The 121,896-nt window shown below is 40.6% G+C and overlaps 9 protein-coding genes across 10 annotated transcripts; 5 read left to right on the top strand and 4 right to left on the bottom strand.

Moving 5' to 3' along the window:
* The first annotated feature begins 7,595 nt into the window (after positions 1 to 7,595).
* On the top strand, positions 7,596 to 12,038 carry slc15a5 (solute carrier family 15 member 5). Its single transcript, XM_030765339.1, has 9 exons — positions 7,596 to 8,022; positions 8,584 to 8,806; positions 9,257 to 9,426; positions 9,813 to 10,036; positions 10,315 to 10,501; positions 10,735 to 10,923; positions 11,352 to 11,483; positions 11,662 to 11,770; positions 11,894 to 12,038. The coding sequence occupies exons 1-9, from the start codon at positions 7,596 to 7,598 to the stop codon at positions 12,036 to 12,038; spliced, it is 1,806 nt and encodes a 601-aa protein (XP_030621199.1).
* A 616-nt stretch (positions 12,039 to 12,654) lies between these two features.
* Positions 12,655 to 14,045, top strand: tmem17 (transmembrane protein 17). Its single transcript, XM_030765338.1, has 5 exons — positions 12,655 to 12,769; positions 13,051 to 13,154; positions 13,270 to 13,383; positions 13,466 to 13,609; positions 13,938 to 14,045. Exons 1-5 carry the CDS (start codon positions 12,655 to 12,657, stop codon positions 14,043 to 14,045), a joined length of 585 nt encoding a protein of 194 aa, XP_030621198.1.
* Positions 14,046 to 15,214: 1,169 nt separating this feature from the next.
* Positions 15,215 to 25,312, bottom strand: agbl2 (AGBL carboxypeptidase 2). The gene is made up of 18 exons (XM_030765337.1): positions 25,237 to 25,312; positions 24,353 to 24,491; positions 23,300 to 23,496; positions 23,025 to 23,132; positions 22,650 to 22,800; positions 22,158 to 22,391; positions 21,579 to 21,984; positions 21,077 to 21,219; positions 20,741 to 20,900; positions 20,109 to 20,235; positions 19,651 to 19,751; positions 19,121 to 19,236; positions 18,913 to 18,979; positions 18,704 to 18,798; positions 18,138 to 18,237; positions 17,699 to 17,812; positions 16,850 to 17,000; positions 15,215 to 15,321 (listed from the first exon to the last, which is right to left on the bottom strand). The coding sequence occupies exons 1-18, from the start codon at positions 25,310 to 25,312 to the stop codon at positions 15,215 to 15,217; spliced, it is 2,592 nt and encodes an 863-aa protein (XP_030621197.1).
* A 1,257-nt stretch (positions 25,313 to 26,569) lies between these two features.
* fnbp4 (formin binding protein 4) lies at positions 26,570 to 37,317 on the bottom strand. 2 transcript variants are annotated; one of them, XM_030794337.1, is made up of 17 exons: positions 37,159 to 37,317; positions 36,263 to 36,340; positions 35,830 to 35,960; positions 35,325 to 35,499; positions 34,971 to 35,118; positions 34,651 to 34,762; positions 33,968 to 34,303; positions 33,190 to 33,391; positions 32,867 to 32,967; positions 32,600 to 32,704; positions 32,286 to 32,419; positions 31,184 to 31,350; positions 30,260 to 30,504; positions 28,716 to 28,854; positions 28,297 to 28,499; positions 27,884 to 28,041; positions 26,570 to 27,138 (listed from the first exon to the last, which is right to left on the bottom strand). In XM_030794337.1, the coding sequence occupies exons 1-17, from the start codon at positions 37,274 to 37,276 to the stop codon at positions 27,045 to 27,047; spliced, it is 2,646 nt and encodes an 881-aa protein (XP_030650197.1). In that variant the 5' UTR covers positions 37,277 to 37,317; the 3' UTR covers positions 26,570 to 27,044. The 2 variants fall into 2 exon arrangements, with proteins under 2 accessions (XP_030650197.1, XP_030650198.1); XM_030794338.1 differs by having other exon boundaries at positions 28,297 to 28,496; positions 30,260 to 30,489; positions 34,651 to 34,759.
* Positions 37,318 to 38,841: 1,524 nt separating this feature from the next.
* Positions 38,842 to 39,654, bottom strand: lrrc10 (leucine rich repeat containing 10). The gene has a single exon (XM_030766862.1). The coding sequence runs from the start codon at positions 39,652 to 39,654 to the stop codon at positions 38,842 to 38,844; it is 813 nt and encodes a 270-aa protein (XP_030622722.1).
* Positions 39,655 to 43,049: 3,395 nt separating this feature from the next.
* Positions 43,050 to 53,112, top strand: cnot2 (CCR4-NOT transcription complex, subunit 2). The gene is made up of 15 exons (XM_030764741.1): positions 43,050 to 43,078; positions 45,079 to 45,204; positions 45,738 to 45,810; positions 46,660 to 46,807; positions 47,059 to 47,235; positions 47,878 to 47,954; positions 48,328 to 48,453; positions 48,678 to 48,802; positions 49,060 to 49,180; positions 49,271 to 49,427; positions 50,090 to 50,151; positions 50,244 to 50,293; positions 50,629 to 50,729; positions 51,350 to 51,494; positions 52,186 to 53,112. The coding sequence occupies exons 2-15, from the start codon at positions 45,091 to 45,093 to the stop codon at positions 52,270 to 52,272; spliced, it is 1,563 nt and encodes a 520-aa protein (XP_030620601.1). The 5' UTR covers positions 43,050 to 43,078; positions 45,079 to 45,090; the 3' UTR covers positions 52,273 to 53,112.
* A 701-nt stretch (positions 53,113 to 53,813) lies between these two features.
* washc4 (WASH complex subunit 4) lies at positions 53,814 to 70,330 on the bottom strand. The gene is made up of 33 exons (XM_030766234.1): positions 70,236 to 70,330; positions 69,181 to 69,320; positions 68,943 to 68,996; positions 68,699 to 68,764; positions 68,381 to 68,426; positions 68,131 to 68,198; positions 67,546 to 67,628; positions 67,384 to 67,426; positions 67,096 to 67,199; positions 66,615 to 66,735; positions 65,930 to 66,053; positions 65,239 to 65,366; positions 64,879 to 65,039; positions 64,518 to 64,644; positions 63,876 to 64,001; positions 63,261 to 63,368; positions 62,990 to 63,136; positions 62,510 to 62,589; positions 61,970 to 62,075; positions 61,455 to 61,571; positions 60,852 to 61,020; positions 59,839 to 59,993; positions 59,305 to 59,379; positions 59,087 to 59,191; positions 58,577 to 58,711; positions 58,022 to 58,130; positions 57,742 to 57,808; positions 57,291 to 57,377; positions 56,884 to 57,031; positions 56,387 to 56,483; positions 56,070 to 56,266; positions 55,629 to 55,725; positions 53,814 to 55,336 (listed from the first exon to the last, which is right to left on the bottom strand). The coding sequence occupies exons 1-33, from the start codon at positions 70,294 to 70,296 to the stop codon at positions 55,266 to 55,268; spliced, it is 3,522 nt and encodes a 1,173-aa protein (XP_030622094.1). The 5' UTR covers positions 70,297 to 70,330; the 3' UTR covers positions 53,814 to 55,265.
* Positions 70,331 to 72,246: 1,916 nt separating this feature from the next.
* slc41a2a (solute carrier family 41 member 2a) lies at positions 72,247 to 77,453 on the top strand. Its single transcript, XM_030765336.1, has 10 exons — positions 72,247 to 72,348; positions 72,430 to 72,537; positions 73,211 to 73,282; positions 73,801 to 73,945; positions 74,635 to 74,781; positions 75,176 to 75,323; positions 75,598 to 75,677; positions 76,026 to 76,157; positions 76,838 to 76,983; positions 77,265 to 77,453. The coding sequence occupies exons 1-10, from the start codon at positions 72,247 to 72,249 to the stop codon at positions 77,451 to 77,453; spliced, it is 1,269 nt and encodes a 422-aa protein (XP_030621196.1).
* A 1,008-nt stretch (positions 77,454 to 78,461) lies between these two features.
* On the top strand, positions 78,462 to 83,879 carry nfybb (nuclear transcription factor Y, beta b). Its single transcript, XM_030765726.1, has 7 exons — positions 78,462 to 78,510; positions 79,985 to 80,078; positions 80,675 to 80,808; positions 81,147 to 81,344; positions 82,073 to 82,151; positions 82,399 to 82,481; positions 83,410 to 83,879. The coding sequence occupies exons 2-7, from the start codon at positions 79,985 to 79,987 to the stop codon at positions 83,440 to 83,442; spliced, it is 621 nt and encodes a 206-aa protein (XP_030621586.1). The 5' UTR covers positions 78,462 to 78,510; the 3' UTR covers positions 83,443 to 83,879.
* The last annotated feature ends 38,017 nt before the right edge of the window (positions 83,880 to 121,896 follow it).

Below are 121,896 nucleotides of genomic sequence, written 5' to 3'. Positions count from 1 at the left end.
ATAAATTATTATGATCAGTTGGTCATAATTGTCTTAAAAAGATGAACTACTAGAAAAAGGCACCACCCTAAGGCCACCACCAAGGTACCCCAGATGTACTTTTTTTCTTTTTCTTTCTTTTTTTCTTTTCTTTTTTTTAAATAATTCAGCTGAAACAGATCTACAGTAAACCTGAACATGATTACTGAGTCATGGAGATGCAGGCACACACAGAGATCTGTGAAACTGTACAACAAATAGATGTTATCATCAAACAATTACTCTGTTTAACTGCTCTAACATGGTCGCCACAACAGCAGAGATGGCAGGATTTTCAGGACTCCAGATTATTGACATCTAGCTGTGCTGTCAGAATACCAGTACTGTGATGGGCATAATCAATGGCTAATATATCAGCATGAAACGGGTGTATGACATGGTGAAAGGCTTCTCCCTCAACACTAATCAATTTTGTTGTTTAGTACCAACAGCCAGTTGTTTAGCCAGTAACAGCTCACATTTTACACACAGATGGTTACAAGACAATGTAATTTACATATTTCGAATTTCAAAACAGTTACCCTGTTGAACAAACTAGTTTGGCAAGTTCAAGACAGAAATAAATTATGTCATTTATGGCAGTTTTGTAACCAGTAAAGCACTGTATTGCTTTTTCCTTGTAAACCAGCAATTTTTTAAACAAATCCCACCACTGCAATCTCAGAATGCACCGTCATTGACCAATTTGTCAAATTGTAAGTTATATTCATGTCTAGGTAATGTGCCCAGGCTTTGATCGAGTTTTCCCAAGGTCACAATGCCCTACACAATGTTTTTTGACCAGTGAAAAACTTTGGATTACTTACCAAATCCTTTTTTTTTCCTCTGAGAAATGTTCCCTGAAAACATTTTTTGTGTTAAATTTGAAAAGCTAATTCAGCATCTGATCCCTCCCAGACTTTTTGATGCTGCGTCAACATTCAGAGCTCTCTGCGGGGCCATTGTCAGGGCCAACAGTTTTCAAACCATGGTTACCATTCACGTTTTTATGAAGATTAACTGTCATTGTGGGACTAGAATGCAGCAGGCCTGTGTGTGATTGTAAGCCCTGGTTTCCCAAACTCATTTTCTCTGGACCCAAGAACTGTGTCCACTGCAGCGTGGAGCTCTCCACATACCAGCTACAGAACAAAACGCTCCTTCACCGACTCAAACAGAGGCTCTAAATCAAAGTGCTTCTAAATGACATCAGGTTCCCCAAGTCCATGAGAGAGAAAAGAGGAGAGTGGGGACTGAGAGGGCCTTTCATCTGAACCCCAGTGACGGAGCCAACCTCACACTCATGTCTCAGCCACTCAACAGGGGAGAGGAAAGGAGCAAGGTGGCACACACACACACACACACACAGACACACACAAACACACACATACACAAACACACGCAGACACACACATACAGACAGACACACATACACACATGGAGAGCAGAACAGAAGCTCTGATCTCGACAACTCTCCAGGAAAGAGACAAGAGGTGAAACAAGCACACTGACACTCAGACGAACAGACACAGACTTTCTCTCTCTTTCACTCACATTCACACACACACACACACACACACACACACACAAAACTACAGCAGAGCAGCATTCATTCATTTTTAAAAATCACAATTGCTGGCTACTGAAAACTAATGACAGAAATTTCTGATTGTATTTTACTGCTAAAATAGACAACAGGGAAAGTATGTCACAGCTCATGCCAATTTTCACTCCCTGGTTGTGAAACAGATTTATCCAGCTCTGAAAAATCTACAAAGAATTCACCTAAGGCACAATCTGCTAACTCAACCTAATTAATAAATATTGATGTGGTGAGTTTTCCCTGTGACACAGAATGCTTGTTCCCAGCTGCAGGCTCCTCTCTTGAAACGCACTAAAAGAAAGTTATATGTATATATTGTGTGATTTCTAACAGAACAGTTAAAAATCCAAATCAACAAGTGACATTTGTCAGTCATAACATGACCGGGTCAGTTTGATGTAAGCATGTGAACTCTCTCTGATTATGCTCTAACAGAACCACCAGACTGGCCAATAAGTAGTATATCACTGACAAACTGCAAATCAAAGTGTTCAAAGCCCTGATTGTGTTTGTTGTTGTTAATGTCTTTTGTTTAACTGGAAAGCTGTCTCCAATTAAAAGAAAATGTAGCAAGAAAGTAGACCACAGAAAAAAAAAAAGCCAAAAAACTCAGCCATCCTCAGAAGTTTCCTAGCAACAGCAAAGTTGTGATGTGAAAGCCAGTTAATGGTGTGGTCAGTCGTACAATTTTTTGATTTGGCTATAAACACAGTAGTATTTGTACTCCAGATTTGGGATTCTGAAATCAAAGTTTCCATTATTACAATATTGCAGAAAGGAATGTAACAGCAAGTTAGCCACACTTTAAACAGTGCTTTGTAAAAATGTGGGATGCTTCACCATGTGGTTTCAGTGACACACACACACTCACACACACATACACAGCACACACACCGACAAACATATAAACATATATACACACAGAATACCATTTCTTAGTGTCATTAGAAGGGTAAGGCATATTTTGCATCTACCTTCTCTCTCCCTGCCCCCCCGACCCCCCCACCCACCCCAGAAAAATAGTGAATGCCACAGAATACATGAGAACACCACTCCTCTCTCACTCTCTGTCCCCAACCATCCTGCAAAGAAAAACAATGACCGCAAAAAGTGCGTAATTGATAGAATCCAATGGCATTTTTAATTGCCCCTCCTCTCACCGCCCTCTCTCTTTTCATTTTTTTTTTTCTTTTTTTTTTGTAGTCTTCAAAAAAAGTCCTTGGGAGTGATTGTCTTGCGTTGGGGATGGTTATTTCCGACCACATTGAGCCATTCAGCCCTCTGAGACCGGGCAGAAGCGTCTGCAGACAACAGCTTAGAGCTCTCTCTTTCTCCGCTCGTCCAGCTGCACAATAGATTTCCTCAGCTTCAGCACAAAAGAGCCCTCCCGGATAAAAAGGTCCAAATTCAATGGCATTCCTCCTCACAATCGCCCTGAGCATATGCACTCACCCTCTCTTCAATCCTGCGCCCGTCTGTCTGCTAATATTTTATGGTGAGGTGAGAACAAAAGCACAGAAACAATTTTGAAAACTCTCGTCGGAACAGAGATGGCGTTAGATGATACCGAAGGCAACCTAAAAAGACATCATGGAAATTAACAAAGTTTTGTTTTGGTGATGTTTAGAAATGAAGAGCTGTGAAGGACTATGTTAGTATGGGTAGAGCAGTACAGCTAAACCTCTTTTGAAAACCTTCTCACTGCCAGGGGTTTGTTTCATGTAACATGTACACCTGTCTATACAGCCTGGAAACAGACTAAAACACTGCCTAATTCACTTGTTTAACTGAGCACTAATAAAGGCTGTAATAAGCCCTGTAATTACCCATCTGTACAGCAATTTAGACATTATAAGCCCTAAATAATTCAATTTGTTTATTCAAATCAGTCAAGCAATCCTAACACAGCGGGTTCAGAGTATGATAAAGAGGAACACAAACGCTCAGTGCATTCTGCTGAAATGTATTATGAAGATTGCACTAATGTTGTGTGTAACCCAAGTACTGTTAGCCCTTCCTCTGTGTGAACCCAAAGCCCTGTCCAAGAGAGCACATTAGCTCCCATATCACATCCTGCGTCTGGGCTGAGGGAGCCCCATTGTCACACCACATAAAACAGCCCCTTTGGCACCCCAGTGGCTTAACACCCCTCAGGCAGCGCAGCCCAAAGGCCTAGGCTCCCAGCTCCAGAGAAAGAGACCGGGCGTACGTCACAGAGCGAACGAACCTAATCCGCTTGCACCCGTACATCTGCACCAGCCTTGCTTTTACAGCACAAATCAAAAGCCACCTCACTAATTAGAGCGCTTATCCGTCCACTCTTCCGTCCCCCTTCAGAGGGGCTTTGGGATGTATGGCTCATAGCAACACCAATCTAAAGTGGTCTAGGCTCTTGCTATCTGACACTGCTATTTCAAAGTCTGTTACACAGCCTGTTTTCACTCAAGAGACACAGGAACAAATGTCTCTGAGTGTACGCATGTCTTTTAAAGCCTTGTTAAAGCAGTGACTTATGCATGTCTGGGTGTTTTTGGCACGGTGGGTTTAAATTTGTTTGCTTTGAGTACATGCTGTATTGAGTGTCCTCATTACAGTGATGTAATGTTGGTCGAGTTCCCTCAAGCGGACCGGGGTTGCTGTGGACAAGGGAAAACACTGAACAGATACACAACCTGAAAGCGGGACCTTCTGTAGTTTTGTCTTACATTGTTTCTGTATGGTTTATGTAGTACAAAGGTTACTCACGAGATGTTCCAGTTCAACCCCCATGACTTTTACAAACTTTTTACAAAACAGAGAGGACTACTTGTTTTGAACCCACGTGCTTTCAGTAATTGAAGGACAATAAGGAACTCATGAGGGTTTTTTAGAAATTATGGTGACGCACATAGTTATCACTGAAGAAGACTCATTCCTCTGAGTCCAACTAATAGACTTAAATCATCCACGTACCATACTGATGCAAATAGTGCCCTCTAGAGACCAGACTCATCCAAAAGAAGAGAAAAGAGGTACACAGAAGGTATGAGAAACACCTCCTATTTAGTGGGGGATGTACTTTTGATTCTGCAAAAACAAATTTAGAAAAAGAAACAAATAGGAAATATTGAAGAAGACTGCAGCATTTCACAATATCCCAACTCCTGTTCTTTCCTTCTGATCTATTTCCAGAATGATGACTATCAATAGCAGAACACCAGATTTGCTTCATGATGATGGAGGTTGCTTGTATACTGTTCTGTCCATGCAGTAAATCCAGCAACCCGTGCTGTGTTGAAGTGTGAGATGGGATCCACAGAAACTAAACTTTAGTGATGTGCCACACAGTGTCTGTATTCTCCCAGGGTCAGACCACTGGGTCCCCTTATCTTTACAGAGCTTTTCTGTTGGCTCTGAGCACAGTTCATGCCAACTCAGCACCACCCGTGTGGTCCCTTTTTTCCCTTACAGTCAGTGAGCTCAGACAGAAATCTTCAAGCTCAGCTTGCTCTGCTTGACCATGTCAGTGAATGTGAAGCCACATGGCAACTGGCCAAAAGAAGTGAAACGGGTCTTTAGTTTATTGTTTTTGTCAGGCCATTTACAAAGATTATTTCTAAGCTTTCAAGTCAACATTAACATCTGTATTTAAATAAATATAATAAAATATTTCTTTACGTCACTTAATAAGAATGCGTCAGAAGCGGGGTGGGATTTGAACCCTGGTCTCTGGATCCAAGGCAAAAAGCTCTATTAATTGAGATATCCTCAGGGACTGAAAACCTAAGGGTAGAGGCTAGCCCAAGAAGGCAGTTTAAGGTTTTAATAATATCCACATGCAAAAGGGCAACCAAAAAGCAAGTTTCTTCACTTAGCAAAAAAAGCAGTCAAAACAGAGAAATAGTTCTTAGAATCCTAAACAGGCAAGAACGTTAAAAGAAATCCCAGGAGACACAAAATGTCAAAGGAGACAAAAAACAGTTCTCAAAGGGGCACAAAAAAAATAGGGCAAGAAGTATTCCACAGAGAACCAGAGGGCTTAACTCACACAAGGTTCCATAGGCAAAGACTGAACAAAAACAGACGCGAGAAGGGTAACTTAAATACACAGATCAAATGAGACACAGGTGAAGCACATTGACTAAATGACTAAACAAAAGTCCTCAGTGACACCATCTGGTGGCCAAAGGACTGTGTAGGAGTCCAAATCCTGACAGAGTGAATATATGCAGAGAAATAGATGACAGAAAAAAAAAAAAACAAGTGCTCTGGCTTCAGTGTTATGGTTTCAAATCTGGAAATATGGGAAAATATTCATCCTCATGTATAAACTGCATGCATTCACTGAGTACAAAATGTACTTAAGCAAAGTTTAATGAATATTTAATTGATTTTCTTTGCTGATATTTTTTCTTAGGTATGAACAAAGTCCATGAGTGTTGTGGTCCGAGCATAGATCTTATCACACAGTAGAAATTTTGCTTGTTACATGTTCTGAGCACAGTCAGTGCCTGAAATGAAAAAGTTAACTTAATACAACCAATTGAAAAACTGAATTTTGGCATGTTGTTCAGAAAGTAAGGCGAACGGAGCAGAAATATGACGATGACGTGACAGAGGTGACATGCCCTGTGAGGTTTAGTATAGCACAACATTAACAATACCCCTCTTAACAAGCTATGTATCCTAGATGTGAACATCAGTTGTGAGAGAGGAAAATGTTCTGAAATAGACATCTATTTTCACATGTAAATATTCTTATTTACTGAGATATGTGCTTTGATGAAAGTCCTCTTACAAGGAAAGATACAGTGCAAAAACATGATACTGTAATTTTTGACCAAGACAGAGATCCCATGGCAGAGATATGACAGCCAGTAATCAATACAACAGGCCATGTAAGCAGATGGCCATTTAAGGACTGAACACTTAGCTGTGATATAAACATCATGAAAGAAAGGATTTCATCATTGTTTTGTGTTTCGCATATGGATTCCTATAGTCATTCCCAAATTCACAGTATTTGTTTTTCATGATATTATAGTGTTGAATGTTTATGCTCTAATCTCTAATGCCTGAGCTCCTGACAGACATGTCTGTGAGACCAACAGCTCACACTTCACGTGCCAAGTCTAATTGTGACAGCCTCTTTTCAAGGACAGTCAGCGTTAAGCTGTACCATGAAAGCCCCTCTCTCACAGTATGGTGTGAAATGTTTAAGGCATCACTAATGGGTAACTGTGTAATTAGCTTTAATTTTTTCAGCTACTGCCAGGACCACTTTAATATTTGCTTGTGAAGTGAGCATGCTAGTTATACTATAGCTACACTCCAACTTGCTTGAAAAGTCACAAAACAGCCTATAGTAATTTTGTTGTAATAGTGATTTTGTGTGCAGGTGTGTGTATGTGAAATAAAGTAAATCTGAAAAAAAGTATTCAAACAACTATTCTTGGTTGTTTTGCTAAACAGCCAAGAATAACCATGAGACATCTTAAACCAACATGTTTTTTGTCTGGTTAATGCTTTCTAATCTTGCAGCTCTTCAGGGTTGTAAAACCCATTTACTGCATCCATCTCCACCTGAAATATCCCAGCATTTAAGCAGCAACTGTATGTAGTGTATCCTTCTTTCTAAAGGCTGCTTGGATCAACAAGGAAGTATTTAGAAGCACCTACAAACTAATTATGAAAATATGTCATACGCACACCCTAAATCACTTTCATCATCTAGACTCATGCCATCATACTGGTGCCACATCATCAATGTTAATTACTTGCCAAAAAGAAAAAAAATCACTCACAAGGTAAAGGGTCCAACGAACCATGAAGGTAAACACATTTGTGACGATAGTAAGGAAGTAAGTTTCTCAGCCAAGAGGGCCAATGAGAGTCCTAACACGTATGAGTGACTTTGCTCCTTTGGTTACAAACGTCACTCTGAGGCCGTGAACGGCTCACGGCACTGTGTCGAATTATTGTCCTGGCTCCCAGCATGGACAGAGCAAAGGGTCAGTCCCAGTCGTCGCGGCACACTCAGAGGGAAAGGTCGGGAAGCGCTACGGTAACCGTGGATCTGTCTGGCATGCAGGATGCTCACCTTTTACGAAGAATCTCCACCACTCGTCGACCCAGCGGGATGGTCACCCCCTACAAACCTCGCAAATCCCGTAAAAAGTTTCAGGTGATCATCTGCGCTCTTTTGGTGGAACTGTTTGAGAGATTCACCTTCTTTGGGATGGTTTGCAATATGATCCTCTTCTGTACAGTCAAGTTGGGCTATGACAATTATCAAGCAGCCTCAGTGAATCTGTGCTTTGTAGGAGGTAGCACTCTCACTCCTGTTCTTGTGGGGTGGTTTGCAGAGACGTGTTTGGGAAGGACCAAAGTTCTCTATCTTTGCGCACTCCTTCATTTCTTCGGTAAGCTAGGAACATCGTTCCATTTCTCTTTATTCTGTGGATGTCTGAAACACTACTGAGGTTTGGTCAGAAGAAATGTGATGTGTTACTACATTCTGCAGGCTCAGACAGACACTTCAGTGAATGACATTTAACATTTGCTTCCATTGATCAAAGTATGTTTGAGGATGTCAGTGCCCAGGTTCTTTTATTGCTGTTGTTTTCATGTTTCTGCAAACCTGACTTTATGGTTGATTTTTTCTTTGCTGCTCTGGAAGAGAAACAAAAGTGTTGTTTTAGCTCAGTAGACCTCTAAATATGATGAGTCTCAGATTACAATCAAAGCTGGTGTCATGATGCTTTATAGTGCCTTTGTTATAATGTCCAAAACTAAAGAGCGAGGGACTGGATTTGATTCGCTAAGCTGCATAAAAATAACTGTGATAATTATCACTTGGTAGTAGAATCTTTGAATTCACTAATCTGTGGTAAGTTATATCTTAACACTGTAAAATTAAAGCGACTAATTGAGAGACTCTAAATCAAATGAATTCCCCTGAATTTCTTGGCTCTCCCTTGCAGGTACTGCCATGCTCCCTGTAGTGGCGTTCCCATTTGAAGATTTTTATATTGATACACATAACACAATTCATCAGCTGGAGCCACAGGAGCAACAGATTCTCTTCTATGTGGGGCTGTTTGCTGCGGCACTGGGCATTGGGGGCATCCGAGCCATTCTGTGCCCAGTGGGGGCATACCACCTCCTGGGTTACAATCAATACCAGCTCCTATCCTTTTTCAACTGGTATGACTTTCCGTGACCAACTTAGGGTTTTTCAGGAATGAAATGAAAACTGAGTTGATATCTCAGTTTGAAGTTGTCTTATGTAGTTGCTTGTAAAATCTTTTTAATGGCCAAGAGAAGGGACATTTCCTATCACATGCAGCTAAAGCCATCCGAGAGATTGTCAAAATAGTCCCTTGTCCATCTGTTATCCACTGAGTAATTAATTCATGCTTGTGATATGCTTTGAATCATAACTGAGGTATGTCCCTGAGCATTTGAGCTCTCATGAGAGGGTGGCAGGGGCACATATAATAACTCATTGATCACTTGCCAGTTAATCACAAGGATGTAAAAGCAATTCAGATCATTTGTCAGTTAATCACAAGGATGAAAAAGCAAATTCAGTTCATGAAGATTTAAAGCAATCTAGCCTCAGTTGACCTGGTCATTCTTCAATGTATTCCACAGGCTCTACTGGCTAGTCAATCTGAACTCTACTGTTGTGTTTTTGGGGATTGCCTACATCCAGCAGTCAGTGGCCAAAAACCTAGGCTTCCTCATCCCATTCACCTCAGTTGTGCTGGCCCTCATAGCCATACATATGGCACGCAACAATCTCATCTTTCGACCCAGGAAAGGTAGCTAGCAGCCGAATGGCACTCAACATGATCCCAATCATCAGCGGAAGCAATAAAAGAAAAAAAAATAGAGGAAAAACAAGTCAAGATTGCATACATATTTTCCAGTATTTAGTTAAATCTAAGCAATTACAATTACCCTTTTTAGCACTGATATAATCTACTCTCACAATTAGCAAAGCACTTGAAAACAGTGCCCCCTGGCAAGTACTTGTAAAAAATGTACTTGTTGGCTGAATGTAAAAATGAAGTCTGCACGCCCAGGGGATTTTGGGGAAGTTATAGAGTCCAGGGGAAATTATAGAGTCATATGGAGATGGATTTTTTTGGTGTTTAAAGAGAGTTTCACTGGTGTTTGTTATTTTTATCCACTTGGTAACACAAAGGCAGTTCCTTGCTCACCACCCTGGGTGTGTTCATGAACTCTCTGAAGATGTGTTTCCTTCACTACCGCCACCACCTGAGTGGGGATGTCGGAAACTGGCTTGATCGTGCCAAAGAGAACAACGGTGGATGCTACAGTGAGACTAACGTAGAGAATGTAAAGATTCTGGTGAAGCTGTTCCCTCTCTTTAGTCTACAGCTGATATACCGTGCCTGCATTACTCAGGTGAGTCTGTGTGGAGCTACACCCCATTTCCACGAAACAATTGAAGAGAAAAAGATTCATTTTTTTAGTACTTGAAATGATCAAACTAAACAAAAATGCTATTTTCCAAATTTGGATTATGTGAGCGATATTAAGGAGCGATCCTTTCTTTTCTATACTAACTCGGTTGGAAAAATTCAGTTTCCGTATGTTTTTGAAAAGTTCTAAAAAATTTAATTAAATCCAACTCTTTTCACTGAATCACTTTTGACAAGAACTGTTGACTCCCTTTTCAACAGATTCCATCAGGGTACTACCTCCAGACCATGCATTCCAACCTGAACTTCAATGGATTTCTTTTGCCCATTGCAGCCATGAATGTCATCAGCATCCTACCCCTGCTGTTCCTCGCCCCACTGATGGAGTTCGTGAGCACCTGTCACTTGTCCATGCAGAAAACACCACTCTCCCCAGTCACAATGATTAGTGAGTAAAAGCCCACATATTCTATGCAATTGTCCTATGTTGTTTTGAATGGATCATCAGTTATCTATGCGACAGGCCCATCAGTTTTCATCAGTTCATGAACATGAAAACAGATCATTTACTTCAGAACATATTTACCATTAGTTTTTTCTCATGTGTTATTCATTGTTTTCATTAATTTTTACACAAGGAATCTTATTCTTATTAATCTTATTCTAATTATCTCTCCCTAGCTATGGGCCATGCCTGTGCAGCTGTCTCTGTACTAGTTGCAGGAATCTCAGAGATCCACAGGAAGGACTACCCCCTCATTGAACAGGCACTGTCAGGCAAAGTGCTGCAGGTGTCTTCCATGGCCTGTTTCAATCTTGCACCTCAGTACGTTCTCCTTGGTGTTGCTGAGGCTTTGGTCACCCCTGCATGTAAGCCTCCTATGCTGTCATTTTGTCCTAAAATGTCTGTAGCAAATATCAGTTTCAAAATCTTCCTCCTTTACCAGTGTATCTCTTCCCTTTTTATTCAATTACCCAAATTGAATGACTGTATCCAGTTTTTGTATTTCCCATTCCACTGAAGGGAAAAGAGCAGGAAACAGCTCAGCTGACGTCAGCTGAATTAGTTAATTATTTGCAAGACTGACCCCTGTATCTCAAGACATGCCGATTTAAACCTATTTGCTATGCTCTTTTGTAAGTTGCTTTGGACAAAAGCATCTGCCAAATGACTAAATGTCAGTCTAAATGTAAATGCAAAGCCCAACAGGCCCTGATTTCAGTTGTACTGATAAGTTGCACCTTTAAGCCCTTCAGTCAAGTCTAATCTTTTCTCTTCGTCTTTCTCCCTTTCCCAGGCTCTCTTATCTCTTTCTGTCTGACTCCAAGCAATCTCAGAGGAATCGCACTGCACTTTCTAACTCTTTTCTATGGGGGTGGCTGCTTTTTTGGAGCTCTCCTGATTCAGTTTGTTTACCTTGTGTCTGGAGGTAAACTTTCTTTAATTTTAGTGCCCACATTTTTCACTTCAGAACTGCTTGTTGCTCTATAAAAAAAGAGATTTGTTTCAGTCTTACTACAACAAATGTTGGGGAAGTGAACTTTATTACCTTAGGCAAATAATAATAATAATAAAAAAAAAACATTTTAATCGCAAATCTGTTTCAGGGAATTTCTATCCAAATACGATGAGCGATGGCAATTTGGAGAGGTTTTTCTTCGTTTTGGCGACATTAATGGCCATAAACACAATAGTATTGTGGAGAGTCTCATACAGGTGTGGTAAAATATTATTCCCTCTGTCTTTGGTTTCATACGATTGTTCATGATTTTACTGTGAATAGATTCACTTGCATTACAGACTATCCCAAATGGTTAAGATGTCATTTGTGTGGAACAGGTACAGAGATCTGACTGTAGACTTGGGAGGCAATGTGAGAAGAAACCAGCTGGCTGAGAAGTTGCTCCAATATAAAACCTGCCTCCGGTTTTATGACACAATTGAGCGCTCTGGAACTTTGGCCTCCATGGAAACTGTCCTGTGAACCCCTGGATTTGTACTGCTGGGACCTTGTGACGCTGGCGTTACGTGCTGAGAGAGACATTTGTGATTGGATAAATATTAAATGTGTATTCTACATGGTCCAAAAAAAACCCCCAAAAAACATTATCATATATGAACTGAATGATATGGATAGTGACACCATTCTGATAATAAACTGAATAGTCTTTGGTGGGTATCTCTGTTATTGGCCAATAAAATAACAAGCCTACTTTAATTTAAACTGTAGGAATTTCACAACTGATATCTAAATTACTGGATAATACCCAGATGGTTTTGTCACAACATGCTGGCACACACCTTATCCCCACTTTCATTAGATCTAGATCTGTTGCACTTATGTAGGGTTTAGGAAGAGTTACATTGGAATGTTCAATTCAGGTCACAGCCAGGAGTGACTCTGATATCTCTTTAACCCACACAAACGGGCTTAATTAAATATCTTACACTTAAACAACTAGGACAATGCCCAGCTGAATGTCAGACAGATGCGCAGGCAGTACAAGACGGAACGCAAGAACGCCCCCCAACCACAGCATCACCACTAAAACACGGCCCTGTTAAATTCTCTATGGTTACCAAATACTTCCTCAAACACTATGGATCTTCCTGAGCCCATACGGAGACGACTCGGAGATTTTTCAAGAACAGTTTTCGTAGACCCAAACCGCACGCAACCCTCTCCCGAAGACCACGTGGCATTCCTAAGCCAGAGTGAGTTGCTACTTTGTCGATACATAAAGCAAAGCGTGCATCTATGTATTCATCACCAAAACAGCTAGCTAGCTAAGCTAACTGAACAGAACAGACGCCAGTGTTACGCTTGCAAACTAGATCTTAAAAAGTACACAAGACCCATATAATATTATCATTCAGTGCCAATTCATGTTTTTTCCCCTTTTTAAGTAGTCCGTTGCAGGAAAATTTAGGGCGTTTTGTATGCTGTGTGTCACCGCTGTTCGGACTGTGTCTTTGATGTCCTCCTCTGGTTTCAGGTAAAGATGTTGTGTCTAGTCTCCCGCTGCAAATGTCCCTCTTTTTCAACATGTGTTTTTTTCCCCTGTGGTGGATAAGCGAGGTCGTTATGTTGCACCTTAAGGTATGCTCTGTCCGCCGAATACGGGTAAATGGTTTATGTTTGGAGTTACATCGTTAAAACAGACTAACGTTATTTTAAGCAAAACTGGTAAAAACATTTGTATTCTCTGTCCCAGTATCCAGCTCTCCCAGACTACTACAAGTTCATCTTAATCACTGTTCTCATTTTAATGACCTTCATAGAGGCAATCAGACTCTATCTGGGATACGCTGGAAATTTACAAGAAAAGGTAATTGTTTGTGTTCTCTTACAATAATAACTGTTTTGCTCTAGATTCACTCATGAGCACAGATTTAATCCTGTTTTTGTAGGTCCCTGAACTGGCTGGTTTCTGGTTACTGAGTCTACTCCTGCAGTTCCCTTTGATTCTTTTCCAGCTCTTCAATGAAGCTATACTTATCCAGCCTTTAGAGAGGGGTGTTCACATTGTGCTTGCTCTCTTTATTCTAGCTCAGGTATGAAATAGCATTGCTATTTGGGAAAACATCACTATTAAAAGTAATCTCATTCACTCTTTGAATTAATGCATCTATGGAGCGTTGTGGATCATATGCAGATCTCCTCAGTTGATTAACGATCATTTGAGGCATGATGCCATAAACAAAATGCCTGTAACACTCTCTAAGTGCTATGAGAAGTAGTTGACAATCTGTCCTTCTCCTTTCCTTTCCATTCTTATACTTGCATTAAACTGATTTAATGGAATCAATTGCTCCCTAAATAGTAAAATGTTAACATGTATGTTATTTAAATAATTAGTCATGTTATTATTCCTGTTTGCAGATTATCTCTGGTTTTGCAGCTCTACGTGCAATGGTCAGACACACAGAGAGTCACTTCCACCTCAGACAGTTTGATGGAATTCAAGAACTTGGAGCGCGACAAACGTGAAATCACTGAAACCCATAACATTGGAATAAGGAATAACAGGCCTAGCAGCAACCAGAGTATTTCTGCCTGTTGGAAAACACTTTAATGTGTCAAAGTGCTTTTGGTAACGATTTTGTCCAACACCATACAAAAGTTCATGCTTTGTTTACATTGCTATGTATTTCTCACACATGTGCCTTGATATATTTTTTAAATTTTGTATTTATGTAAATATCATTATTCATTAACAGGGGAAATAATAAACAAGTGAACAGTAACTTGCTGACTCAGTGTTTCCCTGAGTGGTTGTGTAGAACACCAAAGAGGATGATCCATTTCTAACTGGCCATGTCTGGAACTCCTTTACTGATGGGGTTGTGGAAATTTGATCAATCACATTTACACAGAGTTGGGATCAATTTAATTGACCTTTAATTCTGATCAATTCCAAGACAACAACAACAACGAGAATTATTCTGTGCATTGATTTAATTCATTCTCAGACTGATTCAGTTTGGAAGATTGAGAACCGTTACCGGTATTTCCTGATATGTTAAAAGTGAAAGTGTAACTGGCACTTTTCAAACGGCATTTGATCAACTCCCACCCAGATCCCACAGGTGGACAGTCACAGAGTGCAAAGATTACAAAACTCATAGTGGTATAATGTTACTCCTCACATGCATCTATGCTGGGCAAAACTGACAAAAGGGCAGGCGTGTTTCCAAAGAGCCCTGTCAGCTTACATTAATAGCAGATAACCATGACTCCTTTAACATGTAGAAAATAAAACAAAGAAACAAAAAGGCCAAAAATACTAGGAGTAATTACTATAAAACTCATAAACAATGCAATTGTCAACAGTCCTAGTTTCCATATCTATTGTACCAATGACAACATGAACAGCGTTTTTATTGTTCTAATGTGTACAGCAGGATTGTTAGGTTAATAGGTCCAAAAATACAGCCAGTTCCCCTTATAGTCTTAAATATGTCACCGTGGTTTTCCTTGTAACTACACAAAAAAAGATGTTGGCACTACAGCCCAGGTCACACTCTAATCAAAGTACAGTTCTTTCTGCTTCCACACATGGGACTGCGTTGACAATTGTATATATACACAGTATTCTTGGAGAGAATGTTACCATTTTTATTTGACATTTTATTTGGATCAGAGCTCAGGTGTGCAGGCTAGACCTCTTGAGTCAAATCTTCAGATATCCACAGTCCATCACCTTCCATGAGGGGAAAGAGCTTGATGTCATCAACTGAGGATCCAACCTGAGGAGTCTGTCCGTCTGAGGGCACACACACTGTCACTGAGAGAAGAGGACAGAGATGGTCTGTCTTCTTTAATTCATGTGAAACCCAGTTTTTCATTATTGGTCAAGTCTAATTTAACAGGGATCGGAAAATTCAATAGTTAACACTCAGCAATCAGCAAAACTGGATACTGGGCATTATTTAGTACGCACTGGACTGCTAAGCCACGCTAAAACCTAAAGTTTGCGTGAAAACCTTTTGCCATGTAACTTCTTCAAATCAGGAAGGCCAGAACTGCCGCCTGACCCCTGTTTGCTGAGCAGATGTTCAACCCCTGATGCCGTGCGAGTCCTATTTGCCTCGCCAGATGAAATAGAATCTGGAAGCAAGAGGAATGACAAGATTTGAGGATGTAGAAAATAGCTGAGATCAGTGATGAATCCACAAGAAACAATCCTGGTATATTCTATAGCATGGACAATCTGATAACTATCAGTCTATTGTGACACACTGTCTCTGTCATTTGAGCCACCAGTCACATACATGAGACTTGGCCAGTCACATGCATAATACAGTCCCATGCGTCTGACCTTGTCTATGTCTGTGGTGAGGCTTCGTCCTGAGTGTGGCCATGCTGTTTGATAAATCTGGAGTGAAGTTCTGGATGGAGACACCAGATGCATGGTTATGTCTCTCCAGGCTGGGACTAGACAGACTGTGGGATGCAGCCGGGCCATGCAGGCGGTAGGGATGGAGTGAGTGTGGGAGGGGGTATTTGTGGGGTTCCAGGGCTATATTTTTAGTGATTTCTGGCACAAGTCTGTATGGTATGGTTGGATCTGTAACTTTGGATCTGTTTAAAAATAAAACCAGATTAAAACAAAATTCAATATACAAGGTAATGGGTTAAGTGTTTGATCATGACTGAAAAACTGTCCTGCATGTGTTTATGCAGTCGTTATTAATGTGTTGTAAACAATGTAATGAAATGCTCCAAGCTCTGCAGAATGAGTGGCATGTTAAAACACATCTCTGGATAAATAAAAATAACTAATAGATAAAGTATGTTTGTAAAGACCATAAATGCACATTGTAATACAACATCAAATCTCTTTTAAAAAATCACCATAAGAAATCACTTTACCTTGGCACTGGGATGCTTGAGACTGGAAACATTCCTGAGATATATCAGAGTTAAAACATCTTAGTTATGTTTCAGTTTATTCTCTCTCCATCTAACTGAAACACATGCTCATTCTCATTATTTGACAGTTTTGGCAATTTAGTGTAACTCATGTAACTTCACACAAGATAGTTGGCTGTACATGTTGTTAATCTTGAATTGGTTTAACAAGTATCACCAGACCACTAACAAAATCAGCATATATGGTCAGAATGCGTGACCATAACTGTGACTGCATTACAGCCATGTTGGGGAAGAGAGATTGGGATAGAGAATGGGGAGATGTAGGCGTAATGAGGGCTTGTCAGACGGATCAAACACATATTACACAAGACTGATGGTAAATGATGCTTGTTAGCCAACTGTAGCAGTGAGGTTACCTTTGATGCATGCCTGAGTTTTGATGTCGGGGTTGAAGGGCATGGGATACAGCTGGACAGGCGTGGTCTGAGTCCAGTCTCTAAGGGTTGCCACAGAAGGGTACCTGTACTGGACGGGTGGCACAGACAGGGCGTGGTGCTGAGTCTGACGCTGGGGGCGAGGGGGTGAGTATCGACACACTCTTCTTCCACGCTCTTCTGTAAATCACACAATCATCACATCAGTGCTACGCTCAATAAACTTCTATCACCAGTTATGTAAAATCTATATCAGGGTAAGTGGAAAATGTACTGTCTGTACAAAAATTAAAAAATAAAAATAGAAACTAAAATCAATGACAAGTGTTCGGTTATGGCTTACTGCCACACTGATTCTCTGTGTAAAATTACCTGAGCTAAGCTGTTGACTAGAGTCATTCATTTGTGCACAGTGGAAGTGGGTGGAAGTTGATCTCTTCATGTATGAGTTCTGCAACATCAACAAACAGCCAGCATTTCTAGTGTGGCACAAGTAGTCAACAGAAGAATATGTGCATGTTTATTCACAACACTGCAGAAAGAGGTCATAAACATCTATACTCTTCTAACAAAATCACTGGTCTTCCTTAAACTGCCATTCACAAGTTCACATATAAAAATGATACTAATAGTAAATTCTAGCCCCCACCTTTGATTGCTCAAGAAAATGAATCGGGTAGTGTGGCTTGAGGGAGATGAATTATCAAACTTTACCACTGTGACAGCATCTGTGGCGATATTTGTGTGATATTTGTGCTGACTTGCCGCCGAAAGAGACCACTTATGTCTCATTCACTGCATGCAAACACACAGAAAAATTAAATATTTCACCTTTTTTATCTTGTCCTCCCAAAGGGTCACATGATCAATAATATCGATGCATGCAATTGGATGAGGTGCCCCTGACCTTCCCGTCTGAGATGATAGTCTCACAACAAATGGAACCTAAAGCCCAAGAGATGGCTGATAGTTCTACTGCCAGAGTCCAAACATGAAGAACACAGCCTCCCCTCCCTACTGCCTCTATAGCATGCACGGGAAACTGTCGCCTCAAGATAATCCTAACGCGGCTACGACACTGACGGTGCCTCGCTTTTAAAGAAATACTGTCACAATGGTAAGCAGAGAGATATGTTCATTTTAATTCTTTGACATTATTTTTTAAATATTAGTGATGAATGGATGCAGAAATCATTGCGAATCAAAAGTATTGAGTTAGTTTAATTAGAGACATGCAGAATATGAAACACCCTATCCTTGTTTTCTCTACCTTCTGTCTTTTTTTGTTTTCTTTCACATCAGAAGTTGTTTTTTCATGGTGCCTCATCTTAAGCATGTCTCCATCTGTGGGATCCTGCAGATGTTCAAAAAAGTCAATGAAAAAACTCATGGTCTATGATACAGTATAATGATATAAGATACAGTTAAAGAAGGCACTGGTATTAGCTATAGAACCTTCACTCTGTACCTTGGTTCTACATAGTCCTACAAAGGCATGATATAATATCTAGTATGCTACATATCTGACAAGGTGCTCTCTATAACACATTTATACAGAGATGGTCAACTACAGCCCTTGAATCCCAAATTTGGTCCTGTTTTTTTCTAAGCAATGGTGGTTAGCTAAACAATTAGTGTAACTGTTTAAAGCAAGTGTCATCTCAGATGATTTCTGGGTAAAGGGAAGTTTGAAAGTCTGCAGTCCCCTACCCAAAAGGACCATGAGTTGAGTAGCCCTGCCGTAACACAACACATACATTTGCACGAAGGCACAAGCTACAGGATGAAATAATTTGCTAAAACTGGAGTGTTACACCAGTGTTGCTTCTCCATATCTTGGTGTAAAAGACCTTAGGTCGTGTGTTTTGTGCTGCGCCTTTTCGTAGTCTGTTCCTTTCTTTTCGGGTCCTGAGAACCTTTTTCTTCCTACCCTGTAGCTGCTGAAGAAAGAAAGAGGGAGAAAGACAGAAACAAACATGTATAAAATGAGTGGGAGCACTGGTATGAATCAGTATTCAAGCTATTTTTTTTTCTTAATACCATACCTGGTCTGAACAGTTCATAAAATGCAGAGGCAGGCCATCTGACTCTGTGCTGTTTGATCCACTTGTGCTGCAAAAAATAAAAAAAATTTACCTGGTGCTTGAGTGTGGATGTATGTTCCATGGTTGCTGGGATGTCTTTTTTTGTGTGTGTGTGTGTGTGTGGACTTGATTGTATTAAGACTTCTCTTATAAGAGTCTTTGGGGTTACCTGGACTCTATGTCAGACAGGTTTCCTAGATATCCGTCAGAGTCCACTTCTCTGCCAAGCTTCTGTCTGACGTCCTGTTTCAGTAAGGCCCTGAGTTCTGCTAGGCAGTGCTCTGTCTGAGAGAGAAAACTATCAATAACCATTAAAGACTCCCTTCAGATACAACTGAGTCTAATATGAGTTGTTTTTGCCACTCCAGTGTTGTGGTACATGCCTATATTTTGTCTCTCATTTTACTGACTTAGTAAAGCATCTTTGGACATCTAAGGGTTAGGTTGTAGTTGTAGTGGTACTAATTCTAATTCTAATACTACTAATAATAAAGGTCAGTATCATTCCTCAAAATCTGACTCAACATCCAGAATTTGGAGGCATGCTGTACTCTTGTGTTTGTTACATACTGTGCCAGTCTGTCTTCTCATTTATGAGCTGACAACGTAAGGAATTCAGAGTTTGATAACTGGGGCCGGGCCATGAATTCTAGAAAAGGCAAAAGAGAGAGAAGTAGACAGAGAAAGCACATGGAGCACCTTGGTTTGGTCAGGGTCACAGAAGTCCAGTAATGTTTCACAGAGGTAGTATCCCATCCGTTTCAGGTCACGGGTGGAGAAATGGGTTCCTTTTCTGTTCCCTTCATTTCAAAAGATAAACAAGCTCAGACCAAACAGGTAGCAATTAAGGACAGAGAATTATTACAGAGGTGCTTTGTTACAAATTCATATCAACATCTAATATATATCTATTCATTGTTTGTGTTGGAGAGAATTTAAAAACCACGAAAGGTCTGTGCATAGGATAAAGCTGTGTATCATATAAATTTAGAACCAGACAAAAAACCAGTAGTAGTAGTTGCTAGTAGTCCATAAATCAGTTTAGAGACTACTAAAAACCCTATCTTTCTGAATCATGCTTTAAGTTCCTTTAGCTGCGTAATGTTTAAGAACGTTCAGTTTCCTCTCATGAGCTGACCAGCTGTGCTGGACTTCACCTAAAGTGGAGCCTCCAAACGTGGATTCCATGGTGTAGCTGTTCCTGATGCCAAGCTTCCACATGACGATACGGCCCGTCCCCTCTTTGCTCTTCTGTACTTTGAACTTGCAGCTCCTGAATGAAAACTGCAAGAAACAGTAAGAATGCTAACAAAAATGGACAACTCATTAAATGTAAGAAATCTGCACTTTTGTCTTCTGACCAACGTATGCATATTCCCACACTGGCTTTCTTCATAACGCAGGTCACATGGTCAAAAGACAGTTCCATGTCCTTTGCTGGCCCTTTATTCACGGATGTCAAATTTAATATGGACTAAATTAACACTTCTCCAACCCGTCTACAATTCCCACTGAGTAAAACATTTTGCCTGCAAAGGAGACCTCACAGTCTAATCTAATCAGTCTTAGCTGCATCAGATCTGGCAACAAAGTTCCTTCCCAAATAAAGCTCAGATACAGTGCATGACACTGCATCTGTGTCATGTAGAACACAGCTCATGAATCAACTCTGAGAGTGTTACACTGTCCCAGAGTTAATTCAGCATCAGTGAATTTACTATGTGCTTTTACACAGAATGTATATAACCATGTATATGTGTGTATGTGTGCGTGTGAGTTTGTGTTCGACCTGGTCTGTGGCATTCTTGCTCATCATGAGAGGAAAGACCCGTTCATGAAGGCGCAATGATACATCATCCCTGGTGTCACAGCCGTACATGAACACATTGTTTTTCCTGCTGTGTCCATGGAAATCACAGTAAAGCACCACTTCTCTCTCATCCAGCAGCCTGCAAAATCACATTACACAAATTACAGATATAACATCGTTATCCCTGAAATATATGGAGTGTTCTAAGGCAATAAATCCTGTTGTAAAATGGTCTGTTGTTATGAAATATTCAAGTGTAATAAAAGCTATAATAGTATTAGTATTAGCATTTGAGTGGAAAGTGTCTCCACGGACCGTTTGACCATGTTGCGAGTGTACCACACACAGGGGAAGGCTTCTCTCAGCAGCGTGCGATAGTTACGGTTGAGATCTCGTCCAGACAGAGAGCAGCGGTAGTTTCCAACTACTACACCGTCAGGGTTCAGCATCGGCACCACCTGAGACAGGGACAGGATCAACTCCTCTTATTTTTAAAAGTTAGGATTTGGTTTTAAAGGGTTGGCACAGTGTTGGGCAATATTTCAATATTGTTAGCCACATTACACTTCAGTATGTTAGAATAATAATAAAATCAACATGAAAGTAATTAAGTGTAGTAATATCAATGAAATTAGAGGAACTTACAATGGAAAGAAAATTGAGTCTGCACCAAAAAAGGATGGAAGTGCAAGGCAAAAATGTAAACAATGCCTTTACATCCACAAAACAGAGCTCTGCTCTTGAGGGGGAGACTTCTGCAAACACTTTCAATTCAAAATCTGATTTAAACACACATCCTCCTCCTCTTCCCCATTACCTTGAAGATGAAGGTCTCCCGAAGCAGACGTGCATCAGGTGAATCCCCCAGTAAAAAGTCCAGAAAGCCCTGCATCATCCACGATCCGTTGGTCTCACCCGGATGGACGCGAGCTGTCACCACCACTGCCCGTTTTGAGCGGCTCTCCTGCCAGCTGTTACTGGGCGCCGTTACGGTCAGCACGTATACAGAGTTTCCCGCCAGGCTGCGGCACAGCACACGGATCTTGCAGTAGGAGGCTTTGGCTGGGTCAGACACCACCCCTCGGAGGTAACGCTGCAGCTGGGAGTAGGTGTAGGGATAACAGTGGGCAAGGTAGCAGGTGTCATCATCATAGGGGAACTGAAGGGTCCAGGTGAGAGAGTACAGCGCCTTGCCTTCCTGCTCACAGTAATTGCGGTAATATCTGTGTTACGGATGGGAGAGTGTGAGTGAGTTGCTTCACTTTCAAGGATTATTACTTTTGCTGTAACACCTCTGTTATATCAGTGCACTAAACCTTTTCACTTTAAATACGATGATATTAAAACAATGAATATAAAAATGACGAATATACAAAGCCTGGTGCTCAAATGTCACCTGATATTGGTGCCAGCTCGGTGCCAGCCTTTACCCTTAAGCCTGGCAGCACGTTCAGAGTAGAGCAGGGGACGCATGCCAGCACTGTACAGGCTGCTAGCCTTCATCAGGTTAGCGATGGTAAAGCGGTATGTGACCCCAGACTTCATGCGTCGTACCTGGAAGTAGAACCACTGTGTGTGCTTGTTGGTGTAAAGGTCGCAGCGCAAAGTGAGTTCGTAGTCATAGAGACCCCTGGGTGGGAAACAGCACACATATCCTAATCTTCACATTTGCCCAATTAACACTGGTTTCAATTCCAAAACAGTACTTTTATCATAATATTCAAATTCCCAGAAATGACTATATCTAAGTTGTGTAAAAACTGTAAAAACTGTATGACTTGTAAGAACTAAAGGGTATGTTGAGTTGACTTCTGGAAACATTCAAGGTGACATAAGTTCTAATAATCATAGAGCAGAAGCTCCAAGGTGCTGGATGCCTAATACTCACACCTGCACTGCCTTCTGGAGGTTGCCACTCTCAAAGCGGGATTCAAAGACCAGTAAAGTCTCATCCTCCCTGTTGGCACAGGCTCTGGCGTTCTTTATCGGGCCTCTGCTACCACCAACACGAGAGTCGCTGAAATACGTCATCTTCGTGGCTAGACAAGATGGATGTGTTGGGTTTTTGTATTGAAATGAAGGCTTCAGGACACATTCATTAATTTCACAGTGAGAAAGTTGCACATTCAGTTTAAGTTTCAAATTCCACCATCTAGTCTACTCTTCATGATGTGAAGACAGATATGGATGTAAATATTACTGATATGTGAATGCATGTGTAAACATATCAGTCTACTGAACTCATACTGTACTCTCACATTACCTGGATCTATGCAGAATACTACGTTTCCTTTCTCGTCGCCCACTGGCATGGGTGTCCGCTCTTGGCCTGTGAACTGGTTGAATGGCTCTGGTTCAGGTGGGTCCCATTCTACAATATATTTTGTATTTTTTTTAACAAAAAATATGAAGCCAAGTAAAGCCATGTGGAGGCAAGCGGAGTAATAGGCAGGTTTGGTCTTGTTACTGTCCATGTCTGTCCCTTTATGTAGGTCAATGGAAGAATGAAATTATTGGTGCAATCATGGGGCCATTTACCAATGTGTTGGACGTCTTCCTTGATGACATCACACTCAATGGGCCATCGGATGCCATGGGGTGAACAGGAGGAGGATGGAATGGAGAAGAGGTTGAGCGGTTCCCTCAGACGTGGCACAGGGCGCCCACCATCAAAGTCAAAGAGTAGCTGTCTGGTCCTAATGACTTTTCCAAGATGGAAAGAGACTGAGGGAGGCAAGAAATTTATATACAGAGAGAGAGAGAGAGAGAGAGAGAGAGAGAGAGATTAAAAAAAAAAAAAAAAAAACATTATTCACAGACACAAAAATGGATGAGGTCAAGAGAAGATGACAATTCACAGGCTGGAGTGTGAGAAATCACAGTCACCTGCTTACACCAACTGAAATTAGCTGATGCACAACATGTTTGGCAGGTGAGTGACAAAGAGGGACATTTCATTATATATATCTGTGCAGTCCACCAAAGGCCCAGCATGCAATTCTGTCATCAGGTTAGACAGCAGCAGAGCCATTTGCTATCTTGAATGCTATCTTGAAAATGCTAATTGAATACTTCCTTAAATCCAGCACATAACCCGATCCCAAATTCACATTCTGATGCTATCAAGCCTACTGACACAATAAAGAGGCACTCTGAAAAGAAATCTGAGAAGCAGAATGATGTTTAATTAAACTGTATCAAGTAGTCTACTGGATCAAGAGGTACATTCTATACTCAGGTTCCACTTCTGTGGAAACATCTTCCTAGACTATGAGTTTGTTCTCACTAAATATTTAATAAAATCACTTGATTCTGAATGGGAATGAGGTATTGAATGACTCAGAAAGGTGTGGCTCACGCAAGCCACCAAACAGAGGATTGCTGTATTAGTCACGGACAAACAAAGACAAAAGACTTGAAAAATAGGTGGAAACGAAAACAAGAACAGCAGCCTCTTGACAAAGCAGATATACCTATTCTGAAGGAAACAACAGAATGAACCGTGGCTCAGATATTACAGAGAAATTAACACTGGGGCCATATTACTCACAAAGACCTCTGTCCAGCTGTGCTTCCTCCTCCTGGTTCTCCTCCTCCTCCTCCTCCTCCTCCTCCATGTTGGTGTCCTCAGTGCCTGCAGGTGAACTAATGATGTCTGAGAGTACAGGGTCATGTCTTAGCCCTGGCTCCCTGCTGGCTGACAGAAGCTGGAGGAAGGATGTGCCCCTGCCTATGAGTGAGCAAGCAAAGAAAGAAAGAAAGAAACAAACAAACACATAAACTGTACAACTAAAAAAGTTCAAGCAGCATACCTGTTCAGCCAGTGCTGCACAGTATTTTATGCCTTTTAAAGAATAAAACTCTACACTTTTTGTGGCAGTGGACATTGTGTAAATTATCAAAAGTATTGTCTGAAATGTGAAATCATCCCCTTTTCATGGTTATCTCCTCCCACTCAACTGCTGATATTACAACCGCTACTTTTGAAAACTGAACAACAGCCTATGTCATACTCCTGTTAAAGGATCTCATGAATTATGTATCTTCCGAAGTGATACAATGTTTAACCTTGTTATACAGCCGTTAACTGATAACTGCGTGTATCAGCTACGGTATAACAAGCCTGGTGTGCATTTGGTCACAAAGATTATGGGCAAACACAGCAGGAACACCATACAAAAATAATACAATGGTGCTGGTACACTGTTCGCGCAGATGAATTTAAAGAATATGCCGACCTCTAAGACATCAGAGCACTGTTTACAAGGTGGAGTCTGTCTGCACACACAATGCTTGGAAAATCACTCACGTTAATAAAATAGCCTATGCTTTTGTCTCTTAGGGGTGCTAAATGCATCAAGCAAGTATACGTTAAAAATGTCCCCGTTTTCAAATCCGTATTAGATCTGATAAAAAAAAAAGTTGTTTTCAGACGTCCTTACCCGTCAGTAGGCTATATATCAAGTCTACTTTACCTTGAAAAAGTCCGTAGTGCCGCAGGTGTTGTAAAATGAATTTCTCATAAGGATCACGCGAAGTCTTGTTAAACATGATGAAAATAAACAGAGCACAAAATTTATATGTTTGAACACTCAAACGAAGCATGCAAGTATCTATACCGACAATAATTGCGCCATTAAATATGTAGAGAGGTAGCTGGAGGTCCGTGCGTGTTTAAGAGCGCAGAAAGAGGGCAAACACCGCCGTCAATTAAATAAACTCACCTGTATTTCACTCTTTTCCTTCAAGGCAGGGCACATCTTTGACTAAACAGCACAGCTGTGTCTTTTAACTATTAAAAGTTTAATTTTTAGAGTCGCTATTTAGTTTGAAAGCTAGCACAAGTAGAGTGAAGTTGGCTTGAATGTGCACGCTCGGCTAGCTTCGACTCGGTGTAGTCCATATCAGATATATTGCCTCTTATAAGTCAACGAACCTCTACGTGGTTTGCAAGTTATTAAACAGGTATGCTTGGTTACAAATGGAACATAACTATCTTAAAAGAAACTCGAACTCACGATTTTTATTTCTTTTTTCAATCCTACATACCAAAAGTATACCCATTTGGTAAATCTCTTACTGCGACAATGTTGGTTGCTTAGCAACTGACGTCATGCGGAACACGGTAACCACGGAAGCAGTATCTGCGACGCTGGTGTTGAAGAGCACGGAGATATCAGCCTTTGTGTTCTTTTCAAGTTCCCAATGGTTCTACATTTTATAATAGATTGTCCTTCCAACCACTTGTGACTCCATAAGCCACAAAAAGGACACAGACGTAAGGAAAACATCACTTATAAAATCATATGGCTGCTTCATGTAAAACTACTTGTAAAACAGCAAGAAGTCTTAAGGACATACAAGTTGCAAACTTTATTTATTATATACAACATAGAAAAGTTTATTGACCTTTCATCCCCAGCACAGAGCACAGTTAAGATTAACAGCTACGAGCGCTTTTGAATGTTGAGAGACATATGTACAAAGTATACGGCTGTGAAACATGGTTGAGAAATGCTGACAGTAAACAGCAATATTTAAATCAATTGGCACAATTGCAAGTGTTTTTTTTTTTTATCATGCGGTTAAGTCTGATGTGGAAAACACACAGCAAGTCCACATATGATATATGAACCTGTTTAGACTGTGACCTCCTGCATGGTAAGCTCGTGTATAATTTGTGGGGTGAGCAGCTCTGCGGAAATTCCTTAAAACAAGCCACTTCATTTGTGTCTTCAAGCTCCAGATTAAACGCACTTGGATAACCTTTACTAAGAAAAAAAATAAATAATAATAATAACAATGTGCTGGTTTTAATTGTATTTACTGTGGCAAAATTTAAAAAAAAATAGTTTGTTTGTGGTTTGTTAACACAATGGGGTGTGTCGGCTAATGCAGAAAACAGCATTAACAACTGAATTTTAAAACGGACATGAACAAATTCTACAGAACTTCATCATTATTATTCAGTGGTAAACATCTCTACCACAGCTGAGCAATCAGGCATAAATCACTTTTGGCACCATTTTGAGTTAAAATGGGCCCGTCCTTTATAAGTGAGAGGGAACTGAAGCTGCAAAAAGGAGCATATCTTCTAGCAAATACAAGTGTATGTTTGTGTATAAACATTCATTCAGAAATTAAGCTCAACCCTTTGAGAAAAAGGATTTGTACGAGATTCAAGCAGAACCCTCCATTCTCTCTGAGATGCAGTTCATCTATAGTAAGTGTTTGTTTTAGTTTGTTTTTTTTTAAATCAGGTGTGCAGAGCTGACAACAAATGTTATGAGCTCTGCATCATCTTCCTCTTCTTCAGAAGCCGTTCCCTCCAGTCCTCTGGCAGGGCCTCAAAGTTGGCATTTTTCATGGCTTTCCCTCTGTAAAACAAACAGAAAAGGTCTTTTTTCATTCTATCATTGGGGTAACAGAACTAAATACTGAAATCTTACTCAACTATACTGTATAATTCTGTAGTTGTATAGTGAATGCTGTAAAATAACGGTCTCACAAATTAGAAAAATTCTCACAAATATTCTAAGGAAAAGGTGTTATTCTCTGTGCTGACCAAAGCAATATCCTGTTTTTTTTTCCCTTAGCAAAGAGACCTCAGTGTAGCTAAATGAAATACTCATTGACACACTGTCCCATTACCAACTCATTATCAGATGAACAGGGTGACCATATGTCCTCTTTTTCCTGGACATGTCCTCTTTTCGGACCTAAAAAATGCATCTGGCCGGGATTTCTAAATTGCTTTGACCTTTTTCTTTAGGTCCCGCCCTCTCGCACGCCACCAATGGACGGTCATGTACACAATCATGATAAACATTGGTTAAACTACATCTCATTAAAAACATTCCCGCGGTGACAGCCCTTTATGTAAAAACACTGTAGTATCTATACTACGCAAAAGTATAGTTAGTACAGAGTGCTTACACAAGAGCCTTCTTTTACTCCCTACAGTTACTCTAAAACTATTACATAAGCGGCTGCTTTAGCCTATTACAGAACTCCTTGGTAAGTTACTCTAGAATTCTTATGAAGGATGCTGTTGTTTCATGTTTCAATCACTCTTACATAAGGTACTGGTGGTGCATAGCACTATTACTGTAAAATTCTTACGTAAGAAGCTGTTGCTGTTTCCACTCTTCAATTCGCCTGTTATTCAGCTGATCCCGATCTTCATCACTGGAACTTGATCTCTCCTCTTCATCAAGCTCCCTCTGAATGCTCTGCCACTTCTTCACCAGAGATGGCATCTTCGTCTTGCTTTTCTTTGTCTGAGATCAATAAAACACCACCATGATGACAGTTTAGCCATTATGGGAAAACAGCTCAGTAACGGGGGAGTCAAGGGCTTGGTTCTCAAGCCCAACTCTGTCAGCATGTTAAGCAAGATGCTTAACTTCTAGGTTGTTTGAGAGACGTGACAGAGAAGAGAACAGGATGCTGCTCTGGACGGGAATCAGCTAAATGGATGAGAATGATTTTAATTGGCACTGATTCAATTTCATTTCATCTGTAGTAACACCCACCTTCTCTTTCTTTTGTTTCTTGGCCTTGTCTGTAGGCTGTATTTTCCCTGATGTTGGGTCCAGAGTGTTGGAGAGCTGAGATGCTGCTGGTGGGGGTTGAGAGGGTGGGGCTGACACTAGTGCAGCCGGAGTCTCAGGGGTCTGAACAGGGGCAGCTGATCCAGACAAACCCCAATATGCATTGCCAGCCATAACAGACGCTGCTGATGTAGAATTACAGGAAAATATTAACTGAATCATGAGCCTCAGACATTTTCTTATATTGATAAACAGAGCTGAATTATTATATTAAAAACAACGTTTTCTGTTTATATGTCTGTTTATATAAGTCACCAGTCATCTCGAGTCATCGGTCCACGAGTGATTGACTTCTTTCATTCTGATTATGGATATGCATTCGTCTTGGTTTTGACTCTGACCTGCAGTGGCAGTGGGCTGAGTATAGAGGATAGGGCTGCTCCCGATGGTGACTGCTTTGCTGGGCTGGCTGGAACCTGTCGCTTTACGCTTCTGAGCTTTGGTCACAGTTCCCACAGAGACACTTGCATCTCCACCAGCCTAAGGGAGACAGTATAGACAAGCGTTACCAAGGAGTGCTTTAAAAACGATGTGGAAAAGTCTCTAAGAGTGTAATAAGGCAAGAGTAGCCCCGTTTACACTGTGGGCCAAACCTGGTGCCAGGGAGCATTTACACTGTACTGGGCTACGCTTAAACAGGGCTTAACCAGGAACCTAAGCCCGGCCCAGCGATCAGGGCCAGAGGTCCAAGACCTGGTGCTTACACATCACAATGAATGGTTACTACGGTTATGGCTCTGTTTACACTTTCTAGTCAGAGGAGACTAACTAACCCTAGCTAAATGACTAAAGCTAGCGCACAACAGAGCTATAATATCACATTACATTAAATTAAAAAAAATGGCAAATGGGGGGAGACAATTTTGGACAGCAGACGAGACAAGGGTGCTATTAGGGATTTGGGGTAATGAAAACATTCAGCATCAGTTTGAAGGACTAGTTCGGAATGATGAGGTTTACAAGCATCTTTTCCTTTATGTTTATAAGTTTCTATATCTTTCTCAGTCGCATTTCAGATGCCATACGCTGTCTACTTCGTGTTAATGCGGTGGCTTCGTCTTGTATGAGACGGAAAGTGTTTATATAATGTAACACCGTAATAACAAGGAGGAAGACAGTGTCTGGCTCCATTTTTTGCTAGCTGTTGTTAGCAATGTTTTGCTTATCAGTCAAAGGAATGTTGCATAGTGTCTCTATGGTTGCAAATTTTGCCGTCGGGTTACAGGGTCTATAGTGTCCACGCAATAGGAACTCTAGCACTGGTGCTTGTAGCCCAGGACAAAGTTCCTGTGCTTACGTTGCTGGGCTGATGGCCCACAGCGTAAATGGGGCTGATGAGTGAAAAGCAGGAGTGGATATCAAAGATGATTACAAAATAATGATGGTTTAAAAACATTAAGCTTTTGTAAAGGACTTAAGTACTGTAAACATACAGGCATTGTAAAAATGTTCTGAAGTACTTCTATCCAACGATGTGGGGTGCTTCAAGACCCGACTGTATGAGTAGCTAACTTCATTAGACTACACAACCCCTACGCTTCATGCAGGTAGACTTAATAATAATTTATAGTCTCAAAAGGCTTTACATGTCCATAACAAAGTCAAAATTACATTATCCATAACTTAGAGAAATAGATAAGTCTTTAGTCTGGTTTTAAAAGTAATGAATAGGACTGATGTAAGTCATTTTCTTCACAGGTACAGAAAAACTGTCAAACAATATTCTCTGACTGTGTGCTCTGCCATTTGTTGAGAAGCTCCGAAGACATTTCTTTACAATGCGATTCAGTTGCACTGAATGTCCACCCTCTTCCATTGGTAAGAGGCACAGACAACCTGCCCTGAAGGCACTTTGTTTACCACAGAACACATCCAGCAGTCACACCTTGTTGTCTTCCGTTCCAGGGGCAGGTGGCTCTCCTTCCTCATCTTCCATTTCAACCTCCTCAATCTCTCCATCATCGCTAAGTGGAGGAGGAGGCGGTGGGGGAGGCGATTCGGGCGGCGGAGGGGGTGGCGGGGGCAGGTCCGAGGGGGGAGGGGGTTGTTCTGGAGGGAGCGGAGGCTGTGAGGGCTGTGGAGGCTGGGGGACCGACCAGTATGACGATGACACTCCTGAGAAGGACGATACTGGGGGAAAAAAAAAAAAGACATGCATTACATTTCTCTGTGGAGATTCAGCCTCCACATAACATCACCAGACATATGTCGTGAGCTGAAGTAATAACCAGTCCACTGCCTCAAATATCCCTCTCTCACAGATGTGGGTGGAATTAATACTGTATACGCATTTATTCAACAGTGTTTGTGCTATAGCTTTTTCCGTGTTTGTGCCATGGGCTTTTCTCCTGTTTGAAAGACAAAGCTGCAACAACAATAGTGTCAATGGGAAGGATGACGTCAGAAGAGAACTGCTGTCAAGCGGAAACCTTAGTATGACAGATGAATGCCGGGTTAGATGGTTGCTGTGGTAACATTCCGCCACACATTTAATCACAAACTACAGCATACATTGTGTGAAAGGGTATCATAAAACACGCACGGCCCCGGACAGTGTATCTGAAAGGGAACACTGCAGGTAAATCAGATGATTCACCCTCACAGTTCACACAGTGGTAAGTGTGATATCCTATATCTCCACAGCAGTGAGTGTGATATCCTATCTGTCCATTACATTGAGTGTAATATTTCATGCAGACCATACAGCGGTAAGTATGATGTCAAATCTATCCACACAGCAGTGAATGAGATGCCCTCTGTCCACACAGAGGCAAAATCAATGCAGTGATTTTTTTAATCAGGATCTCACCTGTAAGACCATTAGAAGACTCAGCAGAGAGTAGACTTCCTTCTCCGTGGCCATCAGCTGGGGGCTGAGGGGCTTTCCCTTCCTCTTCCTCCTCTTTCTCCACCACTGGAAACTCCCACTGGGAAGCATTGGTGCGGTCATTCACGTAGAAATAGCGCCTGTGATCTCTAAAGTTGGGGAGACAAACATACGAGTACGTCTTATCAACTGTTCTCTCAACTGAGGTCAACAGCAAGAGACCCATGGAGAGTTTGTGGGGTGGGGGCAAAATGGGGGGTCTCTAAATCCCCACTGACCGAAATGTTGCACTGGACCACACTTATGCCCAGAACAAGAGCCAGATTGGAAGGGGGGCACTAATAAGGAACCCACCTTATTTTCAGACAGTCAAAAAAAGAAAAAAGAAAAAAAAAAAGAAAGAAAGAAAGAAAGAAAGAAAGAAAGAAAGAAAGAAAGAAAGAAAGAAAATCCCAGCAAATCCTGAAAGAGTTGTGTGTCAGTCATTCACCTCTTGGTCGTCAAGGCATCAGCAACAGATACTCACAAAGTCAACACCCCTCCCTGCGAGATGCCTTCAAAAGGGCATCTTCAGCAGGCGGGGGGCAGGAGAGGGCAGGAGATTTTTTTTTTTAAACATCATAAAATCATCAAGAGTAAAGCAATGACAAACAATGAAATAAAGTGGTCTGACCTTCAAGCTCCAGAGACAAGGCACGGTCTTCGCTTTTATTCACGCTTGTGACACGCCTCTTCCACGGAGTCATTCATTCTCCCATCATGTGTGTGTGGGGGGAGGTAGTCCTGTAAAGTTCAAAGCTCTCGCACGCGCAACCACTTTCCTAAGAGCTACTGAACCCCTTGGTCAAGACTCTGGGAGTCTGGACTTGTCTCTTTTGAGGGTTGGGGGGATGGGGGCGTGGCTGGCTCTCTGCCATTTTAGATGGTCCCTTATTACAGTTGTTTTTTTTGTTTTTTACACTCCCCCAAAAATCATTTGAGCTTGACCCCTCAGTCATTGTTGTCAATCATCACACGAAGGGGGGATTCGGGGAGGGAAGGAGATGGAGGAGACAAAATGATGTAAAAGGTAAGGAGCGCGTACCTGTCCCAGTGGCAGGACCAGCCCTTAGGAGTGGCGTTAAGTTCGTAATGTTTTATGTGCTCGGCAGCTTCCTGCAGCCTACGGCGGAGATAGTTTCCACTCAAAGCACCTTCCCTCCAATCCGCTATCCTTGTCTGACGGAGAAAGAACGAAGGTGACAGAAAGAGAACAGAAAGAAAAGAGAGACAGGCAAAGGAAAATGGTTGGTTGGTCAGATTAATATCATACACATCAAAAGGAGATCCACATTTAACACGACCATGTTAAGATGTTATCATAGCATGATGTTAACTGCAAGTGTTGTGTGGTTTCACCTCCGTTTGCAGCAAAAGCAGCTGGAAGTTTGAGATGGCCTTTTTGTTGATTCCCAAAAATTCCATTTTGCTAGTTAAGGTATTGGCAAGCTCTCCAATCTGAAACTGAAGGGAATTCACAAAATTTTGATTCTGTTCCTTACAAAATGCTACTAAGACAGAGTGTTTAGGATAAACTACCAACGTTTAAAATACTGGTAATGAAAACACTGCAAAAACTGCCATAGACTGAAGCCTGTGAAAGGTTTTTATTCTTTTTTTTAATACCTTGAGGTCTGCAGTTTCTTCCTCCTCTTTTGGTGGGGCTTTGGGTAATGTCTTCTCCTTCCCATCTTCATCTCCCTGTTTCTCAGCTGTTTTGGAATGTGCTAGAAACACGTCGACATTAATATAAATGAGTTAGTGTAATATAGAGATATATATCATGCTCCGTGCTTCTGCAACAAACAAGGGCAAAATCACCCTGCCAAAGTAAAAAAAAAAGTACAGTTGCAAACTCTTTGCAGAACCATCATTTGGCAAGTGCATGACGGCATCTAATCATTTAGCCATAACAGAAGCCTGAAGTAAACCCATGCATTAGTTCTCACCACCATCAAGGGTTTCTGGAGTGTCCCAGCCTGTTTTGTCTGAGCTGCGGCTGTTGGAGTCCGGGCTTGGCGCTCTGAGAAAAGCCGTTTTCCATTTGGTCTTCTTCAGAAGCAAGCTGCGTGGGCCGTCCTGACTAGTCTCGGAACAGGGACTGGACCCGCCCAAACTACCATCTCCTTCCTCTAGAGCACGAAGCTCCGCCTGTAAGAGTGGACGGTAGACCTAGAGTACATACTTTCTTTCTGTATCAGACACAAGCTGCCATTACTCTAATATTAGAGCTCTAGAAATGTGCTCATATTGGGATAGCCCCACTTCATGTCTTTTTTTTTTTAAAGAATCCCACAAGCAGACAATGCATCATTGATTTTATGAAAAAATTGCTAAGCAATGAAAGAGTCAGTGGAGACCTGGTCAGGAACATCAGCTGACAGTTACCTGTCCCACTGCCAAACAGGGATGGAAATGCCATAACATAAACAAATGATCTCTCATTTTACATGTACTTAATTTCGAACCAATATAACTGAGAAGAAACCTATTCCTTAAAACTCAGAGTTTAAAATGTCTCTCTGTTTTCACATAATACGCTAACTAACAATGTTTTCAGCACTAGGATTTATCTTACATATATGCAAAAAAAGCCCTCGGGGCTGAGTCTTCACATAGGTTTTCACAGAGATAAAACACTATAAGTAATGCAGTGGAATGTCATCTCATATGTAATCTATAATACCCAGTAAACAAATGGTTGGGCAGAAAAAAAGTGGTGCTCACCTTCTTTCTCTCTAACGCCAGCTCCAGTTCCATGGTATCTTCCTCTGTCTCCTCCTCCTCTCCCTCAGAATTCTCAACAGACTGGTTTCTGCTTCGCTGGTTACTCTGGGAGAGACTGTCTGAGTCTCTTAGGGTCGGAGATCCCACTGAGAGACTCCCTTCCCCTTCCAAATCCTGGGCAGAGTCCATTTTCTCTTCTGTGGCAACCACCCTCTTCCTCCATTTTTCTTCCGCCTGCTTGACCTCCTCTGGAATGAGGGGAGCGAGCAGAGAGGCAGCCACGCCTCTCCTCTCCTCCTCATCACTCGTGATGGCCACCACACTCTCTATCACCTCCTAAACACAAACAAAACTCAAGTGTAAATAATATTATAGCCAGACATACAGGTCACAGGTCTTAATGGGTTTCTGTACTGTCCTTGAGCTTAAGGCCATATACCTGCTGATTCCTTGTATTTGTGTCTTTTATACAGAGCATTACTAATATCATAGAAAGGCAGAAAAAATGTTCTCTGCACTAACCTACAGCAGTTGCTTTAAGCTAGCCATCACTTAAGCACTGTTATATTTATCTTGATAAATCAACTCTCAACATCAACTTTATTCTTGATTTTTCTACTAGGAAGGTGGACACATCAGATCAGATCATGTAAATATCATCAACTGATCAGTCATGAACTTGCCCTCTTTTTAGTTTCCTTCTTCGACACTGGGGCACTGGTAGTGACGGCGGACTGCTGTTCGGCATAATATCCAGCGTGGTGAGACACACCATTTCCATTAACAGATGAGCTGCTAAAAAATGAAAATTCCTCATTAAACCCGAACTGGTGCCCCAGGACAGTTCCACAAGACAAAGTAACAGAGTGAAAATAGCATCAAAGTGTCTTGTAGGTGGCAACTGACTTCCAAATATCCACCTCATTATACAAATACATGATCATATACATACGTTATTTGAGAACCCATTCATGGGTAGCACCATCACACAGTCAGACCTCACCTTTCTGTATACTGCTGAAGCCCCTGCACCTGGTCGGCTAAGTAGTGAGGAAGTTCCCAGGCCACCTCATTGGTCTGTGTGTTCCAGTAGTAGTAGCAGCCTGTATTCTCATCCCAAACTTCCTGCCAGTCTCCCATCTCCACTCCCACTGAAACAGATTGAATGCATTTCCTTACTTTCTTTAATGAAAGAGTCCCTGGAAAACATATCTGCTAAATGGCTGAATGAATCGCACCTCTTCAATGTTTAATGTGCTAGAAATATCTGAAAGGAAACTAATTCATTTCAACCAGTCTCCAAAGGTGCAGTCATTTCTACTCATCTAACAAGGAGCATACAAAGTGAAAAGTTCACCTCCTGCAAGGGAGTACTGGGTGTTGTACTGGAACTCTGGTGCTGGGCCATTCTGTGATTGAGACTGTTGATCTGTTTTAGGCTCAGGGCGTGGAGGGGTCGGGGCTGGAGCACTAGCGTCCATTGAGGGCTCCTCTGTGGTTTGTGCTGGCTGTGTTGTGATGGCATCAATTTCCTATTAAAAGAAAAGACTGTGAGACAACCAAAAAAAAGAAAAGGGTATCAAACCTAGAACACGGTCGGTCTACAAAACTGACCTGATCTGATTACAAAATAATAAGAACAGTAAAGCTCCACTGTCATGGTACTGGTGTAGTAACACCCTACACTGGTAAGTGTAAAGATTCATGTCAGTAAAAACAGAATCCTCCACATAATAAATTGCATAAATTCCTTAATGCGCACAGAGATAAGTAAATGAACTCGCATGCAAAAAAGCTCACAGCTTTGCAAAAGTGCAAGTTCAAAAGATTTAAATCCCAGTTGTTTGTATATCTGTACTTACAGCCATAAAATTGGCAAGTGTGCTATCTATGTCTGCAGATTGGTTGTGTTTTCCCTTTACAGAAGGTGACGTGGCATCAGCCGCGTCCTCGTCCTCGCTGTCTTCATAGGCTCCAAGCAGGGACAAGCCCTCTAAAGAATAAACACACAGTGTTACTGCTGACCATTCTCTCTCATTTGCCAGGTACAACAAAAGAAAAATCTTAAAGAACTGTAGACATGTGTACTGCCTCCTCAATGCTACACTTCCAATAATTCGCTCTTTTTAATGGGTTGACTGTGGCCTCATTGTTTTCTGAATAATTTTACTACACTGAATGCATTCCAGATTGTGCATGTAATGTGGTGAAATTAATATTAACTATACATAATTCAAAATGTTTCAATACTCTTTCTTCAGTTCTGTGTAGACCTCAAAGAGCCAGTGTACTCACGTGTTGCCTTGACCGCTGGTGTTTTCATTTTCATGTCTCTAGGAATGCCCTGTCCGTCTGTAGAACCTTCCTGTTCGTCTGAAGACGATGCAAAACATTAATTAATCATTTCGATTCCATTGGAAATATGAAAAGGAGGGTGACAAACACTTGCCCCACAGTGATTACATACAATAGATAAACAACATTTTACAGAAACACTCAGTGACAACTTGTATCAAAACGAAGCGCTAAACAGATTTTATTAAAACCTGCTTAGATTATCTGACCTGTAATTTATTTATCGTTTTTATATCCAAACGGTTAACCAAGACACCTTTAAAACTAGCAAAACAGATAGTTAGCTTTGTTTAACCTCGTGGTTGGTGTTTGTATGTGGAATTTTCGATAGCAAATAACATAGCCAATAAAGTATAACCTAAAATAACTAAACTAAAATTTAAATAGAACAGCAACACTGCCTCCAATATTCACCAAACCGTTAACAAAACGTGAAAGCCTTTGTTGCTGTCCAGTACCAATTTTTGTTCAGTAACAATTAGCTTAGCTAGCCAGGTCAAGCTAGTTAGCTAACACGCTTGATAGCGAGTTGATCTGAACAGGAAACATAAAGTGACTAAACGCGCTGGTGTGGTTATTCGACATTAAGAAGTCATACAATGTTCACGTTTTACCTTCGAACACAAACCTTGAAAATCCACGTCTAGAACAGCATTGTTTTACGATACTTCGACTTGGTTAGCCATCAAGCTAAACGATAAAGGCGTCCAGATATCTGCCACTGTATTCGCTGTGGGCCTGATGAGTACTAATTTAGCTATCCTTACATATTCGGGGCCTGTCAACGGTTAAAAACAGAACGCTTTGAAACAGACAAAGTATTTCCAATTTATTACCTTCAGACCCTGAACCTACACCTTCTTCTCTGGTTCCTCCCGTACCACTGCGCGGTCCTGGTGGCGATAACTGTAAAATTGTTCGTCGTCCTGTTCCTGGTCGGGATTTTTTACCCATAACTGCTAATGCTAACAGGACGGAGCCACAGCGACAGGCAAGCCAAGCTTTCAGGAAAAAAGGGAGGCAGCGTGCGACGTACACAGGGCGGAGTCTACAAACTGATTTCTGTTTTGACGACACAATTCAAAATCACTCTCTCTCTCCCTCTCTCTCTCTCTCTCACACACACACACACACACACACACACACTCTCTCACTCGCTCTTACATACTTACAGGTGTCTGAGTTATTTCTGGGCTGATTTATGCGTATTTTTTAATCAAATAATGATTTCTGTCGATTAAAAACTGTGTATCTTGTTTAGCTAAACGGGGCATGCAGTACTACTGGTTACGGTCGTGCATGAAAGCTATGAACTAAACATGACAGGTGTAGAGAGTTCGCTGTGATTTTCAGAGTTCTGAAAAGTAATAATCACAGGAATACAGTTTTCCAGTCATTTATTTTTTTAGACAGTGTACACATTAGTTCTATTAAGATATTATAAAAACTCTTTCAGAATAATTTTGACTAAATGTCTACAACCTTTGAAAGACCAAACACAATTGTGAAGCTGGCCTGTGCTCAAAAGATCCATAGGCCAAAGCAAACAGTTACACACATCCGTGTATACTCCAAGAGCACAGCTGACAAATGACTTACTGACTAGTTTACACTGTCTTACCCTGTAATGACCCTTGCCTCTAGGACTCCAACTTTTGACTATGAGAACGCCTACAGCTATATGCCTCAGTTTATTAAACTGCCTTGGCTTCCACTTTCAAAGTAAGGAATGTGGATTTAATGCCAAACTGTTTATAGTTGGTACCTTACTGTCCCCCAAAAAGATCATGATATTTAATCTGTATGTATAACATAAAAGGTATCCTTGCCATTTAAAGTTACCGCATAATTTCAGAACCTATCAGGAAATAATGGTGTTAATAATGTGAAACATGCAGAAAAAAATCAGAAATAACCATTGTCTCTGGTGTCTCATAGACAATGACCACTCAGGATGATATTAAAACCCATTAGAGATCTTAATGGAGGCAGAGACCCAAATCTGTCATCTGAATTATGCATAATTTAGGATTGGAGGCATATTGCTGGGTTTTAACCAATCCATCATTGACACGTTTTACCTCAGTAAAGTCGTCTTTGCCTGTAGAATCAGCCATGCAGTTTCTTAGATAAAAGCTACAAAGTGCAGCAAAGGCATCGTTTGATCTTTAGTTTTAATTTAAAAAGCTTTAAAATAAGTCTAAATCAAGATACATAATTGTTCTCAGAGATTTGATTCAAAATGATGACTGTCCCCAGCCCTCTATTTTTAAACTTTTCTTACACATGACATGTTTCTATTCTGTGTGATTGTTACCTCTGCAGAGGTTACATTTTCCAGAAACATTCATTTGCTTGAGTGGCCTCTTGGACAATGACATTAGGATACCATATTTGGGGTGTCTTCTGGCTTGGGTAACATGCTCTGACACATAGCGAGCCTATAATAAACACTCCACTTGAATGACACCTTGCTCTAGCTGGTTGACGATATGTGCACTGCTTCCCGTATCTATCTGTCACTCATTCTCTGTGAGCTGTCCTGTCACTTCTTCAGACACATCAGCTGCTTTTCCTATATCTTCATCCTCTTCGTCATCAGAGCAGTCTGCCCAGCGGCCCACTCGTCTCACACCCTCAGCCACCATAGGGGCATTCACACAAGGGTTATGGTCGTAGATTACCAGTTTCAGTCCCTGCAGGTTGGCTAATGAAGGAAAATACCGAATGCGGTTTCGGTCCACATCAATTACTTCCAAGAAGTGCATTTCCAGCAACACGGGTGGGAATTCATTCAAGAAGTTTCCTGCTAGCCAGATACTACGCAGCTCTTCAAGCCGACTGAGCTCTGCTGGCAGCCCGCGAAGCTGGTTGTAACCCAAGTGGAGTGTCTTAAGATTTGGTAGCTCACACACCACACGGGGAAACTTGGTGAAACAGTTAGTCTCCAGCCACAAGGTCTTAAGCTCCACGAGCTTACTCAGCTCCTTAGGCAACTTGTAGAGTCGGTTATTTCCGAGGTAGAGAATATTAAGCTGTGAAAGGCTGCACACAGCTAATGGCAACTCCTCAAAGCAGTTGAAGTCAAGAGCAAGAAGCTGCAACTTACGTAGGCTTCGCAATTCAGGTGGAAGGCTGCTCAGGTGGTTGTCGCTCAAGTAGAGTTTCACCAGTTCGTCAAAGGCACAGGCTCTAATGGGGAAGCGACGTAACTGGCGACTGCTGAGGTCCAGGGTGCGGTCAAGAGGCATGTCCTTCAAGTCCCCCACTAAAAATCGTTGACAGCGCTCTGATGGAAAAAAGGCCACAACACCACGCATGGCATTTCCCATCCTACTGGATAAAGTTCATGCCTCTCTCATTGAGAGAGGGATAATAGATGTGGGTTTCTGTAATATGACCCAACAACATATCATCCTCTGCTTTCCATTGTTGTGCTGACGAAGAGGATGGACACCACTGTCCTACAGCCCGGAATTTTTTAATTCACATCAGAGTTAATGAGTCCAAAGGGAGAATGACTGCCAAAAATTAAGCCCATAACTAGACTGTGCTCCAGACAAAGCAGCGCTTTCAGAGCAAAAATTACATGAGCAAAGTCACTTACTGAGCTGCTGTCTGTTCGCGTCCAAGGCCTCAGAAGACTCCTTATTTGTACTGAAATCTTTCCTGGAAACTGAGGCAATAAGGGAAACAAGTAGACTCTTCTATCTCTCTTCTTGAATTCTGCTGAAACCTCTGGCTCCCACTCTGAGCTTTGCTGAGCTGATTCCCGGGAGAAGCACAGATGACGACCAGTATGCTCCTCCCAACGCACACTGAATCACACGCCCCCACCATTGCTGGATAGTGGAGCTGGCCAGTGGCAGTGATAAGTCTACAAGTGTCCTGTGATCAGAGAATGTTGAGGTCATCTGATCCTCCTATTCGTTCATGCACCGTGCAGACCAGAGCTCATAACATTACAGAGACCACTTTAGATTACTTCAGTGACATGGCCTTAGGAGCTACAGAGAACTACCAGATGTTGTCAACATCCCATAGAATGGCAAAGTGTTCTTGCTGAATGATGCACCACGCTTGTAGCTGCTTAAGCAAAGGAGGAACAGGCGTAAATCATTGACTGGTTTGAAAGGTTTGGAGGCAGGAATGGAAAATCAAGTTCCAATTTCCCAAAACAGTGGGAGGCGTGTTCGTCTGTGCTAATGCCAAAAGAACGTCTGTGGATCATCATCTCTTCACTGCAGGAACCAAGTGAAATTAACTAGCCTCCAGCCTCTAAGCCTAACATAAGATCCATCAAATTCAAGCTGCCTGATAAAAGACAAAATCAAAATAAAACCCTCAGAGATATTTGTGCAGTGTAAATTGCAAGTATTTTATAACTCTGGCCATTTTTCATTGTAACGACATAATTGTTTTTGTGTACATTTTATGTCTAAACACTTGCTCCTAACCCAGCTTAAAGACATGTTTGGACATTAGAAGGGTGTACTGATTTCTTGGCCAGATAACACTGAGCCAAAAAGCAGGACTGTCCATTAGGAATATCCCTGTTATTGCCGTTATTGTGTTGTTTTGACTTTTGGCCTAACATCAACCAGCTTATTGAGGAATATTGCTTTATAGTATACCCTGCTGATTGGTGACTTATGTTAGTGAAACAAATTGATTAAAGCACTCGAAAGAATAGTTGTGTATACTGTATAATTAAGTAAGCCCTCAGTTTCCATTTTGGCGCGGGGATCATCACTAATATTTATCAATGCACAAGGAACCCTATCTTGTCCAAAGTACTTTTATCATTTTCTTCCCTCATTCAGTCCACTTTCAGTGAGAGAGTACTCATTGGAAACCACATCCGGCTAATGTTTCATGCAATCAATCTCAATGTATCCCACCAAACAAACGTATTTATCTGCCCCGCCAGTGAAACTAGAACAAGAGGTATGATTCATGCTAGAGTGACAATTTTTTTTTATGTTCCTTATGTAAATTAAAATGCGCATCCTAATCAGTTCTTGGTTGTTTTTTTTTCCAAATAGATGTAGTATACTGCCATAACACCAGATGACAGAATAACAAACACCCTTACGCAATCTCTCCAGATCTAACAGTTGTGGTTACCATGAGAAACAGGTTAGAGTCTATGGCCTCTGAGGCCATGCAAGTTGTTTCTGCTGTGGGCAGGTATTGCTCTCCTGATTGTTTACAGAGCTATTCTGTGATCTAAGACAAACTCAAGAGTTGTCAGAGAAGCTTTATATACATATGTTATACATACTTTATAACATGTGAGGTACCAATTTATATTATCGTTCTCTCTAAAGAGAAAGTAGTATGTTTGGGTGGCAGTTCATGAAAATGATTTTAAGACAGAAGCAGTACGCCCACTGGACTAGACTGGTCTGCAGTAAAATACCAACAGTTCACGCGATGGAAAGAGAAGACTGTTTTCTTGCATATCTCTCATTACAAGATACAGCACATCATTACAGACTTTTATCAATAAATGATATGTCTACCCAAAATGTGCACCTTCTAAGCTTCTTTTGAACTGCTCCATATGAACCTAGGCAGTATCGCAACCAAAATGTTTTATTTCACTTTAAAAATGAAGTCCATCAGGTGACAAAAGACTGAGCCCAGCACCATATAAACTTACAAGTTTTAATTAGTACATTCTTGATTGTAATTTATTTTGAGGTATTGCATATTCTTTCACTGGAGCTGATTTCTAACAATGACAGGACAGGAGTTCCATTTCTCCTATCCTGCCGTTTTTAGAAGTGACCACTCTTGGCAGCGTATTGTATCTCACATGGGGCCACTGACTGGAGGAGATACAGATAAGAGAGAAAATGTGAATAATGAAAGGAACTTCCTGCCTCTGTCTCTGTCACTGTCAGCCAAAGGGGCACCGCTAGGATCTCTAGTATGCAAGGAAGATAAGAGGAAAATATATCTTTAACCATTTGTTATTAAATGTGAAACCTGAGGTCCTCAAGGAATGGAAAAAAAGTGTTTACAACTGCTCCAAGGGACAAAGCTGTAGGTCTTTTGGGTAATAAACGTGCTCTAGTTTGAGGAGGTTAGTGTGGTTTCATTTAATTTGAGGTTGGTTAGATTCACCGTCAGCATTCGAAATGAGGACATCCTCCCCCATGGCAAAATATGAAATTAATTATAATCTTTAAACTCATTCATATTTTAGAGGAAATGAATACATTATAGTAAAAGTTGTGTTTGAAACCGCTTTATGGATAGACTAAATGTTTCTACACTATTCCAGATGAGGAGGCCTTATACAGAAGTCAGAGGAAATGACAGCAGTAAAACAGCACTACAGTAGCAGAAGCCTATAGAACATTACGCTGGAATGACACTTCAATGTATATATCTTTTTTAAGAATATAGTCAGTTTTTGCAATAAATAATGAATAACAATCAACTCATTAACTCATGTTTATCTCTTAGTTGTCCAACTAGCCAACACATTTAGACTACATCAAAATGTTTAATATTTTAAAATGATCTATGATGTACGAAAGGCCCAAAACATGAGATGCTAGGCACATTCGTTAGGCTATAGCAGTCAACCAAATTAATTTAGAATAACCCTATAATAATTTGCAGTGGTAGGACACTGTCTGGGGGTAATGTCGGGGTTAGAGGGCAAAGGCTATTCACCCAGGATTCTCCATTATAGGATACACAGCCATCTTGGATCTGCGAGAAGAAGGGAAATTTAATGCGGTTAGTCTTTCACCCTTTCAGTATGAAATGTTAAACAGTTTAATTTGGGTACAGTCTTTGCCAAATGACAGTTAACTCCATAAGACTCAATACGTTCGTGTATGTCATGTTTGAGACTCGCTGAGTTATGTTAATTTCCACAGACTGAGCTAGCCTCTGTTTTGTCTGTGTCTGCAGTTAGCCAGCTTGCTAACTAGCAAGAAGGCCTAACCACAGCAACAGTGCTACATTTAAAATTAATCTGTAAGAGCGCTAACAGGTATTCTTCCAAGAGCTGTCCGAACGAGTGTTCTGCCTTGAATTTGCGAGTAAAGTGTAATTTCCCTCTAGACCGTTAGTGATAGGTGGCCATAACGCCAATTAGCTATGAAGCAGCTCTAAATACGTTTGATATTGTTGTTAGCTGACTTGCTACATTAGCCAACAAGCTAGTTAGCTGAAGGCTAACGTCCGTATTAGGTACAACCTAGGCTAGCCATCCCAGCAGGCTATATCTGAGCTATTTTCACCGACCTAGCGAGATTATCACAGTTTAAACGAAGATAAGCACCTAATGAGGAATGATTGCATTCAGTGATTGTATGGGTGATACAAAATAATAGTAGATATAACGGTACACCATGGCCATATGGGATCTGTATTACTTTCAACGCTTTTCTCGAAGTCAAGCCGTGGATTTTTAGCTATCCCACTCATTTATCTTTCAGTCGTGATGTTTTACAGCCGCGTTGTGTTCCTGTTTTATGTTGGTTCACTGTTTCGAGATGATTTGCTGTTTATTTTTACACTTGCTGGCTCGATGGCTAATTGTTAGCCTTTTAGTTGATGATGTTGGCCTGATCTGCTAATATGGGCTAGCTGAGTTTTTCAAAAAGAAAGAGAGAGAGAGAGAGGGAGAGATCAAGAGGATAGAGTTGTATGAACGATTTGCTGTGGTCAAGTATGACAGCCACTATTTTCATACTTCTTGACTGAAGCAATAAGAACGAATCGCATTCTTAGGTTATTTGTTTGCTCCGTTCCCACGTCGTAATTTTTCAAAACAACACACTCGTGCAAAGTGCTCGCTGACACCTTTGAGGATGTTCCACAAAGGTAAATGGAAATAGAACAAGTTCTTGCAGGCTCATATAATCGGCAGTGTTTTTACGCGGCACCGATGAATCAAGTTTGATTGGTCTTCGGGCAAGTTGAAGAGAGTCGTAATCTTAAATTGTTTGTTTAGATCGGACTATTTCATCCTTGTAAGCTCCCGGTTTTCTCGTTAATTCTTTTTGTTACATGTAGAGTATAACAGTCTTCCGCACGTAGGTCGTCAACCTAACTATAATACCTGTCAGACACACGTATAACTTATACCAAATCATATATAGGAAACTAGAGAACTACAGGAGTCCAGATCCAGACTCAGCCTTTATCGTGGTGTTAGTTTGTATTAGTGTTTCTTTTTCATCTGGACTGCATTTCGGTTTGATCATTTGAATGCCTTGCATGTGGCGCGGGTTGCTGAGTTACATCAGTTGATTATCGACGGCTGATAGCTGGAAGCAAACATTTTGTAGAGTTTATGGAATCCACTCTTAATTGTTCTGAACAGCCGACTGCTGCAGGGTTTGTCTTAACCCATGCTGGGTATGCTTCAGCTGTGCTAAGTTTGTTTTGGTTTTGTCCTCTATCCAGACTTCAGACTTTTGCATTTAAACCCGAAGTGATTTGTTTACTAATTTTTATGTGCTTTAAATAATGTTACCTAACTATCTGATGTTTATTTTTAGATCTGAATATGAGTTTGATATCATGTCTCTGTTGGTTAATTGCTCTGTCACAGATATCTCACCTTTTCCAGTGCCACTTTCAGTCATCTTCACAGCTTTACCCTAAAGACAATTTTGTGCTGGGGAGTTAAATTGTTTCCTAGAAAGAGGACAATCACATGCTTGCATGACACAATGTTTTTACTTACTGTCTGGCTCCTATTCTTTTGTTCTGTTTTTATACAGGTGACAAAAGGCATGTTCGGTGCTACAAGAAAGAAGTTTGTAGAGGGGGGGGTCGACAATGACTACCCTGACGACAGTATGTATTATGGCCAGCCATCGATGTTTTCACATCGCTCAGATAAAGACGTAAGTACAGTCACAACTCTTCCAAAAGTTTACTAGCTCTACCTCAAATACTACTTTCTCTCCCTTCATACCATAAACTCTATTTCAGGAAATATCAAAGGTTTCCAGAGATGAGGTTAATGTTTGTTCAGTCTCAAGCCAAATACAGACAGTTGAAATGTTCCATGACTCCAGGCTAGACACACGTGTCTTTAGCACGTTGGTTTCTCTACAAATACCCATTGTCAGATCAGCAGTCATAATACATTTGGTACCCTGCAGCATGATAAGTTGATGTCTCTTTGCTAAACCATATAGTGACGACAGAGTCCATGATTGCTGGACAGATCTTTATGTTTCTGAAATATGAAACTAAATGGGTTGCTGGCTCATACTCTGTGAGCTCTATTAAGCTTTGATTAGGATGGTATTGATAAATACAACAGTTACATGTGATCTGGTAGAGCTTTTGCAGGGAGCATGTAAACGTTTTAATGTGTAATTGAGTGAAAATGTGTTTAATTTTTTTTTTCCCCATGTTTCTTCTGTTTCAGATGCTGGCATCTCCCTCACCATCTTCATCAGGTCAATTATCACAGCTCGGTGCGAGCCTGTACGGCCCACAAAGTAAGCACACCTCACCGTCAGCAATCAAGTAACAAAACTATACCAACGCAGTTTTCGTTTACCTGTAAACAGTAGAATTGCACCATGAAACTTCTGAATGTTTGAGCACACACAAGATATGAATTTTTGAATTTGCAGGTTTTTTTCCAGTGTAGTCTCAGCAGACTTTTCTGTCTAAAATGTTTGCCTTGTCTGTTTATAGTCTGTTGAGGGGTCTTGGCAGCGATGTTGATGCATGTCCTTCCTTTGATTTACTCCCTCTCTTTCCTGTTTCTAAAAGGGAAATCTATTTTCATTGACAGCATTAGAAATGAGTTTTAGTATTAATCCATCATTGCTTCGACCGACCATATGTGAAAGTAAGCCAGTTTAACTGTTTTGCCTCTGCGGCGTATTGGAATTTAATTCCTCTCACTCAGTTTTTGGATTATACACCTCTTTCGGCAATGAGAATCTTGGGGCCGGTTGGAACCTATGTTTTTTGTGGAAAATAGCTGGATCTGGTTCACTCTTGCCGTGTTGTGTAATAGGCTTTCTGCCTGCTTTGTTGAATACAGTGCCAGGATTCAGCTTTTGAGTTGGTTAGGTGACATTTTTGGTTGTGTCAACTAAAGGAGAGCATACGGAGTAGATGTCTTAGGAGCAAAAAGGAAGATGTATGATGTAGAATGTAAACAAGGCGGAACACACCCAGACATAAGCAATGTGGTATCTTTTCAGTCCAGCATCATGTCATCATCATCTAGTTAGTCATTCTAAGATTCTTCCTGATATGTCTCTAAGCTAGAGGACTTTTGGAACCACCCTGCTCTGTTAACCCACCTCCTCTGTATTTGCCTATGTTTGCAGGTGCACTAGGCTTTTCAGTAAGGGGTATGAGCAACAACAACCCTCAGCTAAACCGCAGCTTAACACAAGGTACACAGTTACCGAGCCATATTACCCCAACCACAGGGGTCCCCACCATGTCCCTCCATACTCCACCCTCACCCAACAGGTAGGCATTCTGAACGGCCATAGATTTATGTTACCTCTATGACTGTGTGTGTGTGTGTGTGTGTGTGTGTGAGAGAGAGAGATCACATGTGTTTGTGTGTGTTAGTTTTTGAAGTGTCACTGAAAGCCACTCCAAGACAAGATTGATATGCTAAAAATGATTTTCAGTTTAATAGCTGTTTTTGCTGAAGTGAAATGTATACTGATGAACTCTGTGATTAATGATTAAATGCCATTTGTGGGGTGTGACAGGGGCATCCTGCCGTTGAACTCCAGGAACATGTTGAACCACTCTCAGGTGGGCCAGAGCATGAGTGGCAGGTCGAACAGTATGGGCAGCTCAGGGCTGGGCAGTCCAAACAGAAGCTCCCCCAGTATCATCTGCATGCCAAAGCAGCAGCCAGCACGCCAACCGTTCACCATCAACAGGTGAGTTTTGGCTTCGCTCTCAAAGATTTTCAGGACCTCCATGATGTTCTAGAGTAGCACCACAGAAAAGGAAGATCTCCTTGGACTTGAGAACATACCAGCATGTGATACAGTAAGCACATACATCTTGTCAGTGGCTCAGATGTTATTATTCCACTGAAAGTTTAGGAGGTGACAAATCGTCTTTTCCTGAAGTATAGTACGTCAGACCACAAGTAGCTGTCACATCAGCACCCTTTTTACGGGTAACAGACCATTTCTCTCTAGTCAGTTAGTTTTAAGCTACACTCATGCCAAGAGCCTGCGGGAAGAACTGTACCGTAGCAATTATTCACGCAAGTTAGAGATTTCCGCAAGTCGTCAGTAGGAAAAGAAGTGTTTAATGCTTTGTAGTTCTTAATATTTGATTTTGTTCTTTTTTTTTTTTAGGAATATATGTACATGAAATGGATGTATTTGGTTTAAGCTGCTTAGTCACTATAGATAAGCAGGTTGCAAAAAGTTGTTTCTGTGCGACCAAGCCCTGGTACTTTCGTACTGAAGTGATAACTTGTTTCAAAATGTAACTGTTGAAACCTCAAAGCTCCTGTCTGGTGATTGGTAAGTTCCCATACTGACTCAGTGCTTTGTGTGTCATGGCAGTATGTCAGGCTTTGGAATGAACCGGAATCAGGCATTTGGAATGAACTCTTTATCGAACAACATCTTCAATGGAACAGGTGAGCGTTGCCGTAATCCTGAACAGATGAACTAAATATTATTTTGTACTCAACTAGTCTCTGTTCGTATCTATTTATAATGCAATAATCTAGAGGACATCTTGTAGTGACAGCAAATTTATAGACAGAGTGAAATTTTGACAAACAACCTTTCTTAAACATACTTTTTTGACCACATTTTGTTATGTATTTTTAAAGAAAAATGACAAAGGAAATTGGAGATTGTGAAGATTTCAAATTAAATTCTGTTCTGCATGCTTTTCAAGTTAAAAATATCCCCTCTCAGCACCAGTAAATGGCGTAGTTGAAATACTGTTTTTTGTGGTCTGTGCGTATGTATGTGCTTCATGTTTTCTGTTCCTCTGTGGTACAGACGGGAGTGAAAACGTGACAGGATTGGATCTATCTGACTTCCCAGCACTAGCAGACAGGAGTCGAAGGGAAGGATGTGGGAACCCAACACCGCTGCAGAACCCACTGGCTGGAAGAGCTCCCTATGGTATGGACCCCTTTTATATGCCAAGATAACTAATCCCTTAAAGAGAAATCAAATACAGTGCAGGTCAGTGTCAGCCTGGAGAAATGACTTGATCAGACTATGCTCCCCAGGACAATGAACCTCCTGAAACAGTCTCAGAGAGTTTAGATGGTATCACAGATCAAAGAGTGCAGATAGTGCCATGTTAATGATTTAATTGTACCTTTTATGGTGACAAATCACAGTTGGGATGGTCACAAAGCCATCGAGCGAACAGACACAAGACTTCTCCATCCACAACGAGGACTTCCCTGCACTGCCTGGGCCCAACTACAAGGATCCAACACTGAACACAGACGACAGTAAATCTGTGAGTGTCACTTAGCTTTCACCCTCGATTCTTTCAAGGTACAGATAGTGAACATTATGTGTTGACAGGATTCAGCAGATTTGCAGTAATATATGATCTGTTGGTCTGTCAGAGGATATTGTAGGTTTTATCTTCACCACTGAACTGATTAAGCCCATCGGACCCTGTCAACAAGACCTCTGGGCTCCAAATGGAAATGTCCTCATTTGCTGAGTCTACTTATGACTTAATAACGTAACACTGCCTTTCATCTGCAGAACTTGAACTCGTCAGGTAAGAACAGCTCCAGCGGAGAGGGACCCAAGTTCCCTGGTGATAAATCGTCATCAACCCAGAACAACAACCAGCAGAAGAAAGGGATCCAAGTTTTACCTGATGGTGAGCTTTAAAAAAAAAATCAAAGTCAACTGAACAGCTGCTTTGGGGCTAAGTGACCAGAAGTTTCATTCTTGGTATTTCATCTGTCAGGCAAGGTGACAAACATTCCTCCAGGAATGGTGACGGACCAGTTTGGAATGATTGGACTGCTGACCTTCATCCGAGCGGCCGAGACAGACCCCGGGATGGTCCACCTGGCGCTAGGAAGCGACCTCACCACACTGGGCCTCAATCTCAACTCCCCGGAGTAAGCCAAATTCCCTAGTTTCCCTGTTTAGGAAGCTTTTTCCCAAGGGACTTTGTTCCCTCCTCCAGGCTTATATCCTGTAAGCAGGACAAATTGTTAGGTCAGAGCTATTTTATTCCATTTATTTATACATCGCCTTTCGTACAAAATGTAGTTCAGAGTGTTGGAGTGAGAGCTGATGGAGTGGGATGCTGATTTAATGAGTGGCATGGTTAAAGTGAAGGCTGAAATTAGAATGTGGGGGACAGTGTAGAATGGAGAGTCAGTTTAGAGATCCCATTGTATTGTGGATCAAATGTGCCTTAATTTGACAAAAACCAGCAAGGAATGTTTATTTATTTATTTTGAGAGAGAGATTTTATTGTTTGTATAACTGGGGCTGCACATTGTATTGTATTTTTTATCATTGTCTTCGATTTGAATTTTCACAGTAAACACACCGCGAAGTGTTGTGGTACCAGAGTGTACAAGATTGAGAGACGCATTAAAATTTTACAGTTTAAACTTTGTTTTGTCACATCTTATATTGCCACCCTAATATTCAACACGTTTATCACACACAGCATATTTCTTCATTGTGCAGGTTGTCACTTTCAAGAGTATTTAATAGTCTCGACATATCCCCTTGTAAACTTTTTTTTTCTTTTTGCCTGTCCAAACAGAAACTTGTATCCTAAGTTTGCATCGCCCTGGGCCTCAGCACCGTGTCGACCTCAGGACATTGGTAAGCAACCGTTGCTTGGTCCTCAAACAAATCTGTTTATTAGTACAACAGAGTACTTCAGTGGCTGACTCAATGTTTGTGTTTTTCCCTAGACTTCCATGTTCCCTCAGAGTACTTAACCAACATTCACATAAGGGACAAGGTATGTCTCAGTGACTGATACTGAAATAACATTTGCAGCTGTCGGTGAGGCTCACAATGTCCACCTAAACATATGCAAGAGAGGAATTGTGTTTGGGGTTTATTAAAACCTGTTTGGATTGCACTGCTGTCTAAAAGGTACCAATGATAATTCCATCTGCAGTGTGCCTCTTGAAATAACGTATATTCTCTATAAAGATCATGTAGGATTAAGGAAGCACCTGGTGTTTCAAAAGTTTTGTTTGGGCTTTATGTAGAATGTGTTGATTCATTGGTTGTGGAGAAGCAGTTATGTATGATAATGGCAGGCTAAGCTGTTTCTTTTTCTTTTCCCAGCTGGCTGCAATAAAACTGTCTCGTTATGGAGAAGACCTTCTGTTTTACCTGTACTACATGAATGGAGGAGATCTCTTACAACTGCTTGCTGCAGTAGAACTGTATGTATATCTTAAGGCCTTTGGGCAGAGGGGCGCAGTGTGTTGGAGTTTGTTCTATATTTTTATTAGAGGGCTTGATACATGCTCCTGGATAGTGCATTGTTTAGGGCTTCAGACACAGAGGTGCATTCTATGTCTTGGACGTATGGTGTTAATCAATACTGTGCCACCTTGGCAAACTGTGGCCCAAAGTTTAAAGGAACTGGTGCCATTGACCATGTTCCCTTGGATAGAGATATCATCCAGGGTTTTGCTCCTTCTCCCTTCTAGATGGCAGTACTTACATGACTGGGCAGAACTGAGCAATTGACATTCTTCCCTGAGTACTTTCCATAGCTGAATGATACTATACATCCCACAGCATGAAAAAAACATTCTGTATTGTGAGGGGACAATTTCTGGGATCAGAAATAATTACAGAAGGAAGTGAAAAAAGTAGATAGAAAAAAAAAACATGCCACATATGACTTCTACTGAGTGAAAAAGTTTTGCACTGTTATCTGTTAATGGGTAACTGTAGAGTGTTTGAGTGATAGATCAAGGAAACCTGAAAGAGCCTTTTCCGTCAGAGTATGTAAACTTTCTGTGGTTCAGAACATTTTGTATGTTCTGTGTTGCAGTTTCAATCGAGACTGGAGGTACCACAAGGAAGAGAGAGTGTGGATCACAAGAGCACCGGGCATGGAGCCCACGCTGAAGACCAACACCTATGAGAGAGGAACCTACTACTTCTTTGATTGTCTTAACTGGAGGAAGGTAGCTAAGGTACGGTTATGAATTCTGTTTGTCCCTCTGCCTTGGAGTGTCTCTCTGCTGAGTCTCTCTGTCTCAGGAGTCAGTGTTTTCAATGCATCGATGGAACATCTGTATGCAGTAGAGACACTGGTGTTTGGACAAATGTGCTCCTAACTCTCTTTGTATGGTGATAAAAATGACATTCTCAATTCAGGACTCGGCTGTTTAAAAAAAAAAAAAAAAAAAAAAAGAGGGTAAGATCCCTGACATGTTCACTCATTTAAGGCACTGTGCAGTGGTGTGTTATACTGCCAGAGTGCACTGTGGCTGAGTTTCTAGGGAGGCCCAGTCGTTTGCATTGTTATTGGTGGGCGTGTTGGCCTGTCGTTTCTCGTTGATGGTCACTGATGGTCAGGTGCCCTCACAGCTGTAGATATTGTTGTTCACATAGCACTCTCATCCTGTCTGGTTTGGTGTTGAGAAATACTAAGCAGCTCACACAGTGAAAAGGACACAGATGGGTTTGAGCGTATTGGAGAAGGTGTGTACAGGCCTGGCTCATTTAGACTGACGTGACTGCTGCATGAAAGAGGAGCCTTTTGAGAGTTTCCGAGTAGACTGGTGTTCTGAATTCACAAGAGAGAGTGAGAAATAAACCCAGTGAAGTGAATATCTGCAGTTTAACGCTGAGAATAAGCTCTCCTCTTCCCAAACCTTTTAGGAGTTTCATCTGGAATATGACAAGTTGGAGGAGAGGCCTCATGTGCCAACAGCCTACAACTACAACCCAGCTCAGCAGGCCTTCTGAGAGCCAGCGTACCACCGCAGAGCCGCCCAGTTCCCCCACCACATCCCCTTTTGTTTCCCCACCCATCTGGCAAAAGGACTGCGGGACGGTTGGGGGGGAGGGGGGAGTCGGGTGGGATGGGTTAGGGTCTCCACCTTAAGAACTGGAGGGGAGAGGGCCCTGCCTTAAGAAATTATGTGCTGCCCAAAAACATCCCACACTCATTCCTCCTGTTTTTACTTCCCCTCTTCCGTTTCTTTCCCTTCATTTCATTTCAAACAGGGTCTGTGTTTTTGTTTACGCCCCGCCCCCCCCTCCTCCCCCGGGATCAAAGACCTTTTTGGTTTCGAGGCTGGTGAACTGACTTGCAGTTATAGCACATTCACACACAGAGAAATACACGCAGTGGTGGTAGAACAAGGCTGACATCTCGTTCATGGAAACGTATTGTGCGTTTAAAAATAAAACGGGACAGTCACACACAAAACAAACCCAATACATGTGAATACAGAAGGGCAGAAGACATGCAATGTTCATTGTTGCACTATTTAGTAATAAAAGAACACAAAATGGTTTTGTGCTTTTTTATGTGGAAACACTCTTTTCATCATTTTGTCAGGAAGGTTTCACATAGAGGTTTTTCTGTTTCTTTTTCGTTCTCCAACACATTCCCTCCGTTTTCATCAACTCCATCCTGCATCCCATAATATTCTTGGTTGGGTATTTGCAACCTAACTCCAATATTTACAAATCAGAGACTGTTTTAGTGACCGTCGTCGCGACAACCTGTGGACAATCCTTCATCTTGGGATTGTGAGATTTTTCGAGCTTCATTGTTCCAGAATGAGCGCAAAACACTTTCCAGTCTTTGTTACGATTTTGTAATAAACGTGTACATTTTTTAAAATTTTTTTGGACATCACATAAATACAGATGTATGTACGAATGTGTATATATAATATAATATATATAGATGTATCTATATATATATATCCGATGTCTATTTTGGAAGAAAAAAAAGAATTATGCTCTACTGTACCTCGTTTTTAGGAGGCGAGTAGGAAAGGCATTATGTGGAAAATCAAAAACAACGAAAAAAAAAAAAAATACGAGGACATTTTCTGGAACTGCCAGACAGGGGTGATCATGTTTGTCATCCCTGTGCACTTAAGACTTAGACAAATAAACAAACAAGACAACAAGGAAGGCCTGATTTACACAAACCAAGGACAACCTATTACTCCAGCAAAGAGGACCGGGATGTTTGATTTCCAGTGCTTTGAAGCGTTGTTTCATAGGAAAAGGAAAAAAAAAACAAACTGGCAAAAACAAAAAAAAAAACCCCAGACCAATCTTGTATTTTCTGACCACATTTAAGGCTCTTCTTTTCTTTGTAATAAAGCAGAACGGCTTTCCTGAATCTCGGTGTTTGACTGTTTATGGGCGAGAGAAGAGTGGGATGTGAGCATGGACTTAAGACAGTTCCCTTCCTGTTTCACATAGAGAGTTTTTTTTCCTTTCCCATCAAATGACTCAACACACATCTGTTCTATTTTTAGAAATCTCTTTAATAATGTCATGTTTGCATGTCTGCAAATATGATGGTTAATACATATAATTGCTTGATTTTTACAAAATATTAAAAAACAAAACAAAAAAACAAAAACATTAATGCGGGAATGTTTTCAGAATGAACTAACCCTGTTTTTCAAACCCTCAACTATAAAGCGCTACTCAGTAATGTTATTACAGCAGCAAAGTTAGTGCAGTACTCAAGTATCTCTCTCAATCCAAAATTTACTCTTCATCCAAAATATAAGAAATCATTTAGGGAAGTTTATTCCTTTGCCAAAACAATTTAAATTAAGTTTTTTTTTTTCTATTGAGGGCCACAGCTTGATAAAGTTTAGGCAGCAATGAATCATCTCATATGAACAGAACATGTTAATTATATATTAATCATATACTCATGGTTCTTTATAGAGCTGTTTTTACCACAGAGATTAGTCAGCAAGGCGTTCAATGTTCCATATTATTCACAGGGAAGGTGAGTCCCTGTTCAGGCAGAGTCTATGTTAGTGGTCGACAATTCATCTCTCTCTGGTACTGGTCAAAACACTGACAATTCAGCAAATCAAAACCAAAAAACAGATAAACATAAAACTTATAATCCTGGATCGACTGGTGTCACAGTGTTAAAATTATGTTTTTAGATTTAGGATGGTGTGTTACTGAAATTCCTCAGATTAAAAATAAAGGCAACCATTTAGGATGTTATTTAGAAAATGCACATGAGAAATAGCTTTTTTGTAGTTCAGACAAAAATGATGGTTTTTTTTAAGTAACTTAAATTCAAACACTAATATAATACAAAAAAAAAATAAACTTCAATTTTCCGTGACAAAGATTCAAGCTATCGTCTCAGGCGCGGTCACCTGATGAATAAATCTCTGCAGTTGGTGAAACTGCTTCTTCATCTCTCAGAGTCTTAACCACAGCACTTGTAAGAGTAACTGACTGTTGGTACCATTAAAAAAAAAAAATTCTGCTTGGTATCCAACAGGAGAATACGAAAAGACATTCAAATTCTGACCCAAATGCCTTCTCTCTTTAGGTACGCACCTGCCAGTCACATGTACTGAACTGTCTCTGGGGCAGACGACTAACACAGCACAGATGTTTAGCAAATAAAACATCAGCTGCAAATCCCAAATCTAGTCCAGCCAATTTTAGTGCAGTTGGCATAAAACCACAAAAAAAAAAAAAAAACAACACCCACCAAACATCCAAGCCAGATTTCTCGTTCTTTCACCAGTAAAGCCCGATGGAGGAACTGGGAGTATCTCCGAGGATCCAGGACATTCTAACTCTTATTTGAATGATTGTTTTCCATTCACAGAACCAGGCCGTGTTCCAATACCATACACTCACAGCTCTTATGAGTAAGTGATTTTCCAGTCTGAGTCAAACAACAGCCGACGGAGTCCCGGTCACGGAGTGTGGCTTGGGCCATCTCACTTGGCACTGGGCTCACTGGAGGCACCTGCCTCCGCCGAAGAGGAACCAGTTGCCGCTTTTGCCTCTTCTGTGAAATGACACACGGTTAGTGTTAACAGGAATTTCAGTTTCATTGTCAACGGTAATAATGCTTCAATTTGTGTTTTTATTATTTATTTATAATTTTATGTAAAAGCATCATATTTACTTAAAAAAATATGCCTCTCTTACATGTTTAGATGTTAAAAAAAAAAGTAAGGACACAGTACACAGAGTTGGGGATAATGATAAGAAATGACAGTGAGTCATTTTTTCTGATGAATGCATTGTAAAACAGTAAGTACTAAACCCAAAAACAGTGCTGATGCCTCTCTACCCACCTCTGTCCTTCTTCTCCTGGGTTTCCTCCGCCGCGGTTTTGTCAGCCCTGAAGAAGATTCGAGCACTGCTCAATGAGAAATACAGAAGCTCAAACTCCTATAGAAAAGAAGGAAGGAGAGAGAGAGAGAGAGAGAGAAAAGCGATGATGAATTAAGAAGAAGACGAGGAAGTACTTTATTTCTCTCACACACACTGAGAAGTGAGCAGTGAAATGGAGCCTATGCATTTCACCCATCCTAACACCAGTGAGCGCGTGCGCGTGCGTGCGCGCACACACACACACACACACACACACACACACACACGCTATGAGTTAGGAGCAGGAGTTGACAAAACAACATATTGGAATACATTAAATGTTGTGTTTTTAACCATGTCTGTCAGTATCTTCTATCACTTATTGTTTTGTACAGTACTGGACATGTGAAGATGTTCTGTACCTGCAGATAGACATCCAGCCTTTTCTGCGTCAGGTTCATGGTTTGCATGAGTTTCTCATCCTGGCTGGTGGACTGAACATTCTGTTCTTTCACCACTGCACTCATCTCCTTCATATACTTCTCCCTGACAGCCTGGAACCAGTGCAGTGAGTCAAACTCCTGATACTGGTCCAGCAGCTTTAGGATGTAGGCCACCCCTGACACACACACACACACACACACACACACATACAGTGAATAATTACGCAATTGCATACAAACACAACAGGTCTTAGAAAATAGAGGTAAATCTGAAATCCTGTTTCAGTCAGTCTTACCCATGGCAAAGCCATCGTCTGTGAACGCTGCACCTCCTTTGTTCTTTTTATTCAGTTTCTCCTTACAGTTGATGGAGTGCTCCACAAAATTCACAGTCTGAGGTAAAAAAAAAAAAAAAGCCAAACCATCTTTATTCAATAGAACATTCTCCTTCAGGTCTCCAGCATTGTCTACCTCCAGACTAGACCAAATGTCAAAGTCTTAACACTGAAGTTAGACAAGTTATTCTCACAACAAGACTAACCATAATTGAAAATGATGTCAAAAAGTATATTGCTCTGTGGACCTGTACTTCAAACACATGACAGTGAGCTACTTCACTTAGTTGTTGTAAATGGAATAATTAAGATTCAGTGAAAGAACACTGAAGAAAGATCACTGGCAGAAGAAAGAAAAAACTAAAACTTACAGATGGATGAGTAAACATCTTACAAAGAAAAGAGACTGTTCACAACAAGAGAGAGACAGAGACAGAGAGAGAGAGAACTAGACTAACCAGAGGAGGAACAATCATATAGAAATTTCTCAAGTGCATGTTCTTGGCGCTGCGGAACTCGGGGGAAAAAACGTCCACCAGCATTTTGAAGTACTCTGTCCCCTCTGCTGAGTTACTGGTCAGGTCTCCCAGCACACTGTCCAGTAGGCTGAAACAAACACACACACAGAGCTGTAAAGGTGTGTGTGTACCACACACACACACACACACACTCTCGTAGGCTGAGAGAGAGAGTGACTCAGCTCCACTACCTCATCTCACTATGCTAAATGACAGAAGAAACAAATACAAAAATGTCAGACAAGGGCCAGAGATGGAGCACTATCTGTGTCTGATGACACCAAATGGCTTAGAGCCATCGCTGAAGATAAAGCAGAGTGGAACTTGTTTTAACACACAACACACACCTGGCAGCTTTCTGAGTTTCCTCTGACAGGCCTTCCTCCTTCACCAGCTCCTCAAAGTTCACAATGTCCTCAAGGTCTGGAACAAACCTGCAACAACACAAACATCAGATGCTTCAAAAACACTCTGGAGACACCCACTTTTTTGAGAAAATATGGAGAAGACAAACATCCAGCAAATTTTCTTGGTTTCAGCTGACTCACATCTCAAGCACAGATTATGATTTGAGAGTACCCATATGACTTGAAAGGGATTCAGTACTGAGTAGGGAACTGATAAAAAAAATAAAAAAAAACAGTGGGACAATTCTGTGAGGAGATCTTCCTCGGTGACTGACTGTCTAAATGAGTCCCACCATGAGGTGACATGTTTAAAGTCAGCAAACTCAGTGTTGGACTACAAATGTATGATGGGATATGTAGTCTTTAGCATGTTAAGCTGTGCTTTCTGTACCTAATGGCACTGCTGCAGCAGTGGAGACCCCCGGAGCGAATCATACGCACATAACCCATTGCATTACCTGTAAAGAGAGAGACAGAGAGAGAGAGGCGTCAAAGAAACATGAAATGTAAAAACACTGATACCCATAAAAATCGAAAATGACTACACTAAAAATATACTTTCATTGACACATGTTTGTTGTTTACATTTATAATAGGCAATATAGGATACAGATAGAAACAGTGACTGCTCTGTGTGTGTGTGTGCGCGTGCATTTGAGTGTGTTTCTCACCGATCTGGCTGATGAGTTGTCTGAACTGGTCCAGGTAGCTTTGGCCATCTGGCGTAATGCCCAGTTTTCTAATACCACGGTTAAATTTCTCCGCTCTCTCAAAGGGATACTGCACACACATCCAGTCATCAAAGACACAGCAAACAATTTATTTAGATTCAAGATCCAAACAGAGACTTTAAACAGAAATAAGAATCCCTATCTTCAAAAAAAAAAAAAAAGAAGAAGGAAAGGATGGAGTAAGTAAAAAAAAATAAAATAATAATAATCAGTGCTTTTTCAGTCCAAAAATAAACTGAACTTGAACGCACTCCGAGGTGAATTTCATGGTATGAATATCTGAATATATGTCCAGAAAAATCAGTTCTATCGCACTAAAAACACTTATGTTCAAATTTTTACGCAAAGTGGAAACAATACTTTCAGGTGCTCAAAGTATGTCATTTTTCACTGTCAAGTCACACATTTGTATCCTGGTCTCCCAGCAAGAACGCGGGTCACCATGTCCATCTGTAAATGTGAGAGGATGGGTCTGAACCTGGGTGAATGAATTACCTTCTGATCTGTCTGATCTTTAGTCTCTCTGAAGAAACGGATGTCTTTAATGAGTCTGGATTTAATGTGCTCATCATACATAAATTGGCTAAAGATGTAGAACTTCTTACGAAGGAACTGATATGTGAAGTTGACCTGGAGAGAATGAGACATAGAGTGAGACAGAGAGATGAATGAGTGTGTAGGGAGACAGACAGTAGGCATGGGGGTTATTACTTTATATTCTTATCAAGGTATTTCCCACATTTTAGACAACAATAATACAGTGTCATGGGATATTTTTAATTTATCTGATTAATCAATGATTTTTAGGCTTCCCTGAGTTTTATAAGTCAGTCTGGAGTTTTAAAATGTGCCATGTCACAGCATTCGCTGCATTTCAATTTCAATCTGTTCACTTTCACATTGGGATACAGTCCAGCACTACCAGAGGACAACTAGTTCATCTCAGACTGTTCATCTCAGTTCACCTCAGTCTGTATTCTTGTCAAGAGGGACAGTCCCACTTACCGTAGTGTTCATGATGCCTGTTCCATGCGTGCGGATGGAGTTGGCTATGTGGCGAATGTTGATGGTGTTCAGGTGTTTGTTATTGCTGGTCTTCTCGATGAAGATCTGACGGAGAAACAGAAGAGCAATGAGTTAATGTCACCCAAACACACCTACTGAAGCGTCAGTGCAGACATCAGTAGATAATTGATCTCTAGGGACAAATGGGCCAAGCTCACCTGATTGTTGAGGTTATAGAGGTAGCGAGAGACAAACACGTGGATGTTCCTCATGATCTCCAAGACGTCCAGTCCCTGACAGACACAAATGTCATTTATCACTGAATCAACTCTTCTGTCCTTACAGGGAAAGGATCATTTTTCAACTTTACTCCATTATGTTCATAGCATAACAAAACTCTGTGGATGAGGGTTCGATGCATTCCACTGGCTGTGTTAGCTGAGTTTCGGCACGCTAACATGAGTCTCCTTCTCCCTGGAAACAATGGGACTATAGAAGACTTACACTGGGCTTTTTTAAATCCCATAATGCCCGTACACCCCCATACTCCCACTCAGCTATCACAGACAGTAGCATGTATCAAAACTACTGTTTTTAGAGTTGTTTTCGAGTAAGAATACAATGGTGAATAGATTACAAGTGGGATCATCTTTCATTTAAATTCATTGCTGTTTTTGGAAATAATGCATTTAAAATCAAGGCACAAACCAGGGGACAACACTCCATGAGCAAACACACAGCTACACACATACCTGCTCCAGGGTCTGGCTGGGTAGGTGGGCCTCTGTCATGGTGAGGCCGTAGCGCTGGGTTGCCAGGTTTCTCATCTCACTGTATGTGGCCCAGTCATGCAGAGCCACTGTGGTCAGGTTATAAAAGGTCTTGTCTAGGTAATGAGTCACATAGGCTGCAAGGAGAACACACACACACACACACTATAAAAAAAAATGCAGCTGTACACACTTTTGTAACTCACTGAGTGCTGGTCCTGCGTTCCCATGGAACGTTTTAACGCAGTCCAAAATAATGCATCTGCCAAATATCATTTGTAAAATTATATATTTACAAAATATTTCTCTCCCATGTTCCGTTTTCATTATTTTTAAAATAAATCTTAGCCTGAAATGTGTTGCAATATCTGCTGTTTAGTCCACTGGGTTTCAGTGCTTTTTCAGTAATACTGATTTTAGCAAATTACTCTTTGTTTAATTTGTAAAAATTCTCATCCACCCAAAGTGCCCTTCTGTGGAACCTACATTCTCTGTTTCCTCTCAAAAGAAAAACTTGTCCTTCTTTTCTCAAAGTAAGAGCGTCAGTGGGAGGAATCATCTGGCCCACTAATGTGATTCTATGGCTTGTTTTAAATCAATAAAAACAACCCAAAGATACAGAGCAGAAAACTGAAAAAACGTGATTGATGCTCTTGACTACCCCTCCCTTTTCCTGTCTGCTACTAGAAAGAAGAGGTCAGCAAGGGTCAGCAGGGGTCATTAGGGGTGAGTGAGAGATCATCGTGATGTTTTAAAGCATTTATCACGCCGCTGTAAGGTATGACAAACACAGAATCTGGAGTGTGCTCTGCCCTCAGCTCTTTCATTAATGTTCTTAATGTCATCATTAAAGTCTTGTCTGTCCTCTCACACATCCACTGAGAATCTGTGTGATGTGTGAATATGGTAGAATTACCAGAGGAAACGTCCCCGGGTATGTAGGAGTGGTGTGGCATAAAGTCCCACGAGTCTTTGAGAGTTAACGATTCGCTCACCTTTGATGTCAATAAAGCGATTGAAGAATCGAATGGGTTTGAGGGAGAAGAAGTGGGCCAAGTCCTTCATGCCCACTTTGAAAGGGTTTCGATCGTCCAGCTTCAGGTGTGTGTGCACAGAGAGCCGAAGGTCCTTCTCTATCTCCTTACATAACTTGTCCAGTAAATGCTGGGGACAAAACAAAGGAATTGAGTATGAAGACTGAGAGAAGGAACACATTTCAGCGCATTGACTGTTCCATTTTTCCGTTTCAACGACGTCCGTATCCAAGTTCTCTTTCAGCTCTTTCTGTCAGATCACATGGCTTCGGGAAGACCCTTTGGGTCAAGTGACTTGGTCAGGGTCACATCAGCACTGGGCTGACATGCTTGGGAACCATCCTATTAGGTTTCCCACCACAAAGCCACTACTACCCCTGCAATATACTTAGAAAGCATCAAAATAACACACATCATGAACGCCATTGTAGCATCCTTACTGGGCTAAGATGTTTAAGCCAGCCAACTGGATTCTCATACAAAGATCAGTGATGCATGGGGTAACCCCCACCCGCCCCCTGCCCACCCAACCCCTCCTTTCTTTCTTCACGCCCTCTCTCTTACCTCGTTTAAGACCTCCATGATCTCTGTATCATAGGCTTCCAGCAGCTGGTCGCAGGATTCCAAGTGTTTGGCGTATAGCATGGATGGTACACTGTCTCTGAGGGCACTAAACATGTACTGAAATGGATATATAACATAATCAGACAAACGAAAACAACAGCGCAAAATAACCAAACAAAAACAACAACAACAAAAACACGTCTTGTATTTTAAAATCACCGTGACACAAAGATGAGTGTCAGCGCTAATCTTGCCTGAGCGCATATCTTGGCTGAGATTTAGGACTCACGCTTAACCCAAACAGCCAACCAGTCAGATGAGACTTTGCATCATCACAATGTCTCCTCAGTCGAAAAAAGCCAAACTGTTTTAAGCTCTTATGACTGGCAGGAATCTAGTCTCACTGTTTACTACATACTAAGGCCAGCATCTCACTGGGATATTACTCATCTGAACCCAAAGAACTGAATGAAACATGAATGGGACATGAGCTGAAGATAAAAAGATGCTCTCACATGTATTCTGGCTGCGTCCACAGCATTCTCGTACACATCATCCAAGTAGATGGGGAACACTGCGCGATGCCAGTACAGAAAACTGCAGTCACACTGCACTTTGACCCTGAGACGGGCAGAGAAACACCCAACATTAACCCAGGGAGTCAAAACAACACTGGAGAAGTTTTTCAGGGGAAAAAATGTCTTGCTGTTTAAGCTCACTAATTATTTGTTTAGTAGACTAGATGTTATATGTGCTTATGCAAGACCTAAGTTTTTCTTCAGACAAAAGCCAAAATTGGACAGCTGAATTGTATTGATGGTCCTGAAAAACTATGCAAATTGAAGCATATTTTCTAGACTGAGCAACTATAATGGACACAAAACAAGCCCACATCTTCATATTTAGGGTTCTGTTATGGAGTGCTTTCATAATTTAGCGTACTCTGGTGAGAGTGCATAAACACTAAAAAAGCATAAACACTAAAAAGCGTTTTATTTTATCCACAATTAACAGTTAATCTGACACTTGTGGATGTGTTGTTCTAGGAGTCCCACCTCTCTCTCAGTTCACTAATCAAGTCCAGTTTCTTCAGAACAAGCTGTAATGGCACCAGCTCCTCATCCCTGAAAGTTTTCTGGACGCAGACGCAGATACACACACACACACACACACACACACACACACACACACACACACACACACACACACGCAGACACAACAAAACAGCAAACAAACACAATACGAATTTTTGGTTAACCCTGACCAGTATAAGCATACCTGTATTTTTAAGGAGAGTTTTAAGGAATATAAAGTGAGGAGCAATTCTCTTTAAATGTCAGCATTTTCTGAGTGATGCCTGTTGAACACAAATTATTCACATATTTGCTATGGAATCTTTAAGTGGAAATCCATGTACTTTTACAGAGACATAACTTTACATCACACACGCACACACACACACACACACACACACACACAATTTAAATCATTATAACCCAGCAGCTTATCAGACACTCCACTGCGGTGTCTCTTACCATCTGCGTGCCCACACTGAGGGCCAGGGACACTACCAGTCTTCGCTCTCTGGTGCTGGGTCCGTTCAGCGTGTTCTGCGCCAACACCAGAGCCGACAGCACGTCCAGACGCTGCTCGCTGTATTTCTTATCAGAGATCACTCTTTTCTATCAACAAACAGACAACAGAGGGATGAACTAATAAAGTAAACATAGATCACTGTTTTATCCATGCATTTATTAATAAGTAATTAAACTGGTCATGTTCACAGGAAACGGTGCACTGTCTTACCTTTGCTGTGTTAATGGAGGAGAGAGCCTGAGTTTGCAGCTGTTGTGTGATATGGGAGACAGAGTCGGCCACTATCATAGACCGCCTGTGGAAGGTGTGTTCTATCGCCTGTGCAAAGACATGTGTCTTTTGGTTACCTAAATCTCTGCAGATAGGCCATCCACTTTGTTATCAGTGAAACAGCACTTAAAATAACGCTTAACCAATCCCCTCTACATCGTCTATTTAACATACATAATCACACTTAATATAATGTGCAATTTGCATCACTTGTGTTAAGTAAATGGGATTAAGCTGCTTTGAATGCCTGTGGCCACACCTGTGGCCAGGATGGGAAGAAAAAGCTCCACAAGGCTATATATAACTGAGAAAGGAGAAGAGCCAAGAAACAGAGGGTGGAGCCTACCTTCCTCTGCTTGGCACCAGGTGGCCAAATCAATGAGTTAAAACAATCACTAAATTATAAGGAACTGAGGGACAGAAAGGGCTAAGAATGCGCTCTAAGTGATGATAATTACATTAGCCATGTCTCATGACAGACATGAGTGTATTAGCAGACACACAGCCTACAAGCCTACATGACGTCCTTACAGCAGTATCAGGGCCAAGTCTTACCTTGAGCAGTTCCACCAGCCGACACAGGGCCTTCACTGAGGTCTTTGTCATGGGTTTCTGCATGGACATGTACAGGTTCATGGTGGTTTTGATGATGGTACTGATGCTGTATGCATACAGGATCCCCTGCAGGAAAAGATCAGCAACCCTTAGAAAATGCTCTGTTCTGCAGAAACTATAAAATCACATACATTACTGAGAGTTTCAGCACTAAACTGATCATTGTGTACATGCAAATAGCATGTAATAAATTACTCAGCTTTGATTACTGATTGAGTAGATTTTTTGTAGTACACTTCAGTAAAACAGATGTCTTGGTTTATTTCTGACTGTATTTCTTAAAACAGAGGTAAGTTGGTTCATTTACTGTATTTTGTCAAAACTTAATCAACCAGTTATTAAAAAAAAATCTATCATTCAGAGAGGTGGAGTCTCAGCATTATATGCTGGTTATGTATAAGATATGTATTGTTGAATTAAATTAATTAAAATACACATATCCTTACAACACTGCTTTAATAATGTCTACGTTTGCAGAATCTACTACTAGAATGTGTTCATTTTCACACAGTTCAGACACACACGCTTCATAGCACTGTATTCTCTCCGGACAAAACGCGTTTGTTTTCTAGACACCTTTACCTGTATAAACACATTGCACCTGTTGCTGAGGTCCTCTGAAAGTTTCTCAGACCTCTGCTCCTTTGACACAATGGCTTCCATCTTCATCATCCAGGATGTGACAAACACGTAGTAAGACTGCACATCTCTGCACGACAGAGACACAGAACATGCACTTTAAACCTTCTGATCTTGAAAAGGGTCACCCCATAACAGAACTGTGGAATCACAGGGATCATTTTGTATTCTTTGTTTGGAATGTTGCCTGATTTGATGTTATAAGTTATGTCATTATTTTTGCAAAAGAAAAATAAGGACATATACTGTTATACTTTTTTTTTTTTCAGTTTGTCATTTCTGAATACATAAAAAAAAGACATACTTGGTTAGTGTCTGAGCCTTTTGCTGTAGGAAGGTGTCGCGGTGGGTCCGAATGCTCTGGAGACTCTTCTTGTCCATCAGTTTGGCTGCTGCTGGGACTTTATTGGTCAGGAAGGAGTCAGGAAACCATATTATGTTAGCAGTCAGAGTCACTGCAGGAACCTGGGGAAGAGATACAGAGGTATCAAACACACCAGCCATACATACGTTCCCACGGGCATTAACGTAGAGCGGCCTGTTAAGTCTCCTCCTCTAAAAGTAGGCAATTTATATCCGATGTCAACTATTTGTTAATAAGCAAACCAAATCTGCTGGAAGGCACAAGGAATCATAGACACACAACAAACACATAAACACACACCTTTTTGCACACATCCAGCAAGGCCTTGTAAAGCTTCTTGTCAACTGTTCTGAAGATGTGGAAATGCAGAACAAAAAGGCCGCAGACTCCTGCATACTTATCCCTCTGATCAATCTCAGACGGCTCGCCTACAAAAGCACAACGGTCACAGGTCACGTTTAGGTCTGCAGACATTCAGTTAGAGTTCATTCATTTCACAACACATACGTGTTTGCTTATTTCAGCATTCTTGACTAAGCTTACACTCCAGAGACCCAAAAAAAAAAAAAAGTTTCGACGGTCACCTCACCATACATTAGTTAGTTGTGGTTCTTATAAAGAACATTTGAAGAGATCATACCATGCTGTTTAAACTGTCTGGTGCACCGAATATTCTAAAAGAATTCACTCAAAGCCCCCAAGCCACGGTAGCGTCCTTCAGTTGAGTCACATGAAACCACAGACTTCTGTTTAATCTAAACTGATATTTATCGAGGACGGCTCATGATCTCTCAGGCCGTTCCTAATTTAAATGTATGAACATGAATGAATGTGTGTGTATCTATGTATGAATATGAATGTATAACAATTTGTACTTCCAAATGCAGAGTCGTCTAAAATAATCAAGTCTGTGAGACATGGCAGTAATAATGACGCAAACACTTGTCATTTGTCATTATTTGCTGCCACAAGAAAAACAAACACCGCATACCAATCTTTGACTCTATGTTGGCAAAGATAGTCCGAATGTTCAGGGCAAACTCCTCTGCAAAGGCACTGTTTTTGGAGACGGATACTCCCTCCCCAGGGTTGTCAAACCTCTGCTCAACACATGCCTGTTGACACAGAAAGGCATTAGCTAAGGCAATTACCCAAAGCAGCAGTTACCTCATGAGTAGGCAGTTGACTGTGTAATGTTTACCAGGAAAGGTAAAATTAAATAAAAATGTGAAGTTTAATTGCAAACTTGAAGCTGGCTTGAAAAAAACCCAACTCTATAGCAGTTACAAAAGGGGTAGTACTGAAGTCTTTCAGGTCTAAGAGCTGTAACAGTGGTTCTGTATACGACCGGGGGGATGAGACCAAACACAGGAAAGAAGAAGTGGGGAAATAATATTGTTGCATAAAGTGGGAAGAACGGCTTATGTTTAAAATGTGGACGGACGCACGTCTGAATAAAACTAGATGTTGACGGCCTGAGGGAAGCGACGGCGACAGAGAAAACAAAGCACAATGAGTCAGTACAACAACACGTCACACCAGCGTAGAAGAGCGCTCAAGACGACTAAATAAGCTTAACCAGCCCGATCAGAAAAAGTCCCGTTTACAGCGCTACTCATCTGGAGATTACTGTACAGTCAAAGCAGAAGTAACACGGTAAAAGGAAGCGGAGTAACCTGGAAAATCATGCCGTCCAGAAGCTGTCCCTCCAGTTTCAGTAAGAGTTTCTCAAAAGGCTTCAGTTTCTCCTCTGGGATGGCAAACTTGGATGGGTTGTGGTGGACGGACTTTAACAACCTGGAAAAAATACCGAGGAGGACAATTAGTGTCTGCTCGGGGCCTGTTTTTCTCTGCAGACTGAGTCTAAAAAAAAGAAACATGCGTGTAAGAAAAATTCAGGTTCACTATCCATGTTTCCACTCTGAAAATGCTCTACTTCACATAACACAGTCATCTCTTTTTTTTTTAATGAGACGTTTTGAACTGTGAAATTTCTGGAATGCTCCTGAGAATCCAAAAGAGTTCTTCTCCATTTCATACTAGTGCTACATCTTTAAATGCTCTGATCCTCTGAGTTTCTGAAACACTAAAAGGTCTTATCTTTTCTTTAATATGATCTAGAGATAGGTGAAGGCTCAGCACGGTGTGTTCTCTCACCGTTTGTACATCTTCCAGTGGTCCCTCAGAGTGGCATGATTCTCCATAATCTCATCTAAAGTAATCAGAACTAACAGAAGCTCTCCCAGCTGCTCATAGACTGTCTACACACACACACAGACACACACACACACACACACACACACAAACACAAACACAGACACAGACACAGACACAGACACAGACACAGACACACACATTATAGCCATGGTTATAAAAAAACAACAACAGGAAAATAAAGAATATATTAAAACAAAGTTACAGAAAAGCCAATAAACAAGACGTTACCTGAAAGTGTACACCAGTGGACTCAATTATTTTTGTGGCACCCCTTAAAAAAAAAAAAAAAAAGAAATCAGTAATCAGTATCAGTGATCAGAGCTTATCAATTACAGCACATCTTCCAGAAAAAAGAAACACACTGTGCATGCGTGCTGTTTAATATCCTACTTGTTGTTGCTGTACAGTGCAGCCAACTGGTGAATAACGTTGACCACAACCTCAAAGCAGCGGGACACGAAACATGACAGCTCCTGTATGAGAGAGCGTTCGCAAAAAGGAGGGGGAGGGGGGGCACAGGGTTAATGAGCTACTCGTCTCTGGGGAAACACAAGGAGCGAAATTTAAGAGAAGTAAACAGGGGCTGTTGAACAAGGCACTTAGCCTTCACAAATCACTCTGGAAGTACGCTACTGAACATCTAACCATTAGCCCCACAGAAACATAATTTCTACAGATTTTTGAAAGGGTGTCAACAATAGAGGGCAAAGATAAAATGTCTGCGCGACACAAATGTAAAAATAAAAAGTTATCTTTTCCCTGCGGTATATGGTTTCCTTTCCTCTTTTCTGTAATTAGGAAGGTCAGTCAAAGTAACACAATGGAACAGCCTGAGCAAGCAGCATTCAAATCTGGGGTTATTTTTAGCCATTTTCATTTTTGAAGTGACAAAACGAGACAGAGATTAAATGAAAAATGCCCTAGGAGAGAAGTGGCCCAGGTCATCCCAACAGACCAAAAGTGTCGGTGTCTCACCTGTAGAAAGGAGATGAATCGACCCATTTGGATCTGGGACTCCCCTTCCACCATACTGCTGTCTGACACTGCAACATACAGAAAACAAAAAGCTATGTAAGCATCCAAAGCAAAGGACATCTCTGGACTTTGGCACGTTATTTGACACTAAAAATGATTACTTTGCTCACTGATGACCAGAATATACACAAAGGTGGTACAAATAAGTAGAAATGTGTTTTAGTGCTACAAGGTATGAAAGGGGATTTACCTCCTTCACCATAGTACAGCAGGCCATTGTAGAACTTGGTTTCAGCCTAAAGTGAGAGAGACCAAATACTGTCTTTTGTCAGATTATCCAACCTATGCACAATATCATAAACCCAATCTAGATAGAATGAGTTCACTTATTTCAAGGAAATAAAGCCTTTTAAGTTGCATTTCAACACTATTTTAGACTTGGTTTCAGTATGCTATTCACATATCACCAATGTATTTAAAATGACAGTACATGATTAGAAATGGGTCAAAACATGACGAAACACCAGTAAAGAGAAATCATTTAAACCACATTTCTCACATACGGTACCTCATACTTGAGCTGTTTAACTTCACAGCAAAGAGCTGCATATACGGTGATGACTTTATTAAGAACCTAAGAGAAACAGAAATTGAGAGAGGATCTGTCACTGAGAGACAAAACCAACAGCAGTTATACCTTTGGCTGAAATCACAGGTTCATTCAAGGTCAAACACTCAATGTTTCAGTAATTCCTGGCAACACAACCGCTCTTCCACATCACCAAAAATCTGCTGATATTGGCTTGCATTACCTTATTATCAGTTTTAATCAGTTCCAATAGTGAGGCCTGCTCATAAGGGAGAAGCTGTAATACACACAAATAAAGGTTTTCAGATGTTGAATAGTGAGTAACCAGCCCTACATAAGTCAACAAAAAAGTTAGTTTATCTTAGCAACACTGAGACCATTGACATGAATCAAGCAAACTGCCATTTAATGTAGTACACTGATATTAAGGCTGATATTAATGTAATACAATGACTCTGTACCTGTAAAGCTATGGGGTCAAGAGTGAAGTCCCACACATCTCCAATAGAGTCATCCAGAGCTTCCTCGATGCCTCTGAGCTGGGATGTGTACTCCTCCAAAAACTTAGCATAATTTTTGAGCTGCACTTCTGTGTGAATTTCTACATTTGAACACAAATACAGTGACCATGATTTTACTATATAATCTATACTATATAATATACTATATAATCTGAACATCTGCACAAAAGGATTCATCTAACTCCGAAAGAAAATGGGGAAAATGGGTGGCAAAGGTATGCAACGAATCTTTGTGTTAAACTGTGTCAGACGCAGATTAAACAATTCGATGACCATTCAACATACTGACACAAAGCAGCAAAATCAAATCTAAGGTTAAAAAATGTAAAGTAAGAAAAACTGTTCTCATTTGTCTTGTGCATGCGCAGAGGTTAGAAATGCTACCGTTCAGGTAGATAGGTCCCAGCCCAGGAACCATGTCATCTTTACACTATACGACCCAAAATGTGTCGGATACCCATTCTTATTTCGGCAGTATTCATTCATCCCTCCACAAAATGAGTCCGGTAGCTAAAAGCAGCACTAGAAACGAATGTCAAAATTGCTCATGGTCACACAAATACATGACCAGACATAACCGCCCAGAATAATTACAAAAAGGATCCGCAATGGTTTGAAAGCATTTTTGCTCTTCAAATTCCGTTGATCTGTAGCAATATCTAATTACTGATGCTTCTGGCTAAGCATGTGCACCAACCACTGTCAACTACCTGACTTGTGAGCAAGGTAACTTTCAGCTAAACTCATTCGCGGAGAAAGGACTTGAAAGTCAACCTGCATAGGTCAAACAAAAGATTTCAAACAGCCACAATCTCATTCACAGTGGTTTTAAAAATAAAAATCATACGGCTTAATGGCTGCACAAAATATACAGGGCCAGACTGCTATCCTAGCTCATCTATTCTGGCTAACTGGACTAGCTTTCTTTAAAGGCCCCGAAACGAGTGGTTCCGAACATACACTGTCATACAAATAAAGAGATATTATGTGCTTACTCTGAGATCCGTCGTCAAAGCGATCAAATTCCCAATCTGGAGTGAGTGACTCAACAGCCATCGTACAGTTTAAACTAAGGCTAACATTAGGTTTGCTGTCGCTAGCTGACAGACAGAATTGTGCATCACTGAGAGTGACTATTTGGATGTGATGGTCTCGTGATCAATCCTTTGACTGTGGACTTGTGGGAAATAGAGTTTAAATTAGAGCGGAGCGTCTAAACTTAGAAACGCAGTAGACATCATATCATATCGTGGGAATTATTATATGGCAGCCATTATATCTCCATAAATTCACAGTTATACTGAATTTATGGAGACTGAGGGCAGGCTGCACTCGATCATTACTTAAAAAGAACAAATTGCTAATGGTGACTCATTACCTCAGTTCCCTGTTGCCAGTTGCAAATTTTATATAGTTACAATGGAGACATTGTGGAGCAAGTATTTGAGCATCCACTTTGAGAAATAATTTAAATGCTCCAGTGTGTTCCAATTCTGTTAATCCATTAGCCACGGAAGATTTCACATTGCTTTTTTGACTAAGAGAAATGAAAGAACTTTGTCACAAGTCCGTTTCTCATTTGGTAAGCATATGACTGAAAAAATCTGGCTCGTTGCAAGGACAGAAGTCAGCACTGTTTGAGTGACGCTGCTAATATGGATATATGAGGCTCTGTCCAGAGAGAGGCTCCAGAACCAGCGCGTCGATACACATGCGTCTCGACACTGCAATTTGTAAACTAAACTCATCTTCGACATATAATATTGCTGTGTTCCGGTAAGGCAACATTTTTATAATTTTCTTATGTGTGACAAGTAATTGCTATTATTATTAAGCACTGACCATTTAAAAAATATTCAATAAACGTTTGTAAACTGTAACTGCAACTCTTTTCAACGAATTCGTTTACCCTCCAAACTTTAACTATACTGTTGTCCCAAGATTTGTTTTGGTGCAAAATGGGAAATCTGATTCTCAATTAAATTTTGAAGTTTCCTGTTGTAAGTATATGTTAATATGCTAGCCTAGAATTCAGAACCGTTATAAATATCGCTATATATGTACAATGATAGATCTTTCAGCATGAATGAGCTCTTATTTGGAAAAGGTGTGCCGCATTTTCAAATGGCTTACAACTTTAAATTCAGTGATGCTGATGAATACTTTGACGCGCTATATTTGGTGTTTGTTTAAAAAAAATTATTTGTGTTGGGTCAGTCCTAGTATGTCTCGAATTATTGTGGTGGGCAATTTTGAATCAAACGTGATAGTAACCGAATTCACTGCTTTACTCTGGTTGGATTTCTTTCAACCCGAGAAAAAGACAGATGAATAGTTGGTGAATGGAGAAAAAAAAAATGTCTGTTAGTTTTTCTTTATCATCATTTCACCTTTTTTCCTCAGGGAAAATATTCAAATTCACAACTTTGGATTCTGATATGAGACACACAGTGAGCATTACACAGCTTGGCATTTGCTTTACAAAGCCTAGAAGAGACTCCTTGCCATGTTTGTGAACTTTGAAATCGCATTGACCAATTATTTTGATCAGGGAGATCTAAATATTGGACTAAGTATTGCAGCATTTAACGGGTTGGAAACTGTGATGGATACACTGATGGAATATTTATGTGAAAAAATAGATACAATCAAACACTAGGTCCAAAAACAATATTTAGAATATACATTAGATTTATACAAATACATATTCAAAACATTTTTGCCGATGACATGGGGTCGGCTGTTGATGTAAGGTCACAGGGAAGACAGCTGACCGCTGCTGAACTGGAAGGCAAAGATACTGGACACCAGTATTTGCCCAGTCTGGAGGTTAAGGGACCCTGTGAAAGATCCATGGGCATTACTGTCAGTCTGACCAGCACTGTGGACAGGGAGTACTCAGAATCAGACCCTCTGTTACCCAATGGTCGTCTTTCACGATCAATAAGCTCCGTGTGCTGCGTCCAAGATGATGTTCATCAGAAACACCTCCGTTCCCATGAGATGATGAACGAATCAATCTGTGCCATGGTACTCCAGATCCTGGTGCCCTTTCTGTTGGCAGGCTTTGGCACTGTGATGGCTGGCATGCTTTTGGATGTGGTACAGGTGAGTGTGTTGTGACATGGCATGATATGACTTTAAAATTTTAATGGTGGTTAATGAAAGTTCTTTGTGTTGGCATGGCAGCACTGGGAGGTGTTTGAGAATGTGACAGAGATCTTCATCCTTGTTCCTGCCCTGCTTGGACTGAAGGGGAACTTGGAGATGACATTGGCATCTAGACTCTCCACAGCAGTAAGCAGAGATGTATCAACTATCTGCAAATTTGCCAATTTGTCCTTCTTTCAACCAGCTAATGACTCTCCCTCTCCCTCTCTCTTCTGACTCAACTTGTGTCATTTTGTCTCCCCTCCCATTCCTTTTATTTACTCTTCTAGCTATGTCTATCAACCTATCTCATCACTTACCTTCATTTGTGTTTCTCTCTCGTTGTCTTAATGAATGTGTACATATTGTCATAGATTGTGTATACTGTCTCTTTATCTTTTTTGGTTTCGCCTGTGCTACCTCAGATGAGGTTCCTGGTAGTGTCTCCTCTCAATAGCATTCTTTCCCCTCCATCACATGGCCTCTGTCGTTATGTGAAACTTCACACAAAGTCGTGAAGAAAACAGCCCCTCATATTTGTGCCCATACCACTCTGTCTTCCTCTCTCTATCCCCGTGGGGTGAATATGTGGGAGATAATGAGAAGGAGTCTGGTCAAGAAGAGGACAACATGTAGCAGTCAAGGACATGATTTATCATTTCTGTTTATTATTATTCCTTCGGCTAAGAGAAAGCTGGAATACTGCTTAAAAGTCAGACCTGTCACAAACAGTGTTTTACATTTACATACTTTTAAATCTACAGACTTTCACAACTTTAAATGCTAATGTATGGTTGTGCTGTGAATGTCCACATTGCAGGTAAATGTGGGTAGAATGAATTCCCCAAGGGAAAAATGGAACTTGATCATTGGAAACTTAGCACTGAAGCAGGTAAATTTAATTGGGTTGATTTAAAAGCGAATTTAAATTTGTAATAATTAATTTATTATAAAGTTGCATGAATAATATTACTATTATGTAATGATACTACTGGGCATGTTTCAGTGTTAGTGAGTTTGAATCAAGAAAGCCACCATATTAACCACAAGCCTGAATATTATTCCTGCCTCATTTAAGCATAGATACACTCGAGTTCTGGATATCAGTCAGTTTCAGCATTAACAAGATCTAGTCAGAGGCAACACTGCTGATTAATTCTGAAGTTAACATGCTACACAAAAGTTTAAACATGTAAAAATTGCTAGGTTATTTCACCATCAGCAAGATATTAACATTATTATGACTCAAAAATGAAAATTTGCCTTTTAAGTCAACAAAATAGAAGCTTCATGGAGATATATTAATAGACTACAAGGGATACGTGTAAATATTTATGTTCTCTAATGAATGAAGTCTTACCTAGATTGACTCTGATACTGACACCCACTTGATGGATTCTCCTCTCTTAGGTACAGGCTACTGTGCTGGGTCTCCTAGCTGCATTGGCAGCCTCGGTTCTGGGCTGGATCTTGAAGGGGGAATTCTATGCAGGGCAGCTAGCGCTGTTGTGCTGTGGCAGTGTAGTGACTGCCTTCACTGCATCACTGTTACAGGGTTAGATTCAAACACTGAGACTGCAAGATATGAGCCATTACATGAAACTAAAGTGAAGTGCACATCAAATTGGCAGGTGTAGATGTTCCATGGTAAAATCTGAAAAAAAATCCTGAAGTTTCAACAAATTAATTTCAGAGTACTTTTATATTTCGTTAATACTTAATTGACACACAGCAGTTACTTAGGCACTGTTTTCAAGCTCAGTCATGATTTTATTTTACTCTGGTATGAATCATACAATGTTTACATAATCCAAAATAACTCTAAAGCTTAATTAACAGTGACAGATTTAAAGTATAATCTGATAATGTTGGAGTGTGTTAGTGTGTTGTATCATAATGTTTGATTTCACTTCCTCATGGCTGCAGAGAGATTTTACTAAACCACCTGCATACGCTGAGGAAATACTGTCCAAAATGGTGACCTGTGCATTACTATGGACCTGAAGAGGGTTCAGGTTTAAGTCCAGGGAAAATCTGTTAGTGTTCAATGATTTTGAAACATGGTCATTCTCATCAGAGTAAAATGAATTATGAGTGCACTCAAAAAGTAGCAGCCTGTCACCAATAATTGAAAATGCAGAATATAAGTCAACATGTAAAATTAAGGATCAGAGCTTTGCAGTTGGAAACATAATTTCTGAGTTCCTGTGTCAGGCTGCTGACTCTCAGTTTTGTTCATTTGAGGAATCATTATGGTGGGCGTCATTGTCGGGTCACGGAGGACAGGTATCAACCCAGACAATGTGGCAACACCCATTGCTGCCAGTCTAGGTGACCTCATCACTTTGGCCATCCTTGCATTTGTCAGTCAGGGGCTGTACTTCTGCATGGGTAAGAGAGAGTACAAAAAGTCTGATGGAGGGGAACTGGGAATACTAGAGGGTCAGTCGGTGTGATATAAACATTGTGAAGAGGTGTAATATCAGGCAAACTACTTTTCAGATAAGATATTAAAAATATGTGGTGTATTTAAGAAAAAATGTATTTTCTAAACCAAAGTCCTCCATTCATTGTGTCATCACTTGATGACACAATATCAAAAATTAAATATCAAAACATGTATCATCATCCCATTTTAGATCTTTAATCTAAAATGGGATGATGATACATGTTGTTTTCAAGATTATGGTTTTGTGACACTGATTTATGTCTCAACAAGGCTAACCATTCTGAAATCTCCACTTTGTCTTTCTTTCTCTCATACACATAAACATTCTCATAACAGAGCCCTATCCTTTTGTGTCCTACCTGGTATGTGTCGTATTTTTGTGCTTGACGCCGCTTTGGGTTTTCATATCATACCGACACCCAGAGAGTCGCAGGCTCCTGTATTCAGGCTGGGAGCCTATTCTCACGGCCATGGTCATCAGCAGGTCAGTAACCCCTTCACAGCAACTTCACTGCCTTTCAACTAACACTCATGTATCGCTTCTTGTGTTATTACAAATTGTCTATTGTTGCCTCTAAAAAACATTTCTCAATGGCTATGTAGAACATTTCTGTGTATGAATTTAATATATAAAAATCCACAAGGCATTTTCACTCAAGGCCAATACACAAGCTGTCTCAAGAAATCAGATTTTTGACACGGTGCTCTCAAGATAGAAATGGTTTAAAAGATGATGGTGTTTTGCTCTCTTTCTCTAGTATGGGTGGACTTATCTTGGACAAAACTATTTCTGACCCTAATCTCATGGGTATAGTGGTCTACACACCTGTCATTAACGGTGAGTCAGACCAACATCAAATATGCACAACAGCTTTAAAAAGAGAATCATAGAGTATACTCATTGTTTTCAAACCAAATAACCCAAACTCAGTTTCAAAGATTTTGAATCTGCATTTAAATATCCTCTCAACTGTTAGTGGCACCCACATTAATAGTACAATACTGTATAACATACATGACAAACCTCTACATCATCTTTCTGTGCTAAAAATTCCTCAACTTTATATAAAGTAGATGTTTTGTGCCTCATTTGGTTTAGGGGATTTTAGCATTCAAGCTTGGTAAAATGGTTTCAGTTGTAGTTCAGTCTTTCACTTATAAATGGTTGCGGCCCATGTCCTCTTAGGCATTGGTGGTAATCTGGTGGCCATCCAATCCAGTCGGATTGCCACACACCTACACTTCCATTGTACCCTGGGGGAGTTGCCCAGGGAAACCCAGGGCTGTTACAGCCCATGTCGCACCTTCTGTGGCAAAGGTACCTGGCTCTGTGTGGTTTTGATTTATAAAGAACATATCAGTCATGTTTTCAACATCTGACAAGTTGTATATTGTTGTAAGAATGATGTAAAATGTTATATAACAATATGTTTCATATCAATAGCTATATATGTTATAGAAACAGCACAAACTAAGGATGATCATAGAACAATTTGGCTTACTGGAATGAACACTAAACACTGAAGTAAGGGCACTAATAACACTGGGGAACAATACACGGTGCGAACTCCATCACACAGTTTGACATTATGACATCTATGTCTACAATTCCATGCCATCCCAGGATCTACGTCACACCTCGCTGGATTTCTTGTACCCTGGTGACACATATTTGCCACCCTGAGTGAACCGCTTGTTTAATTGAGACTGGAGTGGGGTTAAGGGATAAGCAGTTGTATTAACCGCCTATTGTTAATTGTTGACTGTTGGTGATAACTTTGTTGAATGGGGATGCCTTGTGTAGTGCGGGTACAAAAGTGCTCTCCTAAATATGTCCATCTGTTGGTTTGTGACCACTACTTCCTCTCAGCGTCCTCAATACAATTTTTCCAGATTATTCAGTGGTGTCAGTTTTTTTTAAATATCAAACTATATATACAGTATGTGGATATAATTAATGTGATAATTATTGTCATTGTATTTTTTTTTTTTTGCCAGAACCAAACAACCGATCAGCACAGGTGCTCCTCCTTTTGGTAATCCCCGGCCATCTGATTTTCCTCTACACTATTCACTTACTGAAGGGTGGCAGCATGCCATCCTTTGTCTTTATAGCCTTTTACTTATCAGCTGCCCTCATACAGGTGAGTGTGAAAGAATTAACACCATCACACCATCCTCTCTACCCTGGTCTTTGATTACTGTGTGACTTTTGACTTTTATCTCAAATATTTTATTTAAAGGCAAAAATGATTGAAAATCATTACAGTAGAGTAGTAATGACCGGCCTTGTATTTGTTGTTCTTTTTAAACCACTGATTCCTGGAATAAAGAAATCAACACTAATTCTAAGAATTTGTTTGAGATGTAACAAATGTGTTTTATGTATTTACTGCAATGTACACTCTATCTTTCTGACTCTCAGGTCTTCCTTCTGTTGTGCTGTGCGGATTTAATGGTTCACTGTCTGTGGAGATACGGCAGAGATCCGGATAGTTTCTCTATCCCGTATCTAACAGCTTTAGGAGATCTGCTGGGCACAGGTCTGCTGGCACTGTGTTTCCATCTATTATGGATCAGTGGTGTTGACCGTATCAGTGGGATCCTCCCATAATCATATCAGTATCACAAGAGGGACAAGTTTCTCAAAACAAACTGATAAATAAACTTTCTGACAAGTTTCTTGAAACAAAGAGTAATAGAAATGATGAGATTCCTTCGGAAAGTTGTGTCAATGTTTTGAGCATGACTTATGGAATGTGTACGGCATGTCTCTCCAACCATCTCCATAGTTCAGATGTCTGTACTTAGAATTATTCTGTGAATGTGTGGGAATATATCTTGAATGACAAAGATGTATTCTCCAAGTCAAATACCCTTTGTGACTAGAGTACAACAAGAGTGGCTTTAGGTGAGGCTGACTGCCAAGTGTGTGTTGTTTTAACTCTATATATGTATCCAATTTTGTGCCAAATTAAACAAGTATGATGTATTTGTAGGTTTTCATACAGATGGTTTTATTTATGCTATGGTGTGTCCATACAGAGGTATGCTAAGAGTTGTTTAAAGCAGTCCGTGGCTATGGGCACTAATATTCATGAAAAAAATGCCACGATACACCAGTAACCCACAGAGGAGCAGCCTTTGTCTCTGTAATTAACCCTGTAATCAGTAAGTGATTTTTTATTTTTTAAACGGGGGTGGGTCACTGACACAACTCTATAGAGTATATAGGGGGGTGGCAGGTTAACAAAGGAAATGCAATTTGGTCATTTTGCAAACAAGGGGGGTGGAATCCCCCTCATCCCCCTACAAATCGCCTACTGCCTGTAATGTTTGAAGTATCTCTGAGAAAGAACATATTTTTAGGGTATTTGCCGAATCTAAAACACGTGATAGGTATTTCTATATACATACCTGGATTATGACTGTATATTGGAGAGATTATCTCAAAAACTGAAAAAAATGCTGACAAGCATCAATTTACTGCTCATCGTTTAAATGAAGGAATTGATAACGAATAACGAAGGACTGCAGTGCGCCCTGCTGGCTCTCTTAGGTTACTCGAAATGGTCGTGCGGGCCCGCTCTGGGACTGGCTCTTTCGCAGCCATTTTCTGTCCAACCACACGGCCGTGTTGAGAAGGTAACCAACCCCGGGCTTCAGCGCAGGTTTGTGTGTGGCTCCGGCCAATGATTGCTATCCGATATTTCGTTACCTCAAATGGAAATCTCCGTGTTTGACAGTTTTATATTAGTTGGTTGAGTGACTAAGGAATTTGAAGCGCGGGAAATAAGACAAACGTAAAATAAATTGAGCTCAAATACAGACCACGGAATGCTGTCTAGAATATAAATGGTTTGAGGCCCACAAGTTAAACAGTTTCAAAAACTGATCCGTTTATACGGTTTTATGGTATAGAATACGAATTTAATAACTGCGACAGTACTTAAAAATAAAGAAAAATTTAAGGAGTCACATTCTTTATTTACTGGAAATTGGGAATCACCACAGTTATCACTTTCAGTTTTACACATATGTTGCGCAGAGACAGTTGGTTAGCATGGCTTGTGGTTTTGAGCGTTATCCTTTCAGAGAGAGCTCTGAATTAGCTAACCTAGCCATGCTAACGTAATATTAGCATGGCTATTGTCTCTGCTTACAGCAAGCTAAGGTTAGGTTAGTTACTACAAGACGAGTATGCACGTTCCTCATTAGGAGTCCTATAATCAAAATAAGGTAGCATTGTGTGTTTACCTACTCACTGGCAGTAACTTAAATTTCGGTCACTTTGGTTTTAGCTAGCGAAGTGCATTAAGCAAGCCTGCTAGCTTACTGCAGAACAAAGAACTAAACTAGGTTAAGCTTAGCCATGCTAAATAGCTAACCGAAATCCTTTGAACGGTACCGTGATGCATTCAGACCACAGTGGTAAATATAATTGAACCGTTGCTATCTGTAGTAATTCACCTGATCATAACCATGTAAATCATTGATGGCATATTTTAGTTTGCTGGCAGTCCGTGGAAAAAATCAACTTGACATCGCGAACAAAATGCTAGTACTGATGTGAAAAAGCGGGAGTCTACCTGCGCTACCTCATAACAACATACTCCGCGAGCTAACAAACGTCCTTTTCTAACTGTTTTCCATCTCTCGATATCTACCGTATCAGCTCAACTGTCCGCTCGTAGGGGCTGGCCATATCCCCATACCCAAATTCAAAATATATCCCCCTCCCAGGTCTGGTCAAGCTCATTTGTTGTATTTCCAGGACTCTGCAGTCCTATACCATCTCAGGATCTCTGAGCTCATCGATGATGACCAAGATGATGACTTATTAACCTGCCATCCCACCATGTATTCTCTACAGAGTAGTGTCAGTTACCATTGGCCATTGCCCGTTAAAAAATAACAGATCACCTACTGCTTGTGCATTGTTGTGAAATGCGTATGTAAATATGTATTCGTTTGTCCCACACGTCGTTATTCCTCTGTAAATCATGGACTCTTTTTTTAAATGGTCCTAAATAAATAAAACAAATGTAGCAGTTTGCAGGTTGATCAGAGGTCTTTCATTTGGAACAGTTTACCTGTGGATATGCAACAGACTTTGCCTAATCACAATAGACATGCCTGTTTTAGATGGACGGAGACAATTCAACCACTGACGCCTCCCAGTTGGGCATCACTGGAGAGTACATGGCTGGAGGTCACTATGTTCTTCAGGCACATGATGGTAAGAGGTGTTAAAAGCTCATCTTACAATCTGTTGAAGTAGCACTGGCAAGATATCTTTAGATGTAGATTTTATGTGATAAAGTTACTGTAATATTGTAACCTGTCCTTGACTTTGTTGTGGACATGTAAAGCCCTTTGAGACTATAAATAGTGATATTTGGCTCTAAATAAATTATTATTATTATTATTGTGTAGCAAAAAATGTATTTTGTATATATATTCAGTATGTCTGGAGACTCCACCAGTGTCACAGATGGAACCCCAGTCACGTCTTATATATATATTGATTATATTATAAATTGTAGAGGGAGTATGGATTAGAGAAAAATTGCATTTTAGAACCTTTTGAGAGTAAATTGACTACCTGCATTTTTTTCCCCGGTGGAAAAAAATCTTAGATAACATTAATAAAACCACATGTGCTTACTGAAAAAATCCTCTCTGCAGATTAAAAGTGTCCCTACAAAAAGAAATCAGTGACTAACTCAAAATCACCATTTTTTTTTCTTGCTTCACTTTAATGTCGTAACTGGCTTATTTTAGCAGTGTGTGTTTTGAAAGTGTAACACTGATAAAAAATGTCTTTGTCCAAAGATGAGGGAGAAGAGGGGCTCAATGACCATGAAGATGGTAATGGAAGTAAAGACAACTTTCGAGAGCAAGACATCTACCTCCCCATTGCTAACGTAGCTCGTATCATGAAGAATGCAATCCCTCAAACTGGAAAGGTAGGCAAGATCCAGTATGAGAATTCACTGGCTTTCTGTGTGTGTGTGTGAGAAAGAGAGTGAATGAATGAATAAATGTATGCGTGTGTGTGTGTGTTGGAACACTGTGTTTGTACAAAAAGATGTCGGTAAACATACAAGGTTACTCCTTCAAATCACTCTGGTAGAAAACTCAACTGATGTTTACAGCTTGAGCCATGGTTTCCATACCCAGCATTTCTTGTTTCAGCAGGACATTCCAGATCGTTAGCAGTATGAAAAAGATGGATGCAGTCCTTGTAAAGGCTTGTAGTTGAAATTAATTGCACCTCATTCTTCTCAACCTGTTTGGCCCTCAGATTGCAAAAGATGCCAAAGAGTGTGTGCAGGAGTGTGTGAGTGAGTTCATTAGCTTCATTACCTCAGAGGCCAGCGAGCGATGTCACCAGGAGAAAAGGAAGACCATCAACGGGGAGGACATCCTGTTTGCCATGTCCACACTCGGGTTTGACATGTATGTGGAGCCCCTCAAACTGTATCTGCAGAAATTCAGAGAGGTAATGCTAACATTCTTAAAGGAAAGATCAACCTTTATTAATGTTACAGTTGTTGTGATGATGTATAATATAACTAGAAAATGAATGGTGTTTACACTCTTTGGTTTTACACACACACATATACATACATGCATACAGCACTGCACACTATCCGTGTAGACAGATGCATATCAAATAAAAAAGCTATGCTGTATGAAAGAACCATCTCTCTGTCATCAGCAATGTTGTTGGCCTTAAACAAGTCTAACTAAATTATAAAATGTAGAAGCCCAGTAAGACTTAACTTGAGAATACTGTTTGTTGTTGTTGTTTATGTAAATACTCTTTGGACTACAGAATATCTGTCTTTGACCTGGTCAGCAGTCATTCAGGCATCATTGAAGACAGATGAGTTGTAATGTTGAGAAAGTGTCAGTCTTGATCCTCCACATCTTCGTTATTATGTTCTGTCATCTAAACACATACAGCCTGTTTTACACTAGCATTACCGCTGGCATTGCTCAGTCAAATCTCAGTATGCTACTTTCTTGCCCATAATCAAACGGCTCCCGAGTGCACCCTCTCTCTTTATGTTACACATAGCCGCCTTTTATGACTTCCGTTGGAGTAGATCATCCGAATGTTTTATGATGCGCTGAAATTTTGATTGACCGTGCTGGTTTGCGTGGATACTTTCTGTTAACCCATATATTAACATTGCGTCATTTTGCATTGTTTTGTTTGATCAGGCGATGAAGGGTGAGAAGGGCCTTGGTCCCGTGCCTGTGTCAGAGGGACTGGGAGAAGAGCTAACAGACGACTCCTTCAGTATGTTCAGTCAGCAACACAGCTTTGGATTAAGTCCATTTACCACAGCCTCTCTTTTCTAATCACATTTTTTTGTTGTTGTTGTTTATAAAACTTTAGAGGCCCCAGAGGTGTATTGTTAGAGCACAATTCTATGGATGCTGTTTATTGGTCATGGCCTTAGGCAGCTCATAGTTCATTCAAATCATACACACTCTGACATGGTTAGGAGTAATCAAGTAATATAGATTCTTCGTTTCTCTCTCAGCAAACCAGCTGCCTGCAGGCATCATCACAGCTGATGGACAACAGCAGAACGTCATGGTGTACACCACCACCTCCTACCAGCAGGTCAGAATGGCCCTTTAACATGTTCTTTTTTTCCACTGTCCATATCATCCTATATATCTGGTATCAATAACAAAACCATGTCAGACCACTCACCATTCCCTGTGTGACTAAGTAGGTTACACAATGTTCCTTTATGCAGCTGAACACTTTGACCTGTTGGAATTGAGCACTGTGTATATATTGTATCCATTAGGATATATGAATAACCTCAAATCTCATTGTGAGAGGTGCCTGTGTTCCATATTTGGCCATCAGTAAAGGTCTAATTGTTAAAACTGTCAGTGTGGTGTGTTAGTGAGCTGCAGGTAGTGTAGGTAGAGAATTGAAATGTCTCTGGTGGTGTTACTGCATGTGTGCTTGTAAGCGATCAGTGTGTTGCTGACCACACGTACAGGTCTCCTGACCTCAGAAAATTATCACTGTGAAGCTGTGGCCTAGGCACTTATACATTTGTGTGATAGGCACTTGGATTCAAGAGCATTTCTGTTTGGAAGTTATTCTAATAACACATTAGTGAATAATGCAGCTGAGCAGACCACTGTCAAACTCTGCTGAAGTCTCTTCTCCAGCCAAAGCAAACATTTACAATAAGAACAAACAGCACTGAGCACCATACATACAGTCTAACTCGAGACCTTTGTTCTGATTCCGAACCTATCGGAATGTTGCCTAACTGCTGACAAACTAAATTCATTTTAAAACATCCCTGCTTTTCTAGTTTTGTACATGTCAGAGGACTAACACATAGTAGAAGTTCATTTAGCTTTCAGACATTTGTGAAGCGGGACATTTTTGGGTCTGTTTTTTTTGTGGTGGTTACTTCCAATCTGTCTGTTGAAAAATGTCATTAAGTATCTTTCTGTGCCTTAAGCACTGTTCTTGGAGCATTCATCACCGTTCTTAACATAGTTTTATTTGTCCCCCCCAGATCCCAGGTGTTCAACAGATCCAGTTCTCCTGACAAGGTTTAGCTCGTCCTCACAACCAGGGTCATGGTCGTCAGGCCAACACAGAATCAAACTGCTGCACTTTGAACCTGAGTCAAAGGTCTCAACTTGTTTTGGTATGGTTCTGGAAGGTATCAAGCGAGTCAATGGTAGAACTACTTGAATGTTTGCTGTCATTGGTCGAGAATCTAAGATGTGAGGAACTGAAGTCTGTATATGTTTTGTGTGACATTTTTTTTAAGTATTTGTGAGATTTATTTTGTGCATCATTTGTTTGGAGTTTTATCCAAGTTTGGGGGGTGTAAATGCTCTGGACAGTGGAGGCAGTTTGTCTGAGGAATGCTTGCACTCTCTCTGTGTAAAGCAATAAAAGCTGGAACAAATGTGAATCCACTTTCTGTAAAAAAAACAACAACAGTGGGTGGGCTCCTTTTTTCTTTTTAATTGAGAGTAGAATCATGTTACTCTTTGTAGTTTAAGTTGAATGAGAATTTCATGTGAATACTTTTAATAAAATGTGAATGTCATTTTTATGCATCATTTATTGTCCATATTTTGGCACAAAAATAAATTATGGAACCTACGAGCACCTCCAGTTTCAGAACTTGAGCTCAACCAGGAAGGAAAAGCACACACTTCAGATGATTGTAGATGATCAAGATCAAACATTCATTTTGGCTCACACAGACACAGTCCTCTTTTTTTTTTTAGGCAGGCTGTCGAGCTCTGCTCCGTGGTGGGGAGCAGAACTTTGCTACTGGAAACCTAATGGTCTGGTTTTACGTCACACGAGAATAAACACTCTTGCTCTTTAGAAACAAAAAACACAATTGCTTTACAGATTTCTGTTATAAAATGGTAGACTGTGCACTGTTGGGCATTTGTGTTCGCTGGTAAAAATAATATAAAGGCGCAGAATTGGATTTTGGTGAAGTCTTCTCTTCTTGAGGCTTAATGAGGGTTACAGACGAAGGAGGAGAGGAGAGGAGCTGCTCCTGCACACGATGTTACAGTGTCTGGATGTTACTGCAACTAAAGTTTCAAGTTTATTTAGAGCCCAGTATCACTGTTTAAAATCTCAAAGGGCAACAAACAAAACAGGACGGCACCCCCTACTTCTCTAGTGGCAAGAAAAAACTCCCCAAAAACCCAGAAAAACAACACGGGCAAAGATGTATCCTGGCTTCATAAGCGCCTTTGACCTTGTATGTCTTAGATAATACGCACCTTTAACCCATATTTGAGAAAAACAAGTGTTTTCTGCTGGACCCTCTGGTTCATGCCACATGTAAATGACCATATGTTTATATGTGAAGATTTTGTAAATGTGAATGTGATGTGTAAGTACAAAGGCGATCAGGTATGTATGGAGGTATGTGGAGTTATGTGTGTGTGTCTCTCTGACCCCAATACCATAGAAAACTTTCTGCTCAGTCCTACAGCACTTCAAGTGAATGTCTTGCAAGGCCCATCATCAACAAGCTGACCTATGTGATTACCCAATTATTATTATTATTATTATTATTATTATTTATAGATTCTGATGCAAACCCCAGTGAACATTCTAAATTATTTTAACTCTTGACCCAACAATTTAAGTTCTTTGCGATTCAAGATTACAATCGATATACCATCATCTTTACACTTAAATGTAAAAAACTATAAATACAAAAGCTCTGACAGTCGATCGATAACTAAATCACACAAAACATGACGGACATAGCGCTACCCAGTACACTCGAGAGCATGACAGATGCGTTAGAAAATTAAGCGCAATGTTGCATACGCTATGATATCCTGGTGACGCCACTGCCTTTAGGCTTTCCGTTTCTGTCTCAAACTGCGGGAAAATGATGCATTTAGCTGCCAGAGTTAAGAACATTTTCCCCAGGGGAGGGTGCCGCCGTACCCCTCTACAGGTCTGGGTTAACCCCGTGTTCTTGCCCCGCTACTTTGGAAGTCGTTCTGCCGCCGATGACAGAGGGGCGTCATCAATCACTTTGACAGTCTGAAAAAAGTGTTGGATACACACTTCTTATTGCGCTGTGTACTTCCTGCAGGTCTTACACAAACGAATCCATATGCATACTTACATGAAAATTTTCCAATCAAGAATAGGGTAAGAGCTCAACATGAAAATTATTACTCTCCTTTAAGCTAACCGTAGTAACCATGATAAACAATGTAACCACAATGTATTCATTATTATAGGGGTGAATCAATGTAATCATTTATATTAAAAGTTATAACTATACAATCTTTTGTATTACAAGAAATATCAAGTTCTCTGTGTTCAAAAAGAAGAGGTCAGTGAGGCTCTTAAGGACTGCCTGTGAGATAAGGAAGGAGCCTCTGCCAGAGTGTTGTTGTCATTAACAACGCAGGCAGATGGCGAAACGTTCAAGGTCTCATGGTACGTCTTATACCACGAATGAGCAGGGCAGTAACTATTGGTGACCATTTGTGCTAGGAGTAAAAGGAAAATAAGAAATAATGATGTGATGTAATACAGAGTTGAGAGGGAATCTGTGAGGCTGGGCCGGCAGAGGCGCCCCACTACAAAGAGATGAGGTAATGTGTATCTTTTTTGGGGGAATTGATAAGAACATGTATAAGAATCTGTGCTTTGTGAGAATGTGGGAGTCACTCCCCGGGACCTGACTCAGTTTGTTGTATGCCTTTTGAACTATACAATAAACTTACACTGCATCTGACTCATTGTTAGACTCCTATTGTTTTGTCACAGAACAGGTATCGTGTGGCGTTGGGACTCAGTCTCATTTGGCCCAGGCTGAGAATTTCACCCACACTACCTCTTCTCTCTTTTCTCCTGCTCATCTTTCCTCTTCACTAAAATGCTAACAGGCAGCTAATGAAAGCGATTTTTAGACATTCACAATACAACAAATTCCAAGACGTCACCAACACAAGGTAGATAAAAAAAATTAGCAGATGGAGGAGATCTAGGTTGTTTTGAACATATTAATGAGACATTGTTCACACTTTCTGCACTGGTTATTGATTTGACATTTGGGTAGTTTCATTTTTCTGTAAGTGTTCAGGAGGGTGTGATGTAATTTCATTTCTGCGTAATGGTTTTGCTCATATCCATGTGCATATGCAAAATGTTCCAGATCCCCTCAGATTGAGAAGGGTAATGCAAGAGGTTATTACTCATACTCATTTGCTGAGCAATATTGCAGTGCTGTATGAAGTTACAGTGTGATGTAGGGAAATATCTAACATATCTTAGAGGCCCAGTCTTCACTCTACATTCCTACTGTAAGGCTATGTATGTATTAGGGAATGAATCAGTAAAAGGACAAGGCTATGTTCTGGAAGTATACTAAACTCTGTTAATTTCACCTGAATAATAAAGCTCTCATACAGACTGATGTCTCAGAGAAGACATCGCCTAGTACCACTGCTTAGGACCCTGCCATAACTGTGTAAGCTTTGAAACCTGATTTGAATGTTTACATTATGTCTTCTGATGCATCACCCTTAATGTCCTGTTGGATTAGTCCGAGCAGAGCAGAGAAATGATTCCTCTGTTCCTTTCCATGCTCCCCAGGGCTATATCCTAGCAGGGCAGGAAAGTAATTCCTTGCTTATCTCAGTTTGCACTCTTACAGATGGTAGATAGCGGCACAGCGTTTAATCTGTTGATTGTTGTGAGACCTGGCTATGCTTAGATCTTGGAGAGATTCCTTCTCACCTGCCTGTGCCGTTGAGGATAATCAGTTCCATTTAGACCTGTGATTCTCAACTCCAGTCCTGGGGGCAGGGCCGTGCACAAGCAAGAAAAAAAAGGGGGGGGGGGGCACCCCTCTTATAATTATTCATATAACAGTTATATACAGTGGCACATCTTTTACTTACTTACATACTTATTTATTTCAATACCCATACTCATACAGATGTTTAATACTCAACAGATTTCTACAAAATTATCAGTTCACACAGAGATGATGGACTTTAGCATTCACTACTTCTACTTTTATAACAAGGGCAGATAACAAAGAAAACAATGCCACATTGTGCATGCCTTAGTGGGTAAGACTGCTTGGTGACAGTTGATGCATTACAACAGTAAACCAGACTGGAACTGTCAGTGGCCCAGCTTTAAGTACCCTACATAACTACTTTTTCTGCAGACAATTTTTAATGGGCTATTTGTCATTTGGGAATGTTTTATTTAGCTTCATGTCTTATTTAGAATTGCCAAACCACTTTATGAACTTAAATTGTGGGCTGATAATTAGGAATCTAATAAGATTTCAATAAAATTGGATGAACAGTTCAATTTTCAAATCTGAACTTGTACAGCCCCTGGACTATCATACTGAAATGACAGGTTGGCTTGCTTACAACCGCTAATAAATTTTGTTGCACAGAAGAATCAGTAATCTATATTTTAAAAGGTTTTGCTAATCAATATGAGCATGTAAACAGTGGACGAATCATATAGCCCGTTTACACATTTTCTTGTGACGGGTGACAGGTCCGCTAACGTTTCTGATATCCAAATATGATTGCATAGACTATTAGCCACATAATGCATATTTATTTGTTTCCGTTACCTGACAAAGGAACTAGCCTACCGGAGCTCCCTCGTTTTCACTGACGACGCTATTTTATGCCAAACTATCTTGCTTGTTGTTAATGGTGGGCTATTGCTTGAGTTAGGCTGGCTGTATTGAGATGTTTTAATAGTGGTTTAATTTCACAACAGAGACAAACAATGCCAAGGCTTAGGGGCAAACACTATCGGTACCTGGCTGTCACCAATGAAGGCAGGTCAGGGAGACATGGATGCTGCTCTGCAGGGCGTTCAGTTTTCGTGCGGTAACTGTAGTGGCTATGACAAGCGAAGTCGAAGAGGGAGAGGTAGGGGCTCGTGCGGTCTCACAGAATTAGACCTCAGATGCAGTTGTCGGGCATTACAACACGCTTTTAATTGAGAAATGATGCCATGGGCCTAATTTAAAAACTAAAATATAAAATTAGAAAAAGAGATAGGAAAAAACTACCTTGCAAAAAGGGCACTTATCTAGTCAGAGGCCAACAGGGCAGGTGCTTGAGCATGTGGGGTCTATCTGTGCACGTGCCTGGGGGGGGGCACTATCCTGTATGTCTTTGTTTTAACTCTTCATTATCAGCTAATCAAGGACTTGATGAGTAATAGATCAGTGGAGTCAGGTGTGTCAGTCCTGAGTTAAAACAAAGATGTGCTGGACAGTGGCCCCCCCAGGACTGCAGTTGAGAATCACTGATTTAAACACTGGACATGTGAAAAGTCAATCAGGTGTTGGAGAAATAGTGTTTCTTTGTTTTAAGATAATCACTGTAACAATGATGTAGCCATTTTTATGTGCGTTAATCAATGTAATCATTTGTATTACGATTCACAACAATATAATTACTTGTATTAAAATAAATAAAGTTCTTTTTTTTATTCAGAACAATGAGATCTGTGAACATAGTGGTGGAAAAAGAGGGTGCTTTTTTGGAACAATGTGGGAACATTTGCAGGTGCATAGTCATTAACAAGATGGTTAACCGTCCAAGGAATCAAGCGATAAACATTGGTGACAGATCATGGTCATTTTTAATTAAATTGCGGGCGCGGTGAAAATAATGTATTACAGAATGGATGAGGAATTTGCAAGGCGTGACCTGCAGGTGCACCCATCCGAAAAGAGATGAGACAATGCATATTTTAGTTTTGGAAGTGAGAAGAATTTGTAATAAAAATGGGTGCTTTGTGAAGGTTGCTTCAGCTACTTCTGGGACCGGCTCAGTTTGTTGTATGCTGTTTTGAATTCATGCAATGAACTTATACTGCACCAGACTCTGTGGATTTCGATTGTTTGTTTTGGAAGTAAGTGAACAGTGTGATTTGGATCTTAGCCATATGTGGCCCTGGCTGAGGTTCCTCACCCACACAGGCCCATCAAAAAGTGTCCCCCAGGTAGGCAAACTCATCAGGGGTGGAAAAGGTGACAAAGATGAAATGAGATGTTCTGAAAAACAGCCACAAATCATCAGGACTGAGCATACTTCCCACAGGTGACTGCATTCAAATATTTTGCAGAAACAAGGACCCCTAACTCATGTAATTCTGTTGGGGTTGGCAGAAATAAAGAGATGAAATTGCTGAAATGACTGTAAAGCTGTAGATCACATTTGAATTCAATTTGAAGACTGACCCCCCCCCCCCCCCCCCGCCCCCCGCCCCCCGCTATCCTCTGGCAGGGTTCAGGGAGATAAAACATACTCCATAAGACAAGAATGCAAAGGCAGAGCAGAGATTGTTTTAACTGTGCATGTATATCCACCTCTATTCTTTTTTCTAGGGTTAAACAACATAAATGACAATTGTAGTGACATCTTTCCTCATCTGGGGATACTCTCCAATGTCACTGGTATCTCAGATGTGTTAACTTCTTGTGTCAAAAGAAGTCACAAAATGCAGTTTGTCCCCAGCAGTGAGAAAAGAGTATGAAATTGTCATTGCTTTGCGAGACAAAGATAGCAGATAGAAAAAATGTTTCCTTTTATGATATGGATAAAGTCCATGAGGTACAGGGTCATGGTAAAATTAAGGTTAGTTTAGTAGTATTTATCAAGCATCCTGCTAGCAGAAGATAACATTGTCCAGAACATCCTTTGTGTGAAGTGAAACATCAGCTAAAGCTTGTTTTATTTAAAATGTGCAACATTCACGTCATTAACATTATATATAGATATTTTCAACCAGCTGGAACAGTAACATCACTAAAACTTCTTCTCCAAAAAGATATTTTCAAGTTTTACTCTTCACCAAGATACAACAGTGTTAAGAGAAACCATATTAATTCAAGAAAAAATTTACATTGCATATACACAAGACCTGTTACATACCATTCGTTGTTACCTGAGATACAAAAGTTAGTGTAGAAGACCTCATTACTTTACTTTGATCTTGGGCAAAGTCAGTCAGGACCTTGACTATGAAAAGTAAGGCAATGAGAAATCTGTGTGTTTTATTAGGTGCAGTATTTTTTTGTATCAAGGAAAAGATAGGCGTGTCATAACAATTGTCTCCGGCCGCAGGGTCGAAGGTCTCAGAAAATCTGTGCACAAAGAGTTAAGCTGTAATGTGAGAAAATACTTTCCCAAAATTGTTTGTGTAATATATTTGACCTGATGGGAAATATACAGTAGTTGTGAAAAAATGGGCAGCGCCTATATTAAATTTCTGTGAAAATTATTTCCCAACTCAGCGGTGCCACAGCTGCCGGTGAGAGAAAGACTTGAGGTCATTACAAAGATCTTTGTAAATTCAAAGGTTTTGTTGATAAAATAATTAAAAGGTGCAGAGATGTTTTTTTGGCCATAGTCTTCTTTATTGAGGCTCAATGATGATACAAACGAAGAAGAATAGGAGAGGAAAGGAGCCGCTCCTTGCACAAGAATCGAGATGTTACTGACTAGAGAAAACAATTTCTCTTGCAAAGATATACCTATGCTCCACAAGGCCTTTGACTTTCACACCTGGTATTAACATACGTCTTGGGTGATCCGATCACAAGTTGACAGCTCTAAGTGTAGGTGTGAATGCACCCAAGACGCATTGAGATCTGATTGCTCAGACCGCATTCAAAGGTGGTCTGGGCCACATATGGCCACATTCTTATAGGAATGTGTACGTGAATGTGTCCTGGGCCACACTGAAGGACCGCCTACTCGGCTGACGTCCACTGTGTGTTGTTTTTACTCCTGCCGGTTAAAAACAACAAAGCATTTGGTCTTTGCAAACAGAAATGATGTGTTTTTTGCATATGGAGTGGGAAAGTGAGATCCGATCACAAATGGTCACTTGAGACAAATGTGGAGATGCATTCTAATGCCAGGTGTGAACTGATGTACTTCAACTCGTTGTCCACTCGTTTTCGGACCACCCAAGACACATGTTAATGCCAGATGTAAGCAGGGCCATAGATAACAAATACCTTTAACCCATATCTGGGAGTGATTTCTGGTCTTCTACAATGTGTGAAGGTTAAGAATTTGCGAGGACAAAGGCATGTTATGCATACCTGTGTGAGTTATGCATGATTGTGCCTCTTCTGACCTTAATACCACAGAGAACATTCTTCTAGACCCACAGTTTCCTCCCTGCTTTCTTTACGTGTGAAAATCTTTCCTAGTGTGAGGTGTAAATCTTGGTGAGAGCAAAATCGAGAGACAATAGTGTCAACCAAATTGAACCACTTTTCCCTTGTTGTTACAGTTGCTGAGTCCAAGAATCTTAAACTACAAAGAGACAAAAGTGTCTGCTGATCTGTAAAGGGCTATTGAAATTAGTGGTCATGTTCACAGGTTCCTATGTAATTGTAAGTATTTGGCTATGGGGAATGGCTCTCTTTTGTCATTATGTGGCACAGCAGGGGGTAGTCAATGTATTCAGTAATGTTTTAGCGCTAGGGCGTGACATACAACCATTCTCTTATGATATCAAACAAATTATCTGGGGGGAACATGCACTGGTGGTCCAAATACACAAACTAAAACTTAAAAGGAGTAGATCAGAGTGAAAATATGTTGAATACAAAATGTAATGAAGTATTTGATATTAAAGAATCTCTACAATTCAAAGAAAGCATGTGTGCATTATTACAAATAAAGAAAAGAATGAGAATAATAGAGAAGAGAAGGAGAAGAAGTGACTAAAGTTTGTTCAGTCACTACAGATATAGTCGTATGCAAATTACAAGACAAGATTATCTTTTCATCCACTATTAAGAACAGATTGACTGAAAACTAGAAATAATACCATTAATTATCCTTATAAGGATAGTTGCTAGTTGACCAAACTGAACAAGTACATACCATGCACACAGGTAAAATAGGACGCAACATTAAATCCGTAGAGTATGAGGTATTACTCACGAAGAGGTATGCTTAACCTAAAGAACAGAGTGATGTATTTGTGGAGTTACTTACACGCAAAAGGGTAGTTGAGGAAGAAGAAGAAGAAGAAGAAGAAGAAGAAGAAGAAGAAGAAGAAGAGCAGGCCCAGGCACGTTCAGGTAGGAGAGACCAGGGGTTGGCATTAGGAGACCGTGAGCGAGACTTCGTGTCGGTGCCTGGAAAGTCTTTCAGAGTCACGGATCTTCCGAAGTGGTGAGGCTGGGCTGATTCTTCGCGGAGATCACCAAGGCTTAGGAATGCAGAGCTTGTCACACAGAAAGACGAATAGGCCCAAATGTGTGGGGGTTTCTCATGGAACATGGGTCACTTGGTGTTTGCTCCCTAGCTGTTACAGACACAAAGGGGCCTTGTCTTCTACATATTAAATGTTCATTGCTCTAACACACAGATACATTTTGCAGCATATAGTAATTAAGCACGCACAGGTCCCTAGGATATTAATACTTCATCATGACAACAGTCATGAGGCACATTTTCCTTTTAAAAGTTGCAGTCATAATACAAAGTGATTAGTTTTCCCGCAAGGTGGCAACAGGCAGCCAGTGGCAGGAGATAAAAAGAGGAAAGATATGGAAACATCTTGGCAGGTTTAAAACTAAGCAAGCTGCTTTATTTTGAATCCTCTGGCGTGGATGGATTGAATATGCAGGGAGACTGGCCTGGAGAGTAAAGCATCAGGTTAGTTGAGAAATGACCAACACCTAAACTAGAAGCTGCTTTGCATGATCAACCAGTAATGGCTTAATCCTCCTGATGTTGTAACATTAACTATGACTTGGAACATGACGCTTATTTGCTGAGCACAATCCACATCTAATCTTTAATCCATAAAAAATGTTGTTCACCAGGACTTGGTTTGTCAAGCAGATGCCAGTTTAAAGGATAGTTACTCTCTACTATGCCAACCACCTTGAGACCCCATACATGCAAGAGTTTTAAACTCTTTAACTGGATAACTTTTTTGTCATTTTGAGAATATAAACTATTATTGGTGTCACTTGTTCATGCCATAAAAATGACTATTTTCCTCAATGGCACCAGTGACAAATATTGTGGTCAAGTCACTCACCACAAATCCAAGTTTAGCCTCAAGTAAACATCTGGGCCCAGTTCAAAAAGTTTAATCTGGATCAGAATGATCCGGATTTGTAAATCACATGTTTTACTATCCAGGATCAGGTAATCCATCTTACTTTTGTGCCAGTTTTTCCAAGCAACCTTGGATTGGATCTCCCTGATCCAGATACAAATTTTTCAAGATTACCAAATCTGGATTACCAGAGCTCTAAATGGGACTACAGTAGTACATATCCTACACTTTCTGTCAAACTGTCAATCAAAATGATTGATGACCTCTGATGATCGATGACCCCCCTCCCTCCCTCCCTCCCTCCCTTCCTCCTTTCCTGCCCTGTCAGGGGCCTGTATGATTGACAGGCACATGTGTGAAAAAACTCTTTGCATTGCTACAGGCGTGAGACAGTGTGTTATGTAGAACCCATTTAAATATCCTAATAGTACTGAATGACAGTTCATCGGTTAAACACAGGGCGAAAAAAAAAAACAAAACAGTCTATACGAGGAGTCGGTCCTGGTCACCAAAAGGGTGTACCTAGGTTACCAGAGTGAAAGTCTGAGGGCAAGGAGGCCTCCAATACATGATAACCCTCCCTCCCTCCCTCCCTCCTTTCCCGCCCTGTCAGGGGCCTGTATGATTGACAGGTCCATGTGCGAAAAAACTCTTTGTATCGCTACAGGTGTTTGAGATTGTGTTATGCAGAACCCGTTAAATTAGCCTAATCGATACGAATGACAGATCACTGGTCAAACGTGGGGGCAAAAAACCCCCCAAAAAACAAAGATTCCCATACGAGGAGTCGGTCCTGGCTCACCATGACATCGAACCTAGGTCGCGGTATGAGGTCTTGACACCCATTGGGCACGTAATGACCAATCCTGACAGGTCCCTGCCAAAATCTGTGTAAAAGCAAGACCGAAATCTGTGAGCGTCGATATCTTGTTATTTTCCGAGTCGGACGATGGCCCAAAAGATTCTTGAAACGACTGCATGGGACCACTTTGCTCTGCGTGAGTTGATTATGTACTTATAGAAAACGTTTTATTTAGGTTTTGTGTTGTGTTACCAACATTTTCATGCGTGATGTTGTTTGATTGTTTTGTTTAACAGGTAGGCCTATTTATCTGGTCTAGGTCCCGCAGAACACGAGTTTATCGACACTGTCAACGAGATTCAAGGTCTGTCGCAACTTGGTGAGTGTCTGAAATTAGTTATAATACGAATAATATATATATATATATATATATATATATATATATATATATATATATATATATATATATATATATATATATATATATATATATTTTATCACATTCTTGGAGAAATGGAAGAAGGCCTCTAAAATGGGAGAAGGCCTCTGTAAGTTGAAAGCCAACGGAAGAGGGCCTCGGCATACCAAAAAGGGAAAATGCAAGGACAGCAAAACATGAAGGCAACATAAAAAGGGTAAAATCTAGGATAGTGATAAGGAAGCGTAAGCAATGGTCGGGATGCAGCTGCATCAGCATCCGTTTTGCATGGACTAGCCCAACGCTTGATAGTTAACACCTGCATTAAGCCCAACGCTCGATAGTTAACACCTGCATTAAGGGTAAAGTGTCTGAGGTGAAATTGGGGACATGGTTGGGTATCCGAGGTAAAATGAGGACACGGTTGAATATTATTTTTTTATTTAACCAAACAAGGACACTCTGGAAATAATGGTGTATGGAATAATGAATTCTGGAAAAATCTGGGGAAATTTGTGGACGCGAATGGGTTGGCCCATGCAAAACACCGATGATGTAAGGGGTGTTACCATACAACCGTATTATGCGTTTATTGGTTACATAGGTTTAGCATGCAGGTAAAATTTTAGATATAAGTGCATGATTTTCTGTATTATATTCAGTCACTCCCTGGGACCTGACTCAGTTTGTTGTATTTTGTTCACTGCTGAATGCAATAAACTTACACTGCATCTGGCTCCTGAAGACTTTGACTGCTTTGTGAAAGCGTACAGTTCTAAACGCGTGTGTGCCGTTGTGAAAGCGCCGAGATTTCGCCCGACACTAATAAAAAACATCGATGTTGTGGGAGAGACTCCCCGGTCAGGGCCAGATGTGACCGAGTCCCTTTTCCACACTCAGTGCTCTACTTCCTATACTAAGTTCTTCTTTTTTTAAAAATAAAGTCTAAGTTTCACAAAGCAGTCAAAGTCTTCGTCCACAAATTTCCCCAGATTTTTCCAGAATTCATTATTCCATACACCATTATTTCCGGAGTGTCCTTGTTTGGTTAAATAAAAAAATAATATTCAACCGTGTCCTCATTTTACCTCGGATACCCAACCATGTCCCCAATTTCACCTCAGACACTTTACCCTTAATGCAGGTGTTAACTATCGAGCGTTGGGCTTAATGCAGGTGTTAACTATCAAGCGTTGGGCTAGTCCATGCAAAACGGATGCTGATGCAGCTGCATCCCGACCATTGCTTACGCTTCCTTATCACTATCCTAGATTTTACCCTTTTTATGTTGCCTTCATGTTTTGCTGTCCTTGCATTTTCCCTTTTTGGTATGCCGAGGCCCTCTTCCGTTGGCTTTCAACTTACAGAGGCCTTCTCCCATTTTAGAGGCCTTCTTCCATTTCTCCAACAATGTGATAATATATATATATATATATATATATATATATTATTCGTATTATAACTAATTTCAGACACTCACCAAGTTGCGACAGACCTTGAATCTCGTTGACAGTGTCGATAAACTCGTGTTCTGCGGGACCTAGACCAGATAAATAGGCCTACCTGTTAAACAAAATAATCAAACAACATCACGCATGAAAATGTTGGTAACACAACACAAAACCTAAATAAAACGTTTTCTATAAGTACATAATCAACTCACGCAGAGCAAAGTGGTCCCATGCAGTCGTTTCAAGAATCTTTTGGGCCATCGTCCGACTCGGAAAATAACAAGATATCGACGCTCACAGATTTCGGTCTTGCTTTTACACAGATTTTGGCGGGGACCTGTCAGGATTGGTCATTACGTGCCCAATGGGTGTCAAGACCTCATACCGCGACCTAGGTTCGATGTCATGGTGAGCCAGGACCACCTCCTCGTGTGGGAATCTTTGTTTTTGTTTTTTTTTTTTGCCCCCACGTTTGACCGGTGATCTGTCATTCGTATCGATTAGGCTAATTTAACGGGTTCTGCATAACACAATCTCAAACACCTGTAGCGATACAAAGAGTTTTTTCGCACATGGACCTGTCAATCATACAGGCCCCTGACAGGGCGGGAAAGGAGGAAGGGAGGGTTATCATGTATTGGAGGCCTCCTTGCCCTCAGACTTTCACTCTGGTAACCTAGGTACACCCTTTTGGTGACCAGGACCAACTCCTCGTATAGACTGTTTGTACTGTATAGACATTTTGATTGACAGTTTGACAGAAAGTGTAGGATATATACTACTGACTACATATCACAAAGTAGGCTCCTAGCTATGTAAAGAACAACAGGTAAAATAGCCAGTGTGGGGTCACTTTATTTGAAAAGACAGAAAACTGCACAATAAAGCAATACAAACATCTCCTTCCATTTTCAATATCTTTTAAACAGTAAGACCCCTCACCTGAACCACAACAAATAAATAAAAACTAACCAATATACATTATTCACAAATACATTAGGGAGTTTTGCACATTGTGGATATTTTGAACATGTGTTTTAAAATCATAAAAAAGCTAAATGTCCAATAGTTAACAAAATAAAGAATGAGGGACAGACTTGACTTGCAATAAAGGATACAATTATTAGAAACTACTTTTGACTGGTTCATCTCCGATGATTGTGTCATTGTAATTAATATACAGTGATAAATGACAATTAAATTTTATATATTATTTTTGTTTTATATTGACAGCTGTTTGTGGGATTATTTTAAGGGGACCCCCCCCCCTTTTTTTTAACTTTACTGTACTGAAAGACTTAGGTAGGTAGCCTAATATGTAGCCTGGTGTCTATTTCATCACTGCAATGGTTAAACAAATCAAGTGCAAAATATAAACAAATGTATATGTACTACATGGTACAAAAGCTGTATTATTTGACCAATTTTAAAGTTTTATTACATTTTGTTCTTGAAATCCACCCCTCTGTGGAGATCAGGATAATCCTGATTTTTTGGCTCAAAGGTATCCCAGTCCTACGAAAAAGTTTTGAACAACACATACTAAAGGTTTGATCCAGATCAAAACCAAGATTTGAATTACGTGATCTAATCTGATTTCAGAATCCTTTATTTCTTTTGAGCAGCCAATTTTCAAGATTTGATCCAACCCGACAGCTGAAATCCAATCAGATTACTTCTGAACAACTGGGCCCTGAGTCAAGTCTTAGTCATCTCACCCTGAAGTCAAGTCCTGAATGAGAGGCTGGGGAGATAAAGTAGTTGTGATAACACTTAATAAATGTTTCAATTTAAAGAGATAATTTGAGACAACACAGTGCTACTCAGTTTTGCCATGTGTGGTTGCGGAAAGTGTGAATTCATTTTAATAATTTATTGTTTCATGCTTTGCTGTTGATGTCCATGCAACCTTGTTTGTGCATCATTAAGACAAAGTCACGTGGGCGGAGTAGAAAGGAACAGAATTAAACAACACATTTGTTCTAACTATAGTCCAAGAAACACAAGTGTCAGAAGACAGACCGCTTCCGTGCTAATACGGAAGTTAAAACCGTGTGCTAAGCAGATATGAATACAGAAGCGATACGTGTATGTGGAAAGGTGTGTATAAAACTCCTGACTTCCTTCTTAGGGAACAACTACATTGTTCATGTGAAAATATGTTGTCCCCTGTCGTTCAGTAAACGAGACTGAAACAATTTTGATGGTTGTCGAGTGTTTAACAAAATTACCACAAAGGATGCCTCCGGTGACAATGAAAAGGAAGAGGCAAATGCAGATAAGCATTGGCGCCATCTGTATTCATTCAGTTTTCATTTCCTACTTTGCTTTTTCGTTTTCAAGTTTACCAACATGTAAATATGTTAATTAACAGTGGGCGTGACCTAAGACATGGGACTGCATAGGATACCTGAGTTATTCAGTTACTGTTTGAAGCAACAATCATTATGTACTGAAATAAAACGGATAGATAAATAACAAGGCAACCTGAACCAAGTAGCTACACTCTGAGAAACAGTGGGGTTAGGTGAAGAAAGTCAAGAATTGATGATCATCTTACGTCTTGAAGAAGGCTGAAGCCTCCACAGCATCACAGCAAAAACGCTGACAACGACAGAAAAAAAAGACTGGAGTGGATCGCGGCGCTCACAGTACAAACGTAAGGATAACCTATGACAAGCGACTACGAGACACACCATATTTGTAGTTATTGTTACCGGACGGACCTCACAGTTTTGTGCACGTTCAGTGAATGACTCCCTAATCAGCCAATCAGCTTTTGGGTACCACCTCTTAGTTCCTTCTTTTCGCGGGATCCCATTCTAATCGTCTGATTGGCTGGCTGCAGATAGCCTCTCGAGTCTATGTTGTTCGTATACACTCACCCGCAAAAAAGTGGCGTCCCGACATGACGACGGGAAGAGAGAAGGAGGATTAGACAGAGCGGCCGATTTGCCCGTAAGTTCCCATTACAGATTCCAATTTCTACCTGAAAAAATATTGACCATGTCTGACGTTCCGTTTCGGGTATGGTGAAGTTTATATGTAAACTTGTGAAAACATCGATGAAGTTTTTCTGAGTGCATAGTGTGACGAGTTTGGGTATCTTAGACCAATATAACATTGCTCATTTTGAGTTCTGTGTTGCTTTTGCTGACTGAAAATACATCCTGGTTGTTTATACAGCAGAAAATATCGATATTTCTTTTGTTATTCAGAATGCATAGCTTGTTGTAGCCCACATCATAGCGTTTGGTGTTACACATTGGAACTCATCAGAACGTCATCTAGCAAGACTGATCGTATACTACATTTTAAAAGTAAATGGCATGCTCTTTGGCATTCGGCGGCGTCTGTAAGTTGGGTGGAATTTCAAACGACACCCTGCGCCTTTTGGTCTGTGAACTTTTGTATACCAGCGGGGTGCTTAGTGGTGTTAACTGCCCCAACATTTCCAATTTATTATGCGTGTTCAGTCAGTATTGCTGGAAGTGATGTGGCTTTTAAGTTTGATGCACTTCCTTGTGTGAAAGAGCGGTATCAAAAGTAAATCCCAGCAATATTTTCGACATTAAACAAATGTATGAAATATTTTCAGATTTAATCACACCTTATCGTGTGAAAAGATTTCTTTATAAATTCCTGCTATGTCTCCTTTTCTTTTGCTAAAACGAGTTGCTTCATTAATAATCAAGCAGGGTATTCCCATTTCAAATTAAGATTCACTCAGATTCGTCATGCTGCCTCAAATATCCAGATAAAAAGGGAGCATGGGATTGCGGGGGAACCTCATGACAAGTAATTTATCATCTACATTTGGCCACAGCTGCCCCCCAGCTGTTGATGGCACATTGTGCTATCTGCTTCAAATGCTCTCATTTTTGTCTTGTTATGAAATCAGATTCACTGGTTCAGTATTGTCATAGAGTGTTTTAATTGTGTCCACTGTTACCTGGGTATGACGAGAATCAAAGTCAGCCAACCCTACCAATCGGATCACACCTAAATTTGAAACCATGTAGCCTACATGCAGAATAAACTGTTATCCTTCCCAGATACATTAGTTGAACAGGCAGCTGTAACTAGCATGTAGTTTTCTTGAATAACAAAAATAAAGCAGGAGGTATGATAAATGTTCTCTGTGTGGGAGAGACTGCCAAGTCTGGGCCAGATGTGACTGTCCCAACACCACACTTTATGCCTTTCTCCAATGCTACATCTTCAATAAAATTCTGAGTCTCAAACAGCCGAAGTCTTGAGTCTGATGCAGTGCAAGTTTATTGCATTCAGTAGTGAGCAGAATACAACAAATTAAACCAGGTCCCGGGAGTGACTGCATCTACTACAGAAAATCACTTACTTGTATCCAAAAACCTTATCAATGTACTAAACCTAAACATCCAAGAAGCACCCGACATGGTTGCGTGGTCACACCCCTTACATCATCTGCTCACCTGGTCCAAGCCCATTATTTCTAGAACTTTCCGAGAACTTGCTATTTTATACACCATTGTTTCTCAAGTTTTTCCCTTCTTAATAAAAAAATATCTTACCTTGTCCTCACCATACCTCAGATAATCTACACTTAATACAGGTGTTGGCTTTTAAGCGATGGGGCTAGTCCATGCAAGGCAGATACTGATGCATCCTGGCCATTACTTATGCCTCCCTGTCACCGTGACCTCGTATTTCCTTTTTAATATTGCCTCCCTGTCACCATGACCTTGTATTTTCCCTTTAATATACAGAGGCCCTTCTTCTATTTCTCCAACAACTGTTACAACCTAATATTCAAAGGGTTCAGAATTAATATGCCCTGGTGCTACACAGAGTACATGCTCAGGTTATGAACTGTTTAGCAACATATCAGATTAAAGCACGGAAGCCCAGGTGTGGTGGCTCCTGGCCAAGAGAGAGAAAAAGCACTCCTTCCTGTGCCAGATGTGTATGAAGGAAAAGCAGGCATTTACAATTTTATTTTAAGTAACAGCTACACAGGTGTTATCTTTCAAAATATTGAGCTGAAAATCACTCAGAATTTCACTGCTTTAAGAATGTCTTCCGCTCACAGACTGACAGGTTGTGAAGCAGGGAAATTTATAGGACTCCCAGAGCTATTCCATCCTCTGCTTAAATGCACCAGCAGTCTGGAAGAACGCCTTTTCCAGGAGTAGTTTATTAGTCTTAATAGTAGTTTAGTAGTAGTCTGTGCAGGTTATAAGTTTGAGTGAAACTTTGAGGACTTCTTTCTGGGGTTATGTTGGAGAAATGAAAGAAGGCCTCTGAATGCTGGGACAAATGGAAGGGGGCCTCTGTATACCAAAAAGGGAAAATGCGAGGTCATGAAGATGTGAAGGCAATATGAAAAGGGAAAATTCTACGCCACAGTGACAGGGAGGCATAAGTAATGGCCAGGATGTAGTTGCATCAGTATCTGCCTTGCATGGACTAGCCCCATCGCTTGAAAGATAACACCTGCATTAAGTGGAGAGTATCTGAGGTAAGATGAGGACATGGTTGAATATTATTTTTTTATTTATCAGAAAAGGAAAACTTGAGAAATAGTGGTGTATAGAACAATGAATTCTGGGAAAATTCGGGGAAAGTTCAGGAAGCGATGGGGTTGGACCATGCAAAACGGATGATGTAAGGGGTGTTACCATACAACCGTGTCATGTGCTTATTGGATGCGTAGGTTTAGCATATTGATAAAATTTTAGATATAAGTGATTTTATGTATTAGATTCAGTCACTCCCTGGGACCTGACTCAGTTTGTTGTTTTCTGCTCACTACTGAATGCAATAAACTTGCACTGCATCAGACATCTGAAGACTTCGACTGCTTTTTGAAACTTAGAATTCATTTTAAACTTAGCATAAGAAGTACAGCATTTAGTGTGAAGTAGGGACTCAGTCGTATCTGGCCCTGACCTGGGAGTCTCTCCCACAGTTAACAGAGTAGAAAAAAACTGAAAGCTTGTTATCAATATCACTTCATCACACCTCCTATGTGTAATTATGATCAAGTGTATTTATATCTTATGATCAAGTCTATTTATATCTTCTACAACAGTTTACAGAGCAATAAAAGCAACTGAAGACATAGCTAAGATAATAAAGCAGCATTATGTTAGAAAGTCAGCGAGTATCAAGAATGCCCAGCAGAACCAGGGCATGGTCTGGCAAGGCCTGTTAGGTTGTGCTGGTGAAAATGATCAGGCTCAGTTGTCTTTCCGTGCAGAGAAGGAACACATTTATTGTGATCACTCTGTGCATAGCATGCAAGGTGTTGCATCTATTTCTATGGTGTTGAATCTTTCGCTGTCTTTCACATTGAGTGTTCTTTATACACAGGCTTTCATACCAGTTTGAACCAGTTCTAATAAGTTCCATACTTCAGGCAGAAGTGTGGTACCACCTTGGCCATGACAAATTAATGAGCACTCTGTAGTCAGTGGGAATCAATGAGGCAGTAGATAGCATGGGTACCTGGGGGAGAGACAGCAAGAACCAGAGGTGTGTGAATGCATCACAGAATATATATTAAAGAAGATCAGTGAGTAAGAGGGTAGTGATAAACTACCCAACAGTTGATAAGAATGTGTTCTCTAAAAATCCCCCATGGTAATTAGTTCAACCTGCTGTTCAATATTTCTGGAAGCATTCCTCTCTAAATTGGTCTCTGTCGTGTCTTAGCGGCCAGTTTGTGGGAGACTCCCAGCCTGATGCAGTGTAAGTTTATTGTACCAGATCATTAGCAGCATACAACCAACTGAGTCAGGTCCCGTGAGTGACTGAGTCAACACTGAATCACAGATCTCTTGCTTTTATACAAAATCTTATCAAATTACTAAAAATAGATATCCAGTGGACAATCAAGACAGCCATTAGTGACACCTCTCAAATTGTTCACCTATCTTGTCAGACACCATTATTTCCCAGACTTTCCAGAACGTTTATACACCATTATTTCTCAGGTCTCATCCTTCTGAATAATAAAAAATGACTTGAACCTTACTTCCCCCTAATGGCATATTCAAAAATCACAGTTTGACCTTAGTCAAAAGCAAATGAAGACATTCATATCACATTGATTTAAACAATTGAAAATCTCAACTACCCTGACATTTTATTAATCAGCACCTTTGATTAGCACCTAGTTCAGAACCTTAGTATGTGCAAGACATATAAGAGCTATGTCTTATAGGTCTGTTCCTTACTTACAAGGGATGTACCTGAATCCGAATACATTATTTTGGAAAGCACAAATAATGCAATGGAAACAGATATTTTTTCTGCCCGAAGTTGCTCGTTATTATTCGGGGGGGAAAAAAACATGATTGACATGTCTGTGCGTCAGCCATTCTGTTTCTTCAAACCAATTAATCTCAAATACATATTATTGAAAAGTGATCGCCATATTCTGTAGTCACCCCCACTGAGTCAGGTGTGGGAGTTAGCAAGACAAATGCCTGGTGTGGCAGCTGGTTTACCCCCGCAATCTGTATTTTTTAGCAGTATGTGTTCATTTCTTCCATTTAAATTAAAAACCCCAGTCAACAGTCATTTCATTTACTACACATTATTGAAAAGCGATTGCTGTATTCTGCAGTTGCTCCCACCGAATGAGCGCAAATTACTATCGTAAAATAGTAATTCACCTTTCCTGAGCGAACTGAAGTAACGTTATGGGGCATAGCAAAATGTTCTCCGTAATACTCACAATATAATGTTCTCTGTGCTATTAAGATCAGAGGAGACATGTACTCACACCCACTGTTCACACACTCACGTGCTTATGAATACATTCTGCACAGTATGCACCATATATGTACATTTCACCAAAAATGCACTTTTCTCCATCCTGTGCATTAGAGCCCAACCTACAAATCGGTGTGCAGAGATTATTGGCTGATATGAGCTAATTGTAGATAAATCAGTGTCGGCGTCTATTATAGACAGCCTATAATTTATAGGCTGTCTATAACAGCCTATAAATTACAATTAAACAAACATCAAAATGACCTCTAACATTATGGTAGTTGAGTGGTGTAGACTAAGCTGTTGACATTTGTCACTTCTAAGAAGTCTCTGGCAACATCCCTTACAAGTTAAGCTTATAACGTTGTCCATTGCTAAAGTAGTTTTCAGTTTTCAGTGTCTCCCAGTTAAACCCCCAGTTAAAGGGGTTGTGGTGGTGGGGTTCAGACAGTTCATAAAACTTAGTTTGGATAAAAATAAAAAAAAAGAGGGAGAGAGAGAGATGAAAAGTACAGTATGAGGATGTGGAAATATATTTCATAATCAATTATATGCCGATATTAAATCAATTTAATGCTTTGAAGGCACAAAAATTGCATTGTCAATGAATATTAGGTTAGAAAATACAACATTTGCACGATTTAATGTGACTTCCAGTATAAACTACGCCAACGTCCGGTCTACTATCCCAATACAGATACAGAAACAGATCATTTTGTTGGTTGAACAGTTACAGATAATGATGCCCCTGTACACCTCTATTACTTACCTTGTACCAGTGTATGGTTAAAAGTAATGCATTTTGGTTTTGTCTGTCATTTATCATGACCAGAGAAACAGGTTGACTTGGTTCGTCCCATAGCACACAGATATATGTTTGAGTACTGCAAAGGTAATATATGTAAGCATCACAGAAGAATTATGTAAGCACCTTGGAGGTAACAATCAGCACCAATGCTTAGAATATAGTGATAAATAGACCTCCAAACATACCTGACAACGAAAGCTCCCTGTCGAAACTTACACGTAAAACTTTGTTAACATGAGCCGTCGCTGGCACTGCACACGTACCGTCATGTTCAGCTAACGGAAAGCCTAGAGCTGTTTTGTTTTGTATGACCATTCTTCTTAACTGTGTCACCATCACGGTAAGATTACTCAGTTCATCAACGGTATCATTAGCTAACCTCTCTAACCACCTGGCCAAGAACTGCATGTCTGAAAGGGTCTTATTTATCTCCAGTGATGGGATGAGGAACACAAGAATGTCTTGGCATCCACCAGGGTTTACTCCACATCTAGCATAATCATGAGAGTGATGGGTTGTGGGTGAGGAACCCCAGCCAGGGCCACATATGGCTAAGATCCAAATCACACTGTTCACTTCCAAAACAAACAATCGAAATCCACAGAGTCTGATGCAGTATAAGTTCATTGCATGAATCCAAAACAGCATACAACAAACTGAGCTGGTCCCAGGAGCGACTGAAGCAACCTTCACAAAGCACCCATTTTTATAACAAATTCTTATCACTTCCAAAACTAAAATATGCATTGTCTCATCTCTTTTCGGATGGGTGCACCTGCAGGCCACACCTCGCAAATTCCTCATCCGCTCTGTAATGCAACATTATGTTCATCGCACCCACAATTTAATTAAAAATGACAATGATGTGTCACCAATGTTTACCGCTCGACTCCTTGGACGGTTAACCATCTTGTTAATGACTATGCACCTGCAAATGTTCCCACATTATTTCAAAGAGCACCCTCTTTTTCCGCCATTATGTTCACAGATCTCATCATTCTGAATAAAAAGAAGAACTTTATTTATTTTAATACAAGTAATTATATTGTTGTGAATCTTAATACAGATGATTACATTGATTGATTAACTCACATAAAAATGGCTACATAATTATCACAGTGATTATCATAAAACAAAAACACTCCAACAGGGTGTAAATTACATGATCTAATTGTAAATCCACTTTCCGCTACTATTGTGGACGACAGAATGTCACACTTTTCCACGCTGCATTGTAGACATGGTCCAAACCAGGGACTTCAAGGTCTCTTCAAACTTTGTTTCTAAACAAAGTCCAGTCTTTAGCTGAGAATGAAATGTACAACATGTCCTCTGTAAATGTTGTGGGTGAAATTCTCAGCCTGGGCCAAATGAGTCCCAACACCACACGATTCCTGTTCTAAGACAAAACAATAAGAGTCTAACATTGAGTCAGATGCAGTGTAAGTTTATTGTATAGTTCAAAAGGCATACAACAAACTGAGTCAAGTCCCGGTGAGTGACTGACATCTTCTCACAAAGCACCGATTTTTATACACGTTTTCTCAAAAAAAAGATACACATTCCCTCATCTCTTTGTATGTGGGACGCCTTTGCCGGCCCATCTTCACAGACCCCTCTCATCGCTGGTTTACATTACTTCATTATTGTTTATTTCCTTTACATTTAGCATACGTCGTCACCAATATTTACTGCCCTGCTAAGTAGTGGAGTAAGATTTATCGTGAAACCTGGAACGTTTCACCCTCTCCATATATTATGACTGACCACAACACTCTGACAGAGGTGCCGTCCTTATCTCACATATATTATGACTGACCACAACACTCTGACAGAGGTGCCGTCCTTATCTCACATGCAGCCCCCTAAAGGGCCTCACAGGCCTCTTCTTTTTGAACAAAGAGAACTTGACATTTCTTACTATACAAAGGATTGTATAGTTATAACTGTTAATATAAATGATTACATTGATTCACCCCTATAATAATGAATACATTATTGTTACATTGTTTATCATGGTTGCTAAAATGGTTATCTTAAAGGAAAGTAATATTTCTCCAAACAATGTCTCCCCAGAATCAATGCTGTACAGCTTCTCAGAACGTGCAACTTTGTCAAAAACACATCTGCCAACACGTCCGTCAGACAACGGCCATTCGTATTCCACGGCTTCCTTCTCATTTTCAAGAAAGCGGATCAAACTCTCAGATTTCTTCTTTTTTGGCGCATAAGTCATTTTGTCATCCTCAGTCGTAGCAGAAATAGTGAGAGGTACCCTCTTTACACTCTTTGTTACTGTAGATGCTGACATTTTTAAACAGCTAACTGGTTAGACTTAGTCGCACACACAAGAAAAATGAACAGAATGCTAATTCCCGGTCAAACACATTTATAATCATTAGGACTGGTCAGCACATGTCCTTACATGCCTGGACATCACACCTTTCATTGACCATTCCCTACACCTGTCACCTGTAATCACACCTTTTTGTCACGCAGTAGCCTATCAACACAACAGTTTCAGACACATGCCCCGGCAATCAGTATGACAAGGATACAACGTAAAATCCAGATGTCCTTTTTCTCACGCAGTATCAACACAACTGTTTCTGGCACATGCACCCTGTCAAGCAAACTGGGGGGTTGGTGTTGTAAATCACAGGGGGTGATCACTTTCCCAGTTTGACAGAAAGTATAGAATATAATATTGGTGTGTGGCCTCAGATGCCAATTTAAATTTGTCATTGAGGTCTTCCATATTGTACCAAGGAAGGAGAGTGACAAGAGTTCTAGATACCTCAGAGGTTTTCCCATTTAAGTGCATCTGATGATAGTACTCTCTAAGGAATGTGTTGTTGAGAGGAGCTGCAATGTAGGCTGGGCCATTCAGTCCAATTTGATGACATACATAACAATCGTCAGATTTTTGCCCCTTGAACAGCCATTCTGCACACTTCTGTTAGCCTAAATAATACCAATTTAAACAAGTTTCTATTAAATGACTGGTTTGTCCTGACAGCCATAGAGATGATAGATTAAATAGCAACTTTCTTCATCTTTGGATTAAATAGATTAAGTTAAATTCTTCATCTTTGTTAATTGGCTAGAGAAGATGAGGAATAAATTTCTAGTGCTGTCTGGATTTCCAGTTTTAAAAGTTAAAGTTGACAGTTTGCATGGTCTGTTAAATACGAGATAATTATGCAAAGAAAAATGTTGCAGATCAAGGGTACACAAATAAGACTTCTGGTAATAGACAAGAGATTTGTCATTTGGCTAAGATAGATGCATCATTGGAGAATATATATGTGGTAACTGATGGGTCATAGGACAGACGATTACACGTATGTAAGTAGACCCAATGTTCCAGTTAAAGAGATGAAAGGGAGTGGTAGTCTACCTAAACTATGCAAATATGAGGCATACGTAAACTAGTGAACAGTACATTTGTATTTGTAACTTTATTGCAGTTATCAGCGTGTAGCCAGAGAGAAGAGTGGGAGGAGATTGTTAGATATTGATGAAGAATAAAACGTGTAGATGTCTCTTGAAGAACTTGATGTTACTAGTTCAGCTTCATTATGCTTCTGGTTCAGCTGACAAATCTATCTCAGTTTGACAAGGGTTTAGTGATAATATCTATATGTACTAATGTGAGGGTTGTTCATAACAACAAAACCAATTTTGAGTGGTTTCTCACACAAAAATTGTTCACCATCATGTTATTTTCAAGATGTTGTTGGCCACCAGTGGTCGTCTAACCTCTGACCTCAGCCGTCGACCTTAGGCTCAGAATAAATGTCTTGTGTATTTACATACTTGTTTGTCAGTGATTAGTGAAATTATGCTCATAGCTAAAGTGCATTGCTTGTGGTTGATTACTGTGATTGGTTAATACACAAGTTAGACGTTTCTTTTGTGATGTCATGTGAAAATGTACCTGCCACATGACGTAAAGACCAAAACAAACCCATTGATTAATACAATGTACAGTTCATAGTCCCATCTAGTAAGCATCCTTTAATACTGTGTGTCGTGCCGTTATCTCTTCAGACATTGTGTAACTATTATGACCTCAACTAATTCTCTCAAAAGCTTTTGACCTTATTCTTCCTTCATTGATGCCCTGTTGAGGGGTGGTGCTCACTGATTTAAAACTGGGATTTCCATACTTTTTCCCTGTTTCCTAGGAGAACATCTGTAAACTCTGAGTAGTCCGTTAACTAGCTCAGCTCATCTTATGTGTGCTAGAGGGCTCCCTTATTGCTGGTGCTTTGATAATGTAAACATTCTAATCTGGTTGACAGCTGGAACTCCTGCCCCCAAAAACAGAAGTCCCACCACCTGGAAACAAGAATTCCCATACATTTTTCCCCATCCATCTCTTCCCATTTTTTGATTGGACATTTTTTGTGACTTCATTTGAAATTACTCAGTGGAGTGAAGGTGTTTTTTGAAAAGTTTGAAATGTCCTGCCAGAAGCCCACCTGTTAGTTAGGCCAGTGGGTTACACAACAGCTCATGTTTCATCGGTCAGTTACATTGAGATTTGAAATGATCCAGATAGTGGGTAGTGGTGGTGTTATTTTGTTTTTAAACAATATGATGAATGGGCAACATTACGGGGACACCATTATGAGCCCTGTGGGTTTTGATAAAATATTTGTCCCAGAATATTCTGGAGAAGAGTTTCCTCACTGCCAAGAAGTAGCACGGAGCAGATGGATTCTGGTTTCCCCTCTTGGGCTATGTAGTAGGAACACTGTAATCCTCAATGAAGAAACATCATGCAAAACAACGGAGGAACACTGTAGATGCAAACTGATGACTGTATGAAATGCATTGTTGTCTGTGGTGATGGAAAAAGTACTGCTCGCTATTGTCCAAGGCCACACTGCTCGAAGAAAATGTGCTTCAACTAAGATGAAGCATGAACTAGATATCACAAGAAAGATTGTGCTTGGACACGTTTTGCATGATCTGCATAAAAGCTCGGTATGCATCTCTGTTCTCTGGAGATTGCTGACACTATCATTGGCAGTGCATGACTCCCCGCCTGTATGCAATAAAGTACACTCCTCACTGGTGTAGGGGTTGTCGGGCCCGTACACCATATTTACCCATAATTCCCTGCTTGACCGCATGGGTAGCCTGTACCCATCCTCTCAGATTTAACTGTAACGGTATTGGATACAGCAATGGAGCCAGATACAGTGATGACGCAATTTTCGCCATAAAACCGCGGAAAATTCCAAACTCTTTCTCTTTCTAGCTCTTCAATTCTGCAACTCCATAGCAGCGGCTCGCTCTAGCAGCAGCTCGCTAGCAGTGGGTGTCTCTGTTTCTCTGCCGAAGGAAAGAACAAAGTAACAACGAAGCGAGATATTTGTACGACCAAAGTTTAATGTACTTTCTCTCGCGCAGTTGCAACTTTAACTTCTACCGGCTAGTTACACTGTAACGCGCACAGTTTTCGACCGAAGAAAAGGCGACCGGATCCCTTTTTACTTCTTTAAATGTCGATTAACTAAATCAAGAACCCTTCAAGATCATCGTACAAGCCACTGAGCCCCGAAGGTCTTCAAGTGACAAGGAAAGGAACTTCTCCCTGGACTTGAGAATCGCCCTGCTCATCAAGCCACCAAAGACGCATCTTCGGTCGCCACGCAATGAGCTATTTAAAGTAAGGCTGGCATCTGGGCACACTTTAGTCCTAAGATTATATGCAGTTAACGTGAAGGAAGTGTTGTTATTTGAATTCTTTTATGATTTAAATGTACACACTGTATTTCATGTACGATGCGGTTTTTAGCCGTTTGCTATTTTCTTTTGGTCACAACTAATGAAGGATAGATCTGGCATGCGTTCTCTCTCTCTCTAACTCCCTTTTCCTGATTGCACACCTCCAACATTGGGATTGCAGCGTGACTTAAGGGTTGGGTAGAGTTGTTGAGTCTAGGGCCTACTTGCTTGAGACTAGAGGCGCTTTCGCACAGGAGGAACCTTTCCATAGTTCTTAGAACTGTTGGAGAAAGTACCCTCTTTTTCGCGTGTTCGCACCGCAGGAACTTAGAATGATTATAGTTCTTAGAACGCCGTTTTGAGGGGCCTTTTTAACTCCTACTTCCGGGTAGGTACTTTCGCAGCGCAATAGGAACCTTGTGACGTAGGTGTATAGCCATTGGTTCAGACGCAGGCATAGATGATTGCAACCGCCATTTTTAAAGATCCGTGCAAAATATAAAGTCTTAGAACGTATTACATTTAGTTTTTGTTATTCATGTCTGAAATGTCTTAAACTGTCTGGAATTGTAGGAGGGGAAACATGGTTTTATGTTTTATTGTACCGGTATTTTATATCCCCCAACAATGACCATTTTTGCAACGTCCAATGTATATTTGTACATTGAAGAGGTAGCATACACTCCGCTTCGGTAGGTGCTTGTGTGTCCGCTTGTGTGGCTGTGATCCGCATTTTAACCTAAAATAAGAATGTGTTTATCTAGCTTACGATTTGAGGGCTACGGCCGGGAAAAAGAAAAAAAAAAAACAAAACACGATGCTGCGAGCAAGCGTCAGGCACAAGCGCTGTGCTAGCGCCCGAAAAGTACTGCCCATCGAGTCACTCACTGCTACTGCGGTGGTAAACGCATAAATGCAGGGGGACATTTTTTTCCATTGGACTGGGTCTATCGCCATACAGTTTTATTTTCGTCAATGAGAAGGCAATTATATGTTATCTAATGTGCACTCAATATTTCTGTCATTCAAATTCAATAAAACTCATTAATTGTGTATACTGTAGTCTAGTTTGTTGATTTCTTTTGTCGCAGTAATGGTATTTTTTTCCCTTTGGAGGTATTTAAAAGGTCTTAAAAGTCATTACATTTGTACTTAAAAATGTGCATCTATCCTGGTTAGTCAACATCTCTTAGCTGCTGTACCGTCGGCCACCTTACGTCACTTCAGCATTCCTAATGGCGGTGCGAATGCAAACAGAAAAAAGCCCTAGAATGTATGTAGTTCTAGGGGAAGCTCCCCATGGGGTAGTTCCTATCAAATTAGACCCTATAACTGTTCGGTCCGAAAGCGCCTTAGCTCTCAAGTTAGACATTCTTCGTTCTCTCGCACACATGCGCTTCTCATTGCCCATCCCCACTCTAGTCGGTGCCTAGCACACACGCTTGCGCACTACATCCTCATACCACACATACCTCTTGCCTGTGCGCCTGTGCACAGCCTCTCTCCCTCGCTCCTCCTCCTCTTTTCTGTGCGCCTGTGCACAGCCTCTCTCCAAAGAACTCCTTTCTCTCTCTTCAGTGCGCAGCTGGGCACACGCCCACATACACGCACGTGCGCTCTCTCTCCTCTCTCTCTCACTCACACACACACACACACACACACACACACTCTCTCACTCATCTCTGGTCTAACACTCATTCAGTCCTACACTGAATGCCTGTACATAAACTCATCACCAATTTATTACCATTTACGCCTTGATCATTCTATTTGCTGCTGATTATTGATTGTACCATATCAGTATTAGTTTGCCAAGTAGTATTGATTATGTTAATAAATAGTATCTATGAAATAAACTGTTGTCCTGTCTGTTTCTGCCACAGTATTCACTGAATGCCAACCTCTGCCATCAAAGCACTCCCAATTACCTTCACCAACCTGGTTGTTCATGAGTGTTATGGATTTAGTAGTGTAATTGTAATACATTAGTACTGCAATACTCTCTAAGACTGTAGCACAGTGTTACAGCTAGCTTATCCCATTAATCTTAGTTGTTTAATTAATAAAATATTGAACACCCAAATTAATGGTTAATAAATTTTATGACTGATTTATTAATCCTATCACACCTACATCTTTTGGTGTCCCTGTGTTAGGACTGCAATTGTACCTACACTGGGTTGTTTAAGAAGTTGTTTATTTTAAACAATATCACGACACTCTTACCAGAAGTCCACCTGTCAGCTGTATCTGTGGGCTACATAATGATAATTTGCGTTTCTTGAAGGTTGAAGTGGGATGTTTGTTTGTCTTGGTCCCTCTTGTGTATTTTCACAAAAACATATGTGTTTTGGCCCTAGTGTTCTGATTGGAATGTTCTGTAAATGTCCCAGCAGGGGTTTACCATTGATTTGATTTTAATGCAATGATTTATTTATTCATTTATTCAAATTCTGCGCAAGCTTTGCATGCTTTAATTACAATTCCTCAATACCACTTAGCATAAGACTTGTCATTATGTTCTTTTGAAACTGCTGTATTTTTCTTTGTTACAATATTTTTTTTATTTTTTTTCAGATGTGATGAAATTCATATGATTTCAAGGCCAACAGTCCATCTCAGAAACCAGCAAAATGCAGACCAACTGCCCTCAGGGGAACCAGAACACCTTTATTTTGTGGAATTCCCAGTGCCCTTTGGATGAAACTGGAATTGGGATATCTACTAATCTCAGCAACTGCTCTCGTCAGCTGACCAGGTCCCATGTTCTACCTGCACAGAATGGGCAAAAGTCTTATGGTTGGAGAGTAATTGCATCAAATCCAAATGGCATGACAAGGCAGATATCGAGTGACAATGTTGAAAATTACCATGGCCCCCTTGCTGGAACTCAGACTCATTGTGTCTTGGGACAGGGACCAGAGCAAAGGACCACTCAATCAGTTGATAAACAGCTTCTAAGACACATGAACCCACAATCCTCTTCCTTTTCTCCTCCTGTTGACATAAATCACACAGTGCCTGTACAGCTGTTGCACTCTAGACAAGCGGTGCCATTTCTAGGTGGCACTGCATCATTACAGAATGAGAAATCACAAGTCTTGCCTGCAGGTCCTGGTCTGGAGAACAGGACCGGTAATTTGAATGATCTGCAATCTGTCACTCATGTGAACCCACAGTTCTCTTGCTTTACCAACCCTATAGACACAAACCAGTCATTTCTAGGACAGCTGTTGAATTCTAGGCAAATGGTGAAACACCAAGTCAGCAGTGAATCATTGCAGAATGAGAGATCACAAGTCCGTTCTCTAGATGGACACCCAGCAGAATGTCATATATCTGCCATGGCAGAGCCGAACGTTTCACCCGTTGTCAATGCAAACAGACACATGCATCAGTTCAGTACAATTTATGATGCATTGGGCAACGCCGTCCAGCCTCAGTATGCTTACAGACAGGGCACAAACACCCGATTTCTTCCATCAAACAATTTGCAAAGTGAACATTCAGATTCTTCCCTTGTTGGACCAAAAAGATCACAGAAGTTTAACTCCAGTGCAAGTGTTGAGAGAAACATGCGCCAGAATTTAACTTCTCAAAACTGGAAAACAGTCAATGTATACCATGGCCACTGGAACAAAATTGCGTCAGGTATCTCACAAAGTGAGGACATCCAAAAGAAATCAACATATTCTGTGAGTTCACGCAAAGGTGGGAGCCCTCATTTTCCAAATTCTGTTTCTGGTAGCCAGTCATTGCAGCAAAGAGAGGATGTGCAGTTAAGAGCACTAGAGAGAGCCAAAAACATCACACATGGTCCTTCACCCCCTTATTGTAAACCACAACAATTCTTTAGTGGATTGACAGAGACCAGTTTCAGAAATGGATTTGCAACTGACAATTCAGATTTACTGAGGAATCAACCAGTCCAGCAGCATTTGTCAGCAACAATTCCCTCAGATGTAAATAAAAATCATTCTGATAGACAAATGTACCAGAAAGAACTTGGTGTTCCCCTTTCCTCAGCCCTTACTTCAGCCTCTCAGCTACCCCTCCTGGGGCAGTTGTCTACACCTCAGCAAGACAAGCAGCAGAAGTCTGCAGGCATCGTTGCACCCAAGGCTGTTGCAGTTGTTACACCACTATCTCTGCCAGTATCAACGTCTGTGGAACATGTAAGTGAAATCAATAAGAGGCACACTGAATTATCAAATGGAAGATGCATTACAGACAATCAGCTGGACCATCAAACCACTGCCACCTGTCTGTTACCATCTGGGATCGATCAGAGTGCCTCAAAACATTTGAAGAATGCAGCAAAAGCAGTGCACACCGATTCTCATATGTCTCTAGCAGCAGTAGCTGTACAGAATGGATCTACTCAGGGATTGGATAGAAGTGTTGCTGGGATAAGTGGATTTTCAAAGCACAGTGAACCTTCTGACTCACTGCATCTGACGAGTCTGAATGAACCCGACCGCTCAGCGCAAGTATTCGATGTTGAGAATCAAGCCAGTGCCGGTGTGTCCCAGGAAGAACAAAACATGGGCAAAGATGCAGTCAAAAATCAGAATAAAGAAATGAGCATAAATGATTTTTCAGACAGTATTCCGTTTTTTGAGTGGTCCTATGACAAATTACAGTGGTTAATCAGCATGTTTAATCACCATGAAAATATGAAGAGATCGAGCAAAAATGATGTCTCTGCCACTGATGTTGCAGATGAGATTTTGAGAATTTACTGGGATGGAGATTACAAGAAACTGGTGGATGCTGGAAAATCATCTCTTTATCCAGACATAATGAAAAATGTCCACGAGTACTGTGGGGGCAAGAAGTCTGTAATCTTAAAACAAGTCAGGAAGAATGACTGGGGTAGGCTTGCAGAGAGATGTCACATTTTGAGACATGGTGATGAGGCACCCAAAATGGTGTACACGTCGTCATCTTGGTTGAATGTTAATGAGCTTCTCGAAGACATCGATAAAGAGCATGGTTATCCACTGATCTTAAGATTTTCTCACAGTGCAGCAAAAGCAGAAGAGCAGGCCCAAATGGCTCAGGATGAAAATACTGGAAATTCTAACTCTGACATTGTTGTACAAAGTGAAACTGCAACTACAAGTGAGGTGTTGTCACCAGCTGTAACCACTGAACAATGTGCTAGTGAAACTCAGAGCATTCTGCCAGAATTGCCAACAGCAACAGTGATTCCTCTAGTAGAGGATGAAAATGCTGACGTTGACTGCACCGACCCCCTCTCTAACATAGAAATTACCGTTCTTTCCCCAGAGACAGCGAAAGCATTATTTTCTAATGAGTATGTCAATTTAGAGGACCTAAGAATGGATAGTCCAGAACAACATTCAAAAGACAATGAGGAGCAGGCAAAGGTTAAATTATCTGACGAGATATCTAAGGGAGAGGAGCAGATGATGGCCAATGTGGAGCTGATTCAAAACAAGGCTGAAAAAAAATCTCGACAAGTGAGGGACTATTGCTGCCTTGCAAAATGGATTCAGGATGTTTGTGGGAATGAGGGCACCTTGATCAACAAATGCCAGTGCAAAGCAGAACTGGAACCCAATAATGAGATTGTGAATATCTGCACATTAAACGAAGGTGTTGTGAGTCTGGAGGAAAAGACTGATGAAGCAGATGCTGACCATAGTGAAAATCCTTTGACAGTTAAATGTGTTCAGCCTATCACTGAATGGAATTGCAGTGAAGATGCTTCTGAATACACAGTTGCCAAAAAACTGCCCCAGTCATCAACTGCAGAAGATCAATCATTCAGCAGCAATCATAGCACAAACATTGTTGAAGTACAGGTTGAGGAAGTCTTCTCAAGTTACGAAGATGTGCTTAAGATTACAATGTCTGAGCCACCCTGTGACAAAGCACATGAGCAAGAACTTCAAGGTTATGTATCTGACGTTAATTTTGATTCAAAGAATATTAAGGTAGTGTCTGAGCAACAAAATTTTGGTTCTCCCGTTGTCTCAAGAAACTCTGATGTTCAGAAGCCGCTAACATTGAGCCATTGTAGTAGAAAACACATGAAGAGGCAGCAGCGATACTCTAAAATGGAGGGCCTGAAATTGAAACAGAGAAAAAGATTGCGAGAGAAATTGAGAGCTGACTCTGCTGTTAGTAAACCAAAAATCGCTAGACCTATGTGTACCAGTCTCACTGGTCAGTTTTTGGATGATGCTAGTGTTTCTCAAAATTTAACAGGAGATACTGGTGCTGTAAGGTCAGAGAGTGCTTTAAAAAATGAAGGGAAAGAAAAACCAGCAATCTCGCATGACAACACAAGCAAGGACACAGTAAGTCTTGTATTATTTGGCTCGTCATCCCAGAGGAAAAATGGCGCTGTTATGACTAGCAGATATCTTGACCAAAAAATGGCCCAAATTCGTGTTCAACAGTGCAACATATCGCCCCCCCCAACAACCATTACTATAAAAGTCAGTCCTCACGGGCAGAAAGATTATTCAATTGGGGGCAGTCCCAGTGGGCAAACAGCCAAGGAACGCATCATGAACGCTTGGAAGAGCAGCTATGTGGCATCTAAAAAAATTAACAGGTTTAGCAGGAGGTCATGGAGGCCCAGAAGTTTGAAAACCTCAGATTGTAACATTCATGATACATTCATTTCAGATTCAAGCACTCCAGAAAAGGTAATGGGACAAAGTCCTCTAGATCCCTCGAAAGAAGTCAGAACTTACTTGGTACATGAAAAATCTGCACAAGAACTACAATGCAGAAGAGCGGAAACAAGCCAGCTCGACAAAAGCTATGTTTCAGCCAAAAAAATGATCAGGTCAGCTCATTATTCAAAGAAAGCAACACGATGTATTCCAAGCCCCAACAAATACAAAAAATATAAATCAAAGAAGAGGTCTACACACACATTGGGAAGAAGTAAGTATGAGTTGGGTAACCCAGCTCTGCTGCCAATGCGAGATGGCATTACTTTGGACTTTAAGGTGCTGCCTACATCTTTTCACTTAACAGAGGATGACCATAGTGTGGAACCAGAAAAACCTGGTAGTTCAGAGACAGGTAAGTGTTGTATTAAGTTTTGCTCATGTTTATGTTTCTTTTACTCAAGGACTTGTTAGGGCTTGTATTGAGACTCTGTCTTCTATGTTTCTAGAGACTCTATCCTCTCAAGTTAAGAAATTTGACAGTATGAAGACCAGGACATGGAAAGTCAAAGGTATGGGAGAGTGTAGATCATCTGTTGAAAACTGAGCTACCTTGCGAAGATGATTTGAATTAGCAGGTTACCCTTGTTGATATCTGGTTCCATATTGAGAAATGACTCCTTGCAGTCCAATTTGAAATGTGATTTGTCAGTTCTTATTTCAACATTTATCGTGCTTTTGGATGTTTATATTTTGAAATGTAATGAGTGTCTCAGTGTACAACTTTATTGGCGTCACCAAACAATTATAATTCACCAGTCTGTCTTAAAGGCCTTTGGGGTGGTTATCAGCGGAGAGATTTAAGATGTTGCTGTTCCACAGTAAATTCCAATTCTGTAGCTATGTAAACACACCCTCTTCTTCCTCCTCTTCTATTACCTTCTTTCTCCTTCCCTCTCCCTCCACGTCCGTTTGACCGTAAATGCTCTTTTTTTTATTGGCAAAGCCTTGCTGTGTTTGAGAACAATGCACACCAGGCTCAACGGGGTGTCACATCACCATCCAAACCATCTGGTTGCACATTGATAAGATTCGATAGCCACAAAGACCACATCAACTTAGAGGTCTGTCCCCTATGGTGAACTAAACTTGGATGGTGCCACAAGTTAAACCTACATTCCTCTATTCATGTGCAAACTATATATAACAAAAGATACCTTATTTAGCTCAAAAGAAACCTAAACTAACTAAACCTAAACTAACCTTTCACTGTAATCACTCATATAGCTGTAACACACTACAGGACTGTAAATAACCACTGGCTGATAAACCAGCAACTAGTTCTCAAACTGGTAGTGAGTCTAAACTATTCACAATATTGGAGTAAACCTCGAGAGCACAAAATGCTATAGATATGACTAGAGACTAATATTTTTCTTAGCTGGAAGAAGTTACATAAAATGATCTAAACCAAGCCTTGGTTAAATGCCCCCTCAGTTTTGGGGGTCTTCTCCACCTTCTGAGCAGAGGTCCTGCCAAAGGGATAGCAACATGCCCCATTTCCAAATTGGAAAAAAAAACTAGCACCTTACTATCCTTGTAAAGTATCAGTTTGCATTATCCTCTCGCCGTCACCTCTTGCTTGTCTCTGAGAAGAATTGGTTCAGTCTGATCCTTTTGGAAGAAAATTTAATGTAGTGTGTTTGCTCCACTTCACCTCAGAGTGTAAACAATTATGTATCTGCAGTTGGGGTCTGTTCTGAATTGACCTGAGAACTGATGGTTGATTTTAGCAAACCTCCGATACTAACTCCTCAATATATGGTATCACCAACTCTGATTGGACTCCTCTATTTGTAATTAGGCTAATTATATTTCCTATATTCACTGAAAGCATACAACATACAAGGCATTTCATCTCTGCCAACATGAATCATCAGGCTACTTTTTGTAGCAACCTAACCTATTTAAGTTTGGGTTTAAAGGCTATGCCGTTGTGGCTTTTTTATATTATTTTTATATTATTTATTAGAGAAGTTACAAACATTGAGTAATATTAAGCACAAAACTTACAAAATTAAAAAAAGAGGCTATATTTTTATGAAAAGGTTATAAAGTAAAAGACTATTAAAGAGATAAAGTGTAAAAGTTCAAAGAAAATCAGGAACATGCTATCATATAATAGTATACAGTAAGTAAAACAACGTGAACATCATTTTGAGGGTCGATTTATGCGGCGAATATGGGCCTAAACCTATATTACACCTCTAATTTCTAGGGGTCGATTTATACGCCGGATTGACTTGAACACCAGCATATACATTTTTACCGACTTCAACTCCAGTAACCCAATAATTGCTTCTGACTCAGACTTGATGACTCCTGCTCTGACTCCAGTTCTTGGAACGGTCACAGGTTTTAAGAACATTGACTCAGTTTCTTAACTATGTTTGGATTCATTTAATTATTTATCAAACTAAGATTTTGTTTTAGAAGTTTGATAGGGATGAAGCCTTGAAGTGTATTTACATGTATTTTTTAATGTGGGAGACTGATTCTGTTCTAGCTCCTGCGTGTTTTTTTTTTTTCTGTCCTACTGTCGGCGGACAGTATGCAGCATTCAGAAAAAAAGCACATTTTTTTTTAACCTTAAGTGTTCCATAGTAATTAAAGTTGCAGTTGTGTAAACTCTCTCCCTCTTTTTCACCCTTCCTTATCTCTTTCTATCACTCTCACTCTGCCTCTCTATCCCTATCCCCTTTGATCCCAGTTCTCTTTATGGCCCAGGCCTCCCTTCGTTCAGGACCAATGCACACCAAAACAGAAACCCCTCACTGTAACACCTTACAGACACCAGGTTCAATGTTTTAGCGCAGCAACCCCCAGACCATTTGGTCAAATGCTGATAACGTTAAATTGCGAAGGAGACTAGATCACCTCGAGAGGTTAGTTTCCCTGTGAGAATGGAATTCAGACCCTGTCACAGGCCCCATCTGCATTGCTCCACTATGTAGACCAAAAGAGAAATGAAACTAACCATACGATATTATCAGTTAAATGCGCATATCGAGTCATAACTGTTCGTATAGTCATAAATGCGCGGTAAAACTTAAAAATAACCTGGAGCCAAGTCACGAGCAGTTAACTGTATGACCATCGGTGTAACTGTGCTGTTTGTAATGATAAAGAAACCATATTTGGTCTTGTTCAGGAGCATAAAATGCGGCAGATACAAGTACGGGGATGTAATTTTACTATTCTTTAATGGGAAGAAGTTATGTAAAATTATTTCAACTGAGCTCAAATTATTACTCTCTAAATTTCAAGGAGTGTCTCCTCCCTTCAGGTAGAGACACCCCCAAAAGGGTAGCACCAACCCCATCTGCAAATCAGATAAAATGCCAGACTCCCTGCTAGCTTACAGTTCAGCTACGCTACACTACATTTGCATTGGTTTTACTGAATTCATTCATGACTTGACCTCAGACACAAACCTGATGTTGTTCTAAGGACTGATTATTAAAATCCTAGATAATGAGACAAGATATACACAATATTACGTAGTGACACATAGGTGAACATGTCTTTTTCTCACTGAGTGGACTGTCTGGATCTCACTTACCCTGAAACCTTGTAACATAACAAAAGTAGGTATGCTTTGGTGTTGAATGTCTCTGAACAGGATATCTGCAATATGCAGATAAAGAGAAGATACAGTCAGTAGGCAGTAGTGAGTGGCAGCACCACTGATTGCTGATTACAGTGAATGTGATTGTGGGTCTTGATGTCAAATAAGTTAATTCTAGCTTGCAAATGCAGAAATAGGCTCAAATGTATCAAAGATGTAATCAAAGGCCTATATCTCTGATGAACGTGGCAGTACTGGATGTGAAGGAAGGCAATCATGAGAACAACAAGGTCAAACAAAGTATGAATGGAGGCAGTCATGAAGACGTAATACGTCTTGCAAAATAACCAGAGCAAACTGGTTGTAGTTGTCCTTGGGCTCAAAAGTATGTGGTAAGAAGGATGTAAACGCTCTCTTGAAAGGTGTCTTGGAAGCTCACCGAACTGTCATTGTTCTCTGTCCTCCCAACGGCCGTTGTACTGCATGCAAGGAGAATAAAGTAACTGGTGTCAACATTTCTGACTCCAGTTTTAATTTAATAACAATAGCAACCACAAGATATTGCCTAGTTTTCGCTCTTTACATACATGTAGCCCACAGGATATTTGTCCATCATTGTCATTAAAATAATTAGGCGCAAGTGTATTCTGTGTTGTGTCTTTACTCAGAGTTTATATGAACTTAGGTTATCCCGTGTCTAGGTTATCAGTGATCACTGCAAGATGAAACAAGAGGAAAGGTGGTCATGTGACTATGTCCAGGATGCGTAGTGTGTCAATAAATTCCTAGCAAGGCTTTGTGAACTCTAGAAATAGAAAGGACCTTTGTACCATGAGCAAGTCTGATGCTAGATAATGCTGTAAACACTAATGTTTCATTTGCTTCATGTCTTTCAGGAGTATGGTCCCCAAGTGCCAAGATGAAAAATACCCACCTGTTTACTTCCAGCTCTGAGGTTCCTGGATCAGTACACACTTTTGAAGAATTCAAAAGGAAATATAGGGAAAAGGGGACAGTGACTGTGGCAGAAATGTCTGTCCTGAACTCCGTATAATTCAAAATGAAAGAAGAAAAGGGACTAAAATGAGTTTGTCATCATCTGGATGTTTCATCATCTGGAACTTGACATTATGTGG

The sequence above is a fragment of the Chanos chanos genome, chromosome 2, assembly GCF_902362185.1.
Source record: "Chanos chanos chromosome 2, fChaCha1.1, whole genome shotgun sequence".
Taxonomy (NCBI): domain Eukaryota; kingdom Metazoa; phylum Chordata; class Actinopteri; order Gonorynchiformes; family Chanidae; genus Chanos; species Chanos chanos.
Note: the sequence above shows the minus strand (reverse complement) of the source record. Positions and strands in the feature narration are given on the sequence as shown.

Excerpts from the sequence above, each read along its gene's own strand:
- slc41a2a (XM_030765336.1), top strand. The coding sequence starts at position 72,247 with ATGAACGAATCAATCTGTGCCATGGTACTCCAGATCCTGGTGCCCTTT. Across the intron at positions 72,538-73,210 it reads CATCTAGACTCTCCACAGCA|GTAAATGTGGGTAGAATGAA; the intron begins GTAAGCAGAGAT and ends TCCACATTGCAG. Across the intron at positions 76,984-77,264 it reads TATCAGCTGCCCTCATACAG|GTCTTCCTTCTGTTGTGCTG; the intron begins GTGAGTGTGAAA and ends TCTGACTCTCAG.
- washc4 (XM_030766234.1), bottom strand. The coding sequence starts at position 70,296 with ATGGCTGTTGAGTCACTCACTCCAGATTGGGAATTTGATCGCTTTGAC. Across the intron at positions 68,997-69,180 it reads TTGACCCCATAGCTTTACAG|CTTCTCCCTTATGAGCAGGC; the intron begins GTACAGAGTCAT and ends TGTGTATTACAG. Across the intron at positions 58,131-58,576 it reads AAGATCAGACAGATCAGAAG|TATCCCTTTGAGAGAGCGGA; the intron begins GTAATTCATTCA and ends ATGTGTGTGCAG.
- nfybb (XM_030765726.1), top strand. The coding sequence starts at position 79,985 with ATGGACGGAGACAATTCAACCACTGACGCCTCCCAGTTGGGCATCACT. Across the intron at positions 80,079-80,674 it reads TGTTCTTCAGGCACATGATG|ATGAGGGAGAAGAGGGGCTC; the intron begins GTAAGAGGTGTT and ends CTTTGTCCAAAG. Across the intron at positions 82,482-83,409 it reads CCACCACCTCCTACCAGCAG|ATCCCAGGTGTTCAACAGAT; the intron begins GTCAGAATGGCC and ends TGTCCCCCCCAG.
- tmem17 (XM_030765338.1), top strand. The coding sequence starts at position 12,655 with ATGGATCTTCCTGAGCCCATACGGAGACGACTCGGAGATTTTTCAAGA. Across the intron at positions 12,770-13,050 it reads CGTGGCATTCCTAAGCCAGA|GTAAAGATGTTGTGTCTAGT; the intron begins GTGAGTTGCTAC and ends CTCTGGTTTCAG. Across the intron at positions 13,155-13,269 it reads TCGTTATGTTGCACCTTAAG|TATCCAGCTCTCCCAGACTA; the intron begins GTATGCTCTGTC and ends TCTCTGTCCCAG.
- cnot2 (XM_030764741.1), top strand. The coding sequence starts at position 45,091 with ATGTTCGGTGCTACAAGAAAGAAGTTTGTAGAGGGGGGGGTCGACAAT. Across the intron at positions 48,454-48,677 it reads GGCTGGAAGAGCTCCCTATG|TTGGGATGGTCACAAAGCCA; the intron begins GTATGGACCCCT and ends GACAAATCACAG. Across the intron at positions 51,495-52,185 it reads ACTGGAGGAAGGTAGCTAAG|GAGTTTCATCTGGAATATGA; the intron begins GTACGGTTATGA and ends CAAACCTTTTAG.
- fnbp4 (XM_030794337.1), bottom strand. The coding sequence starts at position 37,276 with ATGGGTAAAAAATCCCGACCAGGAACAGGACGACGAACAATTTTACAG. Across the intron at positions 32,968-33,189 it reads TCCAGAAACCCTTGATGGTG|CACATTCCAAAACAGCTGAG; the intron begins GTGAGAACTAAT and ends ACGTGTTTCTAG. Across the intron at positions 28,855-30,259 it reads CTGGAACGGAAGACAACAAG|GCTGGTGGAGATGCAAGTGT; the intron begins GTGTGACTGCTG and ends TGTCTCCCTTAG.
- agbl2 (XM_030765337.1), bottom strand. The coding sequence starts at position 25,312 with ATGTTTAACAAGACTTCGCGTGATCCTTATGAGAAATTCATTTTACAA. Across the intron at positions 23,133-23,299 it reads GGAAGACGTCCAACACATTG|AATGGGACCCACCTGAACCA; the intron begins GTAAATGGCCCC and ends AATATATTGTAG. Across the intron at positions 20,236-20,740 it reads GCAAGAATGCCACAGACCAG|TTTTCATTCAGGAGCTGCAA; the intron begins GTCGAACACAAA and ends TGTTTCTTGCAG.
- slc15a5 (XM_030765339.1), top strand. The coding sequence starts at position 7,596 with ATGGACAGAGCAAAGGGTCAGTCCCAGTCGTCGCGGCACACTCAGAGG. Across the intron at positions 10,037-10,314 it reads ACCGTGCCTGCATTACTCAG|ATTCCATCAGGGTACTACCT; the intron begins GTGAGTCTGTGT and ends CCTTTTCAACAG. Across the intron at positions 11,771-11,893 it reads TTGTGGAGAGTCTCATACAG|GTACAGAGATCTGACTGTAG; the intron begins GTGTGGTAAAAT and ends TGTGTGGAACAG.
- lrrc10 (XM_030766862.1), bottom strand. The coding sequence starts at position 39,654 with ATGGGAAATGCCATGCGTGGTGTTGTGGCCTTTTTTCCATCAGAGCGC.